General features: G+C 44.9%; 15 protein-coding genes and 1 non-coding gene across 20 annotated transcripts; 9 read left to right on the top strand and 7 right to left on the bottom strand.

The window, feature by feature from the left end:
• Positions 1–10,992: 10,992 nt before the first annotated feature.
• Positions 10,993–12,096, bottom strand: LOC127760025 (transcription factor LAX PANICLE 1). Its single transcript, XM_052284234.1, has one exon. It carries the CDS (start codon positions 12,005–12,007, stop codon positions 11,336–11,338), a length of 672 nt encoding a protein of 223 aa, XP_052140194.1. The 5' UTR covers positions 12,008–12,096; the 3' UTR covers positions 10,993–11,335.
• Positions 12,097–21,616: 9,520 nt separating this feature from the next.
• LOC127755557 (RING-H2 finger protein ATL66) lies at positions 21,617–22,676 on the top strand. Its single transcript, XM_052281236.1, has one exon. It carries the CDS (start codon positions 21,758–21,760, stop codon positions 22,325–22,327), a length of 570 nt encoding a protein of 189 aa, XP_052137196.1. The 5' UTR covers positions 21,617–21,757; the 3' UTR covers positions 22,328–22,676.
• A 3,414-nt stretch (positions 22,677–26,090) lies between these two features.
• Positions 26,091–32,801, bottom strand: LOC127755548 (xylan O-acetyltransferase 1). The gene is made up of 5 exons (XM_052281227.1): positions 31,852–32,801; positions 31,532–31,703; positions 31,011–31,210; positions 30,746–30,901; positions 26,091–27,445 (listed from the first exon to the last, which is right to left on the bottom strand). The coding sequence occupies exons 1-5, from the start codon at positions 32,526–32,528 to the stop codon at positions 27,082–27,084; spliced, it is 1,569 nt and encodes a 522-aa protein (XP_052137187.1). The 5' UTR covers positions 32,529–32,801; the 3' UTR covers positions 26,091–27,081.
• Positions 32,802–43,560: 10,759 nt separating this feature from the next.
• On the top strand, positions 43,561–45,710 carry LOC127765370 (gibberellin 2-beta-dioxygenase 6). Its single transcript, XM_052290257.1, has 2 exons — positions 43,561–44,551; positions 45,133–45,710. Exons 1-2 carry the CDS (start codon positions 43,682–43,684, stop codon positions 45,445–45,447), a joined length of 1,185 nt encoding a protein of 394 aa, XP_052146217.1. The 5' UTR covers positions 43,561–43,681; the 3' UTR covers positions 45,448–45,710.
• A 1,762-nt stretch (positions 45,711–47,472) lies between these two features.
• LOC127763937 (uncharacterized) lies at positions 47,473–52,394 on the top strand. Its single transcript, XM_052288748.1, has 9 exons — positions 47,473–47,595; positions 47,680–47,798; positions 48,766–48,797; positions 49,303–49,368; positions 49,682–49,750; positions 50,043–50,153; positions 51,465–51,553; positions 51,914–51,964; positions 52,071–52,394. Exons 2-9 carry the CDS (start codon positions 47,725–47,727, stop codon positions 52,098–52,100), a joined length of 522 nt encoding a protein of 173 aa, XP_052144708.1. The 5' UTR covers positions 47,473–47,595; positions 47,680–47,724; the 3' UTR covers positions 52,101–52,394.
• A 1,097-nt stretch (positions 52,395–53,491) lies between these two features.
• Positions 53,492–57,531, top strand: LOC127760478 (uncharacterized). 2 transcript variants are annotated; one of them, XM_052284746.1, is made up of 2 exons: positions 53,492–56,517; positions 56,986–57,531. In XM_052284746.1, exon 1 carries the CDS (start codon positions 53,778–53,780, stop codon positions 55,461–55,463), a length of 1,686 nt encoding a protein of 561 aa, XP_052140706.1. In that variant the 5' UTR covers positions 53,492–53,777; the 3' UTR covers positions 55,464–56,517; positions 56,986–57,531. The 2 variants fall into 2 exon arrangements, with proteins under 2 accessions (XP_052140706.1, XP_052140705.1); XM_052284745.1 differs by having other exon boundaries at positions 56,956–57,531.
• A 211-nt stretch (positions 57,532–57,742) lies between these two features.
• LOC127760481 (internal alternative NAD(P)H-ubiquinone oxidoreductase A1, mitochondrial-like) lies at positions 57,743–62,218 on the bottom strand. The gene is made up of 8 exons (XM_052284748.1): positions 61,563–62,218; positions 60,639–60,855; positions 60,133–60,293; positions 59,989–60,054; positions 59,679–59,842; positions 59,290–59,404; positions 58,354–58,533; positions 57,743–58,268 (listed from the first exon to the last, which is right to left on the bottom strand). The coding sequence occupies exons 1-8, from the start codon at positions 62,004–62,006 to the stop codon at positions 58,116–58,118; spliced, it is 1,500 nt and encodes a 499-aa protein (XP_052140708.1). The 5' UTR covers positions 62,007–62,218; the 3' UTR covers positions 57,743–58,115.
• Positions 62,219–62,511: 293 nt separating this feature from the next.
• LOC127760479 (uncharacterized) lies at positions 62,512–65,592 on the top strand. Its single transcript, XM_052284747.1, has 2 exons — positions 62,512–64,001; positions 65,033–65,592. The coding sequence occupies exons 1-2, from the start codon at positions 62,586–62,588 to the stop codon at positions 65,249–65,251; spliced, it is 1,635 nt and encodes a 544-aa protein (XP_052140707.1). The 5' UTR covers positions 62,512–62,585; the 3' UTR covers positions 65,252–65,592.
• A 504-nt stretch (positions 65,593–66,096) lies between these two features.
• LOC127777484 (probable metal-nicotianamine transporter YSL18) lies at positions 66,097–68,893 on the top strand. Of its 2 annotated transcripts, none has more exons than XM_052304092.1 (6): positions 66,097–66,635; positions 66,747–66,913; positions 67,016–67,113; positions 67,199–67,333; positions 67,482–67,671; positions 67,823–68,893. In XM_052304092.1, exons 1-6 carry the CDS (start codon positions 66,302–66,304, stop codon positions 68,891–68,893), a joined length of 1,995 nt encoding a protein of 664 aa, XP_052160052.1. In that variant the 5' UTR covers positions 66,097–66,301. The 2 variants fall into 2 exon arrangements, with proteins under 2 accessions (XP_052160052.1, XP_052160045.1); XM_052304085.1 differs by having other exon boundaries at positions 67,778–68,893.
• Positions 68,894–69,309: 416 nt separating this feature from the next.
• LOC127777499 (malate dehydrogenase, chloroplastic-like) lies at positions 69,310–72,017 on the bottom strand. 2 transcript variants are annotated; one of them, XM_052304103.1, is made up of 2 exons: positions 71,741–72,017; positions 69,310–70,751 (listed from the first exon to the last, which is right to left on the bottom strand). In XM_052304103.1, the coding sequence occupies exon 2, from the start codon at positions 70,743–70,745 to the stop codon at positions 69,555–69,557; it is 1,191 nt and encodes a 396-aa protein (XP_052160063.1). In that variant the 5' UTR covers positions 70,746–70,751; positions 71,741–72,017; the 3' UTR covers positions 69,310–69,554. The 2 variants fall into 2 exon arrangements, with proteins under 2 accessions (XP_052160063.1, XP_052160073.1); XM_052304113.1 differs by having other exon boundaries at positions 69,310–70,747.
• Positions 72,018–72,139: 122 nt separating this feature from the next.
• On the top strand, positions 72,140–74,080 carry LOC127777514 (uncharacterized). Its single transcript, XM_052304124.1, has one exon. The coding sequence runs from the start codon at positions 72,662–72,664 to the stop codon at positions 73,847–73,849; it is 1,188 nt and encodes a 395-aa protein (XP_052160084.1). The 5' UTR covers positions 72,140–72,661; the 3' UTR covers positions 73,850–74,080.
• Positions 74,081–76,156: 2,076 nt separating this feature from the next.
• LOC127777524 (uncharacterized protein At5g39865-like) lies at positions 76,157–79,280 on the bottom strand. The gene has a single exon (XM_052304135.1). The coding sequence runs from the start codon at positions 79,124–79,126 to the stop codon at positions 78,359–78,361; it is 768 nt and encodes a 255-aa protein (XP_052160095.1). The 5' UTR covers positions 79,127–79,280; the 3' UTR covers positions 76,157–78,358.
• Positions 79,281–88,235: 8,955 nt separating this feature from the next.
• On the bottom strand, positions 88,236–88,307 carry TRNAG-UCC (transfer RNA glycine (anticodon UCC)). The gene has a single exon. It is a non-coding gene; the product is annotated as a tRNA-Gly (tRNA).
• Positions 88,308–90,828: 2,521 nt separating this feature from the next.
• LOC127781940 (protein VAPYRIN-like) lies at positions 90,829–93,517 on the top strand. Its single transcript, XM_052309012.1, has 2 exons — positions 90,829–91,817; positions 92,400–93,517. The coding sequence occupies exons 1-2, from the start codon at positions 90,945–90,947 to the stop codon at positions 92,862–92,864; spliced, it is 1,338 nt and encodes a 445-aa protein (XP_052164972.1). The 5' UTR covers positions 90,829–90,944; the 3' UTR covers positions 92,865–93,517.
• A 96-nt stretch (positions 93,518–93,613) lies between these two features.
• On the bottom strand, positions 93,614–95,763 carry LOC127781949 (thioredoxin-like fold domain-containing protein MRL7 homolog, chloroplastic). 2 transcript variants are annotated; one of them, XR_008019103.1, is made up of 5 exons: positions 95,046–95,763; positions 94,684–94,768; positions 94,479–94,590; positions 94,141–94,299; positions 93,614–93,981 (listed from the first exon to the last, which is right to left on the bottom strand). XR_008019103.1 is itself a non-coding variant. In XM_052309027.1 (4 exons), the coding sequence occupies exons 1-4, from the start codon at positions 95,696–95,698 to the stop codon at positions 94,196–94,198; spliced, it is 954 nt and encodes a 317-aa protein (XP_052164987.1). In that variant the 5' UTR covers positions 95,699–95,763; the 3' UTR covers positions 94,140–94,195. The 2 variants fall into 2 exon arrangements, 1 of the variants encoding a protein (XP_052164987.1); XM_052309027.1 differs by lacking the exon at positions 93,614–93,981 and having other exon boundaries at positions 94,140–94,299.
• Positions 95,764–98,637: 2,874 nt separating this feature from the next.
• LOC127781963 (protein G1-like7) lies at positions 98,638–102,043 on the top strand. Its single transcript, XM_052309038.1, has one exon. It carries the CDS (start codon positions 98,908–98,910, stop codon positions 99,544–99,546), a length of 639 nt encoding a protein of 212 aa, XP_052164998.1. The 5' UTR covers positions 98,638–98,907; the 3' UTR covers positions 99,547–102,043.
• The last annotated feature ends 14,367 nt before the right edge of the window (positions 102,044–116,410 follow it).

The raw sequence follows: 116,410 nt of genomic DNA, 5'->3' as shown, positions 1-116,410 counted from the left end.
CCCCCACTCAATAAATATCAATAAAATTTTGATTTTTGGAACAATTTTGAAATGTGTGAGTTGAAATATTGCCAAACATTCATAATATTTGAAATTTATGAAGATTTGCAACAAAACTCACTTGAGTGCTAGGAGGTGGCCTTTTATGGTCTATAGGGGTTTTTGGGCCAATTTGATTTTCAAACAACTTTTGAAATATTTGGTTTTTGAATATGATTTGAATACCAAAAACATTTCAAATCCTCCTCTCTACCAACTTTGTTTTGAATCTTTTCTCAGATTCCTTCTCAAACTCATTATGGGGTTTAATCTCATTTTGGCCAAAAACAAGAATCTAGATTCTTCAAAAGAGAGCCAAAATGGCATTTTTCATTCAAAAATCCTTTTTCTAGCAATGTGAGGCTTGGAAAACATATAGGGACCCTTTTGAAACATTTTCCAAGAGATAGTTTTCAAATTTCATTGATTTTGCAAAAGTTTTGACTTATGTTGACTTGGGCATTTTGAAAAACACTACTAGCACTTTTAGTTGATTTGCTCACATATAAAAGGAAGTAGAGCACATGCAAGAGTCCAAAACTCCCCCTTAATGTGACATGCTCCATTTTCGCAATGATGAACCAAATGGCAATAAGTCCAAAGCATAAGAGCAAATAGGAGCAAATATACAAAATGCAAAAGAAGCAACCATAGTGCACCATCTCAAACCACATTAGAGAAATCTATAACATTTAACTCATTCCTCAACTTACAAAAGCAGGTTTCATCAAGAGGCTTGGTAAAGATGTTGGCTAGTTGGTCCTCGGTTCTTATGTGGCTAATGACTATGTCACACTTGGCAACATGGTCTCTTAGGAAGTGATGGCGAATGTCAATATGCTTGGTTCTAGAATGTTGGACCGGGTTATTGGCTATTTTTATGGCACTATCATTGTCACATAGGAGTGGGGTTTTGGTGAAGGATATACCATAGTCCAACAAGGTTTGTTTCATCCAAAGCAATTGGGCACAACAACTACCCGCCGAAACATATTCCGCCTCGGCGGTAGAGAGGGCTATGGAGTTTTGTTTCTTGGATGACCATGACACAAGGGATCTACCAAGCATTTGGCAACTACCGGATGTGCTCTTTCTATCCACTTTGTAACCGGCATAATCCGAATCGGAATAGCCAACAAGCTTAAATTTAGCACCTTTTGGGTACCACAAGCCAATAGTATAGGAATGCTTTAAATATCTTAGAATCCTTTTCACGGCCACTAAGTGACACTCCTTAGGAGCGGCTTGAAACCGTGCACACATGCAAACACTAAACATGATATCCAGCCTAGATGCGGTAAGGTAAAGCAAGCTACCAATCATGGAACGATAAAGCTTTAAATCTACCGGTTTACCTCCCTCATCAAGGTCGAGATGCCCGTTGGTTGCCATAGGTGTCTTGATGGGCTTCGCATCCTCCAAGCCAAACCTCTTGAGTAGATCCTTGATATACTTGGTTTGGCTCACGAACGTCCCATCCTTGAGTTGCTTGATTTGAAGTCCAAGGAACAAGCTCAACTCTCCAATCATGGACATCTCAAATTCCCTAGACATCATATCACCAAATTCCTTCAACTTGTGTGAAACCTTGCGCCACCAACCTTGCCTTGTTTCTCACCACCAATCCGTTCTCATTTTGTTTGTTCCTAAAGATCCACTTTGTCCCTATGACATTGTGGTCTTTAGGTCTTTCAACCAAAGTCCACACCTTGTTTCTTGCAAAGTTGTTGAGCTCTTCATACATAGCATTCATCCAATCCGGATCACAAATAGCTTCATCTACATGTTTTAGCTCAAGACAAGAAACAAACGAGTAATGTTCACAAATCGAAGTGACACGAGATCGAGTTTGAACACCCTTACTAATGTCACCCAACACTTGGTCAATTGGGTGATCCTTGGAAAGAGCGGTGTGTATTCTTGGAGGCATAGGTGGATCTTGTGCCTTCTCCTCCTCCACTTCAACTTGAGCTTGACTTCGCGAAGCGGAAGTAGATGGCTCATTTTGAGTGGAGGTGGATGGCTTGTCTTCCACTTCAATAGGCTTGACATCTCCAATAGACATGTTCTTCATAGCTCTCATCAAGCCTTCATCACCTACATCATCCAAATTCTCGTGCCCCTCTTGGGAGCCATTAGTCTCATCAAATTGAACTTCGGCGGTTTCTTCCACAATACCTTTGTTCTTGTTGTAGACCCGGTATGCCTTGCTATTTGAGGCATAACCTAGAAGAAACCCTTCATCACACCGACTTTCAAATTTGGTTAGTCTAACACCCTTTCGGTAAATATAACACTTGCAACCAAAAACTCGAAAATAGGCGACATTTGGCTTCCTCCCAACAATTAGCTCATAGGAAGTCTTTTTCAAGAGACGATGCAAATAAAGCCTATTGGTTGCATGGCAAGCGGTGTTTATGGCTTCCGCCCAAAAGGAATCGGAAACACCATATTCATCTAGCATAGTCCTTGCCATCTCAATCAATGTACGATTTTTCCTTTCCACTACACCATTTTGTTGAGGTGAGTAGGTAGCGGAAAGTTCGTGTTTGATACCAAGATCATCACAATAGTCCTCGATATTGGTATTCTTAAATTCGGAACCATTGTCACTTCTAATTTTCACAAGAGTGCAACTAAATTCATTTTGGGCCCTTTTTGCAAACTTTTTGAAAAGCTCGGCAACAATAGACTTATGATGCAAAAAGAACACCCAAGTATAGCGAGAATAATCATCAACAATCACAAGACAATGACTATTACCACCAATGCTCTTATAGGTTGTTGGGCCAAACAAATCCATATGCAAGAGCTCCAATGGTCTAGATGTGGACATAATACTCTTAGTAGAATGAGAACATGCAACTTGCTTGCCGGCTTGACAAGCACTACAAAGCTTATCTTTCTCAAACTTCACATCTTTCAAGCCCACAACTAGATCACGTTTTGAAAGTTTGCTCAATTGATTCATGCCAACATGAGCTAGCCTCCTATGCCAAAGCCAACCCAATGAAGTTTTTGCAACTAAACAAGTTTTCAAATTTGCTTCACTAGAATTGAAATCAACCAAATAAAGATTTCCATATCTAAAACCTTTGAACACACAAGACTTATCAAGAAGGCTAGAAACAATAACTTCTTGTGGGAAGAAGGCACATGACAAGCCAAGATCACAAATTTGAGCAACCGAAAGCAAATTGAAATTTAGAGATTTAACAAGAGAGACATTTTCAATTGACAAATCATTGGAGATAGCAATTTTACCTAACCCAATTACCTTTCCTTTGCTATTGTCTCCAAATGTCACTTTCTCTTGTTCATTCCCTCCTACTTCAAATGTGGTGAACATAGCCCTATCACCGGTCATGTGTTGAGTGCATCCACTATCAAGCACCCAATGGCTCCCACCGGTGCGGTAGTTCACCTACAAAAGAAGATCAAGCTCTTTTAGGTACCCAAACTTGTTTGGGTCCTTAGAGGTTAGAGACCAAAGCTTTGGGCACCTAAATGGCATTCTTTTTACCACTGAGTATAGGGGAACCCACATATCTAGCAACAATACTACCATCATAAGCCTTCCTAAGCATATAATGAGAATCGAACATGCATGTCTTAGGAGGCTTACCACCGGGGCAATCACTCGCCAAATGCCCAACCTCACGACACTTGGAGCAATACTTACCATTGCTCTTGACAGAACGAGTGGCATGGTGAGAAGGTTTCTTACCCTTCTTTGGAGTGAATCCAAGTCCCTCCTTGTTAAGGATGCACCGTTGCTCACTCAAAATCTTGTCAAGAGTGTTCTTACCCTTGAAGCATCTCTCCAAACTCTTGTTGAGCTTAGCCACTTGCTCCTTAAGCTCATTGTTCTCAACAATAAGTGAGGCATCACAAATAGAAACACAAGATCTAGCTAGAGCTAGGGCTAGGCATATCCATAAGATCATCACAAGAGGTAGAAATGATAGATGATGAAACATGAGCAATATGGCAAGTAGCACTATCATCAAGCAAATCACAAGATATGCCAACATCAATGTGAGCTCCATGTTGAGTAGTGGAAAGGAGGTTGTCATGAGCTTCCTTAAGCTTCTCATGAGAAATGGTGAGTCTCTCATGAGAGGTCTTTAACTCCTCATACAAGACCTCCAAAGAAGCATGATCCTTCTTTAGAGCCTTGAACTTGACAATATCCTTCTCACTATAAGCATGGAGCTCCTCAAACATACTCACAAGCTCATCATAGGAAACATCATCACAATCATCATCACTCTCACTATCACTAAGGGATGTTACCTTAGAGGAGCTCTTTGCCATGAGATAAAGTGGAGCGAAGAGTGATGGAGCCTCCTTGATGGCAACAATGGCCATCTTCTTCTTCTTGGAGCTTGCATCATCACCACATTCTTCCTCGGACCCGGATGAGGCGGAGCTCTCCTCATTTGAGTCCCATTCCCCGATGAAAGCCTCAATCTTCTTCTCTTCCTTCTTAAGCTTCTTCATGAGCTTGTAGCCTCCACTCTTCTTCTTGGATGACTTGTCTCCATCATCATCCTTGGAAGGGCACTTGGAAGCAAAGTGTCCCTTCTCACCACACTCAAAACACCTCAAGTTGGAGAGAGTCTTGTTGGGTCTTCTATTTCTTCTCCTATTTGAGTTGGAGCCCCTTCCTCTCTCCTTTTTCCTTCCCAAGAGATCATTGAACATTCTAGCAAGAAGGACCATCTCTTCCTACAAGTCCTCATTGACTTCATTCACCTTGCTCTTGCTCTTCTCTTCAACTTCGGCTTGGAGAGCAATGCACTTCTTGGAGGGTGAGGCTTCCTCCATCTCCTTCTTCTTCAACTTGTACATGTCATTGGTGTTGATCTTCCCCAAGAGGCTTGCGGGTGTCATTCTTGACATGTCGGAGTTGATGAGCATGGTGACAAGGGTCTCATACTTCTCCGGTAGGGCTCTAAGCATCTTTTGGGCAACCTCAAGATCGGTGTAGTTTGCCCCAAGCCCCTTGAGATCATTCACAATGACATTGAGCCTCCCATACATGTCATTCACACTCTCATGAGACAACATGGAGAATGTCTCATATTGGATCTTGAGGAAATGAAGCTTGGCATCCTTGTACTCACTTGTACCCTCATGGATCTCCGCCAACTTGTTCCAAATCTCATATGCGGTCTCAAGGTTGCTCACTCTATCGAACTCCTCTTGGCTCAAAGAGTTGAACAAGGCATTCATGGCTTGGACATTGAGTTGGAGGTTACGGTGATCAATCTCCGTCAAGGGTGTGCCGGTGATAGAAAGCCTACATCCACAATACTCCAAATATGGAAGCTCATAGCTTTAAGGTGAGTAGACATTTTAATTTTCCAAGTGGAGTAGTTTGTGCCATTAAATATGGGAGCCTTCCCTACATGGTTCACCTCGTTCGACATCTTCTCTCTAGGCGGTGAAGCCCAATCAAGAGAGACCAAGCTCTGATACCACTTGTAGGATCGAGATGTCGACTAGAGGGGGGGTGAATAGGCGATTTAAAGAATAAATAACACATAATCAAATCTAACCTAAGTTGCTAGGCTTGGTGAGGGTGAACTCTAACTAAGCAACTAATTTATGTTTTGCAAACCTAGGGTGATAGTGGCTCAATTATATCTCTAGGAAAGTAAATTGCACAAATGTAAATGCGACAATCAAATGAGACAATGAGACAAGAGATTTTTCACCGAGGTTCGGAAACTCGCCGGTTTCCTACTCCCCGTTGAGGCGAGCCCAACTCCACCGCTCAACCATAAAGCCACCGCACGCCCCCTTCGTCAAGGGGTGGGCAAGGCGGGAGCCGGCCCACGGAGAGGACTACCCAAGCCTCGATCACTCGGGGTAGTTCTTACTTCACTCCGAAGGTGGTGAACTCCAAACCACTCACAAACCGGCGCCGGGCCTCCTCCACAATCTTCTCGGAGAGGTCACCGGGCAACTCCTCCACAAGCCGTCTAGGAGGCGGCAACCTCCAAGAGTAACAAGCAATGACCCGGTGTGGAGATGATCAAGTGCCACACTAGCTCTACAATGGAAGCAAATGCACTTGACTCTTGGCTAAACAACCCTCTAACACACTAGATGGATGAACACAAAGCTCAAGTGAGTGTGAGAGAGGTGCAAGGAGTGTATGCAATTGAATTGGGTGCCAAAAGAGCCCCCTTGCTGCTGGTGGGGGATTATTTATACTCCCACCCACCAAAACTAGCCGTTGGGGGCGAAATCCCCCAACTCTGTGCTCTGCCAGTCTGACCAGAGGTATGTGGCCGGTCAGACCGTGCTACTCTGCAACGGCTAGAAAACTAGCCGTTGTAGCCCTGTCAGAGGGCCCCATCGGCCTGGCCGGTCAGACCGGCATAGGGTGGCCGGTCAGACTGGCCTCGGCTCGGTCAGACCGCCATCGGCTCGGTCTGACCGAATACGGCTCCATCGGCTCTGTATCGACCATCCCGAGCAGCACCATCCCGGCCTCCAGGGGTCCGGTCTGACCGCGCAAATGCCGCCGGTCAAACCGGCCAGGGCACGCCGGTCAGACGCCACTATGTGGCCGGTCTGACCGCCCCTGGTCAGGCCGAACCCAGTGAATTTGCAAGTGAATGTGTGTATGATGAAAAAGAGAGCACAAATGAAAATGCAATGACCTAATGTGGCAATTGTAATCATCTCTTTGCTAGGTCATTACCCCTCTTAATAGTACGGCGAAACTAAAAATAAACTAGCAAATTTGATCGCCCTACACCTCGATCAATTCTAAATTAAAGCGCTAGTTTTACCGTCTTCTTTCCCTTTGCTTTGCGCCGTCAATTTTAATCCATCGATAATCATCCATGCGCACATATGATGTGGACCTAACTTAAAATGTATAGCTCAAAGACAACGGTTAGTCTACAATTAGCGCTTGTCATTAATTACCAAAATTAACACCGGGGGCCTAGATGCTTCACAGCGACGAGGCGGGCGGTGCGGCGGTGGCCGGCGAGGCAACGGGCCGTTCGTCTTCTTTCTTTTTTTTTTTTGTTGAGAATCTGTGATTCGGGTCTGAGACGATTTGTGTGTGATATGAATATGTGATGTATTTGTGATGAATTTTGTAGAAGTTGTGATGTAATTTTTTTAAGATTTTGTGATGTATTTAGAGATATTGATTTGAGAATTTGGAGACTATTCGGGGATGATTGATTTGGGATTTTGGGATGAGATAGAGTGAATCAATATATTAAAAACAATGAAGAAAAGAATAGAATAAAGTAGCAACCGATCTGTTACCAACCGGGATTAAAAATGGATTTTTACTCTCGGTTTTTTCACTCGGGACTAAAGATAGCGATTTTTAGTCCCGGATTCATAGTCCCGGTTACAGGGGGTTACGAACCGGGAGTAAAAACTCCTTCTCCACCAGTGTCTTTTAGGGAGATTGGGTCTTTCCCCGAGTGTGTGTGCCTATGAACTGTTGAGGTCCGAACAACCTTAAGTTATTGGGCCTCAGCCAACCCCACCTGAGCCGGATTGTTATCAATAGCCTTTAAATTTTCTTTTATCTAAATCGACTATGATCATCTCTTATTATTAAATAGATAAAACTAAACGTCTAGCTCTATCGATTTGACTGCATGGACCAAGCGGAGCCATAACAAAACTGAGCTCGTGCTGTGAGGCCTCATATAAATATACAACGAGCTGGCAACTTATGAATCGAGTCTTCCTCACCGGAGAACACAAGAATCTTGCATAATGCAAAAAACCGAAGCATAATATGAGTTGATGCATGCAGAAGTACATATTAGGAGCAATTATAAATTTACCGCTGTTTAAATTATTGTTGTAAAACTGTCATTTGAATACTTGTAAAAACTGCCATAAACTACCACTCGTGTGGCATTTTTACAAAATATCAAAAACAGTGGTTGGCTTGCAAATGCCCCTAAATATTATGGTCACGTTGCTTTCATGTTTGGGATTTTTTTTTTATTAATTAGGATAGCCCAACATGATGACGGGTTAGCATTTGTGGAGATGAGGGAGTCGTCGACTCGAACCATTATACGTGGCCTACACGAGTCAACTCGCCACTGCATATGGTCTTAGGAAATAGCAACTATGAATTTTACAGTATTTTAATAACAATTTAATGGAAGTGATATATTTTTAAAAATATAAGATTTTTTATATATCTGAAATAGAAAATCCGGAAGAAATATACCTTAGTCAGTATAAACTGTGTGTATCTTTGCAACTGATGAGTTTAAGGGCACTTACGTCCAAGTCCAACAATGTGTCAATGTCACCTAGCTAGCATGTGGTCGCTTTGTATTGCCATTTTATAATGAAAATCCTTTTAGAGATAGTGATAAGAGGAAGGCGTTGAGGGTGCCCGCTAGTGGTCCATTTGGAACGTACTCCCTCCGTCCCAAAATAAGTGTAGTTTTAGTACTATTCATGTTCAACGTTTGACCGTTTGCTTTATTTAAAAAAAGATTATGATTACTATTTTTATTATTATTAGATGATAAAACATGAATAGTACTTTATGTGTGACTAATTTTTTTAATATTTTTCATAAATTTTTCAAATAAGACGGATGGTCAAAGCGCTAAACACGGATATTTATGGCTGCACTTATTTTGGGACGGAGGTAGTAGAATTTTGTTGTAACTTGTACTACTGCATTCGGTTAATTATACCCTAAGTTAACGTGTAACACTTTGTTATAAGTTAGGAGTGAATTTTGATCCCTCGAGGTGACATCCCCTCGTTGTTTGCATGTCACTCTAATAGTTATAAAAAAAATTGAGAAGATGTACTAACATGTGATATAACACTCCACAAACATGCAAGTTCAAATTTAACTTCTACATTTCGCAACGAAAAAAACAAATTTAACTGTGAATACATATTAACTTGTTGTAGTTTAATTTTTTTTCCGTTGCAAGATATAGAAGTTGATTTTTGAACTTGTATATTTGTGAAGTGATATATCGCATGTTAATACAACTTCTCAATTCTTTTTTCAATTTTTTTCATAATCATTTGAGTGATATGCAAATAACGAGGGGAGTCCCCTCGAGGGATCAAAATAGTTTCCTGTTATAAGTTAAATAGTACACTCTTTATCTCAAAATAAGTTTATTTTTCACTTATCTCACACATATCAATATAAAAGATCAGAGTACTTTTACTTTATCAAATACCAATGAAATTATTCATTTGTTAATTTGTTCCTAATATATTTATTTTCATACTTTTACAAACACTTATGCAATTATTATTTAAAGAATGAACTTATTTTGGGACAAACGAGAAAAGAGCAAGTTAAAAATGAAATTATTCTAGAATAGAGATAGTAGTAATTAGTACTCCTTCCGTTTCATATTATAAAACTTTCTAGCATTACCCATATTCATATAGATGTTAATGAATGTAAACACATATGTCTTATAATATGATACGGAGGAAGTACCAAAACTAATGCATTGTCGACAATTTTATTTGTCACATCCAAAACGTCAGTTATTTGTGACGGGAGTAGCTAAGTTAGCTAGTATTATCTAAGCTTTCATAATAGTATAACACTATATGTCGAAGTTATATCTTATCTATTATATATTAAAAGTCTATTAAACTTCCTACAAACGCTCTCAAGCCGTCATGTGTAAATCCTACAAACGCTCCTAAGTCGCCACATGGCGTTTTAATAAATTTAAGGAATATCTAATAATTCTTAAAAAGGTAAACCATAGATTTTATTTTAAATACGGTGGACCCACTTTAAATCCGTATCGTGTTCTTGCACTGGTGCACGTACTGTGTGCACGTACGTACGCCATATATCCTTTCTCTCCTCCTCTTCATGCTATATTATGTAGAAAATACATAATACATCATTAGAACATTAGAATATTTACCAAAAAAATTATAGTTGAAGACCCAAACTAACTATATTTAGTAAGTAAAAGAAATAAAACACATTTATAGGGAAAATCGTATAGATATTTGAACAATCTATTTAGCAACACATATATTTTAAATAGAACAATATGCAATAATAAACAATTTTAATTAGAAAATATATATTTAATAAGTATAGAACTTTGGGTCATTATTATGTTTGTAAATATAGATAACTCAAGTTGGTGAAACCAATGAATCTATCTCAAAGGAAATAAAACTCATCTCTTCCTAATGTCGGGCGTACCTGTGCACGTCTCCTGTAAGCAAGATCAGGATACATATATCTAATCTATCTTTACTGATCCATATGTAAATATATGTATAACAAATTACATTAATATGAACCAATTAAAAGGAGGGCTAGCTTGATGGTCCATTATTAAAAATAATATTTTTTAAGATTTGTTAAAAAAAATCCCAAAACATTCAATCTAAAAAGAAAAAAGCACCTTATTTTTAATTTGAACTCTTAGACATGTTTGCTAAACAAACTAAGTCTACCTCATTTTTAAATGATGAAGAAGAAAATAATAATTACTTATAGAGATGAATTAAATATTACGTAGTATGAAGATAACAAATACCTAATGAAAAATATCTGAGCAAAGCCAGCAAATAAATTTATGAAGAAAATGTACTTATGATCCTTATAAGTTTTTCAAATACGGGCTTATGATATACTTGCCCGCATGAATACGTGAGCTACCATCCTTGTTGATTTTAAAAGTTCAAACCATCTTTTTGTGACCGGGGGAGCGAGTAGTAATGTACTCCCTTTGTTCCTAAATATAAGGGATTTTGGTTAGATATAATGTATCCTAATTCTATGAATCTAGATAGGGAGCATGTCCAGATTCGTATTAGGATACGTCTCATCCACCTAAAATCCCTTATATTTTAGGACGTAGTGAGAAGAATATACGTACTATCATACATGCCGCAAATGGAAAGGAAAGAAATTAACACAGAATGGAGCTGAACGATAAACATCAGACTAACCGAAATGGTGAGATAGCAATTAAGCGATCGAGCAAACAAGTTCAGATTTCAGAATGATATCTAGGAAGCATGCACGCATGCATGTAAAACAAAGCTCTGTTATGCATTGCTCCAACAGAACCCCATGCATGCATGTATGCATTCTTACAGAAATCAAGAGTCTAGCTAATTTAAGGGACCATGACCAACCGGTAATATATTGGTTGACGACCTAGGTAAGCTAAGTAGAGCTAGACAGCTAGTGGGTAGAGCCAATATTCGAGCATACTTAAGGAAATTAACTACCTAAGCAAGCCACTGTCTCACTAGCTAGCTAATAAGATCCTTGCGCACCAGACTCCTCACCGTGGACATTGCACACCGAGTAGCACGAGGGGTCAGTCTCCTGGACGAAGACACAGCAAGGCAAAGGAGGCAGCTGATGAGCGCCGCCCATCATCAGCTGCCCCGCTGGATCGAGCGCTTGCTGCATCATCTGATGAGCCGGGCCGTCGCCGTAGCCCACCGCCTCTTGCATCGGCGCCATCTCCAGCGTCGTCATCCCGGCGTCATCATCGCCGGCGCCGCCGTGGCGATGGTTCAGCTCAAGGGCTAGATCGGCGTCGGCGGCGGCGAACGCCGCGGCGACGTCGGCGTGCTGGCAGCCCTCCTCGTGCTGCACGAGCGCGGCCTGGTGCAGGGTGACCTGCGCCTTGAGGAACTTGACGTAGTGGATGGCCTGCTCCAGCATGGACACCGTGTCCATCTTGCTGCCGCCCGGCACGAGGCTGCGGAGCACGCGGAAGCGGTCGCTGATCCGGTGCCGCCGCTCCCGCGCCGCCACGCTCTGCGGGTCGGTGGAGAGCTTGGCGCCGGGGCGCCGCCGCCCGCCGCCCCGCATCCTGCCCTCGCCGAGGCCGCCGGCCGTGGGGTGGAGGTGGTACGGCTGCGGGTGGATGGGGAAGCCGCGTGGGTCATGCATGTTTTCGTAGTGGTATGGATCCATAGATGGTGCGCTAGCTAGGAGATGGATCCGCGCTCGTGGCTGGCTAGCTGCGCGTACAAACACAAATGTGCTGGGTTTGTTTCAGCCCCTGGAGCTATTTCCGCTTGCTGGGAGGAGACGCGCGGTATGCATATATATACTGCGCGCGTACAATCGCATGGGAGAGTATAAGCACATAGATGCATGGTTCTGTTACTCCGCGTGATCCTTTTTAACCATGTATAGTACAAATTATAACTGGACAAGAAGTTTTATCAGATAAAGCTTCTTATATTTGATCGATAAAGCTTTGTCAAGTTAGAATTTGTACGGTTTGATATTTACTTTGTTCCTAGATCCTGTAATTCTCGTGCTCATAACTTACCCTAAGAGGGTAGAAGTTGGAACCCGGGCCAATATGTTATTTGGATTAACCATCGTCATGGCCAATCTTGTAAGTGATTTGGTCAATCTTGTAAGTGATTTGGTGGTTCAGTGATATCACTGAACCAATCGGTTAATAAAGAGGAAAAATAAGAGAATTGGTGTTGAGATTCATACTCTAAGACTTGACACCAACAAATTAAAAACGCCAATTGAAGAGACACAGCATGAAGTGTGTGTCTAGAGCTTGTAGGGATGATCTAGATGGCTAAAACCTAAAGGTGAGCAGAGAAATTAAAGGGCGTCGTTATATTATTCCAAGCAATGAATTGAACTGGATGAGGCAGTGGTAGATTCCACTAGAAGGTGAGAAAGACCAAGTATGTTTAGGTATGTAGTAGAGGGAGTGTGTCGCATAAGCCACTACAGACAGGAAAAGTGCGACAAGACGAATCACCGACAAAGAAGAAAAGGGGGGCACATGGGAGTATTGCTGAAGAGGTGGGGAAGAGAGAAGGGGCCTTTAGCGACTTCATTGGTGACGAGAGCGTGACAAAAATGTACAATGAAGATATCATGGGTTATGTAATAGGACCAGGAAATATATATTAGATTACGATCTTACACGAGTCCGATGTAAGCTGGCTACTCTTTTAATTTGATTGAATTTTTATATTGGACAATAGACGGTCCCCTCTTAAGAAATACATCATGCACTGTTATTGTATTTTCCCCCTCTAGTCTCATAGTTTGATGCTTTGAATTCTTATAGAAAAGGGATAGGAACTCTGCCAATCAATTAAGAAGAAAATAGGGTTACAGTCAACCCACCTAAGACCAGGGTTTGAATTGATTTTAAATTGATGAGTTTAATTACGTTTGAAAAAGGATCAACGCAAGGCTTCTTCTATTAATAAAAAAACGTAGGCAATGTTTTCGTAATTGGCCTAGTTATTTCTGATGATCAGTGCAGTGGGCAGAAAAATTGTGCTCCGTACCTACTCAAGTGCACGTGCACTCGTTTAGATTCATGTTTTTTGTTCTTAAATATCAACTGAATGGTTATATTTTTTAAGAAAAATATCACAACATTGAAACAATTAATTAATACATATATCTACAACTTTGCAAAATTAAAGTCCTAATTTGTACTATACAGCGAGAGATGAAATAAACAGATTCGGTCATGAATAATGTTGACATTGTTAGTTCACAATACATGCTTTAATTCATGAAGAGGTACGTACATGGATGGGATAGCTCTAGTCTCTAGAGATCTCGACTTTAATTTTTACTAGCACTCATACAGTACCAGTGATCGAAAGCCCGCTATATTTTTGGTGAAAAGAAGCCTAGCCAGCTAGGGTCTTCGGAAGCCGTACAATCCCTTTTTATTGAGTGCCTTTGTGAAATACATGATCACATGATTGGTACCTGTGTCACATTCACCCCTTTGTACACATGACCACCCGGGAGGTAACACATCCCCGGAGATGGTGGCAAAGAGACAGCATAGAATAATGGCTCTTTATTCGTTTCTAGCTAGCTTCACCTCTAGTCTTCTGTCTACTCCAGTTGTTTTACCTTGTACAGACTTGTGTTTGGTGGATATTTGAAGCCCTGTACGTAGCCGATGCTGTCATTGAAAAAAACATTTCAGTCATTGGGTCATATAAGCTCCATGAGCGCTTATGGGACTTATTAGCGTGGTCTACTCTTGGAAGCATTACTTTGGACGATCCCTCCATTCATTTCTATCGGGAATTACCATCGTACTCAAATTATTTTGGCTTAAGCAAATGCTAGCTTATTATAGTTTAAGCAAATAGGAGTATGAGACAAGTTATATATGACCGCAGCAAACACCTCCCTACTTATAAATTTTAGAATTTCTGGCTCTGTGATCACTAGGATAACAGGTAACCACACATATATACGTTGAGAGAAATTAATTCAAATAGGGTTAGCGGGATTTGAAACACATAATTTTTTTTAAAAAAACTATTTTTTAATATAATAAACGCGAAAGAGTTGAACACACTGAATTATCACTTCCATAATTATCCTAAGAAAGTTCAACGAATTTTGGAAAACCTTCGGCTTCCAAACAAGATGGGATTTCACTGTCGAGCTTATAACTTAACGACACATGCATATATGCGCATGCATGGTTGCACAAGACTCGAGTCATCCAAATCTCTGATCATCATCATTGGAAGGATGTTATAGCACTTTGAGGAAATCGTTGAATCGAAGGCGCCCGATACCGTACGCCTACAAGCTTCCAACCGAGCGTGCGCGAGTACAGTTCTTGGAAATGGAAGTCGCTGTGACACAGTGACTACAAGTACGTGTAGTTTCTATTCTATTCGGTCGATGGCCATGCATGAACAGTGCCCAGCCGCTTCGCGGTGTAGCTTAGCTTAGCTTCCATATCGACGAGTACGTACGTACCAGGTATATATTTCCTTCTATATATATTGGCTCTGCTTGCAACAATAGGCTATATAGCTACTCCTACCTTCCGAGCCTCTGGAAGATTAAGTGTGTGTTTAGTTCACGTTAAAATTAGAAGTTTGGTTGAAATTGGAAAGATGTGATAGAAAAGTTAAAAGTTTATGTGTGTAGGAAAGTTTAGATGTGATGAAAAAATTAAAAGTTTGAAGAAAAAATTTGGAACTAATCTCGGTCTTAACACGTACCAGCGATCTACTGTACTGTAGCATTCTAGCCTGCAACGAGTCAGAGCTTCTCGTACGCGCGTGTACGTGCATGCCTTGCCGTGTTACATCGCGCGGTCGCCTCGATCAGCTTAAACAAATGGAGGCTAGGCAAAGAGGAGGAGATAGAGGATGGGAGGCAGAGACAAGCCATGCATGACAGATCACTGCAGGGCGGAGGCAAGTAGGCAACGGAGGCGGCTAATTAAGGGGGTGTTTGTAATTTACCTCAAAATACACTGGTAAGGTAGGAAGTAGCTAGAACTGCCAGAAGGTGGTAGTGTTGTTTACATTTTAGAACGGATAGAGTAGAAATGCTTATATATATGATAAATGGAGAGTACGTGATATTTTTCTCTCCATCAATTTATGTTATTGGGTTGGAACATGATGTGCAATTCTATTTTAATTAGGGATTTGATAGATTTCATACGGTTAAGGAGTTATACATTTTCAGTCATCTATAATTCCACAATGCATATATCTAACTACAAATTTGTCGTTATATGATTTTTTTTACTTTATATTTAATCTAAGTTAAAAAAATGCACGTAAATTTTATAACTTTTTATTAGCTATAAGTTTATTTCATGTAATTTTATATTTTTTTCTGGTTAGAGTAACATATTTTTCAACCATGTATCTAAAGAAGTGACTTTGTTTAAATAAGTGTAATTAGGAGGTGTTGGCAACCATTGTATTATCATCCAACGGATGAATAAAATAACTGAACTTTAACAAATTTGGAGGCACTCAAAATCTATTCTAAAATATATTTAATACCAGGCCACTGATCCTAGGTGCCCCTATGTATATTTCGGGTTAGGGGCGACTAGAAATACCTATCTTTTCAAATTATTTTTTCCTTCATGTCTAGAGTAGTAGTAGTTTCTTAGTCGATTTGCCTGAAAACCGGTTAGTATTTTAAAAAAAAAAATCTGCTCATTGCAAATTAATCCAGGTTCTTTGACGACTGCATGTATTTGAGACTTTTGACGCCAACAATTTCATTGCTTCAAGCTTCTCCATTAAATGGGAAAAACTCCTGGCCGGGTGGGTGATTGTGTGTTTAAGATGTCACAAAGCTGACGGCAATGAGCATGTTTAGTGAGTCTAGCTATAGGGGCTTTGCCATGCGTTATTATACTCCGGACCTCATCTTAATTTCGTTTTGGGAAAATCTCAATTTCCAATTTGGAACACCTGATGATCTTTTAGTTCTAGTACTCCTACTCCACACCGAACTTGCTATGGTCGTCTCGGAGGCACGGTTCTCTTCCGTGACAAAGAATAGTCTATGAACACATTGAACAGTCAGTTCTGGCAGGCCCAGCTCGCCAGCGAGAACCCGGACGCGCGCAACGTCGTCGTACGGACCGACCGCGTCGCGTCGCCGTGAAGAGATTGCCATGTGACATTCCGGCCTGTGTACGTACGAGCGCGCGCGCGCGCGCCTAGGACCGCGTGCACCGAGAGCGAGACGAGACGTGATATGATATGATATGATATGATGTGGCCGCGAGCGCCTGAGAGTCGCTGACGACGCTGCAGTGGCACTGGCACGGAGTAGCGACATGGAAAATCTGGCCCCCTACCTGCCCCCGCAGCTTAGCTTAGCCGTGTGCAGTGGTGCATCCTGCATTCGTGCTGCACGGGCCGGTGCCGCACATGTACGGTTGTGCACATGCAATGCAATCGCGTCGCGCGCACCAGGCCACGGCGCCGGCCGGTCGGGCGGCCGCGAGACGACGACGTTGCTGCTTGATCGTGTGCTTGTCACGCCGGTGCCTTGATTTATGGGTTCACTACTGCCGATAAAAATAATTAAAAAAAAGATAGAACCATCGTTGCCTTTCCTATATATTAAGAAAAAAATATAAGATAAAGTTTTATTTTGTATGATTAGTGTAAAACAGAATCGAACCTAGGTAACAGAAGATTAATCACCTGAGTTCTACCAGTATCCCTACAAAATAAATAAAGCGGAGGAGAGGTAGCAGGGAAGCGAATTAAATTTGAAAAATATATTGTTCATCTATTTTTTTTTTCAAAATATTTCGAATGTAAACTTTTTTGCAGTAATATAACGTCGATCTCGCACGATCTCGCACAACGGTTGCGCGAAAATGACGTGGATGTGACGTTGCAGACGGTATTGCGCATTGAAAGTACGAGACCGCACCGTGCACGATAATTAATCACTAATTATTATTAGCTAATAGTTAATTATGTACTTGATCACTAATTAAATGGAGCCGGTTGATACTGTCGCAGACTGTTTCAGCAAGACCTCGCTCTTTCATTTTGTGAGACCGCGCGGTCTCGCACATAGCCCATGCGATATCGCCTGCGACGTCACGCATCCGTTATTTTCGTGCAATGATTGTGCGAGATTGATGGTATATTTTCGCAAAAAAAAAAATCATCCCAAATATTCCTTAAAAAAATTAAATAAACGGTATATTTTGAAATTTAATTCGCGGGGACTCTCAAACTCTCTCAATGTTAAAACCCTAAAAGCTAAGTCGTCCAATCGACCGACGCTAATCGTGAGGTGATCAAAAAATTATCAAAAGAGATGTTGACGCACTCTACTTCTCCTACGTCAGCAAGAACCAAGAGAAGAAGGCAACCGAAAGATTAGGAAGAAGAGAAAAGGAAGAACGGCAGCAAGTAAATTAAAATGACCGATTACAATGACTTCATCCTCATGACAGTAGATTAATAAATTTGACATTAAATAGAAGTGATCATTCTAAATCATTGGAATTTTGTAAATTAGACTCCCAACACACCTGCGCTCGTCCTAGCGCGGCAAGCCGGCGACGGTGTCATTGCGGACGACCACGAACCAGACGCAGATAGTACTGACTGTAAAGGTATAATTTCTTGCTGATCGACCTATCGAGAAAACCTTCCAATATCGTACTACGAGTACCAAACTACGATTGTATATAACTCTGTAGCTACAATAATTAATTTTTTTCAAACTTTCAACTTTTCAATCACATAAAAACTTTCCTACACACATAAACTTTTAACTTTTCTGTCACATCGTTGCAATTTCAACCAAACTTTCAATTTTGGCGTGAACTAAGCACACCCAAGCACACCGAAATTTTGGGTGTGCTTAGTTCAAGCCAAAATTGGAAGTTTAGTTAAAATTGGAACGATGTGACGGAAAAGTTGGAAGTTTATGTGTGTAGGAAAGTTTTGATGTGATGGAAAAGTTGGAAGTTTGAAGAAAAAATTTGGAACTAAGGTCCTATTTAGTTCCCTAAAAACTTTTTCCAAAAAAAATCACATCGAATCTTTAGACATATATATGTAACATTAAATATAGATAAAATGAAAAACTAATTACACAGTTTGCATGTAAATCGCGAGATGAATCTTTTGAGCCTAATTAGACCATGATTAGCCATAAGTGCTACAGTAACCCACATGTGCTAATGATGGTTTAACTAGGCTCAAAAGATTTGTCTCACGGTTTCCAGGCGAGTTATAAAATTAGTTTTTTCAATCGTTTCTGAAAACCCCTTCCGACATCCGGTCAAACATTCGATGTGACTACTAAAAATTTTTATTTCACCAACCAAAAGGTTCTAAACTCGGCCCGAGTTAAAATACGAGCGCTAGCTGAATCCGGCCTTGCATCCCCCTGTGTATCTGCTGTCCGCTGGTACGCCTTGCATCATGCCTGCAGGCTGCAGGGATTGGGCTGTGCGGGAATAAAGGGCTTCATTAACGAGGATGGCGACGTCCACCCGTGTGATCAGAGGCAAAGATTTTGGCAGGACTGATGCTATGTCACGCAGCGGCCGATTTGATGTTTTAGGGAGTTAAAATTATTACTAGGCAAAGGCAGTAGGCTGGTATTCCTCGATTCATCAGGACCGGCTAGCTTGCTATAGCTGCCAGACTTGTCTAGATAGCCTCCTTGCTCCAGCGTACGGTTTGCCCTTCCATGCCGCTCGAGTGGCTCGACGCTGTCTCCGCGGGTCCGGCTACAATGTTGACATTTTCTTTTATATTATACCTGCACACGCACACACATCCCTCGGCATGTCACATCACACTCATGCAAGGATTTGAAATATTTTAGGCATCTTTAAATCCCAGCGATGGAAAAATAAAGAAATAGGAAAAACACAGCATTATGATAGTAATACAAGCGTAAAACAGAGAATTGGAAAATACATAAAAAACACAGGAATGACCGTTTGATTGGACCGCTGGAAAAACGTAAGAATCAGATTAGAGAGATAGACTCAAAGGAATTTTTCCAAGAAATTGAATCTCTTACTAACTTTCCTCCAAAATCTCTATAGGATTATTTATTCCATAGGAATTTCAAAGTATATGATATGATACGATATGGTTTCCATAGGAATTTTTTTCCCATAGGATTAAAATCCTCCAAATTTCTTATACTTTTCCTACAAATCAAAGGGGCCCTTAGAACTACTTTAAAACGCAGGATTTTTAAAACACGGGGTGGTAGAAAAAAAAACACTAGTAGGATTGAAGTGCCTTTGAGCCCATCTTAAATCCTATAATAGAAAAACACATAAAAAAAACCTGCGAAAAAGACCTTTTGGATGAAACACAGGATAAATATAGGAATCAGAAAAGAGATAGACGCAAAGGAATTTTTTTTCCAGAAGGTTCGAATTTATGTCAAAAATCCACCAAAATTTCTATGGTTTGAGGTAATCCTAAAGAATTTTAAAGGGGTTTAGGAGAGCCATTCCTAGTTTCATTTCAAATGACCACATAGGAATTATTTCTATAGAAATCCAATCTTTAAAATTTCATCTAAATTAATTTATTTGTTCCAAACGAACCCCTTGGAGTCTGAAAGTTTTCTTTATCTTAAAAAAAAAGCCCAAACAAATCTTATTTTGTGAAACGTTTGCTATAAAAATTTTGTTCACAAGTCATAAAAACTATTTAAATTTTATTGTGCGAGCCTAGGTGGCACTATAAAAAAGGATTTTTGCATGTGGTCATTTTTTCCACGCAATTGGGTCGATCACCCGTATGCCTCTAAAAGGTCTGCAAAAATAACGATTTTAGAGTTTTTATTCTAATTTTGGAAATTTGTGTCCTAAAGGTATTTTGGTTATTTGAAAAAAAATGTAGTACATTACTAACGGAGACTAACCGGATGGTGATGGTAAATCGTAGAAGTTAAGCAAAAGTCGATGGTATATTGTAGAACGTGACAAAGTCAATAGCTAATCATAGAAATGAGACAAACTCAATGGCATATAATGGATTCTGTATATTGACCCTAAACTAGGCCCAACACGCAAGCTGTTCAGCCTATTGTGTTTTTTTTTTACCCAACTGGTAGAAGCGTGATGGTGGGGCATTGGAGGGATCGATGCAGCTTAGGATGTAAATAGGTCAACCCGTGAATCTATTTATAAATAAAATTATTGGATAACCTGTAAATTAACTCATGGTTACCTACTAATTTGATCTATAAATTGGTTTACGGGTATATCCACTTACATCTATTTCGGCTCTATTTGCAATGCCCATCGCCTCAGATTGGGCCTGGCCCATGGGGGTTAGGGTGTTGTTATTAGGTCAGTGCCATGCCGATCGTGGTGCTCCTGTGACTGTGGGAGAAAATGGGAACGAGTTCACTTCATGCAGTGGTGCACGTATGTTCACAGAACTAGCTAGTGGAGTCTGTGAAGACGTGGCTCCTGTGCAAACTTTCAAGAGTCCAATATGGTCTACACGGACAACTGGAGAAGTGAATATATCACCAAATTTTGGACCTCTTCACTTTGATGCTATTTTCAACCATACCCTTTTTTTTATAAAATTGTTAAAAAAATATCTACGTTTAGTTTGCTAAATTTGGTCAATACATAAGAAATCCTACCAAAATTTTAGTAATATTGTCATCTTGCTAAAATTTTAGCATTGTTAAAATTTGATAAGATTTATTTTGGCTACAATCTGAATTGGTCATTTGTGTATCTAGACAAACCTGTCATAACGATGAAACTGACCCGCACAAACCAATCAAATAGGACTACTACTCTGCCTAGATGGTTCTTTCAGTTGCTAGCATAATCCCGACATGTGACAGTAGCTCAGCAAGCAGTACCATGCATGTCAGCACGAACCAACGACAACCACACAAAACTCAGCGAAGAATAATAACACCGATTAAGATGCTTCCAGAAATTCAAAGTAACCGCAGGAGGCCTCTGTTTTTCCACAAATCTGCATATTGAGAACAACCAATCGGTACGTGAAACATTCCTGGGAATCTCTGTGGTAACTGTCGTGTCCCACTCTACATGAACAGCGTCGAGCCAACAGTCGCTGCCTCATTTCTTGGCCCATGAACGACTAGCCTTCGTCAAACGTAAAAGGGAAACAAGCTAGGAACCACCATATCACACACTCACCGGCACACCGCGCATTTTGAGCACCGGCTGGGGACAGGGATCGCCGAGCCCGCGTTAGCCACGTAACGCAGCGTCGCAGCGTGCAGCGAACCGCACGCGCGCGCGCCTTAAATTTTGTTCCGCCGAGGCGCGACGAACGACACAAACCGACACTACGTGAATACGTGACGTGTGCGTGCGGCTGCTGCGTTTGGACTTTGGCTCAGCCGCGTAGGAGTACGTTGCACAGCATGGCGGCAGCGCAGGACGCGTCGTCCCAGGCGTTGGGGCTCCGGTGGCGCTACGGCGACGTCGACGACGGCAACTTCGCGGTGCGCGGCCGCGCGGTGCCGCTCCTCGTGGCGCTCCTCTTCGTCCTCGTCTGCTTCGTCGCCGTCTCCCTCTACCTCCGCTGGGCGTGCCACTGCCACCGCTACGGCCGCGACACGACGCCGATGCCCGCCACCACCAGCTCCGGCTTCTCCTCGTCGCACGCTGCGGCGACCGCGCCAGGTTCAGCCTCATCGGTGACCGGCCTCGACGACGCGACGATAGCGAGCATGCCCGTGGCGCTGTACCGGGCCGTGGCGTCGGCTGCAGGTGATGGCGACGACGGCGGCGCCGCGCAGTGCTCGATATGCCTCGGGGAGTTCGAAGAGGGCGAGAAGGTGAAGGCGCTGCCGCTGTGCGGGCACGGGTTCCACCCGGAGTGCGTGGACGCGTGGCTCCGCTCGCGGCCGAGCTGCCCTCTGTGCAGGAGCTCGCTTCTCCCGGCCGCGGCCACCACCAAACCGGACGTCGCCGGGAGCGATGCTGTCTGATCATATGCACGCACAGGGCTCGCTCGGTCGTCGCATGTAAACTGCGCCGTGCGCCCGTACGTGCACATTCCATTGCATTGCACCCGCCGGTGCCTGGGCTGCTGGTCCGGAGGTTCAGGCGGTGGGAAACTGATTAATTTCTTAGTTAATCTGTACATCAGTTAGTAAGTTCATTAATAGTATAGTTAATATGTGCATCAGTTAGTTTATTACTACTCCTACATGGTTTCGTTAACTTAGCTCACAGCAACGGATGCCACTTGCAGTTTCTGTTTTGAATTCACTGTCACCAAGAGGAAAGTGATGCGCTGATGTCATTGCAATAGAGCGTTGAACTTGCCCTCAAAGGGCGCTTTAGCGTTCAGTTTCTCATGATGTTAATAGGTACTTTCTTCGCGAAACGGAACGGTCGAACGGACGCAATACATAAGGATACGATTGCTGTGCGAGCTTGTGCTGCAACCCAGCGAACGATGTTTCTGCATGATTGTTTCGAGACGTGGACACACGAAACACCTGTCTGCACCCCAACTACCCCAACTGGCTTCGTTTAGTCCCCAAAATTCCAACTGGCTTCGTTTAGTCCCCAAAATTCCAACTGGCTTCGTTTAGTCCCCAAAATTTTTCCCAAAAACATCATATCGAATCTTTAAACACATGCATAAAATATTAAATATAGATAAATGAAAAAACTAATTGCACAGTTAGGGGGAAATCGCGAGATGAATCTTTTGAGCCTAGTTAGTCCATGATTAGCCATAAATGCTACCGTAACCCACAAGTGCTAATGTCAGATTAATTAGGCTCAGAAGATTCGTCTCGTGGTTTCCAAGCGAGTTATGAAATTATTTTTTCATTCGTGTCCGAAAAACCCTTCCAACATCCGGTCAAACATCCGATTTGACCCAAAAATTTTCTTTTCGCGAGTTCTAAAAAAACGTCACATCGAATCTTTAGACATATACATAGAACATAATATAGAAAAAAAGTAATTAACAATTTGTATGGAAATCGTGAGACGAATTAACATTAAATATAGATAAAAAAAGTAATTAACAATTTGCATGGAAATCGTGAGACGAATTTTTTGAGCCTAATTAGTCCATGATTAACCAAAAGTTTTATAGCCACATGTGCTAATAACAAATTAATTAGGCTTAATAAATTTGTCTCGCGGTTTCTTTGCGAGTTATGAAATTAGTTTTTTCATTCGTGTTCGAAAACCCTTTTCAATATCTGATAAAACGTCTAATGTGACACCCAATTGTTTTCGCAAAATAAAACAACCCCTAAAGAGGGAATACCCTACAAAAAGGAATACCGAAGCCATATGCAATTATGCAGGTTTATTCCTGGCTTTCTGCCACGGTTTCATCCTGCTGCGCCAGTGCTTGCCATATGCAATTCCCCATTCAGGAATCGGCAACTTTTTCATTGAAAACTGTGGTAGTACTCTGAACTGCCAACACTGTCCCAATTCCTTCTTCGTGATGGCTTTAAAATATCACCCAAAAAGGAAAAAAAAAATGACTTCAGCCATTCAAGAGTCCACAGGTCATGTATTCCAACTTCAGACCCCGAACATCTACATTAGAGGGTGTGTTTAGTTCACACTAAAATTGAAAGTTTAATTGAAATTGGAACGATGTGATGATAAATTGGAAGTTTGTGTGTGTAAAAAAATTTTGATGTCATGAAAAAGTTAGAAGTTTGAAGAAAAGGTTGAAAACTAAACCAGTCCACTATAACAGCAGGGCCCATGGCCTTTCATCTGAAAACTACAGATCCGAATATCCGGCCATTGGAACACTTAGTTCCAAGCTTGCAGAGGAGCAGAACAGATACGATACTGCCCCTGCTACTAGATTGGCCGGTTCGATGTGGGCAACCGCGAAAAGAACGGAACCAACTTAATTCATGGCCCTTCTTGATAAAGTTGCCGCCACAAGCAGTACACAACAAATCGAACGAAATTTTACAGCAAAAACAAAACAATACGGCTAGACTGAGACGGGAACTCTACTATTGAATCTATCTTGGAGAAGGATCAACGCAAAGGATGGATGAAATCTAGGAGTAAGATGAAGGAGTACTTGCTTGCTTGGAGCCTGAACCTGAAGAGAGTCGTAGCGAAGAAATAGGGATCTCTGAGGAGGATAGATTTATAAGGCGGCCGGCGGCGGCGAGCAGCTTCAGGGGGCGTTCTCTAGGTTATAAACGAGCTCGGGCCCCGGGGAAGAAATAGTGGGCCGGGCCTAGAAGAATTAGTATGGATCAGGCCGGCCCATGCTTCCTATGGCTTTCCTTAGGTCCATGCAAAGCAAATGTAGTACTTAAAATCGTTGGGAAACGAAAATCGATCGAGTTTAAGTAATGGTAGTGTATTTTCCTCACAGAAATATACTACTAGTAGAGTAGTATAGTTTGTTGTGTATTTTAGGAACATGATTATGCCTTACACTCTCTCACTAGCAGTTAAATGTGCCAGTCGGTGAATGCCTGAATGGTATGTAACTCTGGGGCCTTGAGTCTTCAGTAATCCCTTGTTCTTTTTATAAGACTGATGACTGAAGCTGTGGCTTCCCCACTGTTGCAATTCTTAAACCTGCATGGGCCGGGCCTAGTAGAACTAATGGTCCATTTAATGGTCCCAATTCTGAAATCTGCATGTTGGCAAAATGGACAATTTTCTGGACATTCGACTGCATAGACACACGCTCCTACACTTGTCGCATCTGATATCATTCGTTGCACAAGGACTCCACAGCTATATGAACATAGGACTGGAAATGGAAAAGGACCGGCCAAATCGTTAAATTCGTTAATCTGACTATATATCTGTTCAGTTTGGTGCACAGGACGCATCACGCATTCACGCATCGTCGAGTGACCTGTGTTCATAGGCCATAGCTACTCCAACCTTGCTGATAGCCGAGCACCATATCGCGCCTGATCTTACACAATAAATGAGGCTGATCTGCTGAGCTGGTAGTACGACGCGACCTCATCAGCTCGATCGGTTTCTTCCTCGTGCACGTACTAGCAGAGTGGCATGCGGGGGCGGGAGTATACGAGATCTAGATGCCCAGAAACCCGGGCATTAAAATATTTTAGCTATAACTTATCTTTTTTTATTATGTGCGCATCCTCTTAATACAAACTATAAAATCGATTTAAAATAGAGTAAATTAAACATATAATATCTTCCTTCATTTCATTTTAACTCCACACTAGGTGGTACGGCGAGGTTCGTTACACGTAACAACTTTTATTTCTCGGAATTGCTAACCTTCTTTCGACAGAAATTACATATTCAAATCTTGCAGATTTTGGGACACTGGATTAGCTTCAATATTCATGCTCCTGGCCTTCTCCTTCAACTCCGGCGACCTCCTCTTCTTCTCTGACGCTGGTGACACTTTAGACTCCGGTAGAGGACCCTACAGGTTAGTGTCCCGGGGTGGGGTGGGAGGGGGAGGAGGAAGGGGAGGAGTTCGCCGGCTCTAGAGAGATGGCCGGGGGAGACGACAGCCCGACGGTGGGCGGTGGATCGGGCGGGCGGTGAGGCGCTGGCAGCGACGCCGGAGCTGTGGTGTTGGAAGAGGGCGATGGGCTGATGTTGGTGGCGGGGCATCTCATCGTCGACGGCTTGGGGAGGCAGTCGGCGGCACGATGGGGCGGTGGCGGCAGGGGATCAGGCAGAGCGGAGAAATGCGCGATGGTAGCGGCGAAATGAGCGATGCGAGGGGAACGGGAGGAGAGCTAGGGTTAATGTCTCTGCACAAATCTTAAAGCATATCCGATGGTACAAAATTTTAAAGATAAAAGTGGCCTAAAATTTAAAAGATAAGAGGTAAAATTTTCTGCCAACGGAGATAGACAGTCCCTTTATTTCTACAGAGAAGACAAAGCACGCCCCGTGCTTTATCTCCCAGCAACTTTGCTCCTCGCATACATGGAACGGCCTCGTCGACGTGTGGCGTGTCCAGTGTCCTTACCTGTCGCAGCAGCAGCATCTTGCCACGACAAAGAGGATACGCGAGCTTTGCTACCGCAACGAAACGCATACAGAAAAATGCAGGAAACTAAGAAGCAGCAGGCTTGCATGCCTCAGCTGCATGGACGGCTCGTAGTGGAGCTGTAGTCCCCCTCCTCAACTGTTGACAGGTGGTGCTTCTTTTTGTCACTCAACTTTCAGGTAGATGATTTTCAGGCTTTACATCGAAATGATCAACTGAAAGTGCGCCTTTTCGATCTGTTTCCCGTGTGTAAGTAGGGAAAAAAAATACCCGGAGAAAAGAACAGATCGAGCAGAGTTTTCTGTCATGGACTCATGGGTAGGCAGTAGGTATCCCCACGAGGCCACCACTACTCGATCTGCAGCTGGACGCATGAAGCCGTCCGTTTCTCTGTAAACCATATCTGTTCATCTCTTTCGCTTTAATCCTTTTCTTCCCCAATGTACAGTTTGGTCAGGAACCTTACAGCGCATCTGTGCACGCAGGCACGTAACGTACGCAAGCATGGCCATCCCATTAGCCATATATATAACCATATACTGTATCGATCTCTTCCCACTTAACCTAACCCCTGAAGAAAAAGAACAAATGAAGACATCTTCTGACAGCAGGTGAAACGGCCAGAAAAGAATGTGAAGAAAAGAAGAAGAAAAATCTCTTTTCAGTACGATGATTGTGTATAACCAACCAGCTCTGCCTATGAGTAATCCGGTCTCCGTAAATTCTTGGAATTTGCTATACCAGCTGCGGCCTGGACATTATCCTGGTGTAGAGGATGAGGTTCCAGATGTCAGGGACGCCGGGGAGGCACCAGTGGATGCAGTCGGCGTAGGTGCCAGGGTCGGCCTGCTGCTCCGGCGTCAGCACCTTGCCCTGCCGGATGGTGTGCACGGAGGTGTGCCCGTCCTTGCGCCGCTCCGACATGGTGGTCACGTCGACGAAGGTGATGGGCACCCGCGGCGCCGCCGTGCGGGACACGTTGGCCGCCGCGTGGAACATGTCCCAGTCCGTGCCCAGCCAGATCGGCCCGTGCCAGTTGAGCAGCGGCATCGTCTCCTTGGCGCACCGGATCCCGCCCGGGTTCCCCCACACCTCCGGGCTGCAGAGCCACGAAAACAGATTTTTCAGAAACCGAGTTAACGACCAGGATGTAAGTTTTGTCAGTTTGATAACGGTGAAATCATGGGCAAATTATTTAGCAGACCTATGCATAGTAGCGTAAGCATGGGGATCGTAGTCCTCACTCCGTCCCATAATATAAGGGATTTTCAGTTTTTGTTTGCAACATTTGATCACTCGTCATATTTAAATTTTTTTTGCAAATATAAAAAACGAAAAGTTGTACTTAAAATACTGTAGATAATAAAATAAGTCACAAATAAAATAAATAATAATTTCAAAAATTTTTAAATAAGACGAGTGGTCAAACGTTGTAAGCAAAAACTTAAAATTAATTATATTATTAGACGGAGGGAGTACATGATATCGGTAGTATGGAGTAATTGTGCTTTGGTTGACCAAACTTTTAACTGTATCTGTTGACGTGACATGCCTCCGAACCCAAAGAAGCCAAAAGCGTAGGTTCCTCAGTTGTAGACGCAATCCCTACTCGGAATAGTCAACAACTTTCGAGATCACACAGCTGGACACGGCAAATGTTTTTTCGGCCTTCTTCCTAATCCAAGAAGGAAAGCAGTAATACTACTAGTAATTAACTGACGATAAAACCCCGGTGATTTGTTTGTTTACCAGATGTGACATGAACCTCGGCAATTTTGTCCGGTTACTAGTTAACCATATTCTCGCATCCTCTTTCCTACACCATCCGTTCCAAAATAAATACAGCCATGGTTTTCCGCGCCCAACTTTTACCATTCGTTTTATTTAAAAAAATTTTAAAAAAAACTAAAGATATAAGTCACGAGTAAAGTACTATTCATGTTTTATCATCTTATAACAACAAACATGCTAATTATAAAAAATTTCAAATAAGACGGACGATTAAAGTTGGGCGCGAAAACTCATGACTGCACTTATTTTGGGACGGAGGTAGTATACAAAAGGGAATCATTGACTTCAAAATTCGCAGACAAATCAAAGTGGTTTGCTTCACGGGACCCTAAGCACCTATCAGTTTCAGGATAAGACTGTTCCTGATATTAGGGATTCCCAACCCAATAACTAGTATGGTGTCCATAGCATTAAATAAGTTGTCACGTAGAACAAAAATGATGTGGCAAGTGAATAAATAAGAAAAGAGAAGGAAACCATATCTTGCATTAGACATGGTTTTTACACAACATCCAAAACATCATGTGAGATAAGTAGCATTAAATTTAAGTACGGAATAGTGGTGTTTGTATTGGAAGAGTAGTGTCTAGTACTAGTTTCTTGATGATATAAAGTTGAAACCATATCTAGTGTTATGGGTTGGGACTGTCCTAAAAGCTTTTATAGAGGGAGAGCTTTCGTAAGGCGTCATCCGCGGGCCATGCCAATCCTTATCAAGCCTAGTTGACATCGATCCGCAACAGTAACCAGCACAACCTTCTGTTCGATCCGATATTAACAAAGCAGCATCTGTCCCTTCATCGTAAAGTACGCAATAATACACGTATGGGCATCGATCTACCAGGCCTTATTTATGTTTCATCACACATATCAATTGCAAACCACCATTTCTTTTTGTTCAGTCTTGTAAGTTTGAATTCTCCACCAGTAGAACACGGGGTTGAGGAACTCTCAAGCTGAATTGCGCAAGAAGAAAAGCAAATCGTCAACCACAAGCGACGTGTAGTAGCTAGGTTCAGCCAACCAGATTTGAATTCCCCTCTACTAATCTTCAACCCCAAAAGCTACAGGTATACTGTATATATGTGGCAGATTAGATAATTTATCTACTTGCTCCGTGGTTCAATGCGTTCTGTACTCCGAGATCCTAGAATTCCGGTCACAAGATGATGAGCCCTCACAACGATGATACTAGTATTTTTCAATATGTCATCACGAACTACGGTGCCCGTCCTGCAGGTCTGGGATCGTCGTCGTCATCGTGGGATTCACTCATCCACGGCTCGCAAACGGCGGCCAAATGGGAAAAAAAGATCGTGCGGAGAAGCTTCCATCTCGGACTCATGTGCAAATAATTCTCCTACCCATGTGAGCGAACAGGTACACACAACTATGCATATATACCCATGGCGTAGTAGGGGAGTAGGAGTATTAAAATTTTGGGAAATGCGAGATGGCCACAACAAGCAGAAACAATAATAGGGGCGCCCGATAGTAACCTCATTTGATTGGACATTTGCAGACCGGGTCAGTTATGTGACGCACATTCTTGGGCGCAGAAAGTGCGTGCTAAGTGAGAACTGGAAAGAAGCCACAGCTTAGCTAAGAAGATGCCGCTCCAAGTGATACATATAAAAGCGTAGTTTTCAACAGTGGTGTGGTTGTGCAAACTGCTCAAGTGTGGTCAACATTGGGGTTTGCAGATAATTTTAAGCTTTTCAGCAACGGAGCTGTGTGTCGGTTAGCCGTGCTATGGTGTACTGGCAGGAGTCATTTGCTGGCCGGCATGGCAAGGCATCCCGTGTGACCGTGTTAGATACTCACTCTCTCTACTTTAGTCTACAGATGATACGCCACTAACTGAAATGTCAAACCCTATAAGTAAACTAATGGGAGTTGGTTTGCTACAGTTGTCGCGGTAGCATGTTATAGCAGGACCGCGGCCACGTTGAAGTAATTAAGGGACGGTCTCATGGCCAACGCCAATGACGAATAATCCATGTGTTGCGTCCGGTGCTCACGGTGTGCTAGTCGCCTGACACTAATTAACACGAATCGTTTGCACGGTTTAATCTTTATAATTACCACCACAAGTCAAGACACATATGTAGGGTCTCTGACATTTCCACGCGCGCGCACAACTACAATCTGGCTCGAGGCGGCCGGGTGACTCGTCTCTTTCTATTGGCCTGGGCCCGCTTCGATTCGTACTGTTCGTTTCGCCCACGGGAACCGACTCGGTCGCGCGTGGCCGGCCGAGACGGGGCGCCCACTGCACCACCAATCCGTGTAAAATTCTCTGCAGGACGCACACGCACGCACCATATGCGGTGCATGCCGTCTCGTTCTTTTTCTTTGGCAGTGCGACGCCAACAGCAAGCGTGCGTACCTTTACTTTGGGTTTTTGCATGCAAAAGTTCCAAGATTTTGGCGTTTCCCACTCTACCGTACTACCGTCGAGACTTGAGATATACTGACACACTAGCTTAATTGATTGCTCAATCGTGCGTTCGTACGTGCCAGCTATACTCCAAAGACTTGAGATCGATCGTACGGTATAATACAAAAAATGCGAATTGTAACAAGGTAGGTAGGCTGGTGTACGTACCTGATGTGAAGAGGGGAGATGCTCATGAAGAAGACGGACGTGCGCGCCGGGTCGATGTTGTCGTTCACCCAGCTCGCCCACGTCGTCAGCACCTTCCGATACGCCTCGATCCTCACGACCTCGTCATGCTCCTCCCAGCTCTGCCCGCCCGGTCTCCTGCAAGATCACCCCTATCAGTCACTGTCATCCCACGATCGATCGCCGTTGGTTGCACGGCACGGCGTTGTGATCGATCGATATATCGTGCAACGTAAATTTAGCGTACATGATCTTCATGTTGAGGGTGTTCATCCACCAGATGTAGGTGTTGAAGACGAGGTAGTCGACGCCGCGCCAGTTCTGTGCGTGCGCCGCGATCGCGTCCGCCTTGATGATCCGGTGCTGGATGCTGTGGATCTTGGGGTCGTCGGAGTTGGACTCCACCAGGAACGGCGCCCAGTAGAACTCCACCGTCGCGTTGTACTCCTGCACGCACGTACACACGCGTCCCGACAATTCAGAACACAACAGGCCACGACAACACACTATCCGAAACCGACCCGGTGGCTGATCGAGCACAAGTTGGTTCACCGGTTCTAGCTAGCCGCCGCCACCACCACACACCAACTGCTCCCTGGTCTAGTCGCAGCAGCCGTGCGCGCGCGCGTGGACCCGGCCCGCCGTTGGCTGGCTTGGCTAGACTAGACAGATGGGGATGGGTATGTATGCACGTTCATCATGCGAGCAGCTCGGTACGAATCTTAAAGACGGGATGGATGGATGGATGGAGACGGGCGGAGTACGCACCACGGCGTGGAAGACGACCCGCTGGTCCTCCCAGGTGACGTATTTCTTCCCCGGCGACATCGCCGACTGCACCAGGCACACCATGGACTCCCACTGGTTCCGGTTCAGCGAGTCCCCCACGAACATGAACCGCTTCCCTCGGAGCCTCTCCATGAACAGCTTCGCGTCGAACCTGAATCAATTCGTACAAATTCAAAACTTGCCGTTTATACTTGCGTGTCCAGCTGGCTGGAGCGTTTCCATTTCAGAAGAAACGGCGCATGCTTTCCCGGCCGGTGCAAATTACAGATTGTGATTGGTGGCTCGTCGTGGTTGCGTACCTGGGCATGGAGCAGTCTTTGGGCTGCCACCGCCACTTCTGGTAGGTGTCGTCGCGGCGGCCGTTCCTCATGCACGTCACCTGCGACGTGAGGAACTCGCACTGCTCCTCCCGGTACAGAGGGTAGCTGGTGTTGTCGAACACCCACTCGCCCTTGGACAGGTCGCACGTCTCCGGCACGCCGAGCAGGCCCCCGGCTGCCGCCGCCACCGTCTTCTTCGCCGGCCGCGGCTTCCTCGGCTTCTTCTTCGTCGTCTTGGGTTTCTTCGGCTTCCTGATCTTCTCGACCTTCGGGACCTCCTTCGCCGCCTCCGTCGGCGTCGGCGTCGCCAGCTTCGGCCTCTCGTCGACGTCGAGCGGCAACGCGGCGGCCTTCTCCGCGGACGAGACCTCGCGCCGAGGAGGGTTGACCCGGGCGACGTGGCGCTCCTCCGTCACTACCGGCTCCACGATCCGCGCCGGCGTTGTCCCCGCGCGCGCGATCGGGTCCAGCGTGAGCGACCGGATGTCCTCGCCGTACATGATGATGACGAAGATGACGAAGAAGACGCCAGCCACGTACACCGGCAGCCGCCCGCCCTTCCGCAGCGACGACACGGCCTGTTTCGTGCCGAACGGGTCGAACACCCCGCCGCCGCCGCCGCCCCCCGCCTGCGAGAACTTGCGCCGGTTGGCCATGGCGACGGCACCCGGAGCTAGCCCCCTCTCCTCTTCGCTCTGCACGGTGCGCGTGCGTGAGAGACAGAGACGCGAGCGAGAGGGGCAAGCTAAGCTTTATGGAGATGGCGAGGAAGTAGTCAGCATAGCAAAGCTATAGAGGGAGGCTGGGGATTTGGTGAGGGGAAGCCATCTCACACTTAAAATTTCGCGTGATGCTTCCCCCTCCCTTCTCCTCCGTGATCAGGCGTTGAATCGGCCACTAAGCATGATTTAATTGGACGGGTGGATCGGAAACAGGGAGGGTTTTATTCCTTACCAATTCAAAGCCTCGCAGACTTGGCCAATACGAGGCATGCAGAAACGTGGTACAGCACGCCACTCATGGGAGCCATTATTAAGTAGTGTGTATATCTGCGGCACAATACTGTTAAGCTTTGGTGAGGATTAGGTGTTCTCTCCAGAACGGATTTAGTAAAATTTTGGGCTGGTTAGGAAACTTAATTATGCTTACTATACTTGATTTCGGCGACGAGCAGATTTTCTCCGCGCGACCCCATATAGCGGTTTATCTACTCGTATTATCGTATATGGTACTAAATCATTATGGTCAACGTGGTGGCTTATGGGTACAGATTGGCTGGGAGGGAGCAGAGAATTAACAAACATGCATACACATTACACGATTACATGGTGACGTTTTCACATGAGGCAGTTGGCCCCCTTTTTTTTCTTTTGCGAGGGAAGCAGTTGGCCCTTGAGGCCTTGATTCCTCTGGGTTTATTTTTGGTAGAATGATGCGAGACGTGGAGTTCTTGCAGCTTTGTGACTATTGGTACCACACGTCGAGCCAACTGCCGGTTTGAGACTTCTAGACCTGAAGAAACACTGTTTGTAAATATATATAATGTTGTCAAATTTTTACATGAAGTGTGACTATTCGCTTTATTAAAAAATATTGTATGTTTTGTTTTGATTCGTTTTATTATTAATTATATTAATTATAAGCATGACTTATGTTTTTGCAAATTTCAATATTTTTAATGGGATAATAGCTAATATGGTCCCTAAAGTTTCGCTCCTGGGTCATTTTAGTTCTTAATCTTTCATATTCTCCAAACAAGTCCTTTAAATTTGTCATGTAGGCTAATATAGTCCTTGGTCCCACCAAAATCGCCACATGGACATGCCATGTCACCTTCCTATGCAAAATCTATATGATTTGTCCAATTTATCCTTACGCATATGAAAATAAAAAAACAAAAAGAAAAGGTTAAAAAAATATATGGTATATGTAAGAGCAAAAATATACCTCAAAAGGGGGAAAAGATAAGTATTTTTTTTCCTATGGTTATGTCTAATTCACCCTTATATTTATTTTTCTATGATATACGTAAGAGTAAATTAGACAATTCATCATAGATTTTATATGAATGATAACATGGCATATCCATATGATGATTTTGGTGGACCGAAGGACTATTCTAGGCCTTATGACAAAGGTTAAGGATTTTTTTAGACCATTTAAAAGGTTAGGGACTAAATTGATCATACAGAGAAACTTTAGAGACTAAAGTAGCTATTCTCTCTTTTTTAATAAAATTAATGGTCAAACGGTATGTCTAAAAGCCGATGGCATCGTGTATTTAAAACGGAGGAACTATATATTATAGCATTGAATATGATTTGGGTTGGTTTCAGAAATAAATGAATATGATCCTGGTGACAGTGGAGTCAAGGCCTAGATCACCATTCAACCTTTCTTCTTCTTTTGAAAACGAAATTTTCTTATATTTTTATGAAAGGGTTACCTGGCTAGCTTTTCGGTCAAGAAACTTTCAGGGTAAGCATTGTCCGGGCGTACAAAGCGACAATAGAATGCCAGAAATGTTGGTGATTCCGCTATGTTGGTGTCGCTCTGTCGCTTCTCCTGTTCTCCTCTCATGCATCGACAGGACCATGGGCCATCTGTTGTTAGCGAGTTATTTGTTACTGCTACTTGTAGCAACTAAATCTGATTTCCTGGGCTGTCTCTTACTCTGTTGCATTCCACTGCATTAGTTATTCCCATTTGACCAAGTTTCTTCAGTAAACATGTATATGTTCCTTAGCCTAAGATACGGAGTTTGCTTCTGCAAATGTATACCATCTCCACATTGTCATCGCTCGATTATACGTTATGACTACAGAAGAAGGTTACGTTTTCACGCCAAAGTCAAAAAAATCAAGGTGTGTTTAGTTCCACGCCAAAATTAAAAGTTTGACTAAAATTGGAAGTTTGAAGAAAAAAGTTAGAAATTTATGTGTGTAGGAAAGTTTTGATGTGATGGAAAAGTTGAAAGTTTGAAGAAAAAGTTAGGGCTGTGTTTAGATCCAAAGTTTGGATCCAAACTTCAGTTTTTTTCCATCACATCAACCCGTCATACACACAACTTTTCAGTCATATCATCTCCAATTTCAACCAAAACCCAAACTTTGCGCTGAACTAAACACAGCCTAGAAAGTTTGGAAGTTTGGTTGAAATTGTTACGATGTGATAGGAAAGTTGTGTGTGTATGAAAGGTTTGATGTGATGGAAAGTTGGAAATTTAGAAAAAGAAAACTTTGAAACTAAACAGGGCCTAAACCAGGCCTAAGAGCTCTGCAGTCCATTGACCAGGCTGACCGAGCTAGCCAGTAACTAAAAAGTAATACTGATGTATGTTGATTCAGTCAAACAAGATCAATTGTTCTATAATCTGGATCAATTATACATCTCGCAGTTCGGTTGCAATATCCTTTTCGGCTCAACGGCGTCGCTGTACTTGTGGGGTGACACTTCAATTCCAGTTACGCCAATAGCCCAAAATGCCAGAGAGAAAAGGATACACCTCCGGTGGTCTCGGGTGTCACGTACTTTACTTTTCTTCGTCATCTCCGGTATTTTTCGTCCTGGAACGTACTGAATCTTGAATTATTAACTCACGAAATCGATCAAATAGGAAATAAGGCCACCAGCAAGGCCGTGCTAGCCAGCTGAATATGACTTCTTGTCCAGCCGTTTCTGATCGACGAGTTGCTATTTGAAGGCACTCAAAACCTGACGAATTTGCTGTTTCGTAACTTTGAAATGACAAGCAGAGTGCACCTCTCCTCGGACCTACAGCAACCCGTCGAGAACTTTGACGCAATAATTTGGAGCTAAACTACTGTCAAGTCTAATGGTCTACCAGATTGCCAACCACCTAATACGAAGTAGTAATGACAATTCTGTCGCCGCTCTCACTAGCACTATTCTTGTAGCTTTCCTGAAGGAAAACACTGTTTTTGTATCGGTTCCTGTAGTCCTGTGATCTCCAGGAACCTTGGTTTTTGGCCCCTTTATAGCTGTTTTTCTTTGCTCTGCCTACCGGCCAGAAGATAATTTGCATCGTCCGAAAATCGTGTTCGCCATTACAGCGATGTCCATGGCACCGGCACTTTGCTAATGGACTCCTACTATTGCATTTTCCTTGTCTTGTAAGATGATTTGTTGACCGATTGGCTCTACTTGTGCTGTCCTGGGACGCAACCGGCGTTGGTTAATTTGGGGGCAAATTAGAGAGCGACCGGGAGCAGAAAAGAAAACGCCATTGGCCGTCCGAGTCTGGTAGCCCAAGTTCAAGTGGTAATGTGAGGAATCTGAATTTCCTTTTCCTATTCCGATCTGATAGACCGATGCTTTTCTTTCGCTGGTTTACTGTTTCATCCATGGCCCCGCCGGGAGATGATTGGAGAGACACCGCTTTAATTTCAACTTCCATTCCTCGGTTCAGAGAAGCTGATCAATTGTGAACAGGTGCAGTTTTGGACACTGTGAGCAAAGTACGGTTTTTGACCTATGACCAGGACAGCCAGCAAGTTGTAGTGTTGTACCAGCAACTTAGCAAGTACAAACTGCAATGCTGCTGCTCTAATACTATAATTAGTAGTCTATGGGTGGGGATCTAACAAAAAAATTTAGCAGCAGGATTACAGAGAAACATCTCTCTATTCTTATTTGATCGAGTGTAACATACGCTTCGGGCTGTTGAGCCAAGTTTCTTCTGCGTGAAGTTCATCAGGATGGCTGGATGAGCTCGCGAATGAGATCTTCAACAAGTGCCGGCTAACCAAGGGACGGGCAGGGCGCAGCCGGGACGAGGAGGGTTCCGTTTGTACCCATCCGATGGTGGTTCGTAAACGACATGGCCTCTCCGTCATGCGGGCTGGAAGGACCACGTACGACACTGCTCCTGATTAGACGGGGCTTCCCTTCCCAGCCGCCCGCATGCGCGCGCGCAACCTGGAGTGTCACTGCGTCAGCTTCACCGGGAGGGAAGGAGAAGGACGCCCGCGTTTGAGTTGGGTTTTGACAGGATCAGGGATTGGACGTGCCACCCATCGATCAGTCGCTGCTTTGGCAGAGGATGAATATAATTCAGGTTAAATAGCACTGTAGCAGTGCCTTTCTTGATGATTTCATTACATGGATTCGATTTTACTTCTATAAGTAATCTGAAGGTATGTGTGGTTCTTTGGACCTTGGCATGTTCCCGTTTTGTTTAGAGACGTATTATGTTCTAGGTAGTGTGCATCATATCGCCGCCAGCAAAACGTCTCTAACATGGTGCGATAATGTAATCTATCATTCATTAGGATTGTTCGTTTGTATATAGTATTGTTGAAATAATTCCTTTTGTTCTTTTGCTGAAGCAAACCCTTTACTGATTGGGATTTGGGGGGAGGCATGTTTTTTTTTCCGTTGAGCTGGAGCCTTCTCTTGTGAGGAAATGTGCAAACATTTCTTAAGTGTGATGTGGCTTGGTAGTTTTCTTTTTAGTGTGTAGGTTTGGTCACACGTGAATATCTGCTCTTCCGTCGTAGTCATGCTTGGAAAATGGAATGAATCAACTTATCAACCGCTTCGCATCTTAGGGAAACAGCTAGTATCCGGATCGGAGAGATTTTTTTTCCCTGGTTTTGTCTTGTGTAGAGTAACAGCCGTGCGTGCCGCCCACGATTGCTCGATGGTTCAGCAGGTGTGTTTAGCTTAACCAGAAGTGGGTTAGCCACAGTGCATTTTCTGTACCACTATGAACACACAGGCATAACATACCCTTAAAAGAATAATTAGCTGTAAATACGAGCACTCGTTTCAAATCTAGAATTTGAACCGGGTGAACTGGTTTAACCAAAAGTAATCTAATCAGTTGAGTTACGCTAACTTCAAGTTATTAAACACATAATTAATTAAACGTTACCTAAAATTTTTTTAAATGGATTGATATGAATTTTTAATATAATTTCTTATAGAAAATTTTGGTAAAAAAACGTACATTTTACCGATTTAGGAATCGTACTATGGAAAACGAGGGTATATCTCTGCTATTATAAAAATTGAATATATTTTTGCTGTTACTTTGGTACGTCATCCATATTTGACTTAGTTTTTAAGTTCATTATTTGCATTTGGAAATACAAATCCGTGTTTGAATCGGTTTTTGAGTTCATTCGCTTTTATAAATACAGAAGGAGAAGGAGAATGAGACATATAAGAAATCTCTTTTAAAATCTTGCATACTAATTTGAGATGATTGGACTTCTAATTACAGTTCGATCATGCAAATTCCCACAGTGAATTTTACTTTAGTTAAACCGACCAACAATAATATGATTAAAATAGCGTTTACCCGTTGTAACTCACGGGTATTTTGTCTGGTAAAATTATAAATTATGATAGGGTAATTCGAACTCACCTGGGCTGAGTTTAAAACTGAGTTAAGGATTGACTAATTAATAGCATGGCAAACGAAGCATGCTGGCCGATTCGGCCGAATTTTGTATTTTTATACTCATGTTTTCCACTGATCGGAGAATTGTATTGCTGGTATGGGCCCTGACGGCCTTGGTGGAGAAATTTCTTTCTGGAGATTTTTTAATGTCCAGCAGAATTTTTGGTACCGCGCGGTACTGCAATCGTAATCATCCATTCAGCCAGATCAAACAACCCACAATCATCGGTACCGCGAGGTACGGGAATCCGGTGCGGGGTACCTCCTCCTTTGTTCGCGTGTATGGAACTAGTGGAAGGGCAGAATTGGATTTTCGCGTGGTTAGTCAATTTTCGTAGAGACGGTACAAGTCTCCGACCCGATAATCTGTCTCTTCCCAATCCCCTTCCGCTGTCCCTGGCGGCGGCGTAGCCAATCTCGCCGGACTTCACTTCCTCCCTCACTGCAACCAGCCGTCACCAACCTGCCCATTCTCAACTTGCCCTTCTTGTAGCCGGTCCAGGTCCGGCCGCCGCCGACTTCTGGGAGTCGATCTATCCCTAGATGACGACGACCAGCAAAGCAATGTCCAGCAGGAAAGAAATACGAAACATTGCTTTGCTGCTATATTCATTGGAAGAATATGCTATGTTGATGGGAGAGGCTGAGTTTGATTTATGTTGTGTGCCAAGTTCTGGACCTAGTTCCTTGTCTTTTGATATATGTAATGAACCTACTTGATTTTGCTGAAAGTATGAATGTAATAGTAGTAAAAAAGAAGTAGATGTTCTGAAAGTTTGTAGTTTCTTGGTCTGATGTGTAAACTGTTCTTTCGTTGTAGACCTTAAGCTTACTGTTTCATCTTAAACAAAATTAACATCGGCGGTCATTGAACAAATTGTCAACTATCTTGAATAAAAGGGACACTATTACAACTAGTGATCCCATAAACAAACTTCTGAAATTCTTCGATCTCTTTTCTTTGCTTGCCCAATTTCTTCTTGCTTGTGCGATCCATGGCCAAACGCCTTTCAGACATCTCAATATCTAGCTTCATTTTTTTCTTCTTTCTGTCCCCTCCTTCCAGAGTTGCTAGTGCTCGCGATCCAATGCATACCACAGCGATGGCGATTCCACGAACAAAGGCTTGCGATGGTGTCGGCGGATGAGCTGCCGAGGCCATATTCGCCATGCTGAGCTCGTCGCCATGGTCACCTCTTCTTGTTGGCGCATTGAGGTCGTCGTCATCCAGGGATAGATCGACTCCCAGAAGTCAGCGGCGGCCGGACCTAGACCGGCTACAGGAAGGGCAAGTTGGGAATGGGCAGGTTGGCGACGGCTGGTTGCAGTGAGGGAGGAAGCGAAGTCCAGCGAGATTGGCTACGCCGCCGCCAGGGACGACGGAAGGGGATCGGGAAGAGACAGATTATCGGGTCGGGGACTTGTACCGTCTCTACGAAAATTGACTAACCACGCGAAAATCCAATTCTGCCCTTCCACCAGTTCCATACACGCGAACAAAGGGGGAGGTACCCCGCACCGGATTCCCGTACCTCGCGGTACCGACGATTGTGGGTCGTTTGATCTGGCTGAATGGACGGTTACGATTGCAGTACCGCGCGGTACCAAAAATTCTGCTGGACAGTAAAAAATCTCTTCTTTCTGGGCCTGATGGCCCACATTGATACTCTTCCTACTCCATATGGTACAGTAGAAGTTGGCCTGCTAGCTCAACATGTAATCGTTTGGGCCTTGCTAGTTGCTGCAAATGGTCTTTTAGGACAGAAAAAAAGTATACTTTGACTCTCTCAACTATTGCCCGAGTATGATTCATGTCCTTCAACCACAAAACCGGGTATATCGACTCCTCCATCTATCAAAACCGGTGCAAACAATGTCCCTCGGTGGTTTTGGCTGACGTGGCGGTCTTGACCAAGTCTTTGTCCTACATGGCGCTTACGTGGCATTAGAATAAAAACAAAAATAAAAAATATGTGGGACCCATATGTCATTCATAAAAAAGTATTGTAGGACCCACATGTCATCCTCCCTCTCCTTCCCTTCTTCCTCCCCACCGCCACAGCGTTGCACTCCTTGGCTGCTGCCATCCTCGTCCCCACCACCACCGCTGTCGTCTCGACCGCCTCCGCCGCCATTCCGGCCAAGAGAAAGGCCGGGGGGAGAGAGAGAGGGGGAGGAAGAAGGGAAGGAGAGAGTGGATGACATGTGGGACCCACATGACAGCGGGTCCCACACTATTTTTTTGTGTGAATAACATATGGGTCTCACATATTTTTTTTATTTTTTTATTGTAATGCCACGTAAGCACCACGTAGGACAAAAACTCAGTCAAGACCGCCACATAGGCGCCATGTTAGCCAAAACCACCTCCAAAACTGGTTTTGATAATTGGAGTAGTCGATATACCCGGCTTTGTAGTTGGAGGACATAAATCATGGGAGTCAAAGTATACCTTTTCCTTTAGGACACCTTTCCAGAATTTTGGACCTACTTACGGAGCAATGCTAACCAGCGAAAGGTCCACCGTAGGTCCCTCACACCGGGGTCTGAGTTTCCTTTAACGTTCGCATGTGCAATCAGAGCATCCCCAAATATCAAAACCAGAGCAAATCGAGTCCCTCAGCGGTGTGGACGACAAACTCATCCTACGTGACATATATGTGGCACATTAACTTAATGTTCGTCTGACGTGACAATCCAACCAACAAAAAGTTAATAAAAATTATAGGGTCCACATTTCATTTCATACTTTCTTTCTACTATCTTCTTTTCTCTCTCGACCCGGCCAGTCACCCCGACTCCTCACTCTCGCCTCTTAGGTGTCCCAACCGTTGCCTGCCCACCATCTATTGCGAACGAGAACAAGGATAGCTGGCGCTGCGGGTGTCCAACTCTCCTCTCCTCGTACTAGAGAAGGGGGACTCAAGGGCAGTGGAGAAAGAGGATTTGAGGTCATAGCTCGGTGTTGGAGTGGAGAATGTGACGAGTGGTAGACGGATGATTGCTGGCCAAGAAGTCACCAAACGATGGCAACCATGCCATCCTTCTCCTCCCTTCTTCTTCGTCCACCCTTCCTCTGTGTGACTAAATTTGCCATCAATAGAACATTGTATCCCCGATAATTTTGTAGCAGTGGAAAACGGGTGACAAGCGTCCATCGAGAGGAGCCAGGCAATGGCCATAGTTAGTGAGCACATTGGCATAGCTCTGGGTGGAAGAGAGATTCGAGCAACTTATCACAGATTGTAGCATGGGTGGAAGAGATTCAATCGACGCTCGAGGGTGGCGGCAAGGCAAGATAGCAACCGTAGCAATAATATCCTCGTTCGTCGCTCCACACCACCATATTGGTGGTCTAAGGGGAGATGCTAGAGATGGGAGCCCCAGCCTGATTACCCATGGCCCTAGCCTGAACCACATCTCATCAAGTCACATACCGTTTCCAGCCACGTCAGATGAACGTTTGGTCAACGAGTCACATGATGCTGCGTAAGATGAAACCGTTGTCTAAAGCGTCGAGAGACTTGATTTGCACTTGTGTTAGTAATTAGGGGATGTTATATAACTGGTTTACAGTTGAGCTGTTGGGGGACGTGAATGAAACTCAAACCATAGTTGAGGGAACAATTTTCCATGCTAACCATTCTTCTTGGAGTAGCCCACGGTTGCTGGTTTAATCTAGACCTCTGAATCCATGATCCAACGACTAAGCACGCGAGGCATATATTTTTCTCCCTTTTTTCCTCCGGTAGAAGAGATCATTCTCTTCTTGATTATTTAAGATACTAGTAGGTAATAATGGCTTACAAAACCATAAAGATATCGCTGGAAAATGATGAATTAATGTAAAGAAATTCTACTTGTATAATGTCTGTCACTGATGGAGATGTTGTCCAACCTAACACCAAAACGCATGAAACTGGAGCGTCACATCGCTGCAGACAAGCTTGTTTCCGGGGGAAGGTCTCCCATAAAAACGAATTTGTCCCTGCACTTCTTTTTATCAAAGGCCAATATATATCAACTCTAAAGGACTGCAACTACAAATTTCTCAAATATCGCCCGTGCATGAAGACAAAGCAAACAGTTCTCTTTAACAGCCGAGACTACAGCATACACACGGGCAATAAAATAGCAAATGCTAGTACATGATACTGACTATGCAAGATTCTAACAGGGCACTAAAAGACGATAATAGAATGGACACCCTTCCCATAATTTAAGCATCGCAGCCGCAAAAGTCCTTGAAATGTACTAGTACTAGTAAAAGAGAGCTCGGCTCTGCATGATTCGCCAAACATGTTGTTCTTTCCCTGCATTTTGTGTCACCGTCTACAATGCCATTTGTCCCTGTCGATCCATTCGACCGTATAATAATATATTGAAACGACAGGAGAAAAGAGATCGTCGTGCCAGATTAATCGCACGTACGTGTGCGTATCCGACAAGTCCCACGACGTGGCAAGATCTCTGAAGGATAGCGAATTTTCACGTCTCGTGCTGGTCTCTCCGTCCAATGGAGACACGAAGCGTTTCGATTTTGTGTTCAGCGATAGAAAGCTACTCCTAACTAATCACTGGGGTCAGCTCTTAAACTGCTAAGGCAAACGGTTGCTTTCTTGAATTACTTGACAATTTCTCAGATGTCGTTGCTCGTGTATTTAGGACATATTTTTTTCATTTTGCAGAAGGTGTTTCGCAGTATGAAAGCTACAAGAACGACACGCATGGCCGGCTGCCGGCCTATGTGGAAGAAGCAACAATCCAATGGTCGAGATAGATATACCTGTCAGTCGCTGTGGAGTGGTATTGGACTATTGGTCCTTTTCCTTCACTTATTCGGTTCAACATTTTCCTAGTTTATGGGCTATAAATGTGAAAAATTCTCAAGCACAGAAGCTAATTGAGGCTATTCCGTTTCCATTTCTTCATGCTAGTGCAGAGATAATGAACCACCGAAAAGAATACAAATTGTCTCGTAGAAGTAAAAAGTACGAGCTGCTACATTTTGAGAGAAAAACAAGGTACAGCTGAAAATTTGGAGGATTTTTATTTGCAAATTCACAAAAAGCAAGCTAACTAAGCAGAACTGAGAAGAGGGATTTGTGGGAGTAGTTGAGGTCAGGAATAAAGCCCTGTTCCGGCCCATCCCCTGCTTCGCCGGTCCAGGTCGGCTCAATCTCCTAAGGTGGCCCACCACTCTCGCGTAAGATGGGCCCACACTGCCAGACCAACTAGACCCGAATAAATCGCCTCCTCTCCCACGCCACGCCGCCAAGGCGCCAACGCCTCCCACCAGCCACGATTCCCAGTTTCCCACCAAAAACTTGTTTCTCCTCCACGTCGGTCGAGTCCGAGTCCACCGCTCCGGCCGCCGTCTCCATGGCCGCCTCCTCCTCCACCGCCGCAGCGTCATCCATGTCCGGCGCCAACGGAGGAGGAGGAGGAGGGAGCGTGTTCCCAGGCCCTCCCCCGCCGACGCCGTCGAACCACCACCACGCGCTCCCGTCCTCCGGCGCCGCGGGTGGGGGCACGGACGCCGCGCTCTCGACGATCCTCCAGCGCCTGCTCCTATCCTCTCCGGCGCCGATTCTACGCTCCCCGCTCTCCTCTCGCTCCAGGGCCCCACCGTCGCTGCCGCCTCTCGTTTCGCTTGGCTCTAGCGGCACCCTTCGTCTCGACGCCGCCGCCGACGTGGGGTACTTCCACCTCGAGGGACACGGAGTCCCTTCCCAGCTGCCGTCCTCCGCGCTCGCCGAGCTCTCCCTCGTCGACGCGTCCGCGCGCCGCGCGTCGAACCTCCTCACGCTCGGATTCACGGAGGAGGATCAGCAGGAAGCGGACGGCGCCGAGGACCCCGCCCTGGTGTTCGACGTCGACGACGAGGGGGAGATGGGCGCGCTCCCGGCTGCGGCGGCGGAGTACGCGCGGCGGATGCGGGACGTGGGCATGCAGGTGGTGGCGATGATGTCCGGGTGTCCCGAGGTGGGCTTCGGGGAGGCGCCGTTCGCGGAAGGGAGGAGGAAGGCGAGGTGCTTGATGTGGGTCTCCAAGGTCGCCGCTGGCGAGGCGGCGCCTCCGGCCGCCGGGAAGGCGAAGGCGTACCCGTACGTCGTGGGCATCCATTGCCAGTGGGAAGCGTCCGGGAAGGAGGCGGCGCCGGCGAGCTGGGTGATGGACGACGGCGGCGAGTGGACGGCCGTAGGCGCGCGCGACGGCGCACTCCTTGTCACCATCGGCGACATTGCTCAGGTACTTGCGTGCAAATGTCTCATTTTGACTAGTTTGCAAACGGAAGGACATTAGAGCATTAATTTTTGCACAGATAACACATAAATGATTGACATGTAGACACTCATATTATTGATTCAGTTTGTAATTTGCATTAAAAAAAACAAATGGCAAACGTGTAAAATAAATTACAGGTTTTACAGCTACGAATTTGCTGGTCGTTCACCACAGAAAAAAGATGTGTTGATTGTTCGTGAATGGCAGAGTCTGTCTCTAAGAAGCATAGACATGTACTAAAAAGCATCCATTTTTATTTTGCGAAGGCATCAAATTCTAAAGTATAGGCTGTGCGTCACCACTCAATTTGGACCCATTTAGGCCCCATGTCTGCATCAACCGGTGCATCACTGCCTCACAGCTCGGTTTGGAATCCACCAAAGGACCTTAAAAAAGAGTCAAAGATCTCGGCTTTTGAAGAGAAACCACAAAGTGACCATCATGTCATGTCTGTTGTTTCCTTTACTCTTTGAGCAGCATCAAAGCAGTAACAACTTGCTTGAATTTGCCTTAATGCCTCTTGTTTTTTATGGCACGCGTGCTAGGTGTGGAGCAATGGAAAGCTGAAGAAAGTGAGAGGGATGGCTCGCCCCGTTTCTTCTGCACCCGGAGCAGGGCACGGCGCCGAGGCTGACCGCTTGTCAGTCACCGTGCTGATCACTCTCCCCTTGGACAGTGTCATCTCGCCATTGGTCCCGGTCACGGATGCCGGAGAAGAGGGCGGCGACGACGACGTGGATGGAGCCGGCGATGATGGGGATGGGTGGAGATTTCACTCGTTTTTACTCGAGGACCTTGCGTGGAGGGTGTATAATGGGCGGCTTCAGTTCAAGGACCCGCTGGTCCGGTATCGGATATAAGATTTGTCCATGGTCGTCGGCATGTTGCATAGCTTTGTTTTGTTTGTTGGTGTGTGTGGATTGGTTGTAATCCTAGTATTGGAGTGGTTTGAGCACGAGTGAATCATTCATCGTGTGAAAAAAATATACGAACTGAACCAGGAAATGGCTCATTTTCGTGATGGTACTTCGAATAATCCTCACATTATTTCTCCAATTTCGTTGCGAGCTACTTCCTCCGTTTCACAGTGTAAGTCATTTTAGCATTTCCCACATTCATATTTATGTTAATGAATCTAGATAGATATATGTGTCTAGATTTATTAACATCAATATAAATGTAGAAAATGCTATAATAATTTATATTGTGAAAGGGAGGGAGTATTATGGACCAGTGATCACTGATAAACACAAAGAAACTAAGAATACAGTAAAGTGATACCGAATTGCGTATTCCAGACGCGGGGAAAATGTCACAGATTAGTGCGAAATCCTATATTCCACACCCAAGAAGAGCAAAAGCAGTCATCAACTCAATACATAGTTAAAACATTGTTTCAAACGCTGAAATTTCAAATAAATCATCCATTTCCTGTTGGAAATCAGAAAACATCTCCTATTTTCCTCGAAAAAAAAAGGAACTCTTAGAATTATATAGATGGGCCAGGGCCCTGCAAGCCTGGACGATCCAGCAACAGCCGGACTAAGTTCACTTTGGGTCCCTCTATTTGTCACCCAGTCTGATTTTCGTCCCTTGACCGCAAAACCGGATACGACCCGTCCCCAAACTTACGAAAACCAGGCAAACGAGGTCCCTCGGCGGTTTTGATAATAGTTTTGGCTGACGTGGCGCTTACGTGGCTAATTTGACTCGGTCTTCATCTGACGTGGCACTGACGTGGCGTTTAGGTGGCAATTCGATCCGGAAAAATAATAAAGCTATGGGACCCACATGTCATTTTCACACATAAAGTAATAAAAAATAGTGGGACCCACATGGGCCCCACATGTTATACTCACCCCCTCATCTTCTTCCTCCCTCTCCATCTCCCCTCTCTCTCCTCTCCTCTCTCCAGCGGCCTCCAGGCGCCACGGCTCACGGGGTCATGGGGAGGTCCGGCGGTGGCGGCTGGCGACGCGACAGTCGGCGGCGGCAGCGAGCTCCACCTCTCGCGCAGCCGTGCAGCCGCGCGCGCGTGGTTGTCTGATGGCGTAGGCGGCACGGATGGATTCATGGATCTAATCCTGCGCCAGCACGTAGCCCCCCCTCCCCCCCCCCCCGCGATCCGACGGCCGGCGACGTCGCTCTTACACCTCAGCTCGCTGGGGTTTTGAGTTTTGACCACCGGAATGAACTTTGTTCCGATAGATGCAGTTCTTGCTAATAATGCCTTTACCTACTCACTTTTCGTCAGTAACTGGTAATTGCTAATTGCTCATAGATCACCTACTCACCTCTCGGCTGCACGGCTACGCCGAGAGGTGGAGCTCGCTGCCGCCTGCGGCTGTCACGTCGCCGGCCGCCACCGCCAGACCTCCCCGTGACCCCGTGAGCCGTGGAGCCTGGAGGCCGCTGGAGAGAGGAGAGGAGAGAGATGGAGGGGAGATGGAGATGGAGAGGGAGGAAGATGAGGGGTGAGTATAACATGTGGGGCCCATGTGGGTCCCACTATTTTTTATTACTTTATGTGTGAAAATGACATGTGGGTCCCACATGCTTTATTATTTTTCCGGATCGAATTGCCACGTAAGCGCCTCAGTGTCACGTCAAATAAAGACCGAGTCAAATTAGCCACGTAGGCGCCACGTCAGCCAAAACCGCTATCAAAACCGCCGAGGGACCTTGTTTACCTGGTTTTTATAAGTTTGGGGACGGGTCGTATCCAGTTTTGCAGTCAAGGGGCGAAATCGGACAGGGCGACAAATAAAGGGACCCAAAGTGAACTTATTCCGCAACAGCCACCGCGGGCGGCCACGCGGGCTGGACCAGCCCACTAAACTGGCCCAGGCATAGAACGGAGCCACCCGGCCACACCCATTCCTCCACTCGCATATCCCGTTACCTTTGCCGCCGCGGCGCCGCCGCCCTCTTCCGCTCGCCGCCGGCCGAGGGCGCCCGTCGCGCGCCGTGGAGCGAGCCTAGCCGCACGAGCTGAAAGCACCTAAAAGGTCAGCGCGTCCCCTCCCCCTTTCCTCTCCTTTCGCCGCTCCCGCAGCAGCCACAGGACACCTGAGACGGGTCTGGGGGTGCAGGTCGCGCCTGGAGGAATCCCTAGGGGCTAGGGGAGGTGGCTGGAGATGGCTGGTGGGAGCTGCGACGTGTGCAAGGAGGCGCCGTCCAAGTACAAGTGCCCCGCTTGCCGCACGCCATAGTAAGTCCAGCCACCGGATATCTCCACCCTTCTGTGCTTACAGCTTCCATGGGTAGCGTCGTCGCATACCACTGTCCTTAAAATTTGGGAAATCGCTTCGATCATGGTGCTCAGTAATGGCCTACTAGCTAGCATAACAATTGAATTGAAGAACACTTGTTACGGTTTTAGTGCAATGTCCTACTTGCTGTGTTCACATCGATTACTTCACTGCTTACTGCTTGAAAAGAGAGTACGGGTTTGCTAGGTCAATAGAGTAGATTGATGATTAATGGTTGGAAGCATTAGCTTCTTTTTAGAATATGAGCCTACATCAGAATTAGCTTGATATATTTTGGGTTTGACTCGGTAGCTTGCTGCTGGAGTGGTTTTGCATGAGTAAAAAAAAAAAAGGCAGCGGCAAAACAAGACATGTAAACCTTTCTCCTGATATCTGGTGTCAGTGTTGGTTTTGGTACTAAGCTGTATTGAATTAGTATTCAGAGGCAAACGTCCATCATTCAATAATCTGTAATACTTTGCTTATTTTTTCTTGAATACGCAAGAGAATTACATATCATACTTTATGACTTCTCTTGCACAATTGTTTCAAGGATGTAACCTTAGGATTGCCAAATATGATTATCTAAACAAACTGTTTTTCAAGATTCCCTGAAACTAAATGGACTACTGAACTAACATACCTGTTCAGCGATGCAATCACGGTTGGACATCTTCTATGTGTCCTGTAGATTTGTTTGGTAAAATTGCTCTTTTGCCCTAAAGTTGAATGGCATTGGCTCATTTGCCACAGTCCGGTGTATGACAACTGGGGCCAGGGCTACATGTTATACACACATATGTGGCAAAAGAGCACATGTCATATTGTAGACCAATTAAGAGCATGGTCCGTTCAATTTCTCTGGCTTCTTTTTCTCTATTGTGTAATGCAGTTGGGCCTTACAAACGGTTTCATTATCCCTTGCAGTTGCTCGGTGGCATGCTTTAAAAATCACAAAGGTACTCAGTGCTATCCTTTGGTAGTTTCTAAATATAGCTCTAGTGCTGCGATCTGAAAGTAGCTCAAGTAGCGCGAGGGGGCTGTAGCAAACTGCCGTGTTCCCTCTGTTGCTTCTTAGTTGTGTATTTTAAATCAACAAGCTTCCCTGTACTGCCTTTTCTCTCTTTGGCCAGCGTTCTTTGCCAGCCGCATTTTTAAACATAGCTCAATAAACCAAACGTCTTAAAGAAATATAGCAAGTGATAAACTGCTTATCACACTCCAAGTGTCCAAGTCTGCGGGGGACCTTTTGTTTTGAAATTTTGGCAATTTTACTATTGTACTTGGTTTGAGATTAGGGAAAGGCTGAACAGTACTAAACACAGCACAAATTATAACTATCATTTATGCATTGCCTTTATGCAAACAAAAATGGCCACCAAATATCTTCATCTCCCTTTTTTAGAGGAATATATTTATTATCTTGATAGCCAGTATTTGTGCTAAATATCGTTTTGCCAACAGATAAATTTTGCCAGAAGACAATACCTCTGGAAGAAGTTAGCAAGTCATCTCTTCAGGAGGAAATTTGTAAGTGCTCTAGCTTTTGGTGACTCAATACAGTTGTTTGCAACAGCTATATAGTCCTGCTATATATGGAAATTGAGTTGAAACCATGATCATTAAAATAGAGGGGTCCTACATAAAATTACATCAATATACTGTAAATGAGCATTTGACTGTGTACACCTAAAAGTCCTGCAGGGCATGTACTTGCCCATATATAAGGGCCTGAATTATCTTATCATATAGTCATTCATTAAATTGTCAATTGTTCTGTCCTACTAACATGTTTCTAAAATAATCTACTGGAATTTACAGTTGTGCCTTCTATTGTTTTCAGCAAGGAACTCTAGGTCACTGGAAGAAGCAACAAATTGTCCTAATGACAAGGATCAAACCCCGTCTTTATGTAAAAATGCACCATACTTATCTCTGTTGTTAACTCTCCATTTCTTCTATTTGGTTTTCACTAATAATTGATTGAACTCAAAACTTTATAGATCATGACTACCTTCAGTTGTAAACAATGTAACCATATGCTATCCTCGCAAAAAAAGAAGAAGAAGTAACCATATGCTATGCTTTTTTAATCAATAATTTAAATTAGTTTCTCTAGAATTTATTATAAGGGCTATAATATTATTCATTGTGAATCTTGAAGGCCAAGAAAATTTATGTTAAGCTCAATTTTTTGTCTGTAGTATCGGACACGACTTGTCCCACACAATATCCAAACACATTGCACTCTGCAAAATCTCTTGAAGTTGAGGATCCAAGCTGGCTTGTTGACAAGAATGGATTAAGATCTTTAGGTATTGCCTATGTTTGACTATTTCATACCATGATTTGTGTTTTTTAAAAAGGAATCCTTTGCTTTTACTTGATTTCTGGCTTTATTTGTTAGCTGAAACAAATGTCTCCATGTTAGTATAGTCCAGCATTTCAACCCAAGAATATCGACTTCAATTTCATAATTATCTGAACCTAATCCCAATCCTACAGACCTACAGTATAGGAGTAAAATATTGGCATGCACATTTAGTAATGGGGAATTTAACTATTTGCCACTTTTATAAATGGCTACTCTCCGTTTGCCATTCTTACATTTCTCTACGGATTTGCCACCAGAGAGAAGGTTTCTTAATCATTTGCCACTTTCACCTATTAAGCATGCTAGTGAGGACAGCCAATGTGGACAAGAGACACAAAAAGTCCATTTTACCCATGGCCCTTCCCTTGTGTTCCCCCCTCTCTCCCTTTCCTTTTCAGATTTGAGCTCACCTCCGCCGCTGTTTCTCGTCCATCTTCTGCACTGCTGTGTAGTGACAAGCCATTAGGTAGTAGTAACACTTAGGTGCGTGCATGGATGTTCTTTGGCTGCTATTGATTGCGGATGTACCTTCTCCTTGTGGCTGTCGATGACAACCTTCAACCTTGCGGATGTACCTTCTCCTTGTACCTCAACGTGCTCCTCACTTGCCGGCCTTGCCATCAATGAACCGCATGACGACCTGCACCGGGGTGCTCCGCCATCCTCCCAGTGAGTTTGAGGGCCTCGCGGTTATCTGGCCTGCCGAAGAAGATGATGCAGATGCAGTGCACAACCTTCTTGCCGCTGACACATGATTGACGAGGCTTGATGAGACAGCGTGGCTGGTGTGGCCGCGGATGGTCTCAATGAGGAGGTGACCCCGCAAGCAGGAAGCCAGAAGCATACGTGCACCGCTGTGGATGATCTCAATGAGATGAAGGGGAGTGGCAGGGGCAAAAAGGACATTCACGTCCTCAGTCCATGCTGGTATGCCACATTGGTGAAAGGGGCAAATTGTTAAGAAAATTTCTCTCCGGTGGCAAAAATGTAAGGACAATCGTAAGTGGCATTTGGAGAGTGGTTATTCGTAAGAGTTGACAAATAGTTAGTAAGGATAGTACTGTAAGCAGAATATGGGCTTCATGCTAGTCAATTTTGTATATTGGTTCCACATCCCTCCCTGTACAAATTTCATAACCTGCTAGCATTTCTACCTTATTTAATTAATCATAGTAATACTCATCGTCTTGTCTCGCAAAAAGAAATAAACATCATCAATTAACTCATTGCTTGATTTTTGTATCCATGCCAGCGGAATCTAATGAGATCCGAGATGCTCTGAAAGATTGTAAGCTTCAGCAAATGCTACTTAAGATTGATGGCTCTGCAGAGCCAGAAAAGGTAATTCTCTACTCTTGTGATAACTGCAAGTTTATTTAACAAGTTAACTATGTTTGCAATTTCTGTCCGGCTGCTCAAATAACATGCACATAATATGCCAATACCTATTGAGGACAATGGTTTGCAGTAATGAACATTGTCACTGTTATAGTACAACACTTCTCTTATTCCACCATCATGACTTCATTTTCCTACCAGTAGTTGAGAAGCTTCAAATGGGCACGTTCGATGAATTAATTCCTTTTACTATAGTCTGCTGAATACTGATACGAATATAACTTTTCTCACTTACATTTATTTTTTTCCTCTCTCTACCACCTTTATTTTATGATGCCCACTCCCTCATTAATTCATCCTCAGGAATTAGAGAAATTGATGGAAGGACAAGTTTTTCAACAGTTCACCAATAAGGTTTCTCTTTCCGTTGCATTTGCTCTTCTATCCACAAGATATTCCTTGTTAACTCTAAGTTAATTAACCAGACACTTGCACGTTTTTGTTTCCTCTGTGTTTGCAGATTCTTGACATTGTTAGCCCACAACAATGAACACCAACTTTCTGGTGGAGCTATTCAGCAGAAGAGTGCACGCATCGGGGCAAATGACAACATGTAGAGCAACTTACCTCAGATGCTGTTTTCCTACCATGATGAGATTGCCTATAGCCGTGACATTTCCTTCTACTACTTTGAGAAAGTTTTGTCGTCCAATATGGTGCTAGTATTTTACCATGGCATCTCTGGCTCAATCAACAACTGTTCAATTTGTCTACATCCGTGACATCTTCTTTGACTAATGGCTACTGTGAGAGTTTTGTTGTCCATTATGTTTTTTTTGTGGTATACTCCCTCCAGTTTTAGGTTTTGTTGTTCAGTTTTGTGGTTTACCAAAGTTAAACTACTTTAAGTTTGACTAACGTTATAGACAAATACAATAATATTTACATTACCAAATTAGTTTTATTAAATTAATAATTAAATATATATTTATAATAAATTTATCTTAGGTCGAAAATATTACTTTTTTTCTATAAACTTGATCAAATTTGAAGCGGCAAGTCAAAACATCTTATAACCTGAAACGGAGGGAGTAGCATTTTACCATGGCATCTCTGTCTCAATCAACAAAGGTGGTGTTTAGATTGAGGGGTGTAAAGTTTTGGCGTGCCACATCGGGTATTATATAGGGTGTCGTATGGGGCATTCGGGCACTAATAAAAAAAACTAATTACAGAATCCGCCAGTAAGCAGCGGGACGAATTTATTAAGCCTAATTAATCCATCATTAGTAAATGTTTACTGTAGCAACACATTGTTAAATCATGGAGCAATTAGGCTTAAAAGATTCGTCTCGTAAATTAGTCGCAATCTGTGCAATTAGTTATTTTTAAGCCTATATTTAATATTTCATACATGTGTTCAAACATTCGATGTGATGCGGTGTAAAATTTTTGTGTGCGAACTAAACCGGGCCAAAGTAGAAATGATGCATTGTTTTAGGAGAACCCGATGTTACAGTTCTTCTGCATGGTTTGTCTTAGCAAGCTTTATATTGGCACGGGATTGTTGTTCTTAAATGTAAATCATCATCGTGAATTTGTTTTGTTTCCCTCAGCGTATGTAATCATGACTATTACCTTTTCAGCTTTTTTAGCTGTAAAATTGTTTGAGCTGACTGCTGAAAGGCAACAGCACATGACACATGAGCCACTGCAACTGGGTCCACCTCATTTGCTTCTTTTAGGCTATTAAGAGAGAGAAGGGTTTATAACGTGCAAGATAATAACACAGGTAAAAAGTATTTCTTTCTACGGCTAATGGCTTTCCAAATCCCAAATTAACCCACGTTCACCTGACGCTAGCATGTTTCAGCAACTTGCAAGCCGCAAACCTATTCTTCTCTGCTGCGGTAACCAAACCAAATAAAAAGGGCACCTCTTTTTGGCACCACATTGCTGCTACTCTCTCTCCCCTTCTCTTCTCCGGTTCTCCCTCTCCTCCCACCTCAGCCGCCGCTTACCGGCGGCGCCGCCTGCTAATCTGCCGGCGTGAGCACCGGCGGAGATGTGTTACTGCTACCCAACCTATAACGCGGCTCTCCCGCGCAGTGCCTCTGTCTCTAGCTAGGGTTTGCCTCTTGGGGGAGACGACCTACTATGGTAAGGTGGGGAGCTGAAGCCGGCGACCTGGTGCTGTCCGGAGGAAGCTGGAGCTCGTCGCCGTCGGATGGACGCCGATGAGGCCGCGGGGAGTAGCAGGAGGATGGATCTGAACCTCTACCTTGGCCTCCCACGCGCCCCGCGCCCGCGCCGCTCCGACCTCGGCTCCGACCTCGCCCTCAGCACCCCGATGCCCTCCTCCCCGTCCTCCTCCGCAGCCTCCGTCGACGCGCCGCCGCCACCGCCGGAGCTGTCGCATCCCCCGTACTCCCCCTCTCACGCCGACCTTTCCCCTCCGCTGCAGGAGGTCTACTCCCTGTACAACCCCGACGACCCGCCTGCTTCCGAGACGCACCTGCCGCCGTATGCGCCGCCTCCGGCTCCGGTGGTCTCGGAGCTCCCTGACGACCTCGAGTTTGGCCTCCACCCCCCGCCGCCGCTGGTGCGTGCCAGCGAACTGCTAGGTTGGGAGGACCGGCCGTCTTCGTCGACGGCATCGTCCTCTTTCCTCCCTGACACCGCAGCCCGTTACTGGCGGCTTCTCGAGCAGACTGGAAGCAGATGGCTCCGTGCGAGGCGGTTTAGGTCGGACCTTCCGCCACTCAGTTCTGAAGCTTACCCAGCTGGGCGTGATGCTGCCGCAGTCCCAGTGCTGCAGCATGAACCGATGAATGATACTGTTGAACATAATAAGGTAGCTGCCGATGGCGCGGAAGTAGGCGCCTCCGAGGAATCGGAGGAGCAGGGCAGGAGCGCTGCCACATTTGAGTGTAATATATGCTTCGATATGGCCAGCGAGCCGGTGGTCACCTCTTGTGGCCATCTCTTCTGCTGGCCTTGCTTGTACCAATGGCTCAATGTTTATTCCAATCACAAGGAATGCCCAGTCTGCAAAGGCGAGGTGACTGAGGCGAATATTACTCCGATCTATGGGAGAGGGAATTCATGTTTGGATGCCGAGAAGGCTGTGGAAGGTGGGAAACAAACAGGTCCTACTATCCCACCAAGACCACATGGAAATCGGCTCGAAAGCTTCAGGCAGCAGTTTCACCATTTGCGACCGATCTCAAGAAGGCTTGGTGAGGCTCATGGGTTATTGTCATCATGGAGGCGCCTTCTGGACCAACAGATTATGAATACTGCGAGTAGGTTTGAAGGTCCGCCTGAATCAGCTGTGCAGGAAATGGTTGACACTGCTCACGCTCAGCACACCAGTCGCCTAAGTAGATTGGCGTCAAGGATGAGAGCAAGACGGTTGCTGAGAGAAGCAGACAACCCTAACCCTCCCGATGGCGGATCCACTTCCCCTGACAGTGGTTTGATCAGAAACAATGCATCGGATCCATCCAGAAATGGTCCGAGCTCATTATTACCAGATGGAATTGACTGGTTGCGTGGACTTACCCTTCTTGGGTATGAAGACACGGAAAGATTTGCATCTGCCATGAGTGATTTTAGAAGGATAACTGGACCAAGCCAATATGGTGCATCGGCTTCATCATCGAATCCTCCAAATCTCGAGTCAACATTTGACAGAACTCATGTTGTTGCAGCACCTTCTGCAGACCAAGCATCTAACTCAAGCACTGCTGCAGTGATACAGGGGGATGCTGGTATCTCTGAGAGTGCAGGAGAACCAAGTAACGCGGGGTCATCAAGATCCCTGAGGAGGAGAGGGAGGAGCAGTGCCCTGGGTTCTTTGGATGCTGATGGCGGGGGCCTCCAACGGAACAAGAGGCGAAGGATAAACTGAACATTCTGCGTTGTGGTGTTGATCTAAACTCTGCATGCCATGGTCGCTGATTTTCAACTATTGCATTTCATTTCTTCGGGTGATGTCTCCTGTGTTGTAGTGTAACATTTTTTCTTCTCTTTTCATTTTCCCCCGTAGGTTGCACTGAAATGTTTATCTGTTTAGTTCTCATGTAGCCTGTACCTGTTTAATTTATGGAAAGTTATTGATCAAGACATTTTTGCATTCGAAAGGTAATGAATGGTTCAACTGCATTTCCATGACAATAAATTGGATGCTGAAATGTGCATCCAACACAATGGTATTCTTGTGCATCAAATAATAGGCATAAACATTGTGTTTTTATTTGTGTCAATAAGCTCCTTCAGACATATAGAAAACTAACAGGTCAATAATGTAGTATATTGAAGTTGGAAGGAATACCCAGAGAATGGATCCATGGACACAATTGTCTTTTGTTGCTTGGGAGAAGGTACATAGCCTGATCTTTAGTCCTTGTTTATCCTCCAATGAAAATACGCATTGATTGTTTCAATAGACAAGGTAAACTTTGCCATCGCCGTGAATTTTATGATCCATGGAAGCTGTTTCATTGAGCAGTGGTGGGTGTAACTGTGATAACCTTTATATTACTTGCTTGCTTTTAAGGAATTGCACACTTTTTGTGGGGATGGGATTACTCCCCTTTTTGGAACTACATATTGAGGAACGGATTTAACATAGAAAGAGCTTAATACATTTAAGTACTGATTGTGTGCATAGAAAGGGGTTTATTATTTGGAACAAAATTGCTTAGCTCGTAGTAATAAGGAAGTTCATAGTATTGAACTTTATATGACATGTGAGTTATATATATCATGTTTGTCTTTGGTCACTTCTATTTTATGACCATGTAACATTTATTTCATGTGGAACTTGGCAGAAGAGAATTTGAAGAGATTTCTTCTGATTGATTTCCATTTCGGACAAAATACAAAGCTCCCAGACCAGCTGTCACAAAGAGGTCTGGTCGATTTTCCAGATTTGTATGCCTGCCTCTAGCCGAGAGTAACAGGTATTTTTCTGCATCTATGACTGGCATGGATAGTAGATTGGCATATGGAAACAAACTCGGAAGGGTTTGGGTGGTGCTTTAGGTGCTCTTGGCAGGGAAGGGAGACAACTCTGTGTTTTTGGGTTTTCAGTACATCTATCCTACATATCTTCCAAAAGCTCACACATATATCTACATAAGCCAGTTGATTGTTTTTTTTTTTTTGGCTTGCAGAATTACCTCAATAACTTCCATGTAAATATTTTACTCTTTTGCAGTATTACATGAACAGATTCAATGCTATTTTTCTGCAGAACTGCCCCAAGATGTAAAATGAAAATGCATTGAGTCTGTTCAATTAGAAAACACAAGATCACTGTGTATACTGTTCAAAGAATGTGCTAAACATATTATAGAACCAAACACAGTTCATCTCAACATTGTTGCTTTTTGTCTTAGTTGTCACAACTATTTAAACGGATGAAACAGTGGAATCTCTAAGCAAAGCTGTGAAGAGCTTCAGGGCTACCTCCTGGCGTGAAATGAAGGTGCTATTGCAAGCTGCTGCAGCTCTACTGGGTGAACAATTACTCACATGTCACCAGAACTCTAGCAATGAAGCAGCATATTGGGACCTGAAAAGATTTGGATCTCACCAATGTGGACAACGAGGCTCATGAGTTATGACTGCTATGATGATGATGATGAAGATCTGCTTCAGCAAGCTCATGTTATGGATGTACTACTTTAGTATGCTTTGCTTTGTTGATTGGGAGCTGCATCAGATCCTGTTTGACTGCTCAATCAATTGCACCATCTTACTCTCACCTACTGTTGGATGAGGGTGGGGCTTTGCTGTATGCTCAATGTTCTTCAACTCTTGCATATGACAGTAATGATGTTCCGTCCTTAAGAAATTGTACTTATGTAGTGCAGCAGTTGATCATCCAGGATTTAACCCAAGTTCTAGGTGATACAATATAGGTTGTACATGACCTAATAAATTTCTAAATAGAAGGTAAATCCGTGTTGATTTTCAGGCGCCGTTTGTAGTCCGTACACTATGTTTTCTATGTGTAGATGTGTACCCAGTACAGTATTAATTTTGAAGTTTAAATATGAAGATAGAGTGATCATACATCAAATTTTGCTTGGATTCTGTTTTTGAGGTTTAACTACTTCAAGATGTCATAATTTTATTATTGTAAAGGTTTATAAGGATTTTATAAATTATATGAAACAAGTAACCATATTGTTCACATGCGGTCTTCACAGATAGTAATCACTCTAGTTATTGTTTTCTGTACTTCTTAAGTCAGCTCTGGGTAAAAATGAAGCCTGAACAAGTGGACAGTGCACAAAATCGCGATGGAGGCCAGAACCCCACGGATTTTAAAAGATGGTGATAAGTTGCACGGACGTTCCATGATTCTTGGACTTCTCCAGATAGCGATACTAATCATCAGTATTTAAAGTTTGAACTCGCTTCCTTGGTTTGTTTTGATAGTGTTATTTAAGAAAAAAATTCTGTGGAAATTACACGTATCTGACAAAAAAAAAAAAGATGTGGGAAAGGATGCACTGTACTGTTCATCGTTCAGATATCTACAAACAGGCACCTAAATACGGCTAATGTCACGGCCAAATAACAGTGTGGTCAGCCAGTTGATAGCCACATAAAACCTGTTCCTCCAGCTAACAACACGAGTCAGGTATGCTGAGCGCCAGATGAACCAGCTCACAAATCCTGCAAGAGATATCCCTTTCGATTCCTGACAATAAAGGGACAATTTCAGTTAACTCGTCAGAAGTTTAGAACAATGCAAGTTTTTTTTACAGACAGAAACAGTAACCAACCTTGCTTTGCCTCAGATCGACTAGAGCTTTGTATCTTCCGACAGTTGCCATGCTCCCCAGATGCTTATACACAAAGGCAGGACCTAGATCAACGTCGATCTCACAGTTCGCATGCCCTCCTCCAGTTTTCATGACATGGTTAAGCAGGTGAGCTAGATACTTGCCTTGTCGTTCTGCAACCTGTTCCAGAGTACAAGTGCAGTAGAATGTATAAATATCTAATACGAGAAGATGCCCATTTCTTTCTAACCGATATCAATAATCCAAGATAGTGAAAGGATTGGGAATTGTTTCACCGAAAGATCTTGTTTCGGTTTATGTTAAACCCTTTAGCCTTTTAAGTTACTACTTAGCCTGGCCTAAGTAAAGCGTTTTCTGAACTTAAAGAGGGTCTTATACCACACCCTGCATGTTTTCCTTTACCTCAAACCTGCGGAACTACTTGGTTTTCTTTAAACAAAATGAGGGATGATACTGTTTTGGAAGTTTCTTCTAAAGAAAATAATTGAATTAAGTAATCATATGAGAGAGTGCATCTACTTCAAACAACAGAAAGTATTTGTATGAGAAAGAACAGAAATTAGGGCCTGTTCACTTTGATGCCATTTTCAACCTTACCAAATTTTGGTAAAGTTGCCAAAAAAGTGGCTACATTTAGTTTGCTGCCAAATTTTGATAACTATATAAGAAATCATGCCAAAATTTGGTAAGGTTTTTTTTGGCATCAAAGTGAACAGGCCCTTATACAATAGATGAGGTTTGTCATGGCCAAGAATCTGTTTAATGTTGATGTAAGGCCCTTTTGTCTTTTTTTTTTCTGGTTCCTATTCCTCCCAGTGTTCTTGGTACTCCAGAAAAGATTAAGGAAGCCCAAATATTAGTTTGCCAAATACTTTGTGATTGACTCGGACTGTAGGAAGATGTTCAGATAAGTACCTGAGCTAAAGCTGGGAGAGCATCCTTGCCTGTGCTTTCAAGAAATCCACTGCAATCCCCAATAGCGAACACATCCCGGGCAGAAGGAACACGTAACCACTCATCAACCCCAATCCTGTGACCAGGCAACCAGTAAATCTATCACAGGTACCAAAGATGTAGATAGCCATGTTACACCAGTAATTGGGTGGATACCAAAAGCCTATAGATAGTAGAAGCTTCTTATAGTGCATGGTGAAACCTGATTCACAAATGAACTACATGTAGAAGATATATATATATCCCTATTCCTCAAAGTACAGAAGGTGCGCAGGTGCATATAATCAAATCCCATTCAGTATATGATGCATATACATGAAACTCCATACGGTCAAGCCAATTTACAATACCTTCCACCTGGTGACTTTGGAAATGGCAACGACTTAACGAATGATGAAGGACCAACTCCAGTAGACCATACCAGCAAACCATAAGGAACCTCTTCTCCATTGTCCAGGATTAATTTGTTGGGTTGTACATCCTTCACAATGCCTCTCACAAGCCTAACACCTGACTGTTGGATGATCACAAGTTATTTTTAGTATTTCACTGCCAGCTTTCTTATACGATCCACACATATTTTTAGGTCTTGGAGTCTTGGTACATGATGGCTTAAAATGGCACAACAGTACAACACTAGATTAGACAGAGATTGCATACCTTAGTTAGTTGATTTGTAGCATATTGCCTGAGGCGAACATCAAAAGATGACAATATCTCATTTGCCTGAAATAATAAAATGAAACAAAATTTGTTAAGTGTGGTCAAAGTTTAGAGAGAGGGAGAGATGCCAACAGCTCTAACCTCAATCAAGGTAACATGGATATAATCTTTAACATGTGAATAACGCTGTTTAACATCTCTGATGATAAAATCACTAAGTTCACCACTAAATTCGACACCTGTTGGACCACCTCCAACAACAACGCAATGCAAAAGTCTGCGCTTTTCTTCCTCCGATATTCCTGTTTTAACAAATAACATTGGCCAATTGGTTATAATAAGGAGGATATAAACAAAATTAGATTTCAGCACACAAGGTATTTTGTAAAAAACAAGTATACCTAAAATGTAATAGTTCTATTCTAAATTCTGCTCAATCAAACAGAGAAAAACAAGAAACAGCAATAAGAGCCCAGGTTAATGTAGTTGCAAATTTCATCAAGAGACAAACAAAATGTAAAAGTAACGAGTAATTACTGATTCCTTTGTGCCAGTGAAGTGTGAGTGTGTGATAGTTGTCAATGTGACAAATTACCTAAGTAACACAAATATCTTGATTTGAGTTGTTTTGTGTTTCTGTGGCATACCAGGTACATCAGATAGCATCAGGTTCAGAAGGAGCTTTCTGCGAATTTCTTGAGCATGGTGAACTTCCCGGAGAAATATTGCATGGTCAGTAACACCACGTATCCCAAAAGTTGAGGCCTCAGCTCCACACGCAAAGACCAGCTTATCATACGCTACCTTGAATTTCCAAGGTTTCAAGGTATCTTTCTCACCTTCAGTAACTGTCTCGCAATCAATCTAAAGGTCAAAGGACGATGAATAAATAGGTGAAACAACTTTTCAGAGAAAAATTGGTATAGGAAATTCATGTATTAACCATCCAGTGGGTTTGTAAAGTTTAAATGAAAACTGCACCCTAAATATGCACTAGATGGTGAATATTCACGAAGTACCATGCCTCTTTTCCGGGCAAAAGCTATTTCGTCCTAAAATATAGCAACCTAGTACTCTACTAGATAGGTTGCTACATTTTGGGACGGATGGAGTACTAAACAATAAATACAGTATCACATAGAATCTGACGAACCATAGATGAATTCGTGAATATACGCAAGTTCAGCAGCGTTCTCTAGCTATTTTCCCCATTATTATTGGTCTAACTTTCTTCTCCTTCGATGTGACCAAAAGGCAGCTCACCAACTACTCAATCAACTACTTAAGAGACACGCAGCACATGCTGTGGATGGATCACGATGCAGATGAGTAAAGTCAAGATTCCTCCAGCAAAGCCCAGAAATCCGATTCACTCCTCTCCCCTATTCAAAAAGGTCAAAAGTATCGATTCTGCACGAGGAAAAATAGAAAGGATCGAGCTTCGATCATTCCCACATTTTGATCACTCCTCCAAGAATGTTGGAAACAGGCATTCCCCACGCAGGCACGTCTGTAAAACCAGTGGCCATTTGGCCACACACACCAACCCAGAGCTGCTATGGGGGTCTCACCGTGTGAGCGTCGGGGTCGACGGCGGTGCAGCGGGCGAGGAGGAAGTAGGAGCCGGGGGACTTGGACACGGCGGGCTGGATGCGCGCGAGAGGCTCGGCGACGGAGCGGAACTCGAGCGTGCCGACGCAGGTGGAGGCGAGGAGCGGCGTGAACACCATGTGGTTGCGCGGGGAGACGCACACCACCTCGTACCCGGTCGTGTCGATGTCCTTCATCAGCCGCGACCCCGCCCACCCGGTCCCCAGCACCACCACCCGCGCCTTCTCCCCCTTCGCCGTCGGCCCCAGCCCCGCGAACCCCCTCCTCTCCACCGCATCCGCCGCCGCGGTGGAGAACGGCGAGTACGGGAGGCGGCTGTGGTGGAACGGGCTCGGCCCCGCGCCTCCCACGCAGCCGCGGCGCGAGATGCGGGAGAGCGACCGGAGCAAGGACGACGCCGCCATGGCCGGCGACGATGAGACGAGATTGCGATTGCTGAACCTGAACGAGAAGTGACTCAGCGACTCTCGTTAAACGAACTGCGTTTTTGCTAGAAAGTCGCCGCGTGTGGAGAAAATGTTGGGTGACCCGACGACCTCACGCTCCGTCCGATCCGAGAGGCTGAGATCTGGACGGCGAGGGGCTCCCCCACCGTCGGATCGCGGGTGAACGGGCACCGTTGAAGGTCTAAAGCCCCCAGCCAGAGGCGGTTTCGTCGTCGCGTGTGCGGTGGAATTTTTTGCGGTGGCGGAGTGGCGAGGCCAAGAAACGGGGAGAAATCGCACAAAACCACGGCGTTTTCCGCATGGCCCGCCACGCGGCGCGAACCACATCCACTGCCGCACCACGCCTCTCGGCCGCCACACGACCGTGCCCCCATCGCGCCGGGCTTCCCGTGGACCGCGCCCACCCGCGCCGGCCTCACGCGCGGCTGAGGCTCACGTAGCACGGGTCCACACCACCGAACAACAACCCACCCCTCCTGCGCTCTCCATCCCATCCGCATCCCTAATTTCGCCTCGGCCTCGCCACGCCGCCGCACCATGGCCGCAGCCGCCGCGTCGTCCACGCCCCTCTTCTCGCCCTGCTGCGCCGCCGCGACCGCCAAGCTCGGGGCGGCGTGCCCGTCGTCGTACGGATCCCGGCGGAGGCCGTGCACGCGCCGTGGACGCCTCTCGGTGGTGGCCGTGCAGACGGGCCCGCAGAAGCCATCGCCGTCGTCGTCGTCCCAGGCGGGGACGGAATCGGAGACGCTGCAGAACCTGCTGAAGAGGGAGTACAAGTATGGGTTCGTGTCTGATTTCGAGTCCTTCTCCATCCCCAAGGGGCTCTCCGAGGCCACGGTCCGCCGCATCTCGGAGCTCAAGGCGGAGCCGGCGTGGATGCTCGACTTCCGCCTCGCCGCCTACCGCCGGTTCCTGACCATGGTGCAGCCCACCTGGAGCGACAACGTGTACGAGCCGGTGGATCTCCAGTCCATCTGCTACTACTCCGCGCCCAAGACCAAGCCCAAGCTCAACAGCCTCGACGAGGTCGACCCGGAGCTTCTCAACACCTTCGATCGCCTCGGGATCCCGCTCAGCGAGCAGAAGCGCCTCGCCAACGTCGCCGTCGATGCCGTCATCGACTCCACCTCCATCGCCACCACCCACCGGGAGGAGCTCATGAAGAAGGGCGTCATCTTTTGCTCCATTTCCGAGGCCATCCGCGAGTACCCGGACCTTGTCAAGCGCTACCTTGGCAGCGTCGTGCCGCCGGCAGATAACTACTATGCTGCCCTCAATTCGGCCGTGTTCAGCGATGGGTCGTTCTGCTATGTGCCCAAGGATACGGTTTGCCCAATGGAGATATCGACATACTTTAGGATCAACGACAAGGAGACCGGGCAATTTGAGAGGACTCTAATTGTGGCTGATGAGAGGAGCACGGTTAGCTATCTGGAAGGGTGTACTGCTCCAGCTTATGACTCCAACCAGCTCCATGCGGCGGTTGTGGAGCTTGTGTGTGAGGAGCAGGCAGAGATCAAGTACTCTACGGTGCAGAATTGGTACTCTGGTGATGAGGAGGGGAAGGGGGGCATTTACAACTTTGTTACTAAGAGAGGACGGTGCAAAGGGCGGGGCTCTAAGATCTCATGGACACAGGTTGAGACAGGTTCAGCAATTACATGGAAGTACCCAAGTGTGGAGCTTCTTGGGGATGATACTGTTGGAGAGTTCTACTCAGTTGCACTGACGAAGGATTACCAGCAGGCAGACACAGGGACAAAAATGATCCACAAGGGAAAGAATTCGCGGAGTCGGATTATATCCAAAGGTATCTCAGCTGGGAAGTCACGGAATTGCTACCGTGGGTTGGTCCAGATAAACTCAGGCGCAGAAAATGCTTATAATTCTTCACAGTGTGATTCTTTGCTGATTGGGGATAACGCTGCTGCCAACACCTATCCGACTATTCAGGTAACTGCTCTGCTGTTCTTGATTTGCCTGGCATGAAGGGCCAATTGCATTTTTATAATGCAAACTATTAAGAGTAGGTTGTTAATCCTTTGTTCTGTATGTCATTTTTCAGTTTCTGTTTTACAAAAGCAATAGAGCATGTATAAATTAATAGGGGCTTTGATAATTTTGCAAGTTGGAGGGTTTCATATTAATCTTCGTAGTCCTTGGTTACAATCAGTCTTCTCCATTTAAGTTTCAATATATTGACATGCAAAGTAAATGGTAATGACACCCTTTTTGGGAATACACACTGTTCCATATATTAGAAGAAATATGGTCGCCGTTGATTCCATATTACTGAATTTAACTTTTATGCTGGCTAAAAACTATAAGAGTCAAACTATTGGTTTAGACCAATTTATCTTATGGTTAGAAAATCTCCTGCCATGCACGTTTTCATGTTCAAAAGCAGGAAAAATCTCATACTAATTCATCTGGAACATTTATATGACACTGATGGCGTATAGCCAGCACAACTTTAGTACCGCTTCAGGTTTCATCATGCTCCCATTCAAATACACCTTTAGATGACCTTTTAGCTTTCCGCCCTTCAGCACCCTAGCCGCCTTCGGCCTTCCTAACAAGCGCTCGGGCCTCCTTTGCGCTGCCTTCCTCATAGAAGCCGCTGGGTTGACCCCGTTTGTCTAATAGTGTCATGCATTCTTTCTGCAATATCACTGTACCTTTAAGTTGCTTACCATCACCTCTAGGCTACTCGCTTAGTTCCAGCAGTTAATGTTTCTCATGGTATTCTTGATGGCCCATTGTGATCTTGAGCTAGACATGAGTTATCTCTGTGCACGCATGTCCTATGCACAAGCACTTCCATAATCTGCAATTACATGTATTTGCAGTTTTGAATACAGATGTGTAACTAATGAGCCTCCAGTACTATACTTATGCCTAAAATGCGTATCATCTATTTCTTTATCTAATATGGCTGAAATTACATTTACACTAACATTCTGTTCCAACTTGCGTGATAACAGGTGGGTTGCATTTCTAGTCGTGTTGAGCATGAGGCAAGCACTTCAAAAATAGGGGAGGACCAGCTATTTTATTTCCAACAAAGGGGGATAGACCATGAAAAGGCTGTTGCAGCGATGATTGGTGGATTCTGCAGGGCTGTTTTCGAGAATCTTCCTTACGAGTTTGCACATGAGATGGATGCACTTATGAACCTGAAGCTTGAGGGATCAGTTGGTTAATTAGATGGAGCAAAATGTCTTTGCAGTACAACACAACAATTATTTAGATGTCCTTTGTACAGAAGTATGAGAAGAATAAATTGCATGAGCAATGGACGTTTTCCTAGCCTTGTCTACCACTAGGGATGTCCTTGGCAACAAAGAAAATTCTGTTACTTATCTACTGTTTTATCCCTTTTTGTTTCTGTTTCTTCTGTTGTAAACAAACCCTTATTAGAATGCGTAGCCACACTAGAAATGTCTCCAAAAAAGCTACACAAGAAATGGAATCTGCTTTTTTAGACTTATTTGCATTGTATCTGTGTGAGCGCCACCTGAGCATGCATGATTGCTTATAGAAACATTTTGTTTTAATGTCTAGAGTTGTTTGGTCTGAGGATCCATGAAAGTCACAATAGTTACTATTCCCTTTTCCTGAGTACCATTCCTCAAAACGACCAAGATGACGACGATTCACTGATTTTTGGGACTATCATCCCTCGCATTGCACCGCTGGTAATTGAACTACTTATTTGCATGGCAAGAACGTTGCACTGTTGGTATTTGAGTAACTTCTAGCCAAGGGTCACGATCTCCACGAATTTCGACCATCTCGAGCCATCATTTCGAATGGTCTGTTCAACTGTTGAACTTCATTCGAAATTTATCAAAAATTGATTGAAATCAGCGAAAAAATGATTGGAGCTCGAATTTTACCGGCTAATCGAGATTCTGCTTCTGGCTTCATGCATGGCAAGAGCCAAGAGGGTGTGAAGGAGCAGTGACACCTCCAAATCTAACATTTCGCGGTTGCATTACCATCTCTTGCCTCTTGGGCTCTGCCAAGAATAGCCAAAGCATATGTAGCCTTCCTGCCTCTCGTGTTCACTCGTTCGGTCCTCTTCCTCCGTTCTCCTCTTCCCCTTGCCCTCCTCCAGATCGACCATCACTTGCATGCATGCGCAGGCACGATCGAACGCAGTAGATGCATTGGCTGCCAGCTCGATCCGCACCGACGATACTCCGGCGAGGCAAAGCGCGGCGTAAGGAGGAGGAGGAAAAGTGGCCGGGATGGAGTCGGTCGGCGACCCGCGGGATGGGCCGTCGACGGAGCGCGCGTTCGAGGGGCAGCCCGTCCCGCCGTGGACGGAGCAGGTGACGCTGCGCGCCGTGGTGGCGAGCGTGGCGCTGGGCGTGGCCCTGAGCAGCGTGATGATGAACCTGGTGTTCACGTCGGGGATCATCCCGTCGCTCAACATCTCCGCCGGCCTCCTCGGCTTCTTCCTCCTCAAGGCCTGGACGCGCCTGCTCGACCAGCTCGGCTCGCCGGGCCGCCCCTTCACCCGCCAGGAGAACGCCGTCGTCCAGACCTGCGTCGTCGCCTGCGCCAGCATGACATACAGCGGTACGCCACCGCGCGCGACACGACGCCGCGCTCTTGCCTCTTCCTGCATTGCCTCTTCCATTGATCTCGCCGTCGTAACGCCGACGTCGCTGGCGGCTGGCCTGTTCTTAGGTGGGTTTGGATCGTATCTGCTGGCCATGGATCGGAAGACGGCGGAGAAGACGAGCACCGGGGACGACTCCAGCGCGAGCGTCAGTGAGCCGGAGTTCGGTCGGATGATGGCCTTCTTCTTCCTCGTTAGCTTCGTCGGTCTCCTCGCCATTGTCCCCATGAGGAAGGTACGATCCACGAACGCACCTAAAAATACAAAAAAAAAGAAGAAGAAGAAGAGATCATAGCTCCCTGATTCTTCGCCGATTTACTGGTTCATCCGTCCGTAGACAATGATCATCCGCCACCGGCTGACGTTCCCAAGCGGCTCGGCGACGGCTCACCTCATCAACAGCTTCCATACCCCTCACGGCGCTAGACAAGCGAAGTGAGCAGATTATCACTAGCTTGGTGAGTTATAGCCATGTTGTCACATGATTTACGGTAATATCTGCGTCTACTTGTGATCACAGGAGGCAAGTCTCGCTCGTTCTCCGGTCGTCGTTGGCGAGCTTGTTCTGGTCCATCTTCCAGTGGTTCTACACCGGAGGTCCAAACTGCGGCTTCACTTCCTTCCCAACGTTTGGGCTCAGCGCCTTCAATCGCGGGTAAGCTGAGCCGAGCCTGAGCTAGGCAACGAACCGAGGAAACCGACGAATTCGAACACTGAATTCATGCAAAGTTTTTATTCGGGCTGGAGAAATTAATCGATCATCGGCTTGAGTGACTTGTGTTTCGTTGTTTGTTGCTTTGCAGTTTCTACATCAGTTTGAACGGAACTTATGTGGGAATCGGGATGATCAGTCCTCACCTGATAAACGTCTCGATGCTCTTCGGGTCCATCATCTCCTGGGGGATCATGTGGCCGTACATCCGGAGCAAAAGAGGAATCTGGTACGACGCCGATCTCCAGGAGACGAACTTGAAGAGCTTCAGTGGATACAAGGTACTACCAATGATCGAATATTTGTTGTTAGACAAAAAAAAAAAAAGACGACGTCGATGATGTGCATCAAGAATCAGTCAGACTTCACTTTGTTGTGATCGAGAAGGTGTTTTGCGCCATAGCAATGATCCTCGGCGACGGCATCTTCCAGCTCGTCGCGATCTCGCTGAGGACGATACACACGGTGCGCCACCACCAGGTAGCGGCGGAGACGCTCAGGTCCTTCTCCGACGTCGACGCCATGCCGCGGCCGGTGATGAGCTTCGACGACCGCCGCAGGACGCAGGTGTTCCTCAGGGAGCACATCCCGAGCACCTTCGCCATCAGCGGGTACGTCGTCCTGGCCACCGTCTCCACCGTCGTCATCCCGCTCATGTACGGCCAGGTGAGGTACTACCACGTCGCCGCCGCGTACGCGTTCGCGCCCGTCCTGGCCTTCTGCAACGCCTACGGCACGGGCGTCGCGGAGACCAACTTCTCGGCGCAGTACAACAAGCTGGTGATCCTCATGTTCGCGTCGTGGATCGGGATCAAGAACGGCGGGATCGTCGGGAGCCTCGTCATCTGCGGCATCGTGTCGTCCACCGCCTCCACCGCCTCCGACTTCATGTCGGACTTCAAGACGAGCTACCTGACGCTCACCTCGCCGCGGGCCACGCTGGTGAGCCAGGTGATCGGCACGGCGATGGGGTGCGTCGTCAACCCGGCCGTGTTCACCGTCTTCCACCACTTCTACGAGATGAACCCCAACAAGACGTACCAGGCGCCGCTGGCCAAGATCTACCGGGGCATCGCCGTGCTCGGCGCCGGCGGCCTCGAGCTGCCCAAGTACTGCCTCGCCATCAGCGCCACCTTCTTCGTGCTGGCGCTGGCCGTCTGCGCGATGCGGGAGGTGGCCGCGCACGGCAAGTGGCGCGCCGAGCCGTACATCCCGAGCGTCACCGGCATGGCCGTGTCGTTCCTGCTGGTGCCGGCGGTGTCCATCGACATGTGCATCGGCAGCCTGATCGTGTTCCTGTGGAACCGCAACGACAAGCTGGGATTGCAGGTGTTCGGGCCGGTGCTGGCGTCCGGGCTCATCTGCGGCGACGGCCTCTTCTCCATACCGTACGCGCTGCTCGCGAGGTACGACGTCACGCCGCCCATCTGCATCAGGTTCCTCGGCCGGGTGCAGAACGACAAGCTGGACGCTTTCTTGGCGAGTAAGGCTAAAGCTGGATGATCCTGAATTCTTGATCGAGGAAGAAGTGGGCACAATTGTTTATTCCGTTCTTTTTCTTCCAACACCTGTAGATTATTTAGTGATAGAACTGATCTTTTCATGTAGAGCGAAATGGACTTTTTGTGCTTTTCAAACAGTTGAGATTTCAATCCAACGAACATACTATGGCAGCCGAAATAAATTCAACATGGTTTGCCTTGTTTTCTTACCAGAGTTGTAGGCTTGTAGCGGATTCAGTAGAAACAGACGTGCCATGGCATTGCAGCAGCAGCTCCTCGCCCTAGCTGTTCAGAAAATTTTGGCATGAAATTGGTAAGTAGTGACACAGTGAGAGATGATATCAATGAGGTTGCTATTTTGCCAAAGGCAATGGCGCAATGCCATGTTGCACTACCCAGAAGGTATATATAATAACATAAATCAGGCAACAATCAAAAACTACTTTATTCCTTAGTTTGTGTATCTCATCAAGATGCAGGCACAAGGGTCAAATAGCTCATGAAAACAGGCAACAGTTTGGGCATCCACGCCCTCATGTGATCAGAAGAGACTAAACAAGCAACAACTAGACACGAAAAATTCCGCCTTCAAAACTAAAAGCTATTGAGAACCATTTCTGCATTTATTATCTTCTCTCATGCCGATAGTCATTCTCCAAACTTCAAGAAGTAGAGGCAGCCTGCTGTTTGTGGACGAACTCGATGCCCTTCTCAATGCTGGCCTTCAACTCAGGCTTCAATGACTCAAGGGCCTTGGCCTCATATTCAGTCACTCCCTCAAGGTCGGCAGAAATGATGGACTCAACACCATTCTTACCAAGCTTAACCCTAGATGCAAAGAACGGCAGCTCAGTTAATTCAGATTGAACAAATGTGCACTCGTAAACATCTGGATCACCAGCCAATGCACGGAGGGATGACTCAACAAATCTGGCAGCTGCATAGGCCATCGACAGGGTAGCAGATCCAGCACCAGCTTTCGCCTCCACCACCTCTGTCCCAGCATTCTGTATCCTCCTTGTCAGCTCTTCAGTTTCCTCATTTGTGAAGGTGACGGATGGTCTGGTTTTTGACAGCAATGGTAGGATAGTAATCCCAGCATGACCACCAACAACTGGGACATCAACATCAATGAGCTTCAGGTTCTTCTTCTGAGCTACAAATGTGTTAGCTCTGACAACATCTAGGGTGGTAACTCCGAAAAGCTTCTTGGGGTTATAGACACCCTTCTGTTTCAGAACCTCAGCAGCAATGGGCACTGTTGAGTTTACTGGGTTGCTAATGATATGGATAAAGGCTTCCGGACAATTGTCTGCAACAGCCTCAACAAGTGTCTTGACAATGCTCGCATTGATGTTAAAAAGATCATCACGAGTCATTCCTGGCTTCCTTGGGACTCCAGCAGGGATGACAACAACATCCACACCTTTCAAGCAGTTGGCTAATTCCGAGGGCCCAGTAAAGTCCAGAACCTGAGAAGGTGTGTTGCAGTGGCTCAGATCAGCAGTAACTCCTTTGACATTTGCAATATCATACAGATGTAGTGCAGAGACCAGAGGAGACATCTTAATTAACAAGCCCAACGGTTGACCAATGCCACCAGCAGCACCGAGAACTGCCACTTTGTAAGATGCCTCAGGAGAAATGTGAGATCCAGAGTTTGCCTTTGGTACAATCCTTGGAGAGATAGATGATCGAAGAGATGCATTCTGACCCAGGAATGATGACCTTGACTCAAAACTAATAGATGATCTTGCCTTTAAGCCACTGTAGCTTGTGATGTCGCAATTCCTTAACTTTGAGATAATGCCAGCCTGAGCACCAATCAAATTGATGGCAACAGTTGATGCCATGCCTAACTGCAGGAACAGTTCCATTAGATTTATATTGAGGAGATGCCGAATAGAAAATAGACAGGTCGTGACATGAATCATTTGTATATCATTAGGGAAGTGCATCTAAAACACTGACAAGTAATGGTAATACATATTAAAGCAATTCTTTATCTTTTGGACTACATGATGAAATGTCTTCTTGCAAATAGCAGTGAAACAACTGATGACATGACACAAAAGCTGGATCCTTCAGAACTTCAATAAATTACTAGCTTGTGAATTTCTTAGAAATTTTCTAAAAACTTTTAGTATGAAAATTATCTACAAGCTGATGATTATCATTTAAATATTGGTCATAACAAACAAAAGGTTCAGAAGAAATGAGCCCACGAGAAGCATGAGATGATATAATCTGAAGCTAAATTCTAGCATTATCATCACCTGACATCCAAGTTACAAAACTTATGAGCAAGATGAGAAAATTGGGGGTGCTAAAGTATCTTCCATACCGTTTCCCCACAAGGTATCTATATCCATCCTAAAGTAACTAAGGTGTTGATGCCTTTCTACATCAAAAAAAAAAAAAAAATACTACGATCGTCTTCCTCCAATCCATCAGCATCCAGAGAATACCAGTATACCAGAATCTTTAGTTGTCCCGGTTCCTCTTTTCTCTAGTACGCCGTTGCAGCCCGCTCAATTCTGCTCGGTCACAATCTACTGATCCAGCACAGCCGGCGCCAATCCTTTGTAAATCTCACAAATCTACAGACAACACCAATCCGCAAAGCTTCACGCTAGAACTAAGAACTACGCTGCAACCCAAACCGCACCAACGCGAACAGATCAGGACCAAGGAAGCAACACGAAAGTAGGAACCCACCACCTGCGCGGACAAGCAACAACGATACACAAAACAGATCCGCCCAATGCAAAGATCTCGTCCCAAACCACCAGCAATCGACACAAATACGGGCATGGGAGATCCTCCAATCGACTAAACAGTCTAGTACCTTGGGATGAGCAGACCGAAGTTGCTACCCTCCGCCTTCGGTTGGTCACTTGGGTTGGGGGTGGCAGCAGATCGTTCGGTACTCTCGTGAGCCGTAGCGGCGGCGGCGGCGGCGGCTGTGGAGGGGGCAGGTCAGGGGGGGGGATGCGTGGGTTGGCTACCTCTTCGGTCGTAAAAGGGCAGAAGCGCAGAGCGCGCAGCAACGGGTTTGCTCGCTTTTTTAATGTTGCGGCGATGGCGACGGCCGCCGACGGCGACTTGCGGCCTCGCAAACGACGGCCCCCTCGAACCGCTCTCCGAGAGTCCCCGACCCATCTACTGACTACGACGTCAGTTGCTAGGTGGAACGGTGCGTGGAGTCGTGTCGTGCACCAAACTAACCTGCTGGCCCACGCCACAAGATAGGTGGCCCATAAGCAAATGTTAATGGGCCGAATAGCGGAACAGAGCTAAACCCGTTGTGGCGTCTCTCTCACCTTCCCCTCAAGCCACGGCGATCACCGGGATTCCATCGCCGAACAAACATGCCCTGGACACTTGAACAGTGCATCCCCGAGTCCGCGGACGAATCCCCAAGGCGGCCACCAACCACCCTATACACATGGCAAGGCAAATGCAGACACGCGTACATTTCACATCACAAGCTTTTAGCCTATGTAATGTGTGCAAGTTTTAGCCTGATTTCCTCTGCTACCTTTCGGCAACCTCCACCATTAAGGCCATCGAGCATGCACCTTGATCACGGGAACGAGCTAGCGAGAGGCAAAAGAACAGTACGTGAGATGAACACACAACCATACACGAAGGTTACTGTCCAACCGCCGCTACTGCCACTTTTCGCGGGAAAAGCACCTCTACCTACAGTCTTCGCGTGTACTCTTATACGTCGTCCCCTCCACACGTTGAACGCCCGAGACGATGCATGCTGCCGACACAGTCAGTCGGCGCAATGCCCATGGAAATCGTCACCAGGCGGGACAAGGAGGGGCTGCGGTGCAATGGCGCCGACGGCGAGAAGCTCCCGCAGCTGCTCGACTCGCCGCTCCCCACGCCGCGCCGGTCGTGCGCTTCGGCGGACGCGGCCAGCGTGCGGTGCCGCCGCGAAGCCTCCCCGCTGCGCACGCAGGTGCCGTTTTCCTGGGAGAGCTCCCCTGGGGTGCCCAAGAGGAGCAGCGCGTGCATGCACATGGCGCAGGAGATCATGCCGCCGCCGAAGCCACCGCCTGGGCGCTGGACGCAGTGCCCCGGCAGCAACTGGTGCGGCTACGGCAACTCGACCGCCGCGAGCAGCGACGACGACGATGCGTCGTTCTCCGACGCCCTGGACAGGGTCTCCACGCCCGATCAGCGGGTCGGCTCGTTCGACCGGATCACGTCCAAGCGCTTCGAGGACATCTTCCTCGGCCGCGCCACGAGCTTCGTCAATGACCGGTCCTCCCGCCGTGCACCAGCGGAAGCCTCCCTCGCCACGCCGTCCTCGTCCTCGGGCAGAGGCCCGAAACACTGGCGGCGACGCACCACGCGCCGCGATCACGACGGGCAGCAGCCGACGGCCAGGCAAAGCAACGACCACCCCGTCCAGGTGCAGCTTTTGCCGCGCATCAACATCAACGGCCGCGACGAGCAGATGTCACCGAGAGCCTGCGGGCTCATGGTGTTCTTCCCCTGGAGCGCCAAGCCCGCCGTTTGCGGGTTCAGGAGCCCGCCGGCGCAGTACGCGCCGTCCCCTCTCGCCGGCGCCAGCAACCCTTCGTCCTCACAGAGCCGCAGGTTCGTCACCCTACGCGACGCAATGCAGGAGGAGAACAAGACCGGCAGCGGCGGCCGAGACTTGCCGCGGCCGCGTGGCGAGAAGAGGAGCCGCGAGGAATGGCAGGCCGCAAGCCGTGGATGGGGCGTGTCGTCGCTGCTCGACGCGAGCAAGAAGTACTGCACCGACGCACGGAAGGCTCTGAGCAAGCTGTCCATCGGGTTAGGAACGGACAGCGGCAGTGGCAGTGGCAGCCCGAGAGTTGGCAGCAGGGAGAGGAAGTGCGGCAAGCAGGACCCCTCGTCGACGATGCCGGCCATGGCCACCAAGCTGACGCAGCTCAGGACTAGCAGAAACTAAGGTCAGATCATTCAGATTGATCGGTAGTTGCAAGAACAACTGCGCGTGGAGCATGTATATCTATGCATTTATGTAGGACTGCTCTCATCTCCTGACAGCTAGAATAAATCAGATGTGCCTATAAACATGTTAATCATGGTGTTATGCCTATAAAGTAATTATGGTATTTATCTTTGCAACTATTGATATGATCTTTTTAGGATTGTAATGGATGTTTTGTGTTACTGTGGCGATCTAGTGAGGGAATTGTGTTTCTATGTATAACTTGGTTCTTCTTCTTCTTCTTACATAGCCAATGTAAAGTGGCATTGTGGTGAGACAGCAAGGAGGTGTTTGGTTAGTTGCCTCACATTACCAAGCTACACTTTCTTAGATATGTGTTTATTTCAATGCCGCAACTATGTCGTACTACAATTTCTTAGCCTAGGAACCCATATGTCATTCTCTCAAATTTGAAACCATACCACACCGTTTAACAATTTAAAAAGCGTGTACGCGGAAAACGAATGAGAGAGGTTGGGAAAAGTGGCATCCGAACACACCCGATTTGCTTGGACTGTATCCCTTGCTTATTGGGTAGAGCCGTATAAAAGTTGTGAAATTTATGGGTCATTCTGGTTTGATGTCAAAATATGTCATATCAATTTGGTAATTTGAATATTAATAGTGTATATTTGGATTAAAGCCAAATCATTGGTAATACCAACGATTAATTTAGTATAAATCTAGAACTGATCTCTATATCATCAATATTCAGTTTTCTTGTTCCTATAATTGTCTCGGATAACCCGCTTGACCTCCAGTGATCTGAGCCTTCTGTTTTCTCTCGGCCTACGAGTCACAACTTCTATACATGAACACACTACAATGTTGCTGGCTTGCTGCATTACCCTTCGAGTTGGTCACCAATTCATCTGCATTTCGCTTGGAGAAAGACTGCCCTGTGCTCCGCTGTGCACTTGTGCTGCTCATCGTTGCTTCCAGTGAGCAATGAGCATCACCCCTTGCCCATCAGCGCCACCTCCATCCTCAATGCGCTGCTGCTTAATCTGTTTCTTTTTTATATGTCAGGCGAGGTGTGGTCTGTTCAGGGTGAGGACTGCTGGAACGTGGACAACGTCCACTACCTCGTATGCACCCACACCCACAAGTGCAGGGAGACATGCCAGGATCACGGCAACGTCGACGGCCGCTGCAAATGGGGCTTCTCCCACCTGTGGCCCATCTGCGAGTGCCTGCCTCCAAACTTCCAATAATCCTAGGCGTCCTTCCGGCAAGTTACTGCATCCGTGCGTCCTTATATGTGTCCTTTGTTACTCCTACAGTGTTCCAGTTGTACCATTACCGGTGGTGATCAGTGGCAAAATTACAAGCGTAAGGGCAGGAAAAGGGACAAAGGGTGCCTAGAGTAAATGGCCGGCTCTGCAGTGCTCCTTTTCCTGTTCAGTTATTGACGATAGCCTGAGAAATTTACTACTCTGTTTTTAGAACAGAGAAATTTACTCGATTCAAAGTTCTTGCCTTTCTGGTACCACAGGCTAGCAAACCGTAAAGGCAGCCATTCATGCGTGCGTGAACGTACATACGTGGCAGGACGACGTGTTGCATGCACATATGCACGGTACACTTAATAATGCTTCCACACGCAGAGGCTGCCGGCCCATTCATGAGGTTCAAGCGCTAATGAGCCAGCATTTAAAACACCTTCACCTCAAGCTCTGAAGGACAATAGCAGCGGCCACCGCTGGTGACGGCTAGGTGGTCACTCTAACCCTCATCGCCGACAAACAGTGGATCGTGAAAGTCATGGAAAGAGAGGCATCATATAGGGCAGCAGGATTAGGACATACTAGCAGGGTACTACAACTAGTCTACACTTGCTGTGAAGCGGCCACTTGATCCACAATGATGGAGCACGCACGGAGCGGAGCTGCAATCAACAAGGCTGTCAAGGCGCGGGGCCCTCGCGGAGGCACGTTACCGCTGCGTGTGCGCGGTGCGCGACTGGGTGGATGGATGGGACTTGGGAAGCCGGAGGGGGAAGGGGATCACCGAGTCCCACCACCACGTGCCGTGGGGGACTTGCGCCCCTCGCGGCTCCAAGCTCCGGTAGCCCTTGACGCCAAGCGTAACCGCCGCAAGGTTCCACTTCCACGCGCAACACGCCGAGCGGCCGGCCACTGGCGTGAGTTGTGCGACTCTGACTGGTGTGGTGACTGGTGCACGGTACCATGCCGTGCGCCGCCATCAACGCATTGCGCGCTTTGCACGGAGCACGGTTGCGCTAACTAGCAGCTAGCACTGTGCAAGTGTGCATTGCGGGCACAGGGCACGAGATGGCAATGTGGCAAGTAAAAGCACCACATGGGTGGTCAATGTGCTGCCTGATCATCTTCGACGCTTGGTCGCTTCAACAAATTGGGGTTTGGGAGCCGGTGAGAGAGAAGAGAAGAACAGCACTTTTGTATCGCTGCATCTTGAGTCACACGCTCGCTGGTATTTAAGGTTTCCGAGCATGTATGGAAGTGGAAGAAAAGGAAAGAGAAGATTAGGAACTTAGGATCAATCTGAGACTTTGAATTGTACCTTAGAACATCTTCAACGGTCTCTCCGAACAGTTCTCTAAGTTAAATTTTGATAAGTCTAGCAAAAAAAATTGTGATCCAACAGCCTCTTCGCATGGCTACTCCCCTCTTCCCTCTTGTGCCAGAGGAGAGGAAGCGTCGATGGCAGCCATTGGGCGAAACCGGGGTGGTGTGGTGGTTGAGATGAGGCAACGGCCATGCCGGAGCCCGCCCCCTAGCGCTAGCAATGTGGGAGGGCCAACCGGCAACTGGCGCGGAGAATGAGGTGGCCAATCAACTCTTCCTTCCTTCGTCTCCCCTCGGCGTCGATGAGAAGCAGGCTGTCGCCATCGTCGTCTCGAGACCAGCTTCCTTGCCTTACTCCACTATAGACGTCCAGATCTACGTGTTGTAGGTTGTCACCGGAGGTAGCATCCCCACCGTTGGTCGACCTTGGCCTACGTCGTCCCAACTTCCTCCCGCTGGCTCCACCGCCTCCACACACTATCGTCGTCAACACCTTTGCCTAGACCCCCGAGGGGGGTGAGGAGGGGAAAGATATGGAGAAAGGAAGAAGTATAGAGATTGACATGTGAAATCCTCAGTCATATTGGAATGACTGAAAAGTAAATTTGGCTCTTTAATTTTTTACAAGCTGATCAAAGAGATATTGGTCGTGTTTAGTTCATGTGCCAAATTTCTTTTAAGTATACGGACACACATTTGAAGTATTAAACGTAGACTAATAACAAAACAAATTACAGATTCCGCCTATACACTGCGAGACGAATTTATTAAGCCTAATTAATCCGTCATTAGCAAATGTTTACTGTAGCATCACATTGTCAAATCATGGCGTAATTAGGCTCAAAAGATTCGTCTTGCAATTTACATGCAAACTGTGCAATTATTTTTTCGTTCACATTTAATGCTCCATTTATGTGTCCAAACATTTGATGTGACTGAATTTTTAGAAGTTTGAAGGGAACTAAACACTGCCGTTATTAATATTTGGATTTGGAGAGCTAGATTTGAAACGGCTGTTTTGAAGCTCTTAAACCTGAAAAGGTACTACTACCTCATGGTTATGGAAAAAGGGTTGGCTGGCTGGCGACTCGTTAAGCCTTCACATAAGTTTTCAGTTCGATGATACTTTGGAGGTTAGTACGCTGAGCCTCTGAAACCTGTCCTATGCAACGGACACTTCACCGATCGGATTGCATTCAAACCCGGGCCGCACCCTTTCCATTTTCCGAATGAATAGCAGCCTTGAAAGAAAAGCTTTCTGACTTCTGAGCAAGGCGCTTGCTTTTTCAGCGTAGCAGCAGCCCACCATCGATATCGCCAGCAACCGTTGGCGTGTATGGCGACTGGCAAGCAGGAGTAGCAGCTTTCTAGAAACTTCAACAGTAAAGAAACAAGCAACATCGCACCAGCCATTCGAGCTCAGTGATCAGAGCGGTGAACAGTTTTGAAATCAGGCCAAATATTGCAGAGGAAGTGAGAATTAACAGCAGTAGAATTCACGCATCTACTAGTAGATTTATATATCTTTCTTAACTGCTACTCTAGTCATCTAGTGGCATTTATCAATCATTTACTCAAAAGTTAAAATAAGAGTATAGAACAAACCGATTCAGACTGACGATCTGCCATTCAAGGCTGAGCTAAGAGAGGGTAAAAAAGCAGTACTTGGTACTATAGCCAAGAAGTAAGGAAACAACAACTCTTTTACTAAATCCTAATCAAACATTAGAAACGTTGGTTAGCAAATGCTAAGAACTTGGAAGTTTCAATTGGGCAATGTCACACACAAAAACACCACTACATTAATAACAAGTAGTAGGAGTAACAGCTACACACACAGCTCATTTCATATCTCAAGTTTGAGCTAAAAAAAACATTAAAATCTAGTAGTCATGAGATTGTGACCTTTGGATCTGGATCAGACGGCCGGCGGGGAGCAGTCCGGGCACCGGACGAGGCCATTCTCGTTGCAGCCGGCGCAGGTGCGGAAGCCGCCGCCGCCCTTGAGGCTGTACCGCTTGTGGCTGCCGTTGCAGCTGCCGCAGAGCACGTAGCGCTCGCCGCCGCACCGGCTGCAGGCGGCGAAGGCGGTTGCGCCGGCGCCGGCTACGACGCGTCGGAGCTCGCCGGACTCGTGGAGGCGGCGGACCTCCTCGGCGCCGCCGAGGTGGCGGCCGCCGACGAAGACCTGAGGGAGGGTGACACCGCGCGCGCGGGGGAGGAGCGCGCCGAGCTCCTGGAGGTAGCGGGGGTCCATGGCGAGGTCCCGCTCGTCGACGGAGGCCCGGAGGCCGCGCAGGATGGCGCGCACGGCGCGGCAGTCCTCATACGTGGAGCGGACGACGTGGAGGGAGGTGAAGTAGAGCACCACCCGGCGGTCGGCCTCGGCCGCGGCGGCGTGCGGCGCCTGGAGGGTGCGGAGCGCGCGGAGGGCGGAGGCGGCGACTCGGACGCGGTGGAAGACGCGGACGGAGGGGGAGCAGGGGGCGGTGTTGGGCGGCAGCTGCGGCGGCGTCGGGGAGGGCGAGTGGTCGGAGAGGAGGAGAGCCTGGAGGTCCTTGAGGGAGGGAGAGGAGAAGGACAAGCGAGGAGAGGCGGCGGCGGCGGCGAGCGCGGTGGAGGGCGAGGGGGAGGCGGCGGCGGAGGAAGGGGAGGAGGGGCGCGTCTTCACCCAGGGCAGCCACATGGGAGGAGATGGATGAGGCGAGGGGAAGACGGGGGCGGAGATGGGAGGGGGGAGGAGGCGAGGGGATTTGTTCGTTTTCCGGTTTTGGAGTTGCGGGGAAGCGTGTGTTTTGGGCTTTTGTGTTATGGTAGGCCTACTACAGCTTTTTTGGCTCGCTTTCGTTTTGGTTTTGGGTTCAAGTTTTCGAAGTTGTTAGGTTTGGTTGGGGTTTGAAGCCTCGAAGAGGAGCGCTCTTCTTTTCCTTTCTAGCCCTTAAAAGTTTGATCCTTCAGAAAAACGCCCCTCAAAGTTTGTAGGGTGTGTTTTCTTATGTACCGAAGTACCCCTTCGTTCCAAAATAAACAAATATTAGATGAGATGTCACCTAGTACAATGAATTTAGACATATCTCTATCCACATTTATCATATTGGGTGATGTCCCATTATATCTTAGATTGGTTTATTTTGAGATGGAGAGAGAACTTTCTAAAAAATGTCATTTTTCGATTATCAGTACTAGACTAGTAGGATTTTCTCAAGAAAGATAGTCATATGTTATTTATGTTTTTAGGTAACATAATGTTTCATTAAATAATGTAAACAACCCACTTATATACTAAGTAGGAATTCACACAGTTACGGAAGAAGAAGAAGAAGAAGAAGAAGAAGAAGAAGTCAACAACATGAATCTCTCATGTTCCCCTATATACGATAGTTTACAATTGAGAAAGACACACAATCAGGGGCGGAGCCAGGATTTTGAGTCGTTGGTGTCATGGCACGTGAAGGTTGCAAGACGTCGTTTTCTCCCATAGAGTCATTTCACCGAAAATGGCCCTAGTGATGTCGATGTACTCTTTGATTAACTTAGTTACAGTGAGAAGGGGATGGAAAAACTGCATGGCGTTTTCTGACCAGCACAAAGAACTGCCATGTTTATATAACGGACAAAAACTATGTAATGGTAAAGACCGGTGATCATATCTCCGCACAGTAACATTATGGAAAATGTTCAATTTGGTTGAAATGGAGGGTTTTTCCTAGCAGTCAATGGATGGTTTATTTAGCCTTAATGCAAGAGGACGCGGTGGCCGGTGCTGATTTGTGGAAAATGGATGGCCCAGCGTGTGGGTGTCTTTTTTCTCTTGTTTATGTTTCTTCCTGTGCCCCTTCTGTTACTTAATGACAAACATGTGACTATACTATGAGCTTAGCTTTTCTCACCTCCTCCTATCCTTCATTATTGAACCCAACCCCACAACACTGCCCAGTGGGCCACTTATCTGCATGTCAGTACACTCCTACTGCCCAGTGGATCAAAGATCAAAACTATGAAGAAATTAATATTGTTCAGGAGATGACACTATGAGAGTTTCTAAAAATAATGCATTAGTGGTATCATAAGAAGAGAACAGACTATATAATCCCGTTGTGTAAAGCTAATGAAAGGCCCATGTACCATGCACGAGTACCATGATAGTATGCTTGTCCAGGCAGGGTACTCAAGAACAGTAGGAGTATGACGGTAACTGATACGATTGGCTTTATCTGCAAGCATTGCAGTTTGGTTTGCGACGTCGAATTATTGCATGCCGGCTTTTCCCTCCTGTAGCACGGTCGGTGAAGCAACAAGGAAATGTAAAGATCTTTCACAACAAAATGGATGCCTTCTTTCTGCTAGTACTCCTCCTCTGCACCCCCAAACTGTCTCAGGCAACGACTGTCACCTGGCAACTACCGAACCTGCCTCTCGGAGTGCCAGTATTGGAAAACCGTGCTTCAAAGCAATGGCATATTGACAGGTGAGTGAGTGATAACCAACATCAGGCTCGTGCGTTGCAGGGGATGCCACCATAAGGGCATTTACAATGAGCCCAACAGTTTTGAGGAGCCACAGCTGCCATGTGGGCTGAAACCACGCCCTAAAAAAATTTCTCTCCCACAGTGCAGGGGTCTTCATGCGTAGCTTTGGTTTTTTCGTTTCAGCCCCTCGTATTTTCTATTTCAGTCCCTTGCTATCTTTCTATTAACAAAGAAATCCAAATTTTACACTTTGCACCCCAAAAGTCAGATAATACGTATAGATTTCTCCCCAATCAGATAAGGCTGGAGCTGCCACTTCTTCTCCCCCTCATCGCGTCCCATCCCCATCCCCATCGCCGGCGCCCCTCCCTCCCCATCGTCGGCGCCCTCTCTCCCATCCCCATCCCCGTCGCTGGCGCCCCTCCTTCCCATCCCCATCAACGTCGCCGGCGCCCCTCCCTCCTCGTCGTCGGCGCGACAAGCCGCGATCTTTGGGAGGTTAGTTTCTTGGGTTGCTTTGCTGCAGAGACTGATCTCCTGTTTTTTCTTTCTTCTTGGACTGCTCTTTCAGATAGAATTTTTTTAGATCGGTTTTCTGTTGAGGAAGGCAAGTTCTTTCGAGGGTGATTTGTTGTTTGTTCTCGATGTCTTTTTTATTGATTAGTACTAAAGCATCGATTCTAGATTGGTCTTGTGTTCATGTATACGCTTCAGGTGTTGAAGCCATCAATCAGTTCAGTGTGTGCTAACCTGTTCCAGGTTCTCATCTAGGTTCATGCTTTGAATTGGTTTAGTTTTTTTTGGTCTTTGTGATTATGAAATTTCAGTAGTTGGATGTTGATTTTCCAATAGATGAACAGTCGATCAGTACAGTATGTCAATCAGTCAATGACTAATGCAGCTGTTCATGTCTTGTGCTTGATTCAGGCGAGCGCGGGAGGAGAAGAAACGCGCGCGCAGGGAGGGCGATTTGGGGATGAAGCGCGCCGGGAGGAACCGCGCGGCGAAGCCACGCCTCAGCAATGCGCCACGCCCTCGTTTCTCCACGCTGCCCCCCCTCGATAGCGCCGAAGAACGGGTGACCAAGTTTGGTCACACGCGCTCGTGATTTGTGGGCCAACGCTAGGACGTGGCGGCGATTTTTGGCGGCTCGCCTACATGGACCGCTCGGGCTGAATGCCAGCAGGGTGCACTGTGAATGGCCTAACTGTATTGCCCTCTTTCTCAGCAAAGCTTTGCTCTAAAGTTGTTACTGTATTTCTAGTGTTGCACATACAAAAGTAGTACTAGTACTCCTTTAGTTACAGAGTAAATACAACTTGGAGACAGGTTTTACATTCTTGCTTCCTAAAATAATCATACAAGAATCTTGACTGCTCTGTCTCGGGATACAAGTTTTAATTAGCAGGTGGAAAGTAGTGCTGACAGCTCGGTTTAGGAGTAAGCTGCATTGACCACCGACTGATGTTCGGAAAATATATTGTACTGTACCTGCCAGTAGTCCAGCGGTATCACTCGGTACTCAGAGAATTAGATAACCTAGCGCCATCAGCAACACCACCAATTCACCAACGCATCGAGGGGTCGAGAATATGCCCGCGGCGTGCTCCGTTCACGTGACGGGTGGTGGGTGCCGGGGAAGAGAGCGAAAGGCTGCGAAAGCTTCAAGGACAGTGGAAATGCCGCATTTCAAAGGCTGTGTTTACGTCAAAATTTTGGATCCAAACTTTCAACTTTTTCCATCACATTAACCTGTCATACACACAACTTTTCAGTCACATCGTATCAATTTTAACCCAAACTTCTAACTTTAAAAGAAACTAAACACAGCCAAATGCCTCTGCTTCAACCCCTAGCATGCATGTGGCACGGCCCCGTCACCATCAGATGGGTTGAAGTTTTATTTTGGTACCGGAACCATGCGGCAAGAGCTAGAGAAGTGGAGAGGTTGACTCGCGATCTATCTCTGATTTTGTAGACCTACTAAACCTGGCGATGCCATGTGACGTCCACGGTTACTCTTAGCAACTGTCGCGGACCTAGCTAACCACGGTTACCTTGAACGATCCCGAAATCTTAGAATGCTAATGAGATCTCAAAAAACTACTCCAAGAAAGGATAAAGGAGTGTTCTCGTCCAATGATGTTTTTTTTTCAAACTTTGGATACCCTTCCATAATCATTCCCTTTATTACATTATGGTGATGTTTGAAACTCATGAAGATAAATATTAAGTTGATGTACGTAAAACGAGAAAGCTATTAGCACATGATTAATTAAGTTTCAATCTATTATATTATTAAAACAGCTTTGAAAGGAGGCACCACGTTCGCTGTGGAGGCTAGAAATTCCCACATTAATCGAAGAAAAAGAAGAAAAGAATAGTCCAAGTAGAAATAATATTTAAAAATAGCTGAAATTCGGAATTAAAAAAAAGCAATATAGAAAGAAGTTTCCAAATAAGAACCCAATACGAGATTAATCAAAATTCGAAATAAAAATAAAATTAAATCCAAAAATAGAAAAGGAAAGGAGAATCCAAGTAGGAATACAATTTAAAAATAGCTGAAATTCGGAATTAAAAATAATGAATATTGAAAGAAGTTTCCATATAAGAACCCAATATGAGATTAATCAAAATTCAAAATAAAAAAAATAAAATCCAAAAATAGAAAAGGAAAGGAAAGTCCAAGTAGGAATACAATTTAAAAATAGCTGAAATTCGGAATTAAAAATAAGCAATATTGAAAGAAGTTTCCATATATGAACCCAATACGAGATTAATCAAAGTTCAAAATAAAAATAAAATAAAATCCAAAAATAGAAAAGGAAAGGAGAGTCCAAGTATGAATACAATTTAAAAATAGCTGAAATTCAGAATTAAAAATAAGCAATATTGAAATATGTTTCCATATAAGAACCCTTTACGAGATTAATCAAAATTCTAAATAAAAATAAAATAAAAATCTAAAATTAGAAAAGGAAAGGAGAGTCCAAGTAGAAATACAATTTAAAAATAGCTGAAATTCATAATTAAATATAAGGAATATTAAAAGAAGAGCCCATATAAGAACCTAATACGAGATTAATTAAAATACGGAATAAAAATATAAATAAATCCGAAATTAGCAAAAGAAAATAAAATAAGAGTTCAAGTAGGAATATAATTTAAAATTAGCTGAAATTCAGAATTAAAAATAAGCAATATTGAAAGAAGAATCTATATAAGAACCCAATACGAGATTAATTAAAATTTCGAATAAAAAATAAAATAATATCCAAAATTAGAAAAATTAAAAGAGAGTTCAAGTAGAAATATAATTTTGTTTGAAACAACTAAAATTGAAAATAAAAAATAAAATCATTAAATGAACACAATAAGGTATTAACTAAATTTTTTTAAAAAATAAATTCTGAAATTAGAAAAAGAAAAATAAGATTTCAATTAGGAATACAATTTATAAATAACTAAAATTTGTGATAAAAATGAAGACTATTGAAAGAAAAGACCATCTAAAGCACATGACGAGATAAATTGAGTAACAAGCCTATAAAGGAGTAGAGTGGTGGCGGTTGATACGGCATATAAAATTATTAATAAAACACCAAATGGAATCCTAATGACGATTAAAAGGAGGGACGTCAGGCAGGCCAAGAAGCAAACAAACAAGTAAGGCGGTTGCCAGGACTTCTAGAAAGTAAAAAAAATAAACCCCATTGATGATTTTATTCGATTTTTAAAATCTCAATGACAATAAAAAGGAGAAGCAGCGGGCGGGGTGTTAAGAGTATAGTTGCAGAGCCGCCAACGGTTGATGGGACTTCTAGAAAATAGAAAATGAATTTCAACGATAGTTATGTTCGATTTTTAGAATCACAATGACGATAAATAGTAGGCGGCGGACGGGCTGTAGAGGGGCATAGTGGCATCGTTTGATGTGACTTCTAAAAATTATAAAAAATAAAACTACAAGTTCAATTTTTAAAGGTTCAGAACTTCCAAAAAGTAAAAAAAAAAGCAATGATAATCATGTTCAATTTTAAAATCTCAATGACAATAAAGAAGGGATGCAGTGGGCGAGCCGTAGAGGAGTACAATGGCAAAGCCGTTGACAGTTTGGTGGGACTTCTAGAAAGTAAAAATGAACCCAAACGATAAATATGTTTAATTTTTAAAATCTCAATGACAATAAAGAGAAGAAACAGTGGACAGGCCGTAGAGAAGTATAATGGCAACGTTTGATAGGACATCTAGAAATTATAAAAACGAAACCCAATGTGACAATAAACACTAAAAACTATAAAATCCAATTTTTAAAGATTACAAGAAGAATGAATAGAAATAGTGGTAGATCGAGCAAGCAAATAAAGAAGGAGATGACATAAGGGGTAGCAACTGGTGTGACTTTTAAAAACTATATAATTAGAAACACGAGGATGATAAGGTTTGGTCTTTTAAAGTCTTATTAAGACAATGAGATAGCTATTTAATAAATTTTAAGTAAAATCATTCTTAAAAAATATATGATTTTGTTTGGGTGCTAGCCGCGCAATTGCGCGGGCCACCCAGCTAGTTATTATAAATCTGATAAATGAACATATTTGGTATTTTAAAGTAACTTATATATAAAAAGTTTTCGCATGGAATATACTCCCTCCATTCCAAAATATAGGGCACAACTACTTTTTAAAGGTGTTTCATAATATAAGGCGTGCATGCATGTATGGCAATTAATTAGCATCTCTTCTCTCCTAAATTATTATTATTTAAATCATACACTCACAAGATGCTTAATTCTATTGGGTGCATGTATTGTATTAGTTGGATTGAGAAAGAGGTGATAATAATTGTTTCTTGGTCTTTTGGTCAAGGGTGGTTATGCCTTATATTTTGGAATGGAGGGAGTACCGTTTAGTAGTTTAAAAAGCGTGCTAACGGAAACCGAGATAAAATTTATATCTTCATGAGTGTAAAGCGGAACGCACCGTTTAGTACTGTAGTTTGCTATTTGCGAGTGCACGAGTATCGCTACAAAGCGAAATGTTGACTAGGCTTTGCTTTTTCTCAGTACATGAGGGTGATGGGATCTTATGACCGTAGGATATGGAAAAAATACACCTTCGTCGCTTCCGTCGTCCACCTTTAAAGGCGGTGGATCCTATGGATGGACACATGTTGTGCAGGGGCACATCAACCATGAGATGACGGGGGCTCGAGCCTTCATCATTGGTGTTAGAATTATTGGAAACTCCACTAGATTTTCTTACCATAGATTTATCATAGATAGATAGAAATAAGGCTATAGGTTTGTTTAGTTTATTCTTTTTATTTCGGGGAAAAACATGAACTTTATTACTTAGCCATAGCACACAAGGTGGGAAATAAAATTACAACTTCCGTCCGGCCAAAAGTTCGCAAGGGACTTACACCGGGCTTTATTAGCTAAAATATGGCTAATACGATTGCAGTCCCTGTTCGCCTTCTTCAGCTTCATATCCCTGGCCTCCTTCATCATGCCCTGGATCTCACTGACTAAAAACATATACCATGTATTGGAAGTAGATAAGCACAGGCTTCCTTTCGAGCCAGTCTTCACATATTTTTTTCTCTAGAGCCGGTCTCCCTTAGGAGATGTACCTCTTAATACAACTATATTTTTATCAGCGTGAAAAAAAACACAAATATATATTTATTTATGTTCAAATAATATTGAGCAATTTTAGTAAGAGAGGCACGAAGGCTAATTAGCACAGTTGCACACATGTTTTAGCCTTTTGGTCCATAAGGCCCACAACAAAGTTTCTAGTAAAAGACTTACAAATGGAAGTTTGCAGGCACTACTAAAAGTTTTGCAAACAAAAGTAAAAAATGCATATTGAGAACGTAGTTTTGCTAAATAGCAATTCCTAGATAGGGATCGCTTGATCACCTGCTATTGGGCCAAGCGCCAGTTCAAAACTAGCCCTTTTCAGAGGTGTGAAAGCCAGGTTAAGCTGTATTTGTGCCATTGGAATAAGTCCACTTGCTGCCCCTCATCTTTACGTCGAGTACTCAAGTCTAATTAACATCCATAAACCGCAATACTAGAAATCTCCACCCATTATCTTAGCAAAACGGTCCAAATCAGGTCCCATAATAATATGGGTATTTGTTTTTCGCTAATGTGGCATCCTAGTCAGAAAAAAAGATTAAAGAACATGTGGAGCCCACATGTAAATGGCCACCTCTCCTTCTAATACTTCTCACCTCTTCCCATCTACTCCTACATGCAGACAAGCTGCCACCGACCACCCAATCCGTGTCATCCCTATCCGCACCATCGAAGCCACCGCCCTCCTCCAGCATGCTAGCAAACCATGCCCTTAGCATCCCCTTAGTGTCTACCCTCGTAGTCCCCTCCGCGTCGCCGCCATCCGCCTTGGGTGGTCTTGCCACCCCGGTACCACCGTCGTCTGAGGGCGGTGGCAGGAGGTCACCGTCCACGTTGAGTCATCCATCCCCAAAGTAGCCAGCCCTGCATTCGTTAGGGAGCGGTGCCCAGGATGTGGGGTTTGATCACAGATGGCCGGCTACGCGAATTTCGCGCGCAAGCATAAAGAGGGATGCAACTGGTGGCAGGTGGCCTCCTACTCTCGGCGGCTACGAGATTGTTCCGGATCTACGCTGCGGTAGAAGATGAAGGAACTCGAGCTCAAGATATATTGAGCAGAGAGCTAGTTGTGAAGAAAGCGGTGTAGCGTGAGTTCACCCGTGAGAAAGGAAGCGTCGGCGGCAACTGCTATTGTGGTTGTGTGAGCCGTGTGAGCCTCGCACAAGGTTGAGCTCGGCCCTGCGCTCACGAGAAGGAAGGCGGCAATGGCGGCGCCTGGCGTCTCTCCATAGCACATGCGTACGAGGTGGCACAACAATAGAAACGAGTTCGTGGCTGCAGATGTTACTGTTCACCTTGAGTCCTCGACGAAGTAGCGCCACCCGCCGTCCGGCTGCGTGCAAGGGAGGTGAGCGTCCCACCACCGTTGTCACCTCCTGTGGATGGGCTCATCAGCCACGACCCTCTCCCCACTAGCTACTTAGGAAGAGAGGTGAGAGTGGGGCCCCACATGTTTTTTATTTTATTACTATCTAGGATGCCACATTATAACTAGGTAAGGGTGAAGATGTCTGGTATTGTGGTATAAGGATTCTAATTAAACTCGATGAGAAGGCAAGGAAGTGTCCATGTAATTTAGGCCCATTGGAGACCGCCTAATGGGCCCAACAGGAAGGTGAAAAAGAGTCTCTATCCACGCGAGCCCAAGAAATTTATAAGCTAAAAATTAAAAAACATGCGTTTGCCGGGAGTCGAACCCGGGTCTATTGCTTGGAAGGCAATTATCCTAACCGTTGGACTACAAACGCTTTGATGTCAGTAATTCAAAACTTAACAATAAGTTACGTGTTTAATTGATGTCCTGGATACAGCACGTATCATGCGATCGGTCCTATTGGAGTTGCGTGATTCAACTAGTTTATAGACAATAATTCGCTAAGGCAACTGGTCTTTAGGCTGATATAGTAACTGGTTCTTGAAATTTTCCCTTTTAGAATCTATGGATTTTCCCGTGTACAACAGGCTTAGCATTTCTAAATATTCCCCTTTCCCTCGCATCACGTGAGGTTATGTGAATTATTCCGGCCATCCATCCATCCGAGCATGCCCGGTGGATCGACCTGGAACTCAACGTCTGGGTTTAAACTTTAAACCTACCAGGATTGTACTACTACTTACACATGACCTACGGCGCGTGATAAGTCCAGGGCGACGGAATTGTTGGGTAGCGGCAGCATCCCCTGAAGCCGAGTATTCTACTACTCCACTGGGTCTCCTTGCGGCCGCGTGCCGCCGAGCCGCGGGGCACGCGGCCAAGCCCCGGTATTGTTCAGATTCGTGCGCGACAAACGGCAAGGGAAATGGGGGGAAGAGGAGAGGGCAGCCGGGCACATGCAGGCTAGAATCCAACGAAATTGAGGGGGTTCTCACCTTCACCAAGCGACCGGGGCCGTATTCTCGTCGCGCGCGTGCGAGGCTGTGCTCGTCTGAAGTCCTTCACGAGGGAACTGTAGCGCGCTCGCTTGCTCGGCGTGATTTGCCGATTGCCACCCGTTCTGATGGGACGTGCGTGCTGGATGGATCGTAGCCTGGCTCCATCATTCTTTGCAGGTCCCAGCAGATAAATGCGATCGAGTGGCAGTCGGATCCGCCGGGGTCGGTACGGCCTGCCGGCGATGGTGTGGCCATCTACGGTCTGGGTTGGGGGGCAATTGAACTCGATCCACTTCCAGGATGAATTCACCGTTTTCGCTGCGCAAAACGGTATAGGTCTGAACGCTATGAATCCCTGAGTGGTCCCAGTTAAGTTAGGTTGGTCTGATTATCTGCTGCTACTATGTCAAAATTTTCAATTTTGTTATTGGTAAATTTTGGTAAAATAAGTGTCATTTGGTGCATGCACATCTCCTACTTTACTGTAAGTTCGTAACTGGTGAGTTTAGTCCACATCAGTATTAAAAGTTAAGGGCAGTCCACATCCATCAATTAGCATGTGGTAGAGATGGCCCGTGGTTGATGAGCTGGATTGCGCGCTCTAACTGTAACTTCTATAATAAAGAAATTTAAAATGTTTGTAATGCTTCCTAGCACTAAAATCTGTTGGTGAATTAACTATAGGTACATATATTATATTACTATACCTCTCCATGGAGTGAGTTCCAAAATTAATCTCATAATTAAGTAAGAGCAAAACGAGGAATTCCTTTATATTTTGTCCTCAATGTTTTTTCTTCAATTGTTAAGAGGATAATATCTTATCCTCTTAATAATTAAAGAAAAACGTTCAGAAAAAGATAAGATAAAACTCATCGTGTTATCTTATAAGCTAACACGATGAGTTTTATGTACCTTTTATTAATCTCTACTATTATAAAAATTAAAAATGTTTTTACCGATACTTTGGTATGCCATCGTGTATGAGTCGGTTTTTAAGTTCGTTCACTTTAATAAATACATATCCGTATTTGAGATGGGTTTTAAGTTCGTTCGCTTTTAGAAACACAGAAGAAGTCATATAAGAAATCTCTTAAAAAAACTCGCTTGCTAACTTGAGATGATCAGACTCCTAATTATATATATATATATATATATATATATATATATATATATATATATATATATATATATATATATATATATATATATATATATATATCCAAGCTGATTTCCACAGTGAATTTTACCTTAACTAAACTATTAGAATAGCTTTCACCCGTTGCAACGCATGGGCATTTTTTTTCTAGAATCTCTTAATGTTCAATGTGAGATGAATTCTTTGGTGTTATCAATATTTTTGTAACGTTGGAAGTATTCCTTCCGTAAAAGCAACTTGATTTTTATCTATGCAACTTTATAACTTATCATTTGGGATGAAGGAAGTAGGATATTGGTGAGGTATTTACTCTATTACCGTATAAACATTTTGGATAAACCCATGTTGCTCTCCCTTCCTATCGTCTTATTCAACTCTACATTTTGTTAAGAAGTGTGTGGACGTATGAGCATGAGTATGTACTACCTCATGACGAGTGGTTTCAATTTCACCCTTTTGTTGAGAAGTGTATGAACATGCTAGCCTAAATACTCCGTAAAATTCCTAACCAAAGCTAAATACTCCCTACCATTTATTTTAAAATTTTAAAAAACCCACCCTTTTGTTTGTATATAGTCAGTGAGTATGTTCGATCGGCCACTTGGTTGTAATACTGCTTGTATAACGTTACATACTCGGCAATACACCCCGGCTGTGTTAATTTGGCAGCGTGTGCTGTTCACTTGTACATTACTCATCAAGTGGCGGACAAGTTGTAGAAATGTAGAGGCCAAACCATCAAAAAGCCAAACTACTCCACACAAGACACCGTATGCACAAACGATCAACATTCCCATCATGCCCATCCAGCGTGACATCAAAAGCGGCGTCCTAGGAAGCCAGCCACCATTCCATGCTTCCCCTGCCGATTCCACTCCCTGCTACTACCAGTCTCTCTGCCTTCCAAGAAATGGCCACCGCGAAGCCAGCCTCTCCCTCGCCGCCGCCGAGCACCGCCGTCGTCCCGGCCGCCAATACCGCAGCAGCCGCGGACAAGCCGGCGGTCGAGCAGCTCCTGGAGGTGGCGGAGGACGAGGTCGTCATCGACTTCAAGCCCAACGCCAAGTGCCGCGCTGACCTCCGCCTCCGCTCGCTGCACCCGTCCCTCCCCGTCGCCTTCAAGGTCCAGACCTCCTCCCCTCTCAAGTTCCTCGTCAGCCCCCCGCGCGGCGCCGTGCAGCCGCTCTCGTCGGCCTCCCTCCGCGTCGTGCTCCGCCCGCAGCAGCACGCTCCCGCGTCCTTCCCGCGCTCCCGAGGCGACCGCTTCCTCGTGCTCTCCTCCCTCTCCGCCGCGCACCTCGACTCCTCCGCCTCCTCCAGCGCCGCTACCGGCGGCACCACCGCCATCCGCCTCCGCGTGTTCTTCGGCGGGCCGTACCTGCTCCGCCTCGCGGCGGAAGCCGGGGACGCCGCGGCCGTGCGCCTCATCCTGCGCCGGCAGCCGCACCTCCTGCCGCTCCTGGAGCCCGAGGCGGCGGTGCCCGACGGCGCCGAGCAGTGGGCGCCACTGCACACGGCGGCCGCGAGGGGGGACACCGGGGAGGTGAGGCGCCTGGGGCCGGACTCGATGGGAGCGCGCGACCGTGAGGGGAGGACCGCCCTCCACGTTGCGGCCGCGGCCGGGGAGGCGGAGGCGGCGGCGGCGCTGGTGGACATGGGCGCCGACGCCGCGGCGACCGACGCGCGCGGGAGGACTCCACTGGACGTCGCGCGCGAGAAGGGCTATGTAAGTTTACTCCTACTAGAATCTACCTGTCTGTCCTTCTTACTGTCGTGTACCTAAGCTCAGGGAATTCGGATGCTGCTTTTTAATTGCAACTCGACAAAGATTCCTCCTGGTAACTAACCGTGCAACCATGTGTGAATGTGAATCATAATCTGTGTGGTCCTAAATGCACTAGCAGGTCGTAAAAACGTTTGTGTCAAATTAGGAAAACATTGATTTAGTTGTAGACTTGTAAAGCATCACTGGTCGTACAAAAGTTACAGAACCGACGAGGAGGATCATGGACCAGCTGGAGGATGTACGTAGGTAGCTTGGCTTATGTGACCTGTCGATGCGCTCGTGAATCATGATAGGAGTAGGACGACGCTACAGTAGTGCAATTCCATTATTGTCCACCAGAAATGCATAAATGGCCAGCATGGGACTTTCTGTCTGCGAAATGACATGGTTGAACAGTACTTCTGTTACTTTTCAAGAGCAGCATTATCAGTATTGTTTTGCAAGAAGTGTACTCTAAGCAGCGCGTTTTTATTACAAATTAAGTTATACTGGTGTAGTTACGATGTTGTTCGGTGGGTGTAGCAAGAAGTGGTGGACGTCCTGGAACGGTGGGAACTGGTCATGACGGCAGCGAGGCGAGGCGACCTCCAGAGCCTCGAGTCCCTCCTCAGCAAGCGCGCCGGCGTCCGGGGACGTGACCAGTACGGCCTGACGGCGCTCCACCTTGCTGCCATCAAAGGGCACTGCGACGTGATCGCGCTGCTCGCCGGGTCAGGCTGCATGGACATCGAGTGCGAGGACGTGGAAGGGCACCGGCCGCTGCACCTCGCCGTCGAAGGCGGCAGCGCCGAGGCCGTCGAGCTGCTGCTCGACATGGGCGCCGAAGTGCACGCCGCCACCAGGCGGGGCGCGACGCCGCTCCAGATGGCCGTGACGATGGGGTACGAGGCCATCGCGCTGCTGCTGCGAGGCCGTGGCGCCGACGAGGCGGCCGCGCCGGCGTTGTGCATCGCGTCCTCGTCTTCCTCCTCGATATCGTGTGCGTAGATTCGTTGTGTCCACTGCTCAATCCAGAGTTGTTTATACTTTGTAATTTGTACCAGGAGTCTAGGTGACAGTATTGTACTGTATAGTTTTATAGTTTACAGAGGTGATTGTTCTGTTTTTGTCAGTAACTCTTGTTAAGCAAAGTGAATGTTTGCATCGGATTCCTTTCTTTATAGTTCGATATGGGGAACAATTAATAATTGTTGATTTCATAGGCTGACATGATGCGTGTTCCATTTCGTACTAGTACCTTTGATCAGAAATTGCATTTTGCATTCCTTTTGGAGCACTCAAAACCAGTGGCAGATTGTTCATGATCTCTCTTATGCGGACAGTCTACTATTAAAGCTCTTGTTATGACAAACTTAAATATATCATTTTCATATACCCAAAACCTATAGTTCAAGTTATTTTTATAGATGGAAACACCCAAAACATATACTTTAATTTATTTTATAGCCAAACTTAACTTATGCTGACTGGACGCATTCTCAAGCGACTTGTTTTTGAGACCGGGGGAAGCATTGCCATCCCATTCTCATGGGAATTTGGAGCACAACTATACCCCCTTTGCCACCCAAGATAAAAAAAGGGGGGCTAACCAAAGAAAAGAGTATCTGAAAGCAGTTCCACAAGATGAGATTGTTCTACCAAAATGACCCTATAATGCATGTATGGTATGTCTTGTATCGTTCTCCATCCAACAAATTCAATTACGTCACTGAAAAATAATCAGAGGAGTTATAAGATGACAAATGGGTTGACCCCCCTGCCTTCATTTTGCATCTATGGCGTGAAATGACATTACACTACGCCTCAAAAGTTTACAATCGACTTTACAACCTCCTTAACAGGATGGCCACGCAGATAATTAAGCTAGCATTCTCTCCTGTTCTATCTAGAAATTTGATGAACTGTATGTTTTGTTAGAGTACAGTACAAAGGTGAAAGTGTACAGCTAAAAACATGAGCATACCAAAATATATGACATAGTTGATACCTGACCCCCTCCCAACTTGAGATGAGCCAGTAAGAGGTTTCTCTCCTTCCTCTTCAAGTGATACATTTATTACAGATACAAGCATCATAACCACACTGGTCTATTTAGACTATTTTCCTGGCAAATAAAGTTAGCAAAATTAATAATATTCTCCCCTGAACCAGGTACTAATACAGAGAAAGGACATTAAAGAGAACAATGACCAGTATAGAATACAGTTTTCTAACGGGGAACAGGTTATCATTGGATGAAAAGCTTACCACAGTGTACACTCACCAAGAGTTGAGAATTAAGGCACTGTCTCAATACATAAGCGCTGAAATGCAGGAGATTAGCACGGAGGTGCAATAGCTTCAGGATTAACACAAGATGGTCTCTTTGCATTGTAGTAGAAATGGGCAATCATTTGAACTAGTTCGTCGGCAGTTCTTAGTTCTGTAAACAAGTAAATGAGGCAATCAGGTGTTGTCAGAGTGGCAATTTTGACCATTGAAAAAGGTGGGCCTAACATGAAGGTGCATATTAGCAATCAAGGAATTTAATAATTCAAAGTTCCATTCAATTTGTTAACTATGTGAACAGGATTTACCATAAAAATGGAACTAACTACTCACCTTTTTCCCTGTATAATATCTTGTTTCCCCTGAGGAATAATAATTGTGGGCATTCTTTTACTTGAAGTGCAAATGCCAGGTCTCTCTCAATATTCATATCAACCTTCACTGTCTGGAACTCAATTAAATTTAGCATATGACCAACCACCTCAATAACCTTACCGTAATACATCAAGTATTAACTATAAATATGATTCACACTGACCCGAGGAGGTAGCCGATCTTTACTATTCCAGTAAACTTTAGCCGCCTTTTCCAATTCTTGAAGAAACTTCCAATTGTCAGCTGCCCTATAAACAAAGGCAAAACATTACGCGTACATATCATCCTGTCATGGAAGTAGCACACCTAATTTTCTGAGGCAACTCAAAACGATAGTACATTTTTACATTTTTATGCATTACTTCAGGGGTAGTTCTGAACTTTTGATTCAATGGATTCAAAATTATCAGATATGACAATATAAAGTGAGAAGCTTGAAGTTTATGAAGTATTATCACTTTGGTCCTAACATATAGGTACTATGGGTTCACATGAATAGAGTCTGGGTAGAATAGTGATTTATACCTGTTGTAGCGCTCGAAGACAAGAACGATGAGGGGGCTAGGGTGGAAGGCGAAGCTCTCCCACTCCAAGCAGTTGATCTCTTTGACCCATCCCTCCTCGACCTCCCTCTCCCAATCGATCTCCACACCATCCACCGTCACATTCTTGATGGAATGCTTGTCAAAGTACTCCGACGCCCGAATCCCCCACCCGATGTCGGCGTCCAGCGGCCAGGAGGGATCCTCCTCCTCAACCACAGCCTTCAGCTCCCCCTCTTCCTCACCAGTCCCCTCTTTTCCCTCCTCGTCGGAGAGCTCCTCCTTTCGCTTCAAGATGTCGCCCTTGCCTTCGAGGACTTCGGGGTCGCGCTCCCGGATGAAAGCGAAGACCTGCTCGAGGCGGCCACGCACGAAGTCCTCCACCGCCGCCGCCTCGCTCCGGCGCCCGCGGCGCGGCTTGCGGGGCTTGGTTGTGGGGAAATCGGGGGTGTCGTCGCCTAGGTTCTCGTGGCTGGTACGGGGCTCGGGCTTGGGAGGCCGTGGTGGTGGCGGCGGCGGGGCGGAGGAGGCGAGGAGGCGGCTGGGGTGGTGGCCATGGCGGCGGCCGTGGATGGGGTTTAAGCCGGTGGTGGGAGGCGAGGGTTTTAGGGGGAGGAGAGTGGGAAGACGAAGCATCACGGCGACGAAGTTCACCGGCCTTCGCGCGGCGCTCGTCTTTCACCGTTCTTTCCTGCCCTATCCGAATTGGTGCATCACTGCATCAACCGAGCTACGGGCTACTAGTCGGCCCACTACATTGGTCTTATTACAAATTTGGGCACAAATCCGTGTGATATGTGCTATCGGGCCGGGATTCCTCTTCTCCTGGTGGTGTTGGTATCCGGCCCAATGCATGTGCTCCCAGTCGGGAACTTGAGACCAAGCCCAACTACCTGACGTCAGCGGTTGACGTAATGACGGTGCTAGCCAGGCGCTGTCGACGTCATTTTCCTCCGTGCGGAGGAGGCGCTGTCGATGAACACGCGCGTGGCGTGTCAGGGCAGCGCACCTGGGCTCGTCCAGGCGCGCGGCGGCGATCGATCGATCCGCGGGCGTCAGGCGCGCGTCGCCCGACCGGCACTGGGTCCGTCAAACTGGAGTATATACTAGTACTAGGCTCTGATCCACCGGGCTCCCGCACCGTGCTGCGCTCTTTGCGCTCTTGCTTGTCCCACTTAACGCGATCGGTGCAGGTAGCGCAGCCGCATCCCCTGTCTGTCCCTCCACCGGCGAAGAACGGCCGGTGCGTTAGACGATAGAAGCTTGATTAAAACGGATGGCTAATCGCGATCGATTCGGCGGCGAATTTAAGGCGCTCACCAGTACGTAGAGGACGAATACGGGTGTTTGCGTACTAGTATTCCCCTATTCAAAAAATTAGAATTTCAAAGGCAAAGGAAATTCGTGGAGGATGGAACAGGGAGCATCTGCCGTACCAAACAGCTATAGATGTGATACTACTGAAAATCTGAACATAAGCATTAATACATATTACATCCCGTAGTAGATCCTATAATAAATTCGTTTATTTTGAGATGCAGGGAATAGTATGTAACTATCTATTAGCCATCCTCTGCACTACAGTGAATGTAAAACAATAACAGAAAAAAACTAAGAGATCAACACACTATAGCTACGGTGTTTTCTCAATATTCACTGCATTAAACAAACTGTGGTGGGCACAGCTATAGTGCTTCTCCGCAGTACTGTCGACGATCCATGTCCCTGGAGGATTACGCCTACCGTCAGTACAGCAGCCGACCGACGATCACTTACCGATCACACGTATCACTGTGTCAGCTATTGATGATGGCGCTGGATACAATGGATTATGAAATATATTAATCATCCGAACATATGCTCAATTGCAATTACTTGTATTTTTTGGCAGTTTAATTTTCTGCTCAAACGTGAAGGAGTGTATATGAATTATTAATTAGCATTAATTTGTACTCATTCCATCAAAAAAAACTCAACCTAGAAAGGGTCAGGGAGTAGAACTCTAGCTTCTTTCCGTAGTTTATGTAGATAGTACTAGAAGGTTAGAATTAGAAAAGATCGAGATGAGAAAGTGACATCTGAACTGTTGAATCTGTATTGTAAGCAGAAAAAGTCTGGAAGTAACTGACAAAGAAGAAAATTGAAAAGGATGGGTTGTTCCCTATGCATTTGGGTACTGCCTTTGTGATTACTTGTGAAATTGCCGACGAACCTTTTTAAAATCAAATCGCCAATTTACTTGTATGAAGGGCACTGTTAATCCTTCTGTAGTACTCCCACCTATTCACTTTTGACGGTGCTTCAGTGCTTGCTAACTTTTACTTTGCATCGTTTTAATATCACTACTCCTATTTCATAAATAAATTAGAAGTATATATATATAAAAATAAAATCTAACAAATACTATTGACAAATACCTCATTTCAAAAAATCATCGTTTCATCGACGAATGCAACTTCCAAGAAATTCTATTGTACGAGCCAACTTATCCCAGAAATATCATAACTTATCCCAAAGATATCATCACTGTCGGGGTTCTATTCATTTCACTCTGTTAACCCATGTAAAAAGACCATGTTCTGCTAGGAGGGCTGTACAATGCATTTTTCAACACGATAGTTAATTTTATACTTTGCCAAGAGCATGAGATGAACAGCATATCCAAATTTCATAATGATTATATTTTCGTAGATGATTCTATTTAATTAGACTTTTGTAAAGCAATAAGGCACTCTTACTGTATTAAGTCAAAAGCCAGGTTTGAGTAAGTTTTTCGGTCTATGAGGATTGGAGTTAGTTAATTCACCTTTAAACTTGCTACTTCCGTACATTTTAAGCACAACCATGAGTTTATGTGTTCAACCTTTGATAATCTGTCTTAATTCTTGAAAAAAAATAAAGAACATAAGTCACACATAAAATACTATTCATGTTTTATCATCTAATAATAATAAAAATACTAATAATAAAAAATTTCAAATAAGATGTACGATCCAAGTTAGACACGGAAACTCATGGTTGCGCTTAAAATAGGACGGGGGAGTAATAAAGTTAAAAAACCATCAACCTATAAACCATAAAAATCCAAAAAATCATATTAGAAATCCAAGCATAAATAAAAAGAAACCATATATAAACAGAAACTCTCTATATATCTCTCTCTCTCTCTCTCTCTCTCTCTCTCTATATATATATATATATATATATATATATATATATATATATATATATATATATATATATATATATATATATATATATATATATATATATATATATATCTCACAGGGTGCGCACAGCACACGTATAACTGTACAGTGTACACAACACTGTACAGTACAACCACAACTGGGAGATGTACTGTATGCATTGCATTATGTACGTACTCTCTACGTGCAATCTCTACGTGGTTCTCATAAGTACGTATGTATGGCGCGCACGTATATACATAACGTACACCTCCGGATGCGCCGGCCGGCAACCACGTGAATGGGCCGGGTGGCCCGCCAGTGTAGCTGCTGCCAATTGCCATCAACCTCACACCCCCTCCGCTCCACTTCACTGACTAACATTCAGCTCCCCTCCCGGCTGCCCGTCGCTCTCCCCCGCCCCCGCTCCCTTTCCAACGTCCCATCTCGATCCACCCCGTCGAGCACCGCCCAGATCTCTCTTCCTTTTTTTACCGCGCCCCCCCCCCCCCCTCGCCGGGTGCGCCTCTACTCACCGCCCGCCGACGATCGATCGCGCGCGCGAGAGAGAGAGCTAGCTTAGTTTCTTGATGCTAATTAAGCTTGGTCGTCGTCGCTGTGGCCGTCATCAGCTAGCTTGATTTCTTGCTTGGGTATATGGATCCGTCTGGCCCCGGTCCGTCCTCTGCGGCGGCTGGCGGCGCGCCGGCCGTGGCGGCGGCGCCGCAGCCGCCGGCGCAGCTGAGCAGGTACGAGTCGCAGAAGCGGAGGGACTGGAACACGTTCCTGCAGTACCTGCGGAACCACCGGCCGCCGCTGACGCTGGCGCGGTGCAGCGGCGCGCACGTGATCGAGTTCCTGAGGTACCTGGACCAGTTCGGGAAGACCAAGGTGCACGCGTCGGGGTGCGCCTTCTACGGCCAGCCCAGCCCGCCGGGGCCGTGCCCGTGCCCGCTGCGTCAGGCGTGGGGATCCCTCGACGCGCTCATCGGCCGCCTCCGCGCCGCGTACGAGGAGAGCGGCGGCACGCCCGAGTCCAACCCGTTCGCCGCGCGCGCCGTCCGGATCTACCTCCGCGAGGTGCGGGACTCGCAGGCCAAGGCGCGCGGCATCCCGTACGAGAAGAAGAAGCGCAAGCGCTCGCAGGCGGCGCAGCCCGCCGGCGTCGAGCCGTCCGGCTCGTCTTCTGCTGCAGCTGCAGCTGCCGGTGGTGGAGACGCGGGCAGCGGTGGCGGTGCAGCTGCTACTACCACAGCTCAACCTGGAGGGAGTGGCACTGCACCAAGCGCCTCCTGATCAGTATAGTAAACCTACAAACCTTGTCCATTAATTTGTTTATCGCATCCAACATCGCAAGATCTGAGTTTTTTTGGTATATTTTAGTTTAATTTGCTTGTTCCTTCGTTGATCTCCTCCACTTTATATTTTTTCTTCTTTCCCCTCTTTTTCCTTGATCAAATTAATTAGGTTTAGTACATGGCAAGGAATTGTAGGGGAAAATAAACTAATCGCTGTCGCTGCTACTATTTGCTCATGATCCCATACATATTCTGATAAGAAATGGAGATTCCAGGTAATATTAATGGCTTCCTAGCTTAGCCCTTTCCTTTCATCACCGTCGCAAAGCTTTGTCACTAACTTACTAGCGATGCACCGTAAGATTGATCTCAAGCTCTCACTCACATGCATCCACTGCAAATCTGCAATTCCTCGATATTTTCTTGGATTTAGGGGCACAAATAGTACACCAAGAATAGAATGGCTCCGTCCCTGTTGCTTCAATATCTGCAGCATCTGACCCGGGAACACTCCTTGTCTAAAAACATATTTTTGCAGCATCCGATGAAATTGCATATCTCCTTTTTCTCTCCTAGGAGGATGAACTGTGCAGGAGGAGAGCGACACAGGCACAAGCTAGCTAGCTAGGCCCCTGCATTGATGGCGGTGCTCCCCAACGTACTCCCGCACGGCCCTAAGCCCCTCACGCTCCCTACAGTACTCCGGCCAGCTGCGGCCTTCTTCCCCAGCCGTCCGGCCAGCCCATCTCCCACCTTTTGCTCCCACCTTTTTCGATCCGTTTCCACTCACAGGCTCATAGCCACATCTGCAGGGAGAGATCGATCTGTTCTTGAAATGCGGATGCTCCAGTCTCCAGGCATCGATCTGTTCTTGAAGCTTTTCTAATGGTGAGTGGACAGAGAGAGAGAGGAGGAGGAAGAAGAGGAGAGATAGGGCTAGGCAGGCATGAAGGCGGGAGGGGTTTGTCGTGGGCGGCTTTAAATAGTAAAGAGCGGGGGGTGGAGGAGGAGGAGGAGAGTGAGGGGATCGATATATGATCAGCAATCACACTGGTCCCCGGCGGAATGAATCGATTGGTTACTGTAGGCTACGGATGGGGATCGAGAGAGCAACGGCCGCCCGTGGCATGGCAGGGCAGGCGCCCTCGCTAGCGCTAGCTCGCTACCTCCCGTGTGATCTGTCTCTCTGACCGCACGTGCACACTCCCTCACTGTCACGCAGCCAAGCTGCCGCGCCCTCTCTTTCTATCTTCTTCCCAGGTGCAGCTTGCTTCATGGTCTAGCTACCCTCCCGCGTCTGCATGGCCAGTGAACTAGTGACCCATGCTGGCCAGTGTGCGTGTGTGTGGGCGTGCTTATACTCCGCTCTGCGCACTCACTCCCTCGCTCGATCGATCAATCGCCACTCAATCTCTGCAGGTCGGTCGGTCAGTCAGTCAGTCAGTCAGTCAATGACCACCTCATGCAGGGCCTGTTGCTCGCACGCGCCCGTCGTCCTCTCTTCCGGCATGGTGCTCGCTCCAATGCATTCAAATCTTGTCTCTTTACATACAGGCATGAATGCATGATTGATCTACTACTTTCTATACTCCGTATTTCTTTCTCTCTCTCTATCGTCTCCTCTAATTTGTATATTTTCCACCCTTTTCGTTTTTCCACTTTTGGTTGCGTTTCGTTTGTGTAGGTCATGGTTCCGAATATAGCTGACGGTAGATGGAGGGATTAATTAGTTATTAGTACTGCATACACCTAATTAATTACAGCTGAACTAGTAAAATTTTTTTGGGTGTTCTGAAGGAACTTTTGGGGCCAAATCACCTGCCAAAATTAATTTACAGGCTCTGAACCATACATTAGCTTCTTGTTCGACGCATATATACTGTTAATCTCCTCCCCTGAATTAATTCCCTTTTCTGATCTGAAACTCTCTTAACTTTCTGAAATACTAGTATTAGGGACCGAGGTAGAAGACGATGAACAGTGTATGGCTAGCCTTTCTCCCTCGCTTTCTCAGCAAAGGAGTGGCGGGCCAATTAGCGAGGCTCGACTTTGCTGATGTCGTCGTCCAACCAACTACTTGCATTGGCCGGCCAAGAAATAGCGGAAAGCCAATGAATCGCTTCCCTTGCAGGCCGGGCCCTCTCCCCCCCTTCCCCTAGCTAGCTAGCTTCTCCTCCTCTCACGCGCGCGCGGCGCTACTGTAGAACACTGTAGCGTTGCTGTTCATATGCATGCCGGGGCGCCTGCTTGCGCCTGCATGCCTTGCCTGCCGCTGCGCCATCAACACCCCAAGCCCTTTCTTTTTCTTGCCTGTTTTTTTAGTGCCCGGTTGCTTTGCAATGCCTTTGTTGGACCTACGGTGCAATTGCGGCAGGCCAGCGATCGACCTCCTCCTTCGTTTGCCTCTTGAATCGAACGATCGATCACAGGAGCCCCGTGTGCATGCTTGCTTGCTTTCAAATCTCACTATACTGTCAGGTCTTGTCTGAAATATATTGCACCCCCCCCCCCCCCCCCCCCACACACACACACACACACACACACACACACACACACACACACATATATATATATATATATATATAGGACGACTCTTCTGTACACTCAGGTGTATGTACTCCCGTTAATAGATGATCCATTAGCATCCAAATTAAAGTGAAATTATTAATTTGAAACCACCGTATGCATGTGCACAGCTGACACCGGATTTGGTGCTCACTCAAACGAGAACGTTGGTATGCATTTGCTTTCAAATTTTTAATTTTCTTTCCAGCATATATTACGTCCGTACTGAATGAGTATATACTGTTTTTTTGTTTGGTCAGTAGACATACTAAGTTTTTGATGTATACTGCACATACTATTTTTTAATTTGGTCAGTATATACTTTTTTTGTTTGATATATACTATTTTTTTTGTTTGGAAGTATATACCTTTTTTAGTTAATATAAGTATTATCTGCTATTTTTTAGTTAATAAGTACTATATATACTACAATAATCATCAGAGATGTATATATCTCATTTTTTAAGTATACTCATTGAAGGAGAATATACCTTTTTTTGTTAGTAGTAGTATGTATTGTTTTTTTTTTGTTAGTAGTATAGTAGTATATACTGATCATGTATATACTACATTTTCAGTTAGTAGTAGTATATGCTACTTTTTAAGCTAGTGTCGGTATCTTTTTTTTTAAGTTAGTATCGGTATATACTGTTTTTTATAGTTAGTATCGGTATATGCCTTTTTTAACATATTTTTTAAGTTACTAGCGGTATATACTTTGTTATCTATTTTGATTTTACACTGTAGCAGTACAGACTACTGGGCTACTGGCTGCATTCATGATTTGATGATGCAAAAGTATCAGTAGTATAAAATACATGCTTTTTTCAAAGATTCAGAAAAGCGGCATGTATTTCCAAAACTAGCCATACTCGACCATACTCGTTGGGTTTATTAATTCCTAACTGTTGCATATATATGCGCTTTTCACAGTAGTATGTAATACTGACAAATAATATGAAATTAGTTGATCTTGTAGTAGTATATAATCAGGAAGAGATTCAATGGAGTATAATTAAGAAGAGAGATGTATATGCAGGCAACCAGATCGATACATGAGCTGATGTGCACATATATACTGTGATTACTATAATCTGATGTATACATTCGTTGGATGCCATGATCTTCGGTTGGTGGCTTGGTGCTGTGCTGTCTGATGTCTCCAGCGCCGCTTTTTTCCGTTCCCGTATGATTTCAGTGAGCCAATAGATTGGTCGTCGCCTCCGGCTTTGCCGATGGGCTGCGCGCCTGCATTGTCGACGCAACATGGCCGTGGCCATCGATCACGATCGAATCGCCGCCATTGATGACGATCGAGTCGCCGATGGATCACGAGGCAGCTGGCGACCTTCATGCTGGCTTATACCTCGATCGATCTGCAAGAAAAAGAAAAAGAGAATCCTTGATCAATCTGCAAGAAATACAAAACGAGAGAAAACGGGATGGACATACCAGAATCAATCACCTGGGAATATCCAAATAATGGTGGTGCAAAAGCCGATCATGTCGATGGAATCACGCCGCCGGCACTCCGGCAGGCGGACGAGCTGCATGGGCTTGACGATGATGGATTTCTGCTGTGTCGTTGTCCGCTACTCGCCGCCGTGGCCTGAGCCATCCTTGCGGCCTTGCCGGTGGATCGCGCGCATCGCCGTCGTTGTCTGCTACTCGCCGCCGTGGCCCAAGCCAGCCACCCTTGCCGATGTATCGCCTCGCCGTCACCTCCAAATGGCCCTTATATCGGATCGGTCTGTTGATTTTCTGTTCGGTTTAGCACTACGTGAGAACGAGATATTTATGTGAGCATTCAGTATGCTTCCGATATGTGCGGGATACAAATATTACGATGATTTTTTTCCTCGCAAAAATCAAAACGGGTCGTGGTATGTGGATCCGCTAGCAGACTCGATCTCTGCTAGTTGCGAACGGACGGTATATGTACATATACATATACATATATGTATGTACATATACATATACATATACGTACATACATATACGTATATACATATACATATATACTATACACATATACATATACATATATACATATATACATAGATACATATATACATACATACATACATACATACATACATACATACATACATATATACACACACATATATATACATACACACACACATATATATATATATATATATATTATATATTATATATATATATATATATATATATATATATATATATATATATATATATATATATATATATATATATATATATATATATATATTGCTATATAGTATCTCTGTGTTGCACCAACTGCTAGCTAGCTGACCAGAGTCCAACACATTATGGCCGGGGGGAAGACAGATGCTTTAACTACTGCTATATTGGAAGAACATTGATATTATTTCTTGTGGTTGATCATTCATGCACTGTGCCGATCGATCTATCTACAGTAGAAGCATGCAACGGTAGAAAGGAACAGTTAGATGTGTGCATGATTCATGAATGTGTGTTGAGGCTAGCTAGCTGCCTATTTCTGTTTGGAATTAATGCAGACAGTAGTATGCTGATTGCTATGTCGCGGTTGATTCATGCTTAGAAGCATTATAATCACAACATGCGCGTGGACTAATTATATTCCCCTTTTTTTGGTACGGAGAAGAACTGTGTTCCAGGGACAGGGCATCGTTGGATTCTTCATCACATGATGATTGTGTTTCGATTTTAAAATCTATGGTGATTGGGCATTCGCTTGTGCGCTACTGGATCTGAATGTACAACGAACTGTGCGTATGCACAGAGACGTACAAGCCACCGTCGCCGCGCTATTCGTTATTAGCTGCACTGGAAAGCTAACTGCAAGCTGTCAATTATTTAATCTCACATCACTTGCTAGCTGGTTGAAATAAGAGGGAAAAACGTGATCTAGTGCATAAATTGATCTGAGTTTATCGCCGTGTCGGAATAGATACAGCTGATGGAATATTTTCGCTGTTCTTAAAGCTGAGGAAAACCGTTTAATATTTTCGTTGTTTCAAGATATCATTAATTATACCCATCTACGTACTATTTGATTTTAGATTTTTCAACTCTTTTCTAAATGTAACTAGAACATTTATAAGTTTTTCTAAAACTATTTTTCCCGTTTACATAGCTAAATGAATGTAACTAGAACATTTATAAGTTTTTCTAAAACTATTATTCCCGTTTACATAGCTAAATAAAACGATTTAACTTTTCTAAATACAGAACAAATGGACAGCAGCTAAGGTTGTGTTTAGATTTAGGGGTGTAAAGTTTTGGTATGTCACATCGGATATATGAACACACATTTGAAGTATTAAACGTAGTCTAATAAAAAAAACAAATTACATAATTCGCCTGTGAACCGTGAGACGAATTTATTAAGCCTAATTAATCCGTCAAGCAAATGTTTACTGTAGCACCACATTGTCAAATCATAGCGCAATTAGGCTTAAAAGATTCGTCTCGTAATTTACACGTACGCAATCTGTGTAATTAGTTATTTTTTCGTCTATATTTAATACTACTCCATACATGTGTCCGAATATTCGATGTGACAGGGTGTAAAATTTTACCAGGGGATCTAAACATGGCCTAAGTTATTTTTGAAATGTTCCGTAGTACCATGATGGAAATAATTAATTACACGCTGTACTCATGCCACCACATACAAGGACCAAATGCCCTAGAGCCTAGCATCACATTGTGACCCTACAGTCCTATACATATATATGGGTGTTCTCAACTCCTTTCGTCCATAAAAAATACAAGTATTGAATGTGACATATACAAATACTATGAATATAGACAAATACTAGGATGTATCACATTCGGTACTCGGTTGGTTTTCTAGGGATATAGAGAGTAGCTCCTTAATGTAAATTACCTACTCCTAAGTAGGAGTAGTAAGTAAGGTGCACCATTTAAATGTAGGTAATAATAGTTGAAGTTACCATTATAAGTATATATTGCTAGAAGTGGATAGTAAGGTGGGGCCATATTACAATAGAAAAATGAGACAAATATTGGAGGGAGGAAGCTAGATGGGCTGGTAGAGGAATAGGGAATGAATGGAAGACAGAGATTTTAATATTTGTTTAGTTCTTATGACCTGACAGTAATGCTATTACGAGATGATACTACTACCTGCTTTATTTACCACCTCCACGATGGTGAACCAGGTATAAGAACTCATTACTACCTGCTTTTCCTGTGCAATACTCCCTTAGTCATGAATAAATTCCCTCACCACTAAAGTTATGTAAGGTATCAAAGTTTGACTGCAAGCACTATTTGAGAACGTAGATGTAGTATTTTTTTTAATTCGTACCTGGTGCTTTAATTTGAACTCAATTAATTACTATACAGGCTTAATAACAACACTTTTCTACTGACACGGTCATGCATGCCATAATCAGATGTTTCAGAAATGTCTGCTAGCCGACAAATTAAGAAGCATATATACTCCAGGTCGTGTTAATTTGTAGACACTTTAATTCTCAGAACAAATTGCGCTGCTGAAACATGCGCGGCCGCGATAATCCGTTTACAAATCAAGGTCATGTAGAAATCGCGGGATATATGTGGGTTGAATACCGACCGACTTGAAAATCTTCACATTTTTAGTCCCAAAAGGGTTAATTCATAGCTAGTAAAACAATAAATTTTAAAACGTAAAGAAACTATTACGTTGATAAAAAAATTATGCTATTATTGGCTGCAACCAAAATTTAAATTTTAAAACGTAAATTTAATTTTAAGTTGATTTTGAGGTTTTCGCAAGGGGAAATATTAGTGAGAACTATCAAATAAGCGAAAAGCGGTAAAATTGGACCTAAAATGTACCTAAAGTCAACAAAAAGTTTATCGAGACAGGTATATGCATGAACTATGTTATTATCAAATCTCAAGTCTAATCTCAACTTCATTCAGATAGAAAAACAAATTTATTTTTCTTAACAAAGACACCTTAGGGGCGCATCTTATCCTATCATTTCTTCCTATATAATTGGTACTCACTAAAAATCATTCATTGCTATAAAGCTGCAAAACTGTGAGGCCACGTCACCTGAATTACTGAGCCGTTCGATCTATTCGTTATATACGATCTCATCCGTTTGATCCCTCCGACGTCAGCTCAGTTGGGAGCAATAGGAACCCAAGTATTCTACTGAAGAAGCACGGCCCATTTTCTGTACCAAGCCCACCAATCGTGTGCTTCCTCTCCATCTCCTAAAAGCTCCAACCTTTGAGCTTCTTGACCGTTAATCTCATTTCTTCTTAAACTCCCTTTTAACTCCCCCATGGTCCCACTAATCGTTTATAGAGCTTCTCTTTTCATCAAAACAAATTCAAGTGAACAAGTACATCTAAAAAAATCTCACAGCAACGCGCGGGGTATCATCTAGTTTTACTATAAAGTTAATGCTCACAAACTCTTAAAGCACATCATGTAAGTGTGCCACATCATCATCCACTAGCAATTATTATTTAGAGTATTTTAGATATCATGCAAACATGACATATTTTTACAATTTTGTTGGATTTTGTAGAACTTAATATGCAAGCAATATCAAATCAAAATCTTCACATAATTTTCACATTATTTAAACATATACATATATCATTTCTATAATGTATAACATGCATTCATCCACATATTCCGCAGCAAAGCGCGGGGTATCAACTAGTATTAAGGAAAACAAGAACCAATAAAGAAAAGGCCACACCAAAAAGGAAAATTAAAACCAAATTTGACAAAGACTTTTTCTCCACCACATCGCAACTATGATCACTCTATGTTATTCCACATCCTCATAAATTCTAACGCAAGTGAAAGAGAGGACAAACAGAGAACTAAGAAAAACCTGGATGAACCCCAATTGCATAGTGACCTTTTAAAATCGCAATAGACGTATGTCCCGAAAGATAGATCTACAAAGCCACTGAAGAAACATTGGCAAGGGCACACTCGATCCCGAATTATATTTGCTCATGTACTACCATCTGTCAACATGAAGCGGAGAGAGAGAGAGAGAGAGAGAGAGAGATTGTTATTCCAAAGAACACCGTCACCCCCCTCTCTCCGCACACACCCCACCACATGTCCACATGCATGCAATGACGCCATGGACATGAAGCCCAGACCCAATCACACCCTTATGGAAAAAAAATCACCGAGGTAAGATGGCTAAGGGACAACAATAGTAGATCCGTCATAACCACTGCCATTGAAGACGATAAGGGAAAACAAAATCTTTATTTGGAGGAAAACCTAAACAAACTACTAGATCCACTAGAGGGTCGGATCCCCTTTTCCTTCTATAATAGCAGGAAGAGGGCACTAGGGAGACGCTAGGGTTTCTGGGTTCGGCAGTGAAAAAAGAGAGCAAATTTCAAGTGAAATAGCCAGCGTCATGTTACTTTTCGCCTGTATTTTTCCCCCTTCCGAAATGAAGTTGAGTTTAATTTGGACTTGTGTTTTGGTGGTAATGTAATTCATGCCGATATCTTTGTATAGTAATTTTTTCATGAAATTAGTAAACTTTTAGATCCCTTTTTTTTTTACAGATTTTTCACTTATTTGATGGTTTTCTTTAGACATTTCCACTTGTCATCATAATCTATTATCCAACATTGTATTTTAAAACTAAGGGCCTCTTCGAATTACAATATTTTCAAAGGATTTTTTGAGGAATACTGTTGACAGGGATTTTTTCCTTTCCTATCATTCGGAAGGCACAAACAGGTCATAGGAAAATCTAAGGAAAGATTCCTTTGCTGCTGATTACAAAGGAAAAACACAGGAAAAATAACATCCACTCTGACCTCATTTTTCTTTTCCTTCGCGTAAGACCAAGGTAATCAAGCAGTAAACAAGAACTTTTACGAATACAGACAAAGCAACTGAGCAAGAACTCTGAAGGATAGGAATAAGAAGCAATCCAATTAGAAGAAAAAAAAATAAGGGGAAGAAGCAACTTGAGGTTGCCAGCTGCTCGAGCTTGTGATGGCCATGGCGGCAGCTTGCTCCTGCCGCGCGGCTGTGCGAGCTCCCGTCTCGCTTGCTCCGCCCGGTACGTAGCTCGGCTGCGCGCGCGCGAGCTTGCTCCGCAAACCATCAAGCCCGCCATCCCTATTGATTTTGTTTGTTTGCTGCTCCCCATGCCTCTGGAAGATTGGGGAAAAGGATGATGCGGTGAAGAGGATAAGGCTTTCCTGTCTAGAGAGTACTCGAGAATAGTAACTAGATAGAAAATAGTATTCTATTGCTTAATTAGATTATAATCTATGTAGTTACTCTTGATCGTAAAATTCCTGTGTCGTATATATTCCTGTATTCCGAATGCTTTCTACCATCAAATTCCTTAGTTTTTCAAGCCTCCGTTTTCCATATGAAATCCTATACTATCCAGTGTTTTTCCTATTCCTGCATTTTTCCTATCCTGTGTTCCGAATAAGCCCTAAGAAGACTGTTCTAAAAATTGAACCCATGTTTTATTTATTTACTTCATTCCACGGCTTATCAGCACACCATAGATTAAGTGATGAAGTTTAGCTCAAAGTTATATGTAGTACTTCCTCCGTTTCATAATGCAAGTCATTCTAGCATTGACCACATGCATATAGATGTTAATGAATCTAGACATAGACATATGTTAATGAATCCGAACATATGTCTATGTCTAGATTCATTAACATTTATATGAATGTGGGCAATGCTAGAATGACTTACATTATGAAACGGAGGGAGTATATAATAGTTGTTCTGTTGTAGTACCGGATATATAATAGCTCAAAGTTTGATAAAGGTAAGGTACGTAGAATGATGCTTTCCCTAGTGCCCTAGCCACTGATCAATATTTGAGGAATAAAAGGTGGGGCTGATTGATGATATTTCTTGTTTTACTCAAATTATATGCGGTATGACAGCATGTACGGATTGCTTTTAAATCTAGAGAACAAGCTAGACGAATATATATCATCGACGTACGTTGGCAGACAAATGGTTCATAGAGAAGTTCAATATAACGTTATAAAATGACGTTTGTTAGCATTTACTTCCTCCAGCCAAAGTCTAAGTCTAAGACCAGTAAGTAATTAACACATCCACCATGTGACAAACCAATAAAATATACACACATGCATGCAACCAATAAGTCCTAAGATGACTTGTTGAGTTGCAGTCAACAATTTAATTTAGCACATATACATTACAAATAGGCTTTAGATTTTTTTTAAAAAAACCAAAAAATAAAATAGGTCTTAAACTTTTGGATAGAGAAATATATAATATAATATATCTATAAATAAGAACATAAAAGAAGCACACGAACTACCTTCTTGTGTTGTTTAATGTACTATATATTACATTATACTATATGTTCGCATTCGGTTTATCATGAGGAAAAGAACTTTGCATTCATATGTATGTATATACTCCCCCGTTCCAAAATAAAAAGTTTCTAGATTCTTTAGCGAAAACTAAGGTAGAGGGAAAAGATTCCCTTTTAGGCTCTGTTCGTATGTCAATGTTCCCAACTCCCCTACTCGTTTTCCATGCGCACGTTTTCCAAATTGCTAAACGGTGCATTTTTTGTAAAAAGTTTATTTATGAAAGTGGCTTAAAAAATCATATTGGTCCATTTTTGAAAAAAAAGAGCATATAATTAATTAATCATGTACTAATGGAATGCTCTGTTTTCTGTGCGCCGGAGGGATGGAGGGATGGGTTTCCAACCCAGTCAAACAAATAGAGCCTTAGTCATTTCAGTGGTCAAAATTTGAATTTTGAATTTCTTAAATTTTCTTTCTAAGCATCTTATTGGCTTAAAATTATAGATTTCCATGCATGAGAATGCTAAAAATGTTTATATTGTGATATAAAATATTTATATTTTGTAACGGTGAGTACACCAGTGCGGCTTATCATAATATGTCTGACTCTACCACTTGTACTAATTTAATTAAGTAGTTATCGCGCACACTGAAAAGTTAGATTAAAGCATAACTGATTGTCTAATTTGTTTCTAATTTGATGAGACAAATGTTTAAAGCAGGTATATAATAGAAGTAGTTATTTTGTATGGATGCAGAGTAACATTTTTCTTAATCAATGAGCACTTAAATGAGTATTTGTAGATGTTTGTTTTTGAAAGCACTTCTAGTAATATACTCACTCCGTTTGAAAATATAAGGCATTCTTGTTTCCTACGAAGTCAGCGCTTGGAACTTTTAACTAATCACTAAACTAAATATATAGCAGTATGTGTTTAGTTTCATGAGTGTAGTATCACTAGATATGTATTTGAGAATATTTTTCTACGATGTTAATTTTGTAGTTATTGATAATATATTATGAGAGAACTAATGGTAAAAAAAAATACAATATTGGAGAACGGTGTATAAACCTAACACGTCTTACATTTTTAAATGGAACAAGTATTTGAGTGGATGATCAAACGCTCAAGAAATCGCTTTAAGGCAAGTTCATAACCATTTATTTCTGCTTCCTCTTTTATTTCTCCCGTTTTTATTTTGTTTGGTTTCCTCTTTTTATGTGACTAGCAAATATGCCCGTGCATTGCAACGGGATCTAGTAGGAGGGGTTAAATGTTCCATTCCACTCTTTTATAGTATGTTTTCAGTTTTTTTAGTGTGTTTCAACCTTTTCCCATGGTTGTTTTCTCCGTTTTTATGTATGTTCATCGGTTTTTCGGAAACTTTTTTTCAAGGAGTAGGCGGATTGACAAAACTCTGCTTTCACCCTTCTTGCATTATAGGAATAACTTGGAGTGAAAAGCTTGGACCCCACATGATGGTCCCTTGTGGTGGCGGTACAACACAATGATTGAGAAATCAATTGAACATATGATGGTCATGCCTGTGCGGTCAAAGCGTGGGCTCCTGTTCTACTCCCACCATCTCCTCAACTACATTGCTTCCCCATCTTTGTCGAACCTCTTCCACTGTTGGGCCTCACCAATGTCCAGCGACACCGACCACTTTGCCTCCCATTGTGAGTATCTCCACACTCAACACCGTCGTCTTAAATGTCACGTAGGCCTACCCGACACCACCCGCATGGCCTCCGTCGGCGTATGGGTCACCGTCAATGGCCACTTCAAGCTTCCAGGCACCAAGCACTTCCTTGAGAACGTATTATTCAAATTATCATATGGATCGTTTTTCAAATTCGGTGTTTGTTTGTTCATGACTTCATGTAGAACGAATCCATGTTTATACTAGATGGGTACGCCGCGCGTTGCTGCGAGAGAATTATGTGATAATATAGTAGATATGAGTTCTAAAATTTTATTTCTTACCTACTATACGATTTGTTTCATGTGTTTATATATTTTTGTACTTTTATCAATTATCCAAAAAAACAGTTATGATTGGGTTGTATAGTATGCTTTTTAGGGGGAAGAGATGCAATTTACACCCTTGATGAATCATTCAAATGCTAAAAACAATTGAGGTGATGTGGCTTCATGAGAAAAGAGAGAATTGACATTACCTATACTTAGTGGAGATGATTTATAGATATATAGGATTCAAAAGTCATAGGTTCACTGCAGAGTAGACCTACTTTAATTAATTATTAATTTTGCTTTCCTAATTATTATGGGTCCACATGTCATATGGATAACGGGGCTTGTTACTATTATATATTTGTTCTATTAATGACTCGGTTATTTCCTAATTGACAAGTTGGTGATCCTTTGACATCGTTTAAATTGTAGACTTACTGGTGGAGCAAAAGCAAAACATGATATGATTTATGGTTGTGCGCTTGGCATGGGAAGGCAAATCGGATGTGCTGCGTGTGTGGAGCTTATTGGATTCCGACGTGTGGGATGCTTGATCGTCGATGTGGAAGCGGTGAATTTTGGTTTGGAAGTGATCGATCAGACTCACACGTGCTGCTAGGGCGCCAATGCAGTAACACGAAAACCGTCGATGTACGCTAGACAACGACGAATAACAGAAACAGTAAAAATATTTTAAATATGTAAAGATAAAGATAAAGAAAAAAACGAGACCATGAGGAAATAAAGCATGAACGGGGTGTGGTGAGATATATTTTTGTCCTTTTTTTTATTATAGATCACTGTCCTTTTGTGATTAGCAATTTAAGTTGTTTGTTTATTTTTTAAAACAAAAAAGAAAAAAAAAGATCGGAAGGGGGAGAAGCAAGCGCGGGGTGTGGTGGGACGTATTTTCGTCTTTTTACGATTAGATCTTTTGTTCTTTTGTGATTAGGAATTTAGGTCCGATTATTTTCCTTTTTTTCCACGTCCGAATTTTTTTATGCCATGAAGGAAATCGCACCTTTTTCTATTATATATAAACGGATAACGGAAACATTTTAAATTTATTAAGTACTCCTTACGTCCCATAATATAAGGGATTTTAAGTTTTTACCTGCACTGTTTGACCACTCGTCTTCTTTAAAAAAATTTAAAATTATTTTTTTACTTACCTTATTATCCAAAGTACTTTAAACACAACTTTTCATTTTTTATATTTGCACAATTTTTTTAATAAGACGAGTGGTCAAACAATATAAACAAAAACTCAAAATTTCTTATATTATGGGACAGAAATAGTAGTAGAGATAGAGATAGGAATAAGAGATAGAGATTGGCCAGGGTACATAAGTATCCAGCGTTTCTGTTTTTTTTCCACTCCCAATCTTTTCCCGATTTCATTTTTTTTTAATTTATGATCTTTTTCTAACTGACTTCTTTTATAGGAACTACTGCACGAACCAATTTAACGGAATTTTAGCTCCGTTTGGATTTTTTTAACGGACTTGGAAAAAGTACACCGAAGGTCCCTTCACTTGTCATCGAGTTACAAAATTATCCCCCAACCGCAAAACCAAATATATGACATCCCTCAACTTAGAAAAACTGTTCACTTAACATTTAACGTCCTTTAGTGGTTTTGACCCGCTTTTATCCGACGTGGCGGCTGAGTCAGCGTAGGACCCACATGGGCCCCATATATCAAGATGCCACATCATCACCCTCTCTCTCTCTCCCCCATCCTCTCCCTTCCTCCTCCTCTCTCACTCTCTCTTCCTCTCTCTCACTTTTCTCCTCTCAGGCAGGCTAGCTGGTGGGTGGGGAGGAGGTCGCCGGGGTAAGGCGGGGGAGGAGGTCCATGTCATGCCCCGAACTAGTCCCGAGCGGAACTAGCCCGTGATGCTCCAAATTAACCTGTTAATCGATACCAGTCCCAGGAAACAGTGCTGGTATCACAGGAAGACAGAATATCACAGCAACAGAGGTCTCTTTATTATAGAGTAGGAGTACAGTCATGTTGGGCTACGGACAGATCCCGAGCTCACAACTGCATTACAAAAGGGAAGCGGAAGCCAAGACTGGAACCACACATCACAGGCGCGACTTGGGAACTAGGCCGAAACCCTAAAACTCGTCGTAGTCGGCTTGCTCCTGGAAGAACTCCTCATCGGCGGGATCCGCTTCATCTTCTTCGGCAACTGGGGGGGTTATTTATATAGAGCAAGGGTGAGTACGGGGGTACTCAGCAAGCCATGGGAAATAAGTGTTTAATGCAGGCTTCAAGGAAAGGCTGTTGTTTTTGCAATTGATTTCATTTGAACTTATTTCTGAAACGACTAAGTGAGTGCTTCTCAAACGACACGGATGAGACATTGCGTCTCGTCCGGTCGGAGTATGTGCAATGTATCAGTCTTTTGAATTGTTCAAGATTGGCACCCGGCCAACAGCTTTCAAACGGCCACCCGGGCCTAGCTGATCCCATCAGCCGCAGATTTTCCAAACATCAAACCCATTTCACAACGGCAAATTTCACAAGGCAGTAGTCAAACAAAACTACGCTAGGAATCACCTCACATCCGCCCATCACCGTGGGCACGGCTGTTCGAACAGTTTTAATAACCTCTGCAGAGGGGGTACACTTTACCCACACGACATTACTAACCCGGATCATCCAGCCCGTGCAGAACGGCCACGACTAGAGACCCTAAGGCTTTCATGACAAGGCATTTCGAAAGCCGACACAGGTTCACCATATGCCAACGAGAGGGGTCCCAGACCAACACCAGGTTAGGTCCCAGACCATACTGTGCCAGGAAGCCCGGGGGTTCTCCCCGACACCACCCCGTTGAATCCACATGTCTCTTGGCATCATGGCTCCCCCGATTAGCTAATTACTCAGCCAGGGGCGTTCCATTACACCCATGTGGTCGCACTTGCCTTATGTTCGGATGAAATTCCAAGGAAACGGTCCTTAGTGCAAGAGCGGGAAACCGTACTCCCGGTACGTTCCCCGGTCCGCGATTTTGGAAATTCATTTAGTTCGCAAGCACCGACACAGGTGTCGGGTTTTCCAAGTATTTTGTAAAACCCTAAGTTTTACCCACCGTTGGATATTTTAAATTTGAGGGGAGGTGTTCCAATGCCCGTGCCCGAAGGCCCGTGCATCGAAGCACAACAGTCGACAAAGGAGGTTTATGTGTTCAATAATTCAAGGAGGGTAATTGCAGCAATTAGGGTTGGGGGCCGGCAGGCTATCTCGCAAGCCGCGGCCGAATTACTTGTGTAAATCCTATTCATGCAATATTTGCGGAAAAGAAGTACTTAGATTTAAATTATAGGTGCAAGATGATCGAAGGTGACTTGCCTTGCTCGAGATCTGGAGCTTGATCCTCGAAATCCTTGCACTGCGGATCTTCGGGCTCCGACACTACACGTGAAACGGGACAACTCAACAAACGGTGAAAATAAAGCCCTATTATTGACCTCTAAGCGTGCCATTAGATAGATCTCGAGATTTGAGGAATTTTGGAAGCTGAACGGAGTCAAACGGACTTACGGTTGGGAAGATATTGAATTTCTAAGATTATTGGATTTTTGGTCTAAAGGAAAAGGATTTATTTAAACCCTTTTGTGAAAAAGAAAAGAAAAGAAAGGAAGGAGGGAGGGAAATTAGACTTTCCTCGGGCGGCTAGGGCGCGGCCCGAGAGAAAGGGACGGCTCGGCCGAGCTTAATGGGCCGGTCGGCCCAAGAGGGCGGCCCAAGGTGCGCGCGGGCGGGGAGGGGAGAGAAAGAGCCGGTGGGCCGGGTCCATCCCGCGTGGTCCCGGGTGGGACCCGCTTGTCAGCGACTCAGCTCACCGTGAGCGAGGTGCACGCGGGGCGTGCTAGGGTTTTGGGAGGGAGGCGCGGCGCATGCGCGCGGTTCGCGGAGGGCGCGGTGCGGCGGGCCCACGCGTAGCCTCACGGCCCGCGGTGGACTGCGCGCAC

Source organism: Oryza glaberrima, chromosome 1 (assembly GCF_000147395.1).
Source record: "Oryza glaberrima chromosome 1, OglaRS2, whole genome shotgun sequence".
NCBI classification, from domain to species: domain Eukaryota; kingdom Viridiplantae; phylum Streptophyta; class Magnoliopsida; order Poales; family Poaceae; genus Oryza; species Oryza glaberrima.
This window is presented reverse-complemented; position numbering and strand designations above follow the sequence as displayed.

What these genes read in the sequence shown, in the direction of transcription:
- LOC127760025 (XM_052284234.1), bottom strand. Translation starts at nt 12,007, where the DNA reads ATGGATCCATACCACTACGAAAACATGCATGACCCACGCGGCTTCCCC.
- LOC127755557 (XM_052281236.1), top strand. Translation starts at nt 21,758, where the DNA reads ATGGCGGCAGCGCAGGACGCGTCGTCCCAGGCGTTGGGGCTCCGGTGG.
- LOC127755548 (XM_052281227.1), bottom strand. Translation starts at nt 32,528, where the DNA reads ATGGCCAACCGGCGCAAGTTCTCGCAGGCGGGGGGCGGCGGCGGCGGC. An exon ending in GGGTCGTCTTCCACGCCGTG is followed by an intron (nt 31,211 to 31,531) that starts GTGCGTACTCCG and finishes ACGTGCGTGCAG; the next exon opens with GAGTACAACGCGACGGTGGA. An exon ending in ATCTCCCCTCTTCACATCAG is followed by an intron (nt 27,446 to 30,745) that starts GTACGTACACCA and finishes GTGGCTCTGCAG; the next exon opens with CCCGGAGGTGTGGGGGAACC.
- LOC127765370 (XM_052290257.1), top strand. Translation starts at nt 43,682, where the DNA reads ATGGCCGCCTCCTCCTCCACCGCCGCAGCGTCATCCATGTCCGGCGCC. An exon ending in CCATCGGCGACATTGCTCAG is followed by an intron (nt 44,552 to 45,132) that starts GTACTTGCGTGC and finishes CACGCGTGCTAG; the next exon opens with GTGTGGAGCAATGGAAAGCT.
- LOC127763937 (XM_052288748.1), top strand. Translation starts at nt 47,725, where the DNA reads ATGGCTGGTGGGAGCTGCGACGTGTGCAAGGAGGCGCCGTCCAAGTAC. An exon ending in ATCTCTTCAGGAGGAAATTT is followed by an intron (nt 49,369 to 49,681) that starts GTAAGTGCTCTA and finishes TATTGTTTTCAG; the next exon opens with CAAGGAACTCTAGGTCACTG. An exon ending in GAATGGATTAAGATCTTTAG is followed by an intron (nt 50,154 to 51,464) that starts GTATTGCCTATG and finishes TATCCATGCCAG; the next exon opens with CGGAATCTAATGAGATCCGA.
- LOC127760478 (XM_052284746.1), top strand. Translation starts at nt 53,778, where the DNA reads ATGGACGCCGATGAGGCCGCGGGGAGTAGCAGGAGGATGGATCTGAAC.
- LOC127760481 (XM_052284748.1), bottom strand. Translation starts at nt 62,006, where the DNA reads ATGGCGGCGTCGTCCTTGCTCCGGTCGCTCTCCCGCATCTCGCGCCGC. An exon ending in CCAAAGTCACCAGGTGGAAG is followed by an intron (nt 59,405 to 59,678) that starts GTATTGTAAATT and finishes GCCTGGTCACAG; the next exon opens with GATTGGGGTTGATGAGTGGT. An exon ending in TCGATCTGAGGCAAAGCAAG is followed by an intron (nt 58,269 to 58,353) that starts GTTGGTTACTGT and finishes CTTTATTGTCAG; the next exon opens with GAATCGAAAGGGATATCTCT.
- LOC127760479 (XM_052284747.1), top strand. Translation starts at nt 62,586, where the DNA reads ATGGCCGCAGCCGCCGCGTCGTCCACGCCCCTCTTCTCGCCCTGCTGC. An exon ending in ACACCTATCCGACTATTCAG is followed by an intron (nt 64,002 to 65,032) that starts GTAACTGCTCTG and finishes GCGTGATAACAG; the next exon opens with GTGGGTTGCATTTCTAGTCG.
- LOC127777484 (XM_052304085.1), top strand. Translation starts at nt 66,302, where the DNA reads ATGGAGTCGGTCGGCGACCCGCGGGATGGGCCGTCGACGGAGCGCGCG. An exon ending in CGCCAGCATGACATACAGCG is followed by an intron (nt 66,636 to 66,746) that starts GTACGCCACCGC and finishes GCCTGTTCTTAG; the next exon opens with GTGGGTTTGGATCGTATCTG. An exon ending in CACGGCGCTAGACAAGCGAA is followed by an intron (nt 67,114 to 67,198) that starts GTGAGCAGATTA and finishes TTGTGATCACAG; the next exon opens with GAGGCAAGTCTCGCTCGTTC.
- LOC127777499 (XM_052304103.1), bottom strand. Translation starts at nt 70,745, where the DNA reads ATGGCATCAACTGTTGCCATCAATTTGATTGGTGCTCAGGCTGGCATT.
- LOC127777514 (XM_052304124.1), top strand. Translation starts at nt 72,662, where the DNA reads ATGCTGCCGACACAGTCAGTCGGCGCAATGCCCATGGAAATCGTCACC.
- LOC127777524 (XM_052304135.1), bottom strand. Translation starts at nt 79,126, where the DNA reads ATGTGGCTGCCCTGGGTGAAGACGCGCCCCTCCTCCCCTTCCTCCGCC.
- LOC127781940 (XM_052309012.1), top strand. Translation starts at nt 90,945, where the DNA reads ATGCTTCCCCTGCCGATTCCACTCCCTGCTACTACCAGTCTCTCTGCC. An exon ending in TCGCGCGCGAGAAGGGCTAT is followed by an intron (nt 91,818 to 92,399) that starts GTAAGTTTACTC and finishes CGGTGGGTGTAG; the next exon opens with CAAGAAGTGGTGGACGTCCT.
- LOC127781949 (XM_052309027.1), bottom strand. Translation starts at nt 95,698, where the DNA reads ATGCTTCGTCTTCCCACTCTCCTCCCCCTAAAACCCTCGCCTCCCACC. An exon ending in GTCTTCGAGCGCTACAACAG is followed by an intron (nt 94,769 to 95,045) that starts GTATAAATCACT and finishes CTTTGTTTATAG; the next exon opens with GGCAGCTGACAATTGGAAGT. An exon ending in GATATTATACAGGGAAAAAG is followed by an intron (nt 94,300 to 94,478) that starts GTGAGTAGTTAG and finishes ACTTGTTTACAG; the next exon opens with AACTAAGAACTGCCGACGAA.
- LOC127781963 (XM_052309038.1), top strand. Translation starts at nt 98,908, where the DNA reads ATGGATCCGTCTGGCCCCGGTCCGTCCTCTGCGGCGGCTGGCGGCGCG.